This window comes from Coenobita brevimanus, chromosome 21 (assembly GCF_032717465.1).
Source record: "Coenobita brevimanus isolate Jiangsu-jjx chromosome 21, ASM3271746v2, whole genome shotgun sequence".
In the NCBI taxonomy this organism is placed as follows: Eukaryota; Metazoa; Arthropoda; class Malacostraca; order Decapoda; family Coenobitidae; genus Coenobita; species Coenobita brevimanus.
In genome coordinates this window covers 8052755-8196933 of record NC_136974.1, presented here as the reverse complement: position 1 = coordinate 8196933, position 144179 = coordinate 8052755, and positions in this window count along the sequence as shown.

The following is a 144179-nucleotide window of genomic DNA, read 5'->3' as shown; positions in this document are numbered from 1 at the left end:
ACTAACTAAAAAAACAAACAATAAGCCTCGGACAACGACTGACCAAACGATGACGACCCAGGACCGGACAAAGGACTTGGTAATGGCTACATGGAATGTAAGAGGAGCGAATGATGAGGTGAAAGAGAGAGAGATTGTCCAGGTGCTTGAGGATGCGAAAGTGGATGTATGTGGAATAACTGAAACAAAATGGAGAGGAGAAAGTGTGAGAGAATGGGAGTATGGATGGGGTATATGTGCAGGAGTAGGTGAGAATGAGAGGGCAAAGGAAGGAGTGTGTATAGTTGTGAGTAAAAGATGGAAGAGGAACATAAGACAGTATGGATCAGTTGGGTCAAGGATTGTGTGGGTAAAGTTGAAAGTTGGAATACAAATGTGGGCGATTGTGTGTGTATGCGCCAACGCAAGATCGTGCTAGAAGAGTGAGAGAAGAGTTCTGGACAAATGTAGAAGTCTGCATGGAAAAGTTTGGAAGGAATGAGAGAGTGTTCTTGATTGGTGATATGAATGGTAAAGTTGGGAATGTGAAGGTGGATGGAATAGTTGGTGAGTGGGGTGTGCCTGCTGAGATAGATGAGAATGAGAGTGCGTTAGTGGACATTTGTGCTGCGAGAAGGTTGGTGATAGCCAATACCCTCTTCAGGCCTAAAATGATCCACAGGTATACATGGTGAGTGATGAGAAGGGTGGGTGGTGAACTGAATGAAAGGAAGGCAATGATTGATTATGTGTGTGTGGATGAAAGGATGCGAAGATGTGTAATGGATGCAAGAGTTTATAGAGGTTGGGGGAGTGGACTTTCTGACCACTACTTGTTGGTGGCCAGAATTAAAGTTCAAGTAAGATGGAGGAATAGAAGAAGGGAAAGACGAGAGGAAGGAGTAGTTGCAAGGAGAGTGGAAAGGTTACAAGAGGATGAGAAAAAGGCAGAGTATAAGAGAGAAGTGGAGGAACGATTGGGCAAATATGAATTGGAGCAGATGGGAGACGTGGAAGGTGTGTGTAGAATATTTACAGAAGAAATATGTGCAGCATGTGATGTGGTATGTGGAAGGAAGAGAAGACGGAGGGGGGTGCAAGGAACACCGTGGTGGACTGAAGAGGTGTAACAGGCTATGGCACAAAAGAAGAAAGCATTCAATGAATGGATGAGAAATAGGGGCGTGGAAGAGGTTGAGAGGCGGAAGAGAGAGTTATATGTAGAAAGAAAGAGAGATTGAAAAGATTAGTAAGAGAGAATAAGAAGAGAGTGGATGAGGAATTTGGAAGGAATTTGAGTGTAAAGTGGAGGGACTGTAAGAAAATGTTCTGGAAAGAGGTGAAAAGAGTAAGACAGGGTGGAAGTGAAATTAGCAGGGGAGTGAAAGATAAAAATGGTAGATTACTAGTGGAGAAGGGAGAAAAAGTGAGCAGATGGAGAGAACACTTTAAGGAATTGTTGAATGTAGAGGATGGAAGTAATGCGAGTATAAGTGGCTGGGGAATGGCTGGGAGAAGGAGGGAGGTGAGAAGACAGGAAGAAATCAATAGGATAGAAGTTGTGGAAGCAATGAAGAAAGTTAAATCAGGGACAGCCCCAGGAATTGATGGAGTGTGTGGTGAAATGCTGAAGCATGGGGGAGAGATAGTAGTAGAATGGATGTGGAAGATGTACAGATTGGCCTGGGAGGAATGTAGAGTCCCGGAGGATTGGAAGTCAGGTATAATTATTCCCTTGTACAAAAGAAAAGGGGAAAAAGAAGTGTGTGGTAATCATAGGGGCATTTGTCTTCTTAGTATAATAGGAAAAGTGTATGGTAGGATACTTATTGACAGAGTTAGAGAAACCACAAAGAAATTAGTTGGAGAAGAACAGGGAGGCTTTAGGAAAGGAAGAGGTTGCGTAGATCAGATATTCATTCTCAGATCTTTAGTGGAAAAGTTTCTAGAGAAAAGAAAGAAGTTGTATGCGGCTTTCATTGATTTGGAGAAAGCATATGACACGGTGGATAGACAAGGATTGTGGAAAGTGTTAAGAATATATGGAGTAGATGGGAAGCTGTTGAATGCTGTGAAGAGTATGTACGATGGTGCGAAGGCTGCAGTGCGTGTGGATGGTGAACTAAGTGAATTTTTCTCTTTGAAAGTTGGGTTGAAACAGGGATGTGTCATGTCTCCATGGTTGTTTAATCTGTACATGGATGGGGTAATAAAAGAGGTACAAGATAGGGTAGTGGATGTTGGAGTGGCCCTGGTGAGAGAGGATAGTGTTTGGAAACTCCCTGTACTGTTGTTTGCAGATGATACTGTGTTGTTGAGTGAAGACGAAGGGGAGCTGCAAGGCTTGGTGGATGAGTTTGAGAGAGTGTGTAAGAAACGGAATCTAAAGGTGAATGTAGGGAAGAGTAAAGTGATGGTCTTTGAGAGAGGTGAGGTCAGTGAATGTACAGCGAGGTTGGATGGTGAGGAATTGGAAAATGTGAGTACGTTTAAGTACTTGGGTAGTGTGATGAGTAAGGATGGAGGTTTGGAGGGTGAAGTGCTTGAAAGGGTACAGCAGGGAAGAAAGGTTGCTGGTTCTTTGAAAGCAGTGATAAGAAACAGGGAAGTGAGCATGGAAGTGAAAAAGTTACTACATGACAGTATTGTGATACCAACTCTAACGAACGGAAGTGAAGCTTGGGCGTTGTTGGAAGGACACAAGTCAAGAGTGAGAGCAGTGGAAATGAGTTATTTAAGATGAGCCTGTGGAGTCACATGGAGAGACAGGCTGACGAATGAGGATATAAAGGAGCGTTGTGGTGTTGATGTGGACGTGATAGGAAGCGTTATGAGGAACACACTGAGGTGGTTTGGCCATGTGGAGAGGATGGAGGGTGAAAGACTGACGAAGAGAGTGTATGTGAGCGAGGTGGAGGGGGAAAGAGGGAGGGGAAGGCCGAGGATGAGATGGAGGGATGGGGTGGAAAGGTATATGAGAGAGGGGGGTGTGAGTTGGGAGCAGGGGAATGAAATGGTGGGGGACAGGGCAACTTGGAGCGATTTGTTTGTGGCCACCCCAAACGGGATTGAGCCGTCTGGCAATAGATAGATAGAATAAGTGTGGAATACAACATGAAGTAATTAAGATTTTGCACAAGAAAATGTGGTGCGAGGCACTGTGGAAAGAAGTAGATATGCGGTCGTAATCGGCGATCGTGAAAAAGAATAGAAAATAAAACAGATTACGATGAAAGAGGAGATGGAAAAAGTTAGACAAGTGTTAAGTGCCATTAATAATGAGAGCAGAGACTGGAAACATAATAATGAGGAAAAGAGAAGGTTAAGCCAGTACAAGAAGGGGGAGACCACAATATGTAATAATGAAAAAATGCTGTCACAAGTGTAATGATGAGAGTTTTAGTCACCAGTATAACGATCAGAATTTTAGAGATTAGGGGAAATGGGGTAGCGTGATCTTATTTTGAGTGCGTGAGCCGGTAGATATTAGTACCTTTTGCGGACCACTCAATCTCGTCTGTATTAGAGGATAGCAAAATTTAAACTCGAAATAACTTAATCTATGATTTACTAAGCATTAAGAACTGAAAGACAGATTACTCTTCGAACTGTGAATGAAACAAAACAAAAAAATTTAAAATCAGGATCTATATATCTAGAAGTATGAATCTTTACAAACTACATTAATATTCAAAGAATACTATTACACATGGGTATATTAATCCCGTGGTCTCTGACGGTCTCTTCGGGAAGACACCTAAAAATTACCACCAAAGATTATTCTCTTAAAACCAAATGTTCATATTAGCTCAAGAATTATATACAATGTAGGTACAGTAATCAAATGGACCAGGCGATATACACTTTGATTACACGAACTAAAGAAAGGGGGGGGGGTGATTTAGTGTGAGACATCGGTCAAGCTCGATCTGTGAACGATACGGAGAGGAACAACAATCTTATTATTCAGTACAAGTGTGATCAGGGGAAATATCACCAATTTAACTTACGGAGGTGTATGAGAACTTACATTGCACGAGGGAGAAAAGGAGGGGGGGGAGGAGAAGAGTTCGGCACTAACCTGTGAATGATAGGGAGAGGAACAGCAATGTGATGGTTCGGCTTTGTTGTTATAGATTGCCTCGCCTTTTGGGAGGCCCGGGCCATATGGTTCAGCGCGGCTCCCTGCTTTTTATACTTTGTCATCACAGTATCAGGAGTCAGCTAAAACTTTAACTGATTACTTTTTAATATTACTGTCTCTTCTAAGATCTCCAAAGAATACGAAAGATACGTTTGCACTCGACATACGTAGAAAAGTTACTTACTATGTTTAAAAATTTTTTAATATGCATACAGGAACTTTAATCGTAATGAAGCTAAAACAAATAGGAATCCAAACAATTTATTTCTATGCCGATCTATGTGCTTACGTGACTGACAACACGATGCCAATAATATAAATTTCACGCTTCACTAATGACTATCATCAACAATCATATCTCAGACAACTCTCACTCCATCACTACCTAGTTCAAAAGGGGAACACTATCAACATTAAGATGTAAATCTCTAGATCAGAGTATGAAAGAAGGCACTCGCGATTGTTAATCCCTACTAAAACTTCCGCGGTTATATGCCTTTGTTGAAAATGTCTGGTTCATATGTATAATGTTAATCATATTCGCACCAATACTCGACTTAGTATTATCAATTTCAGAATCATGCTCACATTATGGATATCAACTATGACTAAACTTAAATTTAGAACTTAACGGCAAAAACATGAACTGTACAAACTATATTTACAGCAATACCTAAGCTTAAGATTACACTTACAATAATAGCTTATACTAACTTATACTATACTTAACATTATGGCACTACACACACAATTAAGATTGAAACTGAAAACGGAAAGTTTTGCCGAGGAAACTTTAGATGTTTCACGAAACTTAGTAAAATAGAGGAGTGAAAATAAAAACCATAAGGAGGGATTTAAATGAGGATGAAAGTGTGAAGTTACAGTTACTGCAGGAAGAAGCTACAAAATGAATGATGAAAGACGAAGAAGCTATAAAATGAATGATGAGAGAAGGAGGAAGAACATTTTTTTTTTTTTTGATGGGGGAGAGGGAGATCGATATGATGGTCAAGAAGTAGTATATAAAAACAAGGAAGTATGATGAATAAAGGAAGCGACCAGGAAAGGAAAAGTAATAAAAGGAAATGACAGTAAATGAGGAGTGTAACTTTAAGTAATGAAGATGGCAAAAAACGTTGTCTCGAAGCTGGGTTACCGTTGCCAGTACACTGGGGCTGACGCTAGCTTATAATTTTCAACGAACGTTAAAATGCACAGGATTTTCTTTAGTTAGTGCAACGTTTAATGAACCGTTAACTACTAACCAGGACCGAAAGTGCGACAAACTCGGTTAAAAACTAAACTTGATGTGCTGAAAATGCCAGATCAAAACCCACTTCCGATAACAGGAGGCAGAGACGCTGCCCTTGGTAGCGTCTAAACAAAATAATAATTATGACCGAGTCGAGGACTCGAACTACTGGATGTACCCAACCCTGTTTCACAACTCAAACCCTGTACAAGTCACTCTACCAGATATGAATGGCATTACTGTGCATTTTTGTGGATTTTAATGAGACCAAAGTTGCATTATGAATTACTATCAAAACTAGAGGGGCGCACTGTGGAGCACATCTCTCTGACAAGGGCAACGTAATTTCCAAACCACTTTTCATGATGGGTTAGGTTTTCTCACCACTGATTAGGCTTTCGCAAAAATTGCATTCCGAACCCAGAATCTGTAATACGATCCGGATCGGTCCCAAAAGTTAACTGATTGTTCCCTGGGACATGGGCTATCTACCCACCTAATTTGGCCCAAAGCTCTCTATTAGTTCTTGAGTAATCCTTCTAACAGACAAGCAATCAACCAACCAACGAACCAAACAAGGATGAAACATACTTTCCTTGTCGGAGAGAATTGTGAGCCTTTGGTGCACATATGCAGTGCCAGCGACTACCGCACACCTAACGATGCATAGTGCTATCTATTTGTGCAGCAGAATTTCCAAAGGAAACAAGAAGCTGTGCCAAGGCACAGCAATCCCGTCCCCGGCAGTCATATTAGCGCTGACAAATAAACACAACAGGAAATCTGGTCAAAGATGTCACATATCAACTTTGGAATAAATCGGGTGAAAATTGACGATCTTGTGACCATTTGAAATTTTAGGCCCGACCTACCTGACATTAACCCCCCTTACCGCTAGCTGAGTGGGTGTTCCCCCCTGATGTAACATTCCATGTTATAGGCTGCAGATTTGAAAGATGCACCTTTAGGTTTTGGTTTCACGTCGATATGACGAATTTGAAAGAAGTTATGACGAAAAAACTTCTTCTTTTTTTTTTTTTTTTACTTCCTTTTACATTTTTAGGGGCCTACAGCCTGGGCCTTGGCCCAGTCTGACCCCAAATTTTATCAGGTGATCAGGTTGTAGCCCACCATCCCTGTTATTTTAGTCAAAATCGCACCAGCAGTTTTCGTGTAAAGTTTTTAACAGATAAACGGACAAACAGGCAGACAGACAAACAAAGAGACAAACCTAGTGAAAATAACACCCGTCCACGAGCCCCTCCTGAGCGGGGACGGGTAAATAACGCTATAGTTGCCGCGCGCGACTCTGAGGTTGTTATTATCGTGCCCTGGCAACCTACCACTCAAAAGTACGTCTGATTTCGTGTATAATATGGGACGCATGACTTCGTGTGTAATATGTTCGTGTATAATAATGTTCGTGTATAATATATTCGTGCATAATAATATGATACGCGTATAATGTAATACGAAGTCGGACACACTTTTGAGTGGTACGTTGCCAGGGTACGATAATGACAACCTCAGAGTCGTGCGCCGCGACTATAGTAACCTATCAGTAACAGTTTTTTGTGGGCAGCAAATTCCCGATTATTTCCTAGTTGTCAGTTATCAAATAATAATAATATTTGTTCAATGGCTAGAATTAGTTAAAAAAGTTAACTCTTTGCTCCTAAGGGTTGGCTGATTCTTAAAAAAATATATATATAATTTATGGTACAAAACATGCAGATATTTACTCGTATGTTATCTAAATTTGCAATAAAAGATATCTAAGTGTCTCCCTATTTTTTGCCCCTGCCCACAAACTCTGGTATAAAATTATTGTTTACAAATCGTCTGTACACTGTTAAATTTAACCAACCATAGGGTAATCACACTCTACCCATTAGGTTAAGGCATGCACTAAGTCCACAAGAACTCAAGTATAAACTCATGGTCTGAACACTATCTAACAGTTATCTTAATGTTTGCCCCAAGTACACAAAAGCTCCTAATATAAATTCATCGCTTATGTAACGTCTCACAACATTAAATCCATACCATCGGCTAACAAGCATCCAATCGTTAGTTTTATGTGTGTTGCTATGTTTGTGGGCATGAATATAAAGTTGAATGATTATATAAAATAGAAGGAACTGGAAATTATATATCCAATCGAAACCTAATTGAACAGTGGCACTGACATGAAAACACTAGGATGAAATGAATGCAATGTATAGAGGAAGGATAGGAAAAAAAAATGGTGGAGGTGTGTTCATTATGGCTTACAAAAATAAAAGCAAGAAGGATAGTACTTCATAGCAGAGGTGACAGGGGTGGAAATACAAGATCAAGGTAGAAAACTCCTCAAACAAGAACGTGGAGAAGAGAGAAATATGGACGGCTGATGAAAAAGTCCCTAGATGTATTAGGAAAAATGATTAGATGGAACAATATACAGGTGCTGACTGGAGATTTTAATTGCAAGAAGGTAAATTGGGAATGACTGCATGTATGGACAATTGAAGAATCTTGGAGATACAAAGTACTAGATCTGATGGTAGAAAATGTGCTAACCAAACATGTCACAGAAAATACAAGAATTAGAAGAGACGATGAACCATTCATGTTGAATTTGATATTTACAAAAGATTCCAGTGATGGGCTCGATATACCAGTGGTCCCTGGGGAAAAGTAGCCATTTGGTCACAGAAATGTAGGCATTGATGAAAGATAATGGGAGTGAGAGGAGAAATATATTAACAGGATAGTCCTAACTATGAAGAAGCAGGCTTTGACTCACTCGGACATTTTCTGGCAATAGTCCAGTCAATCTAGCCGATATTTTAGGTGAACCTCAAACAAACTGCAATAAAAGGTTTGTCAGCGGTATATTGTTTATTGATATGTCCTGTATCACATAAAAAAAAGTTTACCATGATTAACCTGGTGGAAAGTGGTTAACGGCAGCCATATTTTAAAATGGCCACCAAATTTGGTCCCCCTCACTGAACTCTGGTTTTGTGGCTTTAGCTTATACAATTCCAAAAAAATCATAATTATTTCACCTTTATTACTATTTTAGATCATATTTCTCAGTTTTAATGTATCATTTGTTATAGTTCTGGCCCTCTATGATATCTAGATATGCTATGATATCTGCCGTAAAGCTATTTTTATTCAATAATTAAGGGAAACTTTAATATTTTTAGTCAGTATATGTGTAATTTTGTCATCATTAGCTATCTTATATCTAGAGCAACATATAAGGCCTCTATGTAAGGCTTATTAAAGTCATGGATAGGAAAATAAAAAATATATATAATAAACATTAGTACTGACATGCGTCTGGCCAGTTCATTACCGAAAACCTTAAATTACCTATAACACAGGTATATGTTGTCCGATTTGGATAATTCCTGTGTCCATACCTATGTTTTTGGGGTCGACCTATTCAATGAACACATTTTAAAGCCTCTGTTTTGATTAAGAACGGAGTTGGTGCATTTGTATATACACTGAGTTGGTGCATTCATATATTCAACCATAAATTCCTTAAACGCAATGAAAGGCTTCTTATTACCGTACTGAATTGCATGTAAAATACAAAGAAAAGATGCTCATTCTTTTACAGCAGGATAATTGTTAGTTATCCAAAACACACTCCTACAGAACTAATCACTAAGAAGTTCACTTTCCTCAATATCAGGCTGTGTTGAATTGGTGCAATGGAGGCCTTTGCAGTCACCACATAAATATGAACAGTCGATGCCATGTTTCTTGCAGTTACATCTCACTGTATTGCACCCAGTTGTACAGTTACAGTTAATCATTGCTAATAAATTGGAAGGGCCTGCTGGCAGATCAGTCATAACAGGCTGCAGTTTGTCATCTTTTAGCTTCCAGGCCCACTCTTCAGCATATAGCTCATTTCTACCTCTCCATTCCTGAATTTGGTAAAAAACCCTAAGGCTGTGGAATTTGGCTGCGGCTTTTGTTGGTGGTAATGATTTGACTTCAACATATTTTGAGCTCTTGGCTACCTTCTCCCTACAGCGCTTAACACGAAGATTATTTATGCTTTCATTAGGTTTGCCTTTGTAGAGACACACTAAGGCTTTTTCTCCAGCCTCAGTTACTTCCTTCTTACTGTGCACACTTTCTTGACCAAACACCCGTGCCAGTTGACAGAATTCTTTATCTTTCATTAACTTTTTTAGGGCTGTAGCCTTACCCAATCCATAAACTCTGCTTGTCGAATCAGAACCTAAGATAGCATGGACGAAGAGAGTGTTTGCACAGACGACATCTCCTAAAGTTTCCTTTGTATCTAAAATATTCCTATCCCTCCTCTTCTGGGTATTTCCCTTTGGCTTTGGTCTGGAGAAGATGTTGTGGCTATCAGTATTAGCATGATGACAGAGGAGTACCAACAAATCAGTATCATCGCCTATCAGTACTGTTTCTTTTTTCATTGCAGAGTTCAGGGTGCTTTTAACAATTAAAACATCTGCATCTTCTCTTGCGTGAATAACATTACATTCTGCTTCCTCCAGGGCCTTTCCTAGCAAGTTTATGAACATTTGTTTGTTTTCTTTATTAGCCAGGAAAACATCTTTTTTCAATTTCACAACTGTTTTGGGGGTGAATGACACATTAACACCAACACAACCTCCTGCACGTCTGCGGTGAGTAGCATCTTTGATGGAGGCCCCATTTCCATATCCATCAAACACGATGCACGCTTTTCTGTATCTGGATGTGACATATCTACAATACTGGGCTGTGATCTCTTCAAATGTGGTACCTCTTTGCCATGATATACGCTGTAATAGTTCTCCTCCATCTAACACATACTGCACATCCTCAAATTTGGGATCGGCAGGCTGAACGTCACAAGTCAGCTCCCACATTGCATCAGCTAAGGCAGGTTTGTTTGCCTCTCGTGGTAGTCCTGAAGAATCAAATAATGCTGATGGATGGCCACAGAGTTCATATTCAAAGTATTTAGCCTGCTCATTAGCTGAACCTATCTTCTTGCCATCATACCTAACACCAGAACCACAGAAAATGCATTGTTCCTTGAATTGGAAAACACCAGAAGAGCGACGGGAGCAGGAAGGTGTTTCATCAGTGACGGATTGTTTTTTGCGGTCAAGTGCAATGTATTTAGGGTTGACCCAAAGTTGTCTACATTTCTTGTGAAGACTGACCAATCTCAGTGTTAATAGTTCGTCAGAAGCTCTGTTTATAGAATCAATCCCCTTTTGGCTTATGGTAAATATTTCTTCGCCTCCATCCAGTCTGTTGTCACACAAAGCACACTTCTCCATGTCCATGGTTACTTCATTTCAGACAGCCTGAAAATGAAAGAAAATATATCACTTGTATTTTAATTAAGCAAACCTTTTGATGGGAATAATTACAAAGCACAAATATAAAAGAATTCATACAAATAAAATAATACTAAATATGATATACATTAAAATTAAATATTAACTACAATTCGGTCTTAACAGAATGAAATAGGATAGAGCTACCCCTATCTAAAGACAAAATAATAATTATTAGAGACTAACAGATATGTTCATTGAATAGGTCGACCCCAAAAACATAGGTATGGACACAGGAATTATCCAGATCGGACAACATATACCTGTGTTATAAGTAATTTAAGGTTTTCGGTAATGTACTGGCCGAAGGCATGTCAGTACTAATGTTTATTATATATATTTTTTATTTTCCTATCCATGACTTTAATAAGCCTTATATAGAGGCCTTATATGTTGCTCTAGATATAAGATAGCTAATGATGACAAAATTACACATATACTGACTAAAAATATTAAAGTTTCCCTTAATTATTGAATAAAAATAGCTTTACGGCAGATATCATAGCATATCTAAATATCATAGAGGGCCAGAACTACAACAAATGATAGATTAAAACTGAGAAATATGATCTAAAATAGTAATAAAGATGAAATAATTATGATTTTTTTGGAATTGTATAAGCGGCCATTTTTAAATATGGCTGCCATTAACCACTTTCCACCAGGTTAATCATGGTAAACTTTTTCTTATGTTATAGAGGACATATCAATAGACAATACTCCACTGAGAAACCTTTTATTGCAATTTGTTTGAGGTTAGACACTATTTTTACGGACTACAATGCAGATTGGAGCAGAAAAACAATGACAGAAAGTATCCATAACAATTATGGAATTATGATGAACATACTGTATATGAAGAGCGTATCAGTAGACATGTCCAATAATTTGCCATGAATATGGAAAGGACGAAGGTATGATTGTCACGAGTCGGCTAGTGACACTGGCTTTTGTGGGAAACCGCGAACTCAAGTGGAATCCCAGTTTATCGTTCAGTTAACCGCTCATTCAGACGGAGGCCTTGTCAAATTAATTTTTCAGTGTCATAAGTGATCGTCCTTGTGTGAGACATTAGCGCTTCCGCTGAGCGATTTGTTTTGGGCGCGTTTCGCTCACTCGATCATTTAAAAAATGCGGCCTAGTGCTCCCCTTTTCTTTCCCACGACTTACTCAGTCTAGTGTTTGCTTTGACGGAGAGAGGTTCTGTGCTCCAGCAGTGTGAGAGGTCAACCCAAGCTCCATTAGACTACAGTTCTCCACGCTTCCACCCTTCTTTGGGTGATACACAGCATTCATTGACCAGTATTTCTTTTTGTTTTCCTAGTCTTAAGAGTTTAATTAAGGTGTTTTTCCTAGGCGTAAGAATTTAGCTTTTGAGTGAGTGAGTGAGTGCGATCTCATTAATTTGATTTGAAATGTAACGTTAAATTTATTTTGTAATCAATAAATTTAACAGTTCTTTTTCTTGAGCTTAATGTTATGTAAACTCTTGTTTCATTTCTCCACAGTTAAGCTTATTTCTCTTATAGCTCCTAGCTTGCATAAACGTTTTGCCATTCATAACTGGTACTTAGGCCAGTCTTGTGTATTAAGCTTAAAATCCGTTGTGCCTCCTAGGAGTTAAGCATCAGCAAGAACCTGATACTATTATTATTAGTATCAGTTATTTATTGTCAGGGGTGAAGTAACTTTCTCCAGAGGCTAACAGTACTAATAAACAGCAATTGAGTAATTAGTCTCTGCTGTGTACTGTTGAGAAAGTTTATAAATTCTCGTTCTTAGAGAATCGTGCGAAGCAAGTCAGCGTAAAGTAATCGTTGCTTGATTTAGTAAGACAATCATTGTCCCTGCTGTTCAATATTATTGAACATTATTATCAATTAAATAATATTTTCATTTATTTAAAAACCCCGTGACAATTGGCGACCTCATTCCAGGATATTAACTTCTAGTTCTAAAGCTATTCACGAGATAGTGCTCACTCGTTCATATTTAGGTATTTATCATTAAAGTTTATAGGCACAAGTTTACTGGTGGTTACCGTTAATTTAGTAAGTGAATTTTTGCTTTATTAATCAATAGAGTACTTAACTCTATTTCGTTCTTTATTCTCGGTAACGCCAGACGATTTTATTCGCTCCTGGGTACCCGCCGTACCCATTGTGTTAATTATTGAGTCTTCCCAGTCATTTGTAATTTTGCTTTAATCTTGGCCAGTTAACTAGATTAGACTGGTCACCAATAGCTTGTGTCTGTACTCTTTACTTGTGTTTATTAGTATTCGTTTGCGAAGCAGTCAGTACTCAGTTTCGGCTTGCTTAGTAAATTAGTGTCATGGCTACCACTGTATTTTTATAGGAAGCCAAAGAAATGGGTCTTACAGACCCAACTGAAATTAAAGAGTACATACTCTCACGGCATAATATGGACCAGCAGCGTGAGAATGATGCCCGTGAAGAGCGTAAGATTCAACGTGAACACGAGCGAGAACAGCGCGAATACGAGCGCGAACAACATGAACGTGAGTGAGAACAGCGAGAATACGAGCGAGAACAGCGCGAACACGAGCAGAAACAACGTGATCTCGAGTTAGAAAAAGAGTGACAACAGCGCGAACACGAGCTAGTACAAGAGCGAGAACAGTGCGAATACGAGCATGAACAACGCGAGAGAGAACGAGAGCACGAACGTGCCGAGCGAGAAGCACGCGAAAAACACGAATATGAAATGCTGAAGCTCAAGCGAGATTCCTTGGCTTCAGATACATCTGGTGCAGTTGGTCAAAGCTCCACGAGCGTTCTCCCTGCACATGTCCTGGCGACCCCACGCATCAAGCTTCCTTCAGACAAGGAAGGCGAGCGAATCGAGCCGTACATAGCTCGTTTTGAGGACATGGCAGACATGTATCAACTGGATGAGGCAGCTAAGCGGCTCCAATTTCTTAGTTTATATGAGGGCCCTGCCCTCGATATTCTCCACAGAATTCGTGGAGACAATCTCACATATGAGATGATGAAAGCTGCACTCATTAAGGCGTATGGTCTCACAGTAGACGACGCCAAAGTTCAGTTCATACGAGCTCGTCTCCAAGACAAGGAGACAGCTGTTCAGTTCCTCGACCGTCTCACTGCTTACTTAGGTGAGTGGATGGAGAAAGATGAAACTCCTTCCACGCATGAGGGGATAATTGACCTTATGCTGCGTACACAGCTAGAGAGGTCGTGGCCTGCTGAGCTCATTGCACAGCTTAAGATCTGCCAGGTGAAAGATGCCAGCCAAAGAAAAGGCTGACGCGTATTTTACTGCATACGGGTATCAAACTCGTAAGCAAAACACCTGGAACAGCAGAAAAGATACTGCCAAATCTGGGAAGCCGTCTCAGACTGAACCCCAGCAACAAGGCCATTCTCAGAATAATGGCCAAGGTCCAAAACCGCAGTGGAAGGACCAGGGGCAAAACACTCAGAAACCTGAGTGGAAGAGGTACAACAAGTACCCTAACCAGCAGCAGTATCAGCCACGCAACCGACCGTCGGGACAAATTTTTTCACCACCAGCTCAAAAGAGGCAGGAAGCGAACGCAGCCTTCATTCCTCAGCAGCAGCACGGTGGTCACGTCCCTACCAGTATGGGTACTTCCCCACAGTTCACTAGTCCCACAGTGACAGTGAACCCCCCTCCACAGATGGCCAATGTTCCATCTTCCCAATATAATTCTCAAGGCACAATGTTTGCCGCATCAATTCAGCAGCCTCATGAGTGGCTAGCTGCTTTCTCCACAGGCCCTCCCACAGGTGACAGTAACTTCCTTGTTCAGCCAGGGTTTGTGGGAGGCATTCCTGTGAAGGTCCTGAGAGATAATGGTTCCTCAGGTTGCTCTGTCAAGCAGAGTCTAGTTCGGCCTGAGCAGTACACAGGTTGGCAGATCCATGCAAACCTTATTGATGGATCAGTGAGATTGTTCCATGAGGCATGTATCCAGGTGGCATCTCCATTTTATACTGGTATGACACTTGCAGTTGTCATGCCAGAACCCTTATTTGACCTTATAATAGGCAACATTTATGGTGTCAAGGATAGTTACACCGAACATGATGCTACTCAGACTTCGGCTGCTGTGGTAACACGAGCCATGGATGAGGCTCCAGACTGTGTCACCCCAGTGATCAACTTGTTGTACAAGAACAACATTCTGACCCGACACTTGCTGCCGTGCGGAACAAACAAAAGGGTCGAGTGATTAAATATTCACGGGGAAGTCGAGCCAAGTTCCTTCGTAAACAAGGACGGCTCTACTGTGAGTCACGAACACCCGAGGGTGAGGTTCGACTGCAGTTTGTCGTTCCCGCCAAGTACCGCCTAGCAGTGTTACAATGGGGTCATTGTTCAGCCTCAGGAGGTCACCTGGGCAAAAGGAAGACCCAGGGCCGTATCCGAGCTGACTTTTTCTGGCCAGGGATAGGACGAGACATAGATAGTTTTGTCCGTTCCTGCAGTGTGTGTCAAAGTAACACCACTAATCAGGAACATGTCCTTCCTGTGCCGTTCATAACCACACCCGTAACCTCTGAGGCAGTTGAGAGACAGGGTAGTGGTGAAGTGGGTGCAGACCTGATGTCTCGCTCATTGGCCCCACAGTACACATCATGTTCAGGGCCTGTACATACATATTAAGTACTGTAGGTTAAGGGGGAAGTGAGAACTCCGCAGAGGCGACTCGAGGCTATGGAAGACCCAAGTTGCACAAGGATTCTCAGCTCCCCGATATTAATATAAGTACTGTAGGTTAAGGGGGATAATGGCAACCTCGAATGTACATCGTAGCACTGACTGCTAGGCAGAGAGAGTAATTGTAACGTAATAAAATTTTTGTCTCATTGACATTTTTGATGCTCCACCTCAATTGATTTTGCAGGTACAGCAATGGGCGTAGCAGTTTTGCTGTGTGGGCCAGCTGATCGTCTGCTGCACACTGCCGCCTCTTCTCCTCTGCCTTCGTCGTCGCCATATTATTTGTATTACTGTGTCATTTTACACGTAGGTACAGTTACACCACAACTGTTACACCTACACCATGTATTACCTACATCACGCTACACAACAATTAGTTGTTGTAGCGACTTTTCGCTCAGTTTGACCTGAGTACAGGATTTTCACCGTCGTCACGGAGTTTTTTCCCTCAAGCTTGCTTCTATTAACGTAAATGCGAGGTTTTTTCACTCACTGGCGACTGCGACTTTCTCCGGTAGGAGGATAGCACACACACCACAGTGTGAATCTTGTGTGACTGAGCTAGGATTTATATGTATGCATATTGAAGTCTTTTTTCTGAAGGAAAAAAGATTTGATTTTGATGGGGCATAATGTCACGAGTCGGCTAGTGACATTGGCTTTTGTGGGAAACCGCGAACTCAAGTGGAATCCCAGTTTATCGTTCAGTTAACCGCTCATTCAGACGGAGGCCTTGTCAAATTAATTTTTCAGTGTCATAAGTGATCGTCCTTGTGTGAGACATTAGCGCTTCCACTGAGTGATTTGTTTTGGGCGCGTTTCGCTCGCTTGACCGTTAAAAAAATGCAGCCTAGTGCTCCCCTTTTCTTTCCCACGACTTACTCAGTCCAGTGTTTGCTTTGACGGAGAGAGGTTCTGTGCTCCAGCAGTGTGAGAGGTCAACCCAAGCTCCACTAGACTACAGTTCTCCATGCTTCCACCCTTCTTTGGGTGATACACAGCATTCATCGACCAGTATTTCTTTTCGTTTTCCTAGTCTTAAGAGTTTAATTAAGGTGTTTTTCCTAGGCGTAAGAATTTAGCTTTTGAGTGAGTGAGTGAGTGCGATCTCATTAATTTGATTTGAAATGTAACGTTAAATTTATTTTGTAATCAATAAATTTAACAGTTCTTTTTCTTGAGCTTAATGTAAACTCTTGTTTCATTTCTCCGCAATTAAGCTTATTTCTCTTATAGCTCCTAGCTTGCATAAACGTTTGCCATTCATAACTGGTACTTAGGCAAGTCTTGTGTATTAAGCTTAAAATCCGTTGTGCCTCCTAGGAGTTAAGCATCAGCAAGAACCTGATACTATTATTGGTATTAGTTATTTATTGTCAGGGGTGAAGTAACTTTCTCCAGAGGTTAACAGTACTAATAAACAGCAATCGTGTAATTAGTCTCTGCTGTGTACTGTTGAGAAAAATTATAAATTCTCGTTCTTAGAGAATCGTGCGAAGCAAGTCAGCGTAAAGTAATTGTTGCTTGATTTAGTAAGACAATCATTGTCCCTGCTCTTCAATATTATTGAACATTATTATCAATTAAATTATATTTCCATTTTTTTTAAAAACCCCGTGACAATGATTTAATTGTAGATGTACAGTATAATGACACAGGAAGAACGGGATATAGCATGGAATTGGTTATGAAGTAGACAAAGTGAGAGCGCGTGAAATGAATACAAGGAGGCATGAAATGACTATTTAAAGGTACGAAGGGAAGACGAAATGGCACATGAGAAGGCTGTGTTAACTAAAATTAAGAAGGAATCAAAATTGTTCTACAACTCTAATGGCAAAATGAAAGTAAATGCTACCACACTGAGAGGTGGGGAAATGAGATAGGATAAGGATGAGGATATGAGTGAGATAATGAATAACAGGGTACAATAAGTATTTGTAAATGGAGGTGAATTTGTGGGATCAGGCGAAAATAGGAGGGCTCAGCCGTTATGCGAGAGGGTAGTTGATAGAAGCGAAATTTTACAATTGATGAGGGAAGTACATGTGAGACAGGCCAAGGGGCCAGAAGGCATTGCAAAATGGATATTGAAGGAATGTGCGGATCAATAATTAGTGCAGCCAATATGTGATACAATTAAATGTTCACTGAACATATGTGAGATACCAATTCACTAGAAAAGGGTAAATGAGGTACCTTTTTATAAAGGAGGTTATAGAGAAGACTCACTTAATCATAAACCGGTATCCCTTACCAGCGTTGTTTGCAAACTGTGAAAAAAAAAATTCAGAAATACGTGGATTAAGTTCCTAGATGAAAATAGAGTAATAACAGCAAAACACTTTAGATTCAGGGAAGGCTTATCATGTGTCACAAACCTGATGACATTTTTACAGCAGAGTGGTGGATGTCAAACGGGGAAGTGGAGGCTGGGTAGATGGTTTCCTTTATTTGAAGCAGGCGTTTGATAGGGTGCTGCACAAATGATTCCTGAGGAAATTATAAACTACTGGAGAAAAGAATGGGAAACTGCTAATAGACAAATAAGAAGTTATTAGCAATAAGTATTTTAAGATCATTGATGAGGCAGTTGACTAATGGGCAATAAGAGAGCTATTTGGAAGAAGAAATATTAAGAGAGATAACTGTGTCCATGAGAAGACCGAAATTAGAATATGCAGCAGTGATATGGTCACTGCATTCAAAGAAGCATGTAAGAAAACTGGGAAAGATGCATAGGATGGCGATTAGGATGCTACCAAGTTTGAGAGAATTGTCTTATGTAGAGAGACTGAAGAATCTGAAGTTACAAGCGTTCAGTGAGAGAGAGAGAGAGAGTGAGTTTGATTACGATGTTTGAAGGCATTAGAAAACTGGAAAAGGTGCACAGAGATCTGTTTGTGGATGATGATGGGAGGACAAGAGGATGTGAATGTAAACTGAAGAAGAGTAAATTCTTAAATGATGTGAAGAAAAAAAATCTTTCTCAAATAGAAGAACAGGCATGTGTAACAATCTGCAAGAGAATGTGGTGCAGTCAGGGAAGATCCTTAGACTGGATAGTTTGAGATATGGAGACAGGACAGCACAAGCTTAGTTCAAATCCTGTATACGCACTTAGGTAAATACAACTAGGTAAACACACACACACACACACACACACACACACACACACACACACACACACACACACACACACACACACACACACACACACACACACACACACACACACACACACACCAGTATCACGCCAAAACAGTTGCCTTATTACGAGAGGTCCCTCGCATACTGAATAAATCTGTTTGGTATGAATGAAATATAAAAAACCTCGCCCCTACTGGAGGTAAGAATTGCTTTGTCACTCGAATTCTACTTGTTATCTGTTAGTTTTTCATGTTATGCATACATTAATAATATCATTGCACTGCTGATGAGAATTATTTAATTTGACGTCTGTTCATAATTTAGAATCGAGGCAATTCAGAATCTCATCCGAGGCATACTCAGGCAGGTCATTGGTCTGCCAGAATCCACACTCCTCTTCTCTGTATGTGCCTCAATTTGCGAGATAATACACTTCCTTAAACTGATAATTATACCGGTACTCCTCCTCATCCCTTCTTCCCCGCCTATTCTGTCCGGTAGTCATTACAAGCAGAGAAGGAATGGTGAAGAACTAGCACCATGCCACAACATGGCTATATGGTGCTAAGGTAGAAAGGTGTGGGGTAAATTATTATATTTGATGTATGCGTTGTCAGAGTGTAGACGAGCAATCAAGAAAATGTGATGGGGAGTTACAGTGTGGCAGACGGGGTGAGGGTCATGGCTCATAATATGACCACGTGCTAGATGGGAATGGCCAAAGTGGAAACGAGCAAGGATAGTCTCCCATCAACGATTGGGTTAGGATGATGTGTGCCAAGGAAAAACAAAGGGTTTAACATTACAGTACGAAGTTTGTTGTGAACTTGTTGATTCCACGAGGATTGCCAACGATCACGGAGGAGACGGGTTATAGAAGAGGGAAACAAAGGCAAGAATGGGACGAAGGGAGGAGTTAGGAGAGAAAGTAGCAGAGCGTGCCAGTAAGTCAGGTGGTTCAATACCTGTCATCCCAATATGGCTAGGAACCCAGCAGAAGCGAATTGGCTTTTTTTGAACAGAAAGGCAGAACAGACACTCCTGAAACTGAGTGATTAGAGGATGAGAAGAAGGCGTGGTGTGCATGTAAGTGAGCGTACTGAGGGAATCAGAGAAGATAACAAGGGTGGAAGAAAAGAACCTAAGAAGATATTTCATAGCGAAAAGAATAGCATACAGTTTTGCAGTAAGGATATTAACAACAGAGGGAAGTGTACTTTACTTTGGAAGGAGGAGTCAGGGAACACAACAGCAAACCCGACACATGACAAAATTTACGCCAGTAGTCTTGAAACTGAGGGCAGGGATTACCCTTCCCACACCACGCTCGAATTGGAAGTTCACACCTTCAACGTCAGTGGTAATCTTGAAAGGGTGAGAGAGCACCCCTTCGTGAGGGTAGGCGCGGCAGACTGTTAGTAACACTGATTAGTTTTAAATTTAATTTATTGAGAAAAAAAAAAAAAACAGTTTCTAGGGTTCATATATAATATAATCGCTTAATGTTAGTGTCACGGTAGGATGTGAAATTTATGAATAAAACGCTGATATTACTCGAAAGTAAACACAACGAATTGACTTGTTCATCAAGTACTAAGTTTTACTTTATGATGGCTTACTTCGCCGATTCCCTAAGGAAGAGAATTTTATAAACTTTCTCAACAGTACACAGCAGATACTATCTATTCATGAATGCTGTATCATTAGTACTGTTAGCCTTTGAGAATGTGTGATCTTTACCCCATGACAATCAATAAATAATAATAGTGAACAAGTTCTTGCTGGTGCTTAAGTCCTGGCTGGCACAACGAATTTAAGTTTTGATACAAAAGAACTGGCCTAAATAGCAGTTGTGATTAATATAAGAAGTTTGTGCAAACTAGGAACGGCAAACTAAAGTAAGCTCAATGTGGAGAAATGAAACAACATTAATACATTACATTAAGCTCACAGAAAATAACTGTAAATTTATTAATTACAATGAAATAATTTTTCAGTATATGAATCTCAAAATTGAATTCAAAAGGGGAACTCACTGTCACAGGGGGATTAGTGAATTCAAATAACAAAGGAAATACAATTACACACTCATTCAAAAGCAAATCAGACTTAAGGCTAAGAAAACGAACGAAAATATTGGTCAGTGAAGGGAACGGAGCTGAAGCTACCAAAGACTGGGCATCTGGCTGTTGAACACCAGGCGCTGCTATTCGATGCTTGTCAGCTACGCCGATCAAAGTAGGTGGAGAGATCCGGAAATCGCTGTACAATGGAGACGCTGCTCTCTACACTGGGCACAAACAACCCTACTCTCGTGGCGATTTGAAGCTGACTGAGTGAAGTAAGCAAGCTGGGGCATAAAGCACGAGAGATGAGCATGGCTCAACTTAAGGGTCGAGAGGCAATGTGAAAACGACAACTACACAAAAATTTTTGCTCAGTGAAACGCACTGTCTATACAGTAGGACAGTCACTTATGAAACAATGACAAGGGTTATGAAACTCATGACGATCCGAGTACAAAAGCGAGGCGGTTAACGGTCTGAGCGAAAATTTATGCATTTCAATGAAAGTCAGACGTTCCCTTATATGATACTAATACAATGTCGCGAATTAATTCGTGACAGTTAGCAATTTTTACCTCTTTTGTTATAAAAGACTGGCATTTGTTCTTGAATACTCTGTTGAGTATGTATACCATACCTGCACCATGAGGAAAATTCGGTGATAGACATAGCTCTAAGGTGGTTCATGCGGTCAGTTATAACCCTAATAATAAACCTTGGCTGGGCTTACCGATTTGGATTATATTTCTGCCCCTAATGTTTGTTACAGTCATTTTTCCCACCCAGATCCCTGAAAGCCCACAAGTCCCCCAAGTCACTTGAGAAGGGGGGTTAATTTGAAAACCAATTGAGTACCGAAAATAAAAATCTAATTTGTTCAAATCACACCAAAATACACCAGAAAAATATATTGCCAAGACAAACAAAATAGTGCGGACTTGTAAAAGTTTACCAAACGCAAACATGAGGTTTCATAATTTAAACTAAATGGCTGTGCACGATTCGTCCGTTTAAACAGTACTCGACCATTCTTTACTTTAGGAATCATTTCATGAACTAATCAAACTATTTTTAAAAGTCTCATACACCATATCTGAAAACAGCATGACAGAAATAATGAAAAATATAATGGAAGTGGATACAGAATCTCATCTTTGTTTTCGTTTCATCGTAAACTAACCATCTCCGGAGAAGTGGTGAAGTCTTCTAAACGAAAAAAAATTAATAAATAAACGCTTATTTTTTTCTTTACACGATGTTTTTATCATTAAATTAAAATTCCCATCACACACACCGTAGGGTCCTTCAAATTCTACACACTTTTCCTTCCATACGGCTACTATAATACGACGAAGGGGCATGGGAAGGGGTGCTATGAGACTCCCCGCTGGGGTAATCCTCTCCCATTCACTGGGGAACGCTCTCCCTTTCGTGAGTTAAGTTTATCAAATGGTACAGGTAGGGCAAGGTAAACGCCTGCCCACAGTTTAAGACTACGGCCGCTAGAGCCGTTAGTAAAGATATACATGGCAGAAGAATGACAGGACATATATGTTCGAGAAAAAAAGAGCAAAATGCATCTGGGGGTAGAAGAAAATTAGAAGGAGAAAGGACAGACTACAACACGAGGCAGAAGCCAAGGTGGGAAGGAAACTGGATGTTGTGGAAAGAATAGGATGAATAGGATCAATAGACTGGAGAAGGGTGGGGACTCGAAAGGGGAATGGAAGAAGATGGGACACCGAGTGAAAAGAGCGTTGGAGAAGGCTGGGAGGACAGAATAACTTATCTGTTGGAAATTGAAGGAGACGTGTATAGGACCTAACAGCAAAAAGAGAACGACGATGAGAGAGGTGGGGAAATGCCCGATTCAGCACAAAGACTTGTAGCTGGAGTCGATCAAAATGCACCAATAGCTAAAAGAAGACCAGTATGATGAACAGAATCTAGCTTTGATAGAGTGCGATTGGAGGCAGAAGAATAGACATGGCAACCATAATCTAGTTTGAAAAGAATAAGGACAGAGTGAAGACGAAGTGCGACACGATCGGCATCCCATGAAAGGTGAGACAATGTTTGCAGCAAACGAAGACGATGAAGAGTAGAAGACTTGAGGGAAGAAATATGCACATTCCAGTTTAACGGAGAGTCAAATGTGAGCCCAAGAAATGTGGTAGAGGGTCGGTAGGGAAGAAGGATGTTATATAAGTACAGAGAAGGCTGTGATATAATTCATGAACAAGCAAACTTTCCTGCACGGGACTTGGAGGCAGAAAAACGTAAACCATGGGTAGTAGCCCTCGTGGAGCCAGCATCGATGGCGGACTGAAGGAGGGACTGGAGACGAGGTAGGTGTGAATCTGCAATGTACATAGCTAAATCATCAACATACAAAGAGGCCGAGACAGAAGAGTGGTAGAGAAGAGACAATGCCATTTATAGCTATAAGAAAAAAAGTAGTGCTAAAGATGCAACCTTGAGGGGACAGATTAATGTTGGGAAAAGGCACTGGAAAGGTGGTCTTTTAGACAGACATGAATGGTTCGGAGGGAAAGAAAATTTTGAAGAAAAACACCTATCATACCATGCAGACCAAGAGAACAAAGACAACGAAGAATATGATACCTCTACAGAGTATCGTAGGCCTTTTCCAAACAGAATTAAAAAAAAAAAAAAATGGCAACGACCGCCTCTCGGTGTTAAAAATCAGAGCGGATAAACTACTCGGGTTTAAGGAAAGGATCTAAGGCGCTGCATGCTTTGTGATATCCAAACTGTAAGGGAGAAAGAAGACTACGGGATTCATGGTTTCATATGAGTTACGTATTGACCATCCTTTCAAGCAGTTTACATAAACAGCTAGTCAGGGCTATGGGACGGTAATCTTGATGGTGTCCAGGTTTACCACGTTTAAGAAACGGGAGGATGATAGCTATAGGCCAATCAGAAGGCAAAAAATTTTCAGTCCAAATTTTATTGTAGACGACCATGAGAATGGATGTGGCTTGTGAGGAGAGATGTTATAACACATTGTTGTGAACACCATCAAGTCTTTCACTTGTATTTTTACAAGATTTGAGTGAAGACGACAGTTCACGAAGAGAGAAGTGATGGTTAAGAACTCCCTCAGCTGACAACGTAAAAGAATTTGGCACGGATTCAGAATCACATTTAAGGCGACGGACTTCTGGAGAGAGATGATGCCCACTACTAACAAGTGGTGCCAGGCACAACAAACTTCGCCTGACAACAGTTATTTTATTTTCAATCGTTTTCATGTTTTACCCATCCGATTATCCGTGATATTGCATTTGACCTTTGAAGGTCACTCAAGGTCAATGGTCATGCTGCCAAATGACAGCCCATATGAGACTCCCTACATGGTAATAGGAGTAAATATCTCTATCATCAGCCAGATTCGATTTATAGCTCTCTGAATATCAGTGACCTTGAGTTTGACCTTTCAAGGCCACTTAAGGTAAATGGTCATGGTACCGATTAAAAACCCATATGGAACTTCCTGTTATGTTGATAATAATAAATCTCTATCTTCAACCAATTTCGAGTTGTAGCCCCAGAATAAGCGTGACCTTGAATATGACCTTTCAAAGTCACATAAGGTAAAAGGTCATGTTACCAATCCAAAGCCCATATTGGACTTCCTATACTGTATGTTGATAATAGTAAATATGTATCTGTGACCAGTTTTGAGTTATAGCCTCTTGAATATCCGTGACCTCGAGTTTGACCTTTCAGGGTCACACAAGGTCAAAGATCTTTGTGCCAAACGAAAGCCCGTGTGGGAGTTCCTATATGTTGATAACAGTAAATATAGCTTCAACCAGTCTCAAAAAGTCCGTGGCCTTCATTTTGATCGCTCAGGGTCAATCAATTACCTCCAAAATTTAATAACTTTCTTTTGGGATCAGTGCCCATATAACCTAAAAAAGTTTCATGGAATTTCATTCGGCCGTTTTTCTGTAATGTTGCTAACAAACAGAGAAACAAAGAAACAACCAACCAAACAAACACTCTCAATCAATACAATATCTCGCCGGGTTCCGTCCGGGTGAGGTAATAAGACTAAGGGCCGTACTAAAAAAACTAAACAACAGTATTGCCGAATGCGAGCGTCTGACGTTTCCGTGTTTCGTACCATAAATAAATTTGCTGTTCACGCCAGACGTTCGTCTGCTGGTTATGGCGTAAAATAGTATTGGAATGTGACAGGAAAATAAACGCCACAAGAGACACCCCTTTCGTGTAAAGAACTTAAATACTCACAGATATGATAGCTGGTTTTTCCGTTTATAAATACTGAATAATTCGGGATAAAATTTTCCTTGGCATACTAAAATATAGGAGACTAAGCGTTTCTGTAGCGAATACAAGTAAACAAAATTTGCCCTGTGGTGGGGTGGCAACGTGATAGTTAAAACAATAAATTGTGCTCAAAAATTAATATCAGAGTACATGTGGAAATTCTCAATAGATATTTGAAACGGTAGCAATATCAGAGTGTGTGTTAGCCAGCACAGTGCTGTAGCTATCACATTTGAGGGGAAGCTTATAAGCTTCTTCCCAAGTATGGTTGAATGTGTGACATACTGGCACTGGAATGTGATGAAATAAATGATTGGTTTGGTATTTATGAAGATCTGCTGTCAACTAATGTTCGTTTTTTTTCTCAACACTTGCTGTTACAACACATTATTACAAGCAACTTTTACTCTATGCATTTTCCTCGCAAATGTATAATAAGGAAATTATGCGATTCGTTACAAAATACGACGGGACGGGAGGGTCCCGCCATTACCGGATAAAATTTCTGACTCTTGGAGGAAGGAGGAGGAGGAAACAAGGGGAGGAAAGGGAGGAGACGAGGGGAGTAAAGTATACACCACTTCCGCATGACGGCTAATCACAGAGTCGGATTTCAAAGAGAACCAATCATAGACCACCCACGCATCCTGGCGCGATGAATTTGAATAACTTCAGTCCGGCGATGGCTTCCCAGTGTTCAGACTGTGCGAACGTTCCTTTCGAAATTATTTCTACTTTTTTCAAGTATAACGATAGAGCATTTACTTTTTTTTAGAGCTCACTGTGTTCTACCGCTCTCTGTTACTTGCAGCAAGTGCAATACTCCCTGCAATTATCAACCTGAAGAGAATTTATGGAGGTGCCCATCATCTTCCGTGATCCCTAAAAAAAAGAAAAGAAAGTGGTGTGCCTTCGTGACGAGTGACTGTTCAGGGACTTTTCTGGAAAAGCCTAGACTAGAGCCTTGGAAAGTTCTTCTCTTCATTACTTTTTGGCTACAAAAAAGAGTTTAATCACAGATTTATTTGCCACAATATAGATATCTCTCTTCATACAAGTGTTGACTGGCGATCTTTTTGTAGCGAGGTCACTCAGTTCTGGACATGGTCCTATTGGTGGAGCTGGTGTAGTGGTGGAAATTGATGAAACATTGATAGTGAAGAGAAAACATGGTGTTGGTCCGTTATTAAAGCAAGTGTGGCTTTTTGGTGGAATAGAGAGGGAATCAAAGAAATTTTTTGTTGTTCCTCTGACTGGTCCGGTGGATGACAAGCGTGATCGGGATACTTTGGTGTCAGTAATTAAGCAGTACATTTTGCCGGGAACACAAATTATCAGTGATAAATGGGGAGCTTACAACAAGCTAGGAGATGAGGGTTTCCTACATGAAACTATCAACCATTCAGAGAACTTTTTAAGCCGGGACAATAGCTCCATTCACATAAAACATTGAAAGGCTCTGGCGGGATAATAAAGAAAGGGTTAAGAGGCCTGGAATTCGAGCAGAGTACTTAATGCAATATCTAGACAGATATGTATTCATCAAATTGTACTGCCCAGGCGATTTGGCGTTACACAAGTTCCTGGTGGAAGCTCCCAAACTGTACCAATCTCAGTCAGGCCGCCGACACACGCAGAGCGAGGCATCGGCTCCTACATCGCGAGAGTGTTCCTAAGTTAGGTTAGGTAAGGTATTGTTTGGTTTCGTTAGCTTCACTTTATCTTTCTTTCCGCTGTAGGCCTAGGCTAGTAGGGTAGCCTAGTTTAAGTTAGGTTAGTTATGGTTGGATTGGTTAGGTTAGAATGACTGAATTAACTACTTTTTTGTTGAACTTAGCTTTTTCCCATGGATTATGATGTGTTTGAAGCGATTTTGTTGTTCATTTATGTCGGAAAATCACTCGTTCTGCTTTCGCCTCGGGTGTTGAGGGGGGAGGGGATATATCGAAAACGAGTTATTTCCGACAAAAATGAATATCAAAATTGCATGTAACACATCAAAATCCATAAAGCTAACAAAGCTAAGTTCACCAAAAAATATGGGTTGACAACTGATCTTCATAATTACCATTTTTTTTTTTTTTATAATGAGGTGCTTCTTGAAGTACATCACATGCAATTCAAGTGTTGAGTCATGTGCTGTAGTGGTTGCTCAAATATTGAAAGTCACAGTACTTTCCTGGGTACAGTACAGCTTCCCCCCCCCCCATATTTGATGCTTAATAAATATATAACTTATAGGCAGACTATGTGTACAATATTATATTACATGGCAGAAATTACAGGTATCAGAGTTAGGCTAGTGTTAGTAAGTGGTTAGTTAGGGGTGTATTTTCCACCAACTTTAGTGGTCCTTTACACTTAAAGAATGGGTTTTAAAAATTCTTTTCTACTAACAAATAAATGCATTCATGTAAGTTCATTACTGAAACAGGTAATTCGTTTTTGCACCAAAATAATACGTTGATTTAGGTAAGATAAAGTTAGGTAAAGTTGCCAGATAAGAGTGAATTGCATGGGTAGGGTGATGACTGAAATATTTGCCTATTTCAGCCAAACACTGTTCTGAGCATAGGTTTTTTGGCATTAATATGAAATTTGTTAATAAAACAATGCAGATTTTTTCAAATCCCAAGGCATCTTTGTCCCAAGAGATTTTCTTACCTGCAAATAGCTGCAGGCCCCAGGAAATGGCCTGTACCATGCATATGTAGTACAAAAAATAATTTCCGATAAAAAATGACAGTTATTGTAATGGAGTAAATGGGTGTACGAAAGGCAGGGAATACTGATTTGGATGAAAGGGTTATATAAAAGCATGAAGGAGCAATTAAGCAGTGCCTGTGACAAAAAGGAAATAATGAGATAAATATTTAGTGAAGGAGAGCAACTTCAAGTGAATAGCTGAGGAGAAAGCTTGGAAAACAGAACTGTAAGCAGTCTGAAAATGTTTAAAACAGACCTGGATATATGGATGTGGAATAATTTCTGGGAAAAGAGGTCAGATTTATCTAGCAGACTGGGATATAAAAAGAAAACTGTACTGTATCAAGTAACTTAAATCACTGCACACTGTTTGAACGGAAAGGCAACAATTAAGAATGTGATTACAAGAGGAGTATATCTGTTGAGCTAGAACGAAAATTTACTTGTAATAACCAGGGCAGGGAAGGTGGCAATATAATGAGGAAGAAACTTTAACCAAATACATAGAAGCTGAATGTACAGCTGTGACAAAACACACAGCTGACAACCTATGTTTTCCAACATATTCTGTTGGTTATGGCTGAATGACAGGTGTGGAAAGAATTTGCTGGCAAAAAAATGAAGAAGTGTTTGTGCATCTTGTATGTGTTGGTGCTGAAATGAATGTTACTATTCAGCCAGCTTATACAGAAGCAAAGCAGCCTGCATGCTAAAAATAATTTTGTAATAACTATGTATTTACATCTTGCAATACAAATTTAGAAACATATGATGTACTGCTACATGAGAAGAGGTGCATATCTGGATGTACCGCAGTGTAGTACCTGACTGGATAGCTGGGAGTAAACATGAAAGTCTATGAAGTATGCAATAATACATTCACTTTGCTCGGATAAATTCCAGTCTAGATATCTTTAATAACCATTTCCTGCAAAGGAGGGTAAATTACAATACATGCTCAACCTATACAGTACCGTATACCGGTACTGTAACTTGCTCATAAATGCATCCTTTTTATGCATTCTACTGTAATTTTTTGCCAATTCTAGCGCATAAATACATATTTCCTACATAAAAACAAGAGCTTAGAATGGGTTTGCAAAGTGTCTGGTTTATGAAATAAAAGAAACATTTAAAATAAGCGCGCTGTTTGTGCTCATCCAGCGCATTTTCCCCCATTCTACTGACTGTCGCGGCATTCAAACTCCTGAACTGGGTTTCTCGAAGACTGGCTGTCCAGATTTTTTTTTAGTAAGGATGACTGACGCTCAGGAACGTCTGACGACTGAACGTCGCCGTTGGATCGCCTAAACTCTGGGTTTTTATAGTACGGCCCAATAATAACTACGCAAAGAAAGCCTCAGCCTCAGACCAGCCATCAGTATGAAAAACCTGACCTTGGGATGGGATATGTTTATCTAATATTCTACGAAGTTGGGACCAAACTGCTGCAACTTTTTTTTTTTTTTTCATGCAAGAAAGAAGGAACCAAGAACCAGGAGCCCACAAATTCTTCCCTCCAAGAAAAAAAAAAAAAAAAAGATAACAGAGATCCAAATTCAAGATCCGTTCATTTCAAGATGCCCGGACACACTGCATTTGAAAGACTGGAGATCATAGGCAGTGGGAAATGCAATCAGTGGGAGACAGCTCCAGAGTTGACCGACCTATTGCATGCATGAAAGACTGGAAGTGACGGTTAATTCTTGCGGTAGAGAGTTGGACAGAAAAGAAATGAGAGTTTGTGGCTAGACAGGCGCTACGTGTCCGCTGTAGCGGTGGAGAGATCCGGGCAAACAGTTCAGAGGAGCAGTGACCACTAAAGTACTGATAGAAAAACGATAAAAATGCAACCGTGCAGTGGAGAGACAGTGGTTGAAGGAAGCCAGTAAGAGGAGGAGAGTTAATGAGACGAAAAGCCTTTGATTCCACCTTGGCTACAAAGGGGCGAATAAAACCCGTGTATGAAGTCAACAGCTATGCAGGGGTAAAGAAAGCACTGAGTCGGCTCAGCACACCTAATCTCTTGAAAGCAGATTTTACAACAGACCTAATATGATCCTTGCAAGATAAATTGCGAGAGAATGAAGCCCCAAGTATGTTTAAAGATGATGCAGGATTGAGCTGGATATTGTTAAAAATTAGAGAGTATTCCTACGTCAGATTTTGTCAGGTTGATAGATGTGAGAACTGAGTTTTTGATGCAGTCAGAGATATGAGACAAGGCAGACATTAGCCTCATCCCTTGTTACCTCCGCCAACGAAGTTTGAAAGTTATGTATTCACCTATATTTGTCTGCCTGTCTGTCTGTTTGTCCAGACGATATCTCCAAAAGTCCTCAACGAATATCAATGATATTTTGTGAAAGGGTGGGCCATGGACCAAGAAAGAAGTGATTAAATTTGGGGGCTGATCCGGATCCGCATCCGGATCCTTTTTAATGGCATTGGCGGAGGTATGTGTTCTCTGTGTGCTTTCTAGCTTGTTGAAGTAACTACTGAGATGAACACAGCAGGAAGCAAATGGAAAGGTGAAGGGTGGAGTCATCAGCGTAAGAGTGGATAGGGTTAGATGTACAGCTTGGAAGGTCATTGATGAATATAAGGAAGACAGATGGTGATAGGACAGAGCCCTGAGGAACACCACTATTGATAGCCATAGGAAAAGAACGATGGCCGTCTACAACAGCAGCTATAGAACAACCAGAAAGGAAGCTAGGGATGAAGGCACAGATGGGATACAAACCATAAGAGGGCAGTTTGGAAATTAAAAATATATGCCAGACTCAATCGAAAGCCTTTGAGATGCCAAGTGCAATGGAAAAGCTTTCGCCAGAGTCCCGAAAGGAGGATGACCAGGAGTCAAAAGGTAGGTGAGAATATCGCCAGTGAAGCATCCCTGGAGGAACCCATACTGACGATCAGGAAGAAGGTTGTGATAGGTAAGATACTTCTATCTATCCATCTATTGCCAGACTCCTACGGGGTAGCCACAAACAAATCGCCTCCACGTCGCCCTGTCCCCCTCCATTTCACTGCCCTGTTCCCAGCTCACACACCCCATCTCTCACATACCTCTCCACTCCATCCCTTCATCACATCCTCGGCCTCCCCCTACCTCTTCCACCCTCCACCTCACTCACATACACTCTCCTCGTCAGTCTTTCACCCTCCATGCTCTCCACATGGCCAAACCACCTCTGTATATTCCTCCTAACTCTTCCTATCACATCCACATCCACACCACAACGCCCCTTTATATCCTCATTTGTCAGCCTGTCTCTCCATGTGACCCCACAGGCTCCTCTTAAATAACTCATTTCCACTGCTCTCACTCTTGACTTATGTCCTTCCAACAACGTCCAAGCTTCACTTCCATTCGTTAGAGTTGGTTTCACAATACTGTCATGTAGCAACTTTTTCATTTCCATGCTCACATCCCTGTTTCTTATCATTGTTTTCAAGGAACCAGCAACCTTTCTTCCTTGTTGTACCCTTTCAAGACTTCACCCTCCAAACTCCCACCCTTACTCATCACACTTTCCAAGTACTTAAACATACTCACATTTTTAATTTCCTTACCATCCAACCTCACTGTACATTTACTGACTTCACCTCTCTCAAAGACCATCACTTTACTATTCCCAATGTTAACCTTTAGATTACGTTTCTTACACACTCGCCCAAACTCGTCCACCAAGCCTTGCAGCTCCCCTTCTTCTTCACTTAACAACACAGTATCATCTGCAAACAACAGTACATGGAATTTCCAAACACTCCTCTCACTCACTAGGGCCACTCGAACATCCATTGCCCTACCTTGTATCTCTTTTATTACCCCACCCATGTACAGATTAAACAACCATGGAGACACGACACATCCCTGTTTCAACCCAACCTTCAAAGAGAAAAATTCACTCAGTTCACCATCCACACGCACTGCAGCCTTATCACCATCATACATACTCTCACAGCATCCACAACTTCCCATCTACTCCATATATTCTTAATACTTTCCACAATCCTTGTCTATCCACCCTGTCATATGCTTTCTCCATATCCATGAAGGCCGAATACATCTTCTTTCCTTTCTCTAGAAACTTTTCCGCTAAAGATCTTAGAATGAATATCTCATCTACACAACCACTTCCCTTCCTAAAGCCTCCCTGTTCTTCTCTATCTAATTCATCTGTTATTTCCCTAACTCTGTCAGTAAGTATCCTACCAAAACATTTTTCCTATTACACTAAGAAGATAAATGTCCCTATGATTACCACACACTTCTTTTTACCCTCTTCCTTTGTACAAGGAAATAATTATGCCTTACTTCCAATCCTCCGGGACTCCTCCCAAGCCAATCAGCACATCTTCCACATCTACTCTACTACTATCTCTCCCCCATGCTTCAGCATTTCACTACACACTCCATGAATTCCTGGGGCTTTCCCCAATTTTACTTTCTTCATTGCTTCCACAACTTCTATCCTACCGAATTCTTCCTCTCTTCTCACCTCCCTCCTTTTCCCAGCCATTCCCCAGCCACTTATACTCGCATTATTTCCGTCCTCTATGTTCAACAATTCCTTAAAGTGTTCTCTCCATCTGCTCACTTTTTCTCCCTTCTCCACTAGTAATCTACCATTTTTATCTTTCACTGTCATACTAACTTCACTTCCACCCTGCCTTACTCTCTTGACCTCTTTCCAGAACATTTTCTTACAGTCCTTCCACTTTACACTCAAATTCCTTCCAAATTCCTCATCCTTTCTCTTCTTACTCTCTCTTACTAATCTTTTCACCTTTCTCTTCCTTTCTACATATAACTCACTCTTTTGCCTCTCAACTTCTTCCACGTCCCTATTTCTCATCCATTTCTTGTATGCTTTTTTCTTTTGTGCCACAGCCTGTCTCACCTCTTCATTCCACAATGCTGTTCCTTGCACCCCCTTTCGTCTTCTCTTCACCCCACACACCACATCACATGCTGCACATAGTTCTTCTGTGAATATCTTGCACACACCTTCTACGTCCCCCATCTGCTCCAATTCATGTCTACCCAATCGTTCCTCCACTTCTCTCTTATATTCTGCCTTTTACTCATCCTCATATAACCTTTCCACTCTCCTTGCAACTACCCCTTCCTCCCATCCTTCCCTTCTTCTGTTTCTCCATCTTACTTGAATCTTGATTCTGGCCACCACCAAGTAGTGGTCAGAAAGTCCACTCCTTCAGCCTCTATAAGCTCTTGCATCCATTACACATCTTCGTATCCTTTCATCCACACACATAATCAATCATTGCCTTCCTTTTATTCAGTTCACCACCCACCCTTCTCATAACTCACCATGCATACCTGGGATCATTTTGTGCCTGAAGAGGGTATTGGCTATCACCAACCCCCTCCCGGCACAAGTGTCCACTAACGCACTGCCATTCTCATCTGTCTCAGAAGGCAAACCCCACTCACCAACTATTCCATCCACCTTCACATTCCCTACTTTAACATTCATGTCACCAATCAAAAACACTCTCTCATTCCTTCCACACTTTCCATGCACACTTCCACATTTGTCCAGAACTCTTCTTTCACTCTGTTTGCACGATCTTGCATTGGGGTATACACGCACACAATCGCCCACATTTGTATTCCAACTTCCAATCTTACCCACAGAATCCTTGAGCCAACTGATCCATACTCTCTTATATTTTCCTTCCATCTGTTACAACAATACACACTCCTTCTTTTGCCCTCTCATTCTCACCTACTTCTGCACATATACCCTATCCATACTCTCATTCTCTTACACTCTCTCCTCTCCAATTAGTTTCAGTTACTCCACATACATCCATATTCGCAACCTCAAGCATCTGGACAATCTCTCCCTCTTTCACCTCATCATTTGCACCCCTTACATTCCATGTCGTGATCCGTACCATGGCCTTTGTCCTGTCCTTGGTCGTCATCTTTTGGTCAGTCCTGTCTGAGGCTTGTTGTTCGTCTTTTTAGTTAGCTGTTTTCCGGGGAGGGACACTAACCCTCCGCCAACCCTTTTAGTCGCTTCATACGACAAGCAGGTATACTGGGGGAGTATTCTTGAAATACTCCCCTACCCCAAGGAGGTAATATACTTAATATTTTCTTTTTTTTAAGAATAGACTCAAAAACTTTTGGAACACTGAATGTTAAAACAGTTGGGCGATAGTTAGAGGGCTGGGAATGATCATCCTTCTTTGGGACAGGCTGAATGAGAGCGGACTTCCAGCAAGAAGGAAAGGTACAAGTTGAAGTCAAAGACAAAAATTTTTACCTAAGCATGGTGTAACCACAGAAGCACACTTCTTGATGACAACAGGAGGGACCCCATCAGGCCCATATGGCCGAGGCCAGTGATGGCAGAAAACACATCAATTGAAGACATTTTAATGTCAGCCATGAGGAAGTCAGAGAGGGGAAGTGATGGAGGAACAGCACCGGAATCGTTTAATGTGTGCTTGGAGGAGAAAGTCTGAGTGAAAAGTTCTGCTTTATCAGGAGAAGAAATAGCCAGAGAGCCATCAGAGTGGAAAAGAGGGAAGGATGATAAGGAAAGTTGTTAGACAGGTTTTTGGCAACGTACACCAACTTGGAGAGTTGGTGTATTTAAAGAAATAGAAGAAACATAGTCTCTCCAACTAGAACATTTAGCCTGACGCAAGGTAAGATAGAAGGCATCGGAAGCTGGGCGAAATATAAGAATGCAACGAATCCGATCAGAGGTGGACTGTTTACGATGAAAACTTTTCCAGGCGGCACATTTCACATGGATGGATCACGTACAAGTAGGAGTCTACCAAAGAACACGTTTGGTAGTAGACGGTCGTGTATCAAGGAGAATGGTGGTAAGAGCAGCACTTAAAACCAGGACAAGGAAGAAAGACAATATACTGTATATTATGGAGACAAAAAAGAGGAAGGAGGAAGACGGGGCATTGAAAGGAAAGAAAATAACTCCCAGTCAGCTGCATGGAGCTGCCAACACGAGGAACGAGAGAGAGGACAATAAGAGGTTAGAGAGAGATTGACGGAGAAATAATAACTAATAAGATTGTCTTCTAATTCCTGTCAATGAAAACTATAAGAAACTGAGGGTGAGCAAAGGGACACATCCAAACAAGAGAGGGAATGAGTACAGAGATCAAAGTGAGTAGGGGTTCCAGCCTTAAGGATAAAAAGATCCATACAAGAAAGAAACTGTTCTAATCAGCTTCCTCTAGTAGTGATCACAGAGTCACCCCACAGGGAATGCTGGCAACTGAACTCATCAAGAAAAAAATCAGAGGAGGAAGGGAATGAAGGAATGACGCCAAATTAGGAAAATCTAGAGGGACAGAAGGAAACGTACACAGAGAGTTAACAGTGATCCACTGATAGAGAAAGACACGAACAGAAGTATGAGGGGTAGAAGAAATAAAAAGAGGTTCAAAGGGGAAAGGAGGGTAGTATTATATGAAGGAGGGGATCCAAGAATAGTATAGACAGGAATAGGAATCAGGGAAGTATGGAAAAAGGTTTCTTGAGGAGCGATAAGATGAGGATTATGGGAAGAAATAAGAAAACGAAGGTTCATACGATGGGTACGGAAACCTCTAATATTGCATTGAATTAGTGCCATGACTTCGGAGAATCAAGTGTGAGTGAAGCACAGAGATTGTTTACGGCATTGTGGGAGGCAGTATGCAGGAGTCATAGATAAATCAAGAACTGAAGAGATCGGGGACGATAGAGTGGACGTAGTGTTCACAGGGGAGGCAGGTGGCTGGATAAAGGAAGAGTGGGAAACAGAAGAGAAGGGAAGAAAAGACGCAGGAGAGGTAGAAGGAATGGGAGGGGAATGTTCAGGAGAAGTAGGGGGAATGGGAGTAGAAGAGAGTAGGGATGGGGGAGATGTATTTCTGCAGTGACAAAGGTAGACAGGGAAAAGGGACATTGAAGATAACTAACGATACTTTGCAGGGATTCTGTTTCCATAGGAGAAGACAAGGTTGAGTGAGAGCTGGTGACGTAACATTATGGCGTTGTTTGGAGGAGGGGGAACATTGGATAGACTGGGCAGTAGAAGGGGGTGAGAGACAAATAATATGAGATGGAGAAGAAAGAGCGGCGTGTTTACGTTTATTAGCTCGCGGAGAAGAACAGGAATATACTGTATGGGAAGGAGATAGAGTACAGGGAGCAGAACTAACAGGAGGGAAGAGAGGAAGAGGAATCAGGAAGAGAGGCAAGAGCAGAAAAAGAATTTGCAAGAGGAACAGGAGTAGAGACACTGGATAAGCTTGAAACCTGTGACATAGGAGTGGGTCGGGCCACGCGTGCATATGAGACGCCAGGGGAATGCCCAACGTAACGTGCCTGTCAACGGGCTTCTTAGAGGATAAGCCTGTTTTCCCCTGGATATGGGATACGTCGACCTCAATAATATAAGTACATGTAAGGCATATTCTGTCGGAGGCTATGTGATGCCCTCAACAATTCGGACAGGACAGGAAGGTTGATGTGTATGTGGATGCAGTGTCCAGCTTGTAAACAGTTAGGGCAGACAGCCTGTGCTTGGCAGCATTATTATGGGTGACCAAAACACCAGCAGGCAGTGCACTGACGAAAGAGAAGAACATATTCTTTAACTGAGAGGACTGTTTCTCATGATAATGGAGGAGGGAAGATCTCGAGATTTTAATATTATCTTGGCATTGTTGGCTAGTTTTTGGTGGTGTCCTGGGGGGGGGGAGATTGTGTAACAATGAACTGAAAAAAATTGATGGTTTTGTTCAGAGAGAATGAGTCTGATGAATTCAGGCCAGTCAGTAAAGTTTCTATTGCCAAAAGACAAGAAAGAGAGAAGACGGATGGTGCCTGTGGATGAATTTAATTGCACCTCTGGAGAGACTGAGATCGGATTTCCTGAAGGGTGAACTAAATATGTAACTTTTTCTGCTTGGGCTACATTTTGTACATACTGTAGAGGAGACAAAAGCCATTGAGTCATACAGTGAATGTAATGTTCGAGCCTACCTGTTGTAACAGTGAGAGGTGAAGCAAGACGTTATCTGTTTGAGAATTGATAGTAAAATACTGAGACCAGGCTCAGGGTTCAAAAAGAGAAGTGGTCAAGACAGTAACAGTGATTCGGGAAGCACGATTGCATTGTGCAGCTACACACGGATTTTTTTTTTTTTAATTGAAATCGACAGTTTTGGAGAAATAATTGTCAGAAATTGCATTTCTGGCATGAACATGAAAACTATGTCTTGACAGAGAGAGAGAGAGAGTAGTTTGTGATGGGGCAGGCGAGATGGGCTGTAAACAGGCTTTCATGAGTCTCCCCGCCCGACAGGTGGGTTGCCAGCTCGCTCTGCATTCTACAATACTAGCTTAGGGTGTTACTTTTACACCCATTATTTACTACCTTACTTCAGCTCCATTGCCTCCTATTTACCTTACATTTGATTTTATGTTATTCTAAACAATATTGACTGCCTTTCCTGGGGTGATAATATTGCAGAAAATGCATTACGAAGTATGTACTTTTGGGTCATTGTTGCTGATGCAACTTAGCAACTGGGTTCAAAATAGGATGTGGGAATTAGAGCTACCAGTTACCCTAATACCCTATGAATTTTTGTGTCACGTTGATCCTTCTCAAACCTCTCTGGTGCATTTTTGAAAATCTCGCTCATAAGAGATATGTCACAGCTTTACAAAACGCCCCAAATGAGGTATGTCACAGTCCATGGGTTAATTACCTATATTTAATGGTGTGTGTGTGTGTGTGTGTGTGTGTGTGTGTGTGTGTGTGTGTGTGTGTGAACCTTGTTCTTTTGTAGTATTTGATACGTTACACATTGGTAACTGAACTGTCCTCCAGAACTAATTACAATATACAACGTACAGTACATTGATAATGAAAAAGTCAAACATCATTTACTTAAGTGCAGATAATTAAACACTATACATATTTCATGTAACCCAAGAGATGAAATGTTCAGTCATGTGCTCATAGTATGGGCATCACCGTGTCCTTAAATTTGAAAAAAAAAAATAATAATAATAATAATAATAGCTAGAAGGGGCACTCAGTGTTGTGCATCTCTCCAACAAGAGTAACATAATTTCCAAAGCACGCTTCATAATAGGTTAGTTTTTCTAATCACTGATAGGGTTTTGCAGAAAGTCTTTTCCAGATCAAGAAATTGTAATACAATCCAGAATGGTCCCAAAAGTTAACCGATTATTCCCTGGAACATGGGCTATTTGCCCACCAAATTTGGTCGAAAAATCTCTTTTAGTTTTTGAATAATCCTGCTAACAGACAAACAAACTAACAAACATCGGTCCCAAAAGTTAAACGGTTGTTCCTTGGGACACGGGCTAATTACCCACCAAATTAGGTCCAAATTTCTTCTGTTACTTTTTGAGTAATCCTACAAACAAAACAAACAGAGGTGAAAACATACTCTCCTTCTCAGAGAGAATAATGACAATGGTAACAAGAAAGTACTCAGAGAGCGTACACCTCTGCCAATGCTACTGCCATCAAAAAGGATCTGGATCCGGAATCGGATCCTCCCCCAAATTTAATTAATTCTTTCTTGTTCCATGGTCCACTTTTCCACTTTTACTGAAATTCATTGAGAACTTTTGGAGATATTGTGGGGGATACTCTGGATCCAGATCTGGATCCGCCCTAAAATTTAATCATGTCTTTCTTGGTCCATGGCACACCCTTCTGCAAAATTTCATCAAAATCCTTTCTTAACTTTTTGAATAATCCCGCTAACAAATAAACAGACAGACAAACACCAGCAAAAACATAGCTTCCTTGGTGGAGGCAAAAATAATGACCATGCAATCCTCAGTTTTTAAAGATATTTACTACGCCCGGACGGAGTCCGGAGAGGTATTGTTTTTGGTCGAATTTGTTTGTTTGTTAGCAGCATTACGGAAAAACGGCTGAATGAAATTCCATGAAAATTTCAGGGTTTGTGGGCACTGGTCCCGAAAGAAAGTTGTTTAATTTTGGAGGTAATCGAGTGATCCTGAAAGGTCATAATCAAAGTCACGGATTTTCAGTGGGCTATAACTTAGAACTGGTTGAAGATAGAGTTGCACGAACTCGTAATATGAACTTTCATTTGGCACCAAGACCTATGACCTTGAGTGACTTTGAAAGGTCAAACTCAAGGTCACGGATATTCAGGGGGTTACACTCGAAACTGGTTGAAGATATAGATATATGTATTATCAATATATAGGAAGCCCCATAAAGGTTTGTAATTGGTACTATGACTTTTGTAAGTGACCTTGAAAGGTCAAACTCTAGGTCACAGATATTCAGGGGGCTATAACTGGAAACTCACTGAAGATAGATATTTACTATTAACAAGTTATAGGAAGGGCATTTATTTGGCTCGATGACCTTTGACCTTGAGTGACCTTGAAATATCGAATGCAAGATCATGGATTTTCAGAGGGAGTAACTTGAAAACATTTGTGCCATTAACTTGGACTTTAATTGTTTACCGTACTGACACAAAATTGCAGTATCGATGCAGTAATTAACAGAATAAAACAACTGCTGTCGGGTGAGGTTTGTTGTGCCTGGCACCAGTTGTTAATGAGCTGAATGTTTTATGTTTAAATTGAGATATTTAATCGTTAACATTTGTTTTTGCTTACGCAGCCCTTACATTAGTGAAGGATTTGCAGACTGAAATTCAGATTTTAAATGCACTTGACCTACAAACTACTGTAATGTTTGGTCGTTAAGCGGAAGAGACTAGCCCATGTTTCTTATGGATGGTATTTGTACAACGAAAAAAAAAAAATTATAATAACTCTACACATCTGCCTTTAAGCAATGGAACTGATACACAGCACATGAGTCTTCCCATAACGAGCATCTTCGATCACCACGCCGCCAGGAGACATAAAAGGGTGGTAAATCCCAGTAGGAAAGATAAAACAATAATATATAAAGAATACTGAACATTGCCGGCACTAATGTGAGGAGCAAGAATGACAGAGGACGTGCTAATGACCACACTCTTTTGCTTGCCTTAATTCCCTGCCTCTGAGGGAGCGGTAGTATAGTAAGCGGGATTATATAAAAAAATAAGAGAGAAATTATGGGGTCACATATAATATAGTGCATATATAATTAAACAAGGGCGTAGAAAAAGCTGAGAGACGGAAGAGAGTTATATGTAGGGAGGAAGAGGTTAAAAGATTATTAAGAGAAAGTAAGAAGAGAATGGATGAGGAATTTGGAAGAAATTTGAGTGTAAAGCGGAGGGAATGTAAGAAACTGTTCTGGAAACAGGTAAAGAGAGTTAGACACGATGTCAAAGAATTTAGTCGGGGAGTGAAAGATAAAAATGGTAGATTATTAGTGGAGAAGAGAGAAAAAGTGAGCAGATGAAGAGAATACTTTAAAGAATTGTTGAACATAGAGAATGAAAGTAATGCGAGTATAAGTGGCTGGGGAATCGATGGGAGATGGAGGGGTGTGAAAAGAGAGGAAGAAATCAGTAGAATGGAAGTTCTGGAAGAAATGAAAGTCAAAATGGGAAAAGCCTCAGGAACTGATGAAGTGTGCAGTGAAATGCTGAGTATAAGTGGCTAGGGAATGGATGTGAAAAGAGAGGAAGAAATCAGCAGACTGGAAGTTTTAGAAGAAATGAAGAAAGTCAAAATGGGAAAAGCCCCAGGAATTGATGGAGTGTGCAGTGATATGCTGAAGTATGGGGGAGAGTTAGTATTGGAATGGATATGGAAGATGTGCAGCTTGGTCTGGGAGGAAGGTAGAGTTCCGGAGGATTGTACAAAGGAAAAGGGGAAAAAGAAGTGTGTGGTAATCATAGGGGCATTTGTCTTCTTAGTGTAACAGGAAAAGTATATGGTAGGGTAGTTATTGGAAGAGTTGAGGAATTAACAGAGGAATTAGTTGGAGAAGAACAGGGAGGATTTAGGAAGGAAAGAGGTTGAGTAGATCAGATATTCATTCTTAGGTATTTAGTGGAGAAGCTTCTATAGAAGGGAAAGAAGTTGTATGCAGCCTTCATGGATTTGGAAAAAAACATATGACAGGGTGGATAGACAAGGTCTGTGGAAAGTATTAAGAATATATGGAGTAGATGTGTAAGTTGTTGAATGCCGTGAAGAGTATGTATAAGGGCGCTAAGGCTGGAGTGTGTGTGGATAGTGAACTGAGTGAATTTTTCTTTTTGAATGTTGGATTGAAAGAAGGATGTGTCATGGCTCCTTGGTTGTTCAGTCTGTATATTGATGGGTTATAAAAGAGCTACATGGTACGGCAGTGGATGCTGGAGCGCCTCTAATGAGAGAAAACAGTGTTTGGAGACTCCCTGTACTGTTGTTTGCAAATGATACTATGTTGTTAAGTGAAAATGAAGGGGAGCTGCAAGGCTTGTTGGATGAGTTTGAGAGGGTGTGTAAGAAACGGAATCTAAAGGTGAATGTAGGGAAGAGTAAACTTATGGCCTTCGAGAGAAGTGAAGTCACTGAATGTACAGGGAGGTTGGATGAGTGCGTTTGAGTACTTTGGTAGTGAGATGATTAAGGATGGATGTCAAGAGGGTGCAGTGCTTGAAAGGGTACAACAAGGAAGAAAGGTTGATCGTTCCTTGAAAGCCGTGATAAGAAACAGGGAAGTGAGCATGGAAGTGAAAAAATTACGAACTCTAACGTGTGCAAGTGAAACTTGGACCTTTTGGAGGGACAGAAGTCAAGAGTGAGAGCAGAGGAAATGAGTTATTTGAGAGAACCATATGGAGTCACATGGAAAGACAGACTGACAAATCAGGAATTGAAGGAGCGTTGTGGTGTGGATCTGGATATGAGGATGTGATAAGAAGCGTTAGGAAAAACACACTGAGGTGGTTTGGCCATGTGGAGAGGATGGAGAGAGGGAGACTGACGAAGAGAACGTATGTGAGTGAGGTGGAAGGGGGGAGAGGGAGAGGGAGGCCAAGGATGAGATGTAAGGATGGAGTGGAGAGGTATATGAGAAAGAGGAGTGTTAGCTGGGAGCAGGGCAGTGAATTGGCAGAGGACAGTGTGACATGGAGGCGATTTGTCTGTGGCCTCCCCTTGCTGGATTGGGGGGTCTCTCAATAGATAGATAGATAGATACAGTAATTGAACTAATATACATGTATCCATTTTATATAACAATATTAAATAAATCTCATATATATGTATATTAATAGATAGACATAAAATGATGAGGTGAAAGATTGTCCAGGTGTTTGAGGGTGCGAAAGTGGATGTATGTGGATTAACTGAAACTAAATGATGAGAGAGTGTGAGAGATTGGGAATATGGATAGGATATATGCACAGGAGCAGGTGAGAATAAGAGGGCAAAGGAAGGAGTGTGCATTGTTGTGAGTAACAGACGGAAGGAGAGTATAAGAGAGTATGAATCAGTTGGCTCAAGGATTGTGTGGGTAAGATTCAAAGTTGGACTACAAATGTGGGCGATTGTGTGCGTATATGTGCCTGTGAAAGATTGTACAAGCAGAATAAGAGAAGAGTTCTGGGCAAATGTGAAAGCGTGCATAGAAAAGTTTTAAAAGAATGAGAGTGTTTTTGATAGGAGATGTGAATCGAAAAGTAGGGAATGCTAAGGTGCATGGAGTAGTTGGTGAGTGCTGTGTGCCTGCAGAGATGGATGAGAATGGCAGTGCTTTAGTCGACATTTGTGCTGGAGGGAGTTGGTGATAGAAAATACCCTCTTCAGGCACAAAATGATCCATAGGTATACGTGGCGAGTGATGAGAAAGGTGGGTGGTGAACTGGATGAACGGAAGGCAATTATTGATTATATTGTGCGGATGAAAGAATGAGAAGGTGTGTAATGGATGCAAGATTATATAGATGCTGGGGGAGTGGACTTTCTTACCACCACCAAGTGGTGGTCAGAATCAAAGTCCAAATGAAATGGAGAAATAGAAGAGGGAAAGGACAGGAAGCAGTATATGCAAGGAGGGTGGAAAGGTTACAAGAGGATGGAAAAAAGGCAGAATATATGAGGGAAGTGGAGGAGCAATTGGGTAAATGTGGATTGGAGCAGAAGGGGGACATGGAAGGTGTGTGCAAGATATTCACAGAAGAAATCTGTACAGGATGTAAGGTGGCGTGCAGGGTGAAGAGAAGACGAAAAGGGGTGCAGGGAACAGCATGGTGGACTGAAGAGGAGAGACAGGATATGGCATAAAAGAAGAAAGCATATAATGAGTGGATGAGAAACAGGGACGTGGAAGAAGTTGAGAGATGGAAGAGAGTGATATAGAGAGAGGAAGAGGTGAAAAGATTAGTAACAGAGATTAAGAAGAGAGTGGATGAGGAATGGGGAAGGAATTTGAGTGTAAAGTGGAGGGAATGTAAGAAAACGTTCTGGAAAGAGGTGAAGAGAGTTAGACAGGGTGCCAACGAGGTTAGTCGGGGAGTGAAAGATAAAAATTGTAGATTATTAGTGGAGCAGGGAGAAAAAGTGAGCAGGAGAGAACACTTTAAGGAATTGTAGAACATAAGGAATGAAAGTAATGCGAGTATAAGTGGCTGGAGAATGGCTAGGAGAAGGAGAGACGTGAGAAGAGAGGAAGAAATCAGTATGATGAAAGTTGTGGAAGTAATGAAGAAAGTTAAAATGGAGGAAGCCCCAGGACTGACGGAGTGTGTGGTGAAATGCTGAAGCACTGGGGAGAGATAGCAGTTGAATGGATGTGGAAGATGTGCAGATTAGCCTAGGAGGAATGTAGAGTCCCCTTTGGGGCTAAGATGGGGATGAATGTTTGAATGGATGAGTAAATGGGGAGTGTGTCGTCCTGTCTCGGCTACCTCCCTTTCCTTGGGGGAAGCAACCTAGGTATATAGATAGATAGATTCCCTTGTGCAAATGAAAAGGGGAAAAAGAGGAGTGTGGTAATGATAGGGGCATTTGCCTTCTTAGTGTAATAGGAAAAGTATATTGCAGGATACTTATGGACAGGGTTAGGGAAATTAGTGAGGAATTAGTTGGAGAAGAACAGGTAGGTTTTAGGAAGGGAAGAGGTTGAGCAGATCAGATATCCATTCTTAGATCTTTGCTGGAAAATTTCCTAGAGAAGGGAAAGAAGATGTATGCGACCTTCAAGGATTTGGAGAAAGCATATGACAGGGTGGATAGACAAGGGTTGTGGAAAGTACTAAGAATATACGGAGTAGATGGGAAGTTGTTGAATGCTGTGAAGAGTATGTACTTTTGTTTTTTATGCAAGGAAGAAGGAACGAAAGGCTGAGCCCGCATGAACGTTCCTTCCAAGAAAAAAACAAAAAACAATACAAAAGAGAGCCAATATCAAGATACATTCATTTCGAGATGCCTGGACACAGTGCGTTTGAAAGACTGGAGATCATAGGAAGCAGGAAATACAGAGGGAGGGAGATAGTTCCAGAGTTTACCTGTTGCATACATGAAGGACTGGGAGTAACTCGTAACTGTTGCATTAAAAAGTTGGACAGCAAAGGGATGAGAGTTTGCTGCTAAAAGGGTGCTATGCACCCGTCTTAGAGGTGGTAGGATACAGGCAGACAAATAAGAGGAGTAGTGACCATTGAAGTAGCGATAGAAAAGACATAAAGAGGCAACAGTGTGGCGAAGAGACAAAAGTTGAAGGGAGCCAGTAGGAGGAGGAGAGTTGATGAGATGAATGGCCTTCGACTCCACCCTATTGAGACAAGCTGTATGTGGGGAGCCTCCCCACATATAAGAGTTGTACTGTAAATGGGGGCGAATAAAACCTGTGTATAAAGTCAACAACTGTGCAGGAGTAAAGAAGGCACGGAGTCGCCTTACCACCCCAAATCTCTTGGAAGCAGATTTTATGAGAGATCCAATATGATCTTTCCAAGATAAGTCCCGCGTGAATGAAACCCTAAACCACAAGATCATTGATGAATAAAAGGAAGACAGTTGGTGATAGGACAGAGCCCTGAGGAACACCACTATTGATAGATCTAGGAGAAAAACGAAGGCCGTCTACAACACCAGGTATAGAACGACCAGAAAGGAAACTATAGATGAAGGCACAGATAAAAGGATAGAAACCGTAAGAAGACAGTTTGGAAATTAAAGATTTATGCCAAACTCAATCGAAAGCCTTTGAGATGTCAAGTGCAATGAAAAGGCTTCCTCCAAAGTCCCGAAAGGAGAATGACCAGGAGTCTGGAAAGTACGTGAGAAGATCACCAGTAGAGCATCCCTGACGGAACCCATACTGATGATCAGAAAGAAGGTTGTAATAGGAAAGATGCTTTAAAAATTTTTCTGTTTAGAATAGAATCGACAACTTTTGAGACACAGGATGTTAAAGCAATTGGACGATAGTTAGAGGGTTGGGAATGGTCACCCTTCTTTGGGACTGGCTGAATGAGGGCAAACTTCCAGCAAAGGAAAGGTACAAGTTGAAAGACAAAGGCGAAAGAGTTTACCTAGGCAGCGTGTTGCACAGAAGCACAGTTCTTGAGAACAACAGGAGGGGCTCCATCAGGCCCATATGCCTTGTTAGTATTGAGGCCAGTGATGGCAGAAAATACATCAGCCAAAGAAATTTTAATGTCAGCCATGAGGAAGTCAGAGGGAGGAAGTGATGGAGGAACAGCACCGGAATCGTCTAAGGTGGAATTGGAGGAGAAAGGCTGAGCAAACAGATCTGCTTTATCAGCAGAAGAAATAGCTACAGAGCCATCAGAGTAGCAAAGAGGAGGGAAGGATGATGAGGTAAAGTTGTTAGAAAGGTTTTTGGCAAGGTGACAGAAGGAGCGGGAAGAATTCGAGTTGGAGAGTTGACAGCATTTAGTACGGATGAAATTATTATATGCAGAGCAAAGAACAGACTTAGCACGATTCCGAGCAGAAACATAGAAGATGTGATTGGGGGGGGGAGTGGCTCCAGTATCTTCTATAGGCCCTCTCCTTGTTGCGGACAGCATTAGAACAAGCGTGATTAAACCAAGGTTTTCTTGCATTAGTCAAAGGATATGAAAAAGGAATGTATGCTTCCATGCTCGCGAGAATAACCCCCGTATGGGGATGCTAAGGCTACAGTGCGTGTGGATAGTGAACAGAGTGAATTTTTCTATTTGAACGTTGCATTGAAGCAAGGATGTCATATCTTAGTGGTTGTTCAATCTGTATATGGATGAGGTTATAAAAGAGATACAAGGTAGGGCTGTGGATGTTGGAGCGGCTTAGTGAGAGAGGGCAGTGTTTGGAAGCTCCCTGTACTGTTGTTTGCAGATGATACTGTGTCGTTAAGTGAAGACGAAAGGGAGCTGCAAAGCTTGGTGGATGAGTTTGGGAGAGTGTGTAGGAAACGGAATCTAAATAAGAAAGAGTAAAGCTAGGGTCTTCGAGAGAAGTGAAGTCAGTGAATGTACAGTGAGGCTGGATAAGGAAGAAATGAAAAATATGAGTGCGTTTAAGTACTTGAGTTGTGTGATGAGTTAAGATGGTAGTTTAGAGGGTGAAGTGCTACAAAGGGTACAACAGAGAAGAACGGTTGCTGGTTCCTTGAATGCAGTGATAAGAAACAGGGGAGTGAGCACAGAAGTGAAAAAGTTATTACATGATAGTATTGCGATACCAACTCCAACGTTTGGGAGTGAAGCTTGTACCTTGTTAGAGGAACAGAAGTCAAGAGTGAGAGATGTGGAAATGAGTTGAGAGGAGCATGTGGAGTCACATGAAGAGACAGACTGACAAATGAGGAAGTGAAGGAGCGTTGTTGTGTGGATGTGGATGTGATAAGAAGCGTTAGGAGAAACACACTGAGGTGGTTTGGCCCTTTGGAGAGGATGGAGAGTGAGAGACTGACGAAGAGAGTGTATGTGAGTGAGGTGGGGGTGGGGGGAAGAGGGAGGGGGAAGCCAAGGATGAAATAGAGGGATGGAGTGGAGAGATATATGAGGGAGGTGTGAGCTGGGAGCAGGGCAATGAAATGGCGGGGGACAGGGCGACATGGAGGCGATTTGTTTGTGGCCACCCCTTACGGGATTAAGGTGTCTGGCAATAGATAGATAGATTGGCATTACATATAGCTGATTCTTGAACCAATTGACTACTGTAGACTTGCTTTTGTATAGCTATCATAATGCCACTGCACAAATATATGTATATGTCTGTTATACATTCACGGTTATGCTACTGCTATAGCCTACGTTGTTTCTACAGGGTTATTATGTCACAATAATATTATGAAGAATACCATGTATTTACTCAAATGTTTGTTCATTATACCCATATCAGTGTACCATGTTACTATATGCATTGTAGAACTGTAATTTGACATACATCGCAGGTACGACAATTTGGCGTGACCAAGCATTAAAGAGACATTAAAATAGTTATAGGTCAAAAGTATGTAGCAGTTGTTAAAATATAACAATATGTAATAGACAGATAGTAATGTCTGAGTTCTCCAGGAAAAGGTTAGATACACTTCCCTGTAGCCAGACACTCAAGTATCCCAAACACAGGATGAGGTCTCTGATCAGGTGACGAGAATGTGTCCAACACACCCGTCACCAAGCCAGAAGCACACACACACACACACACACACACACACACACACACACACACACACACACACACACACACACACACACACACACACACACACACACACATACACACACACACATACACACACACACACACACACACACACACACACACACACACACACACACACACACACACACACACACACACACACACACACACACACACACATACACACACACACACACACACACACACACACACACACACACACACACACACACACACACACACACACACACACACACACACACACACACACACACACACACACACACACGTCACCAAGCCGGAAGCCTCGTGAGTAGATTAATACCCTGAAATCTCATGTAAGACCTCAGAGAACCAGAGAGAGCCCGGCAAGAAGGAAGGAGAAAGGAGAGTAGTATGAGCTACAAAGAGAGCGGAAAGGCGGCAGCTAGCACAAACTGCCCCTGAAAATACAACGGGTCTCATCAAGCTCTTTAACTTTTTCAGTCAAGCAACTGTTTCACAGTAAAACTCTGTCGACCCCAATCTGCCTATTCATCAACTGACCTCACATACAATACGAAGAGGATAACGGGATAGAGACGGCCTACCCGGACATTCCCCTACAAAGCCAACGTTATTCTCTCTCTCCTCGAGGGTCTCTCCGATAGACCAGACAAGATAATAAACCTTCTCTTAATATAATAAAAAGATCAAGGCTACACAGTCCTCTGGTGGCCTCTGACAATTAGAGTGCCAGAAAATAATGACTAGAAAATTAAAGGTTATATACAACTATGCCCATTTAAAGTAATGTAAAAGGTAAAATAACAGATACAACTATGACAGCTGATAACAATAGTGAAAGTGATAGAAATATTTATTTTCATAGAATGAAAATTAATTAAGATATGCATCATCCATTCCATTATTCCCCATGAAGAATATAAAGAACCTGGAAAAGCTATTAACTCCAAATATTTAAGCAGAACGTGACCAGTTGTTCATCACTGGACAGCAGTACGTGAACAAAATATCAGTCACCTCGTGGGTTTAAACTATTATGAGGCACATTCGGTTGGAATGACGTGGCCAACTTACCAGACCATACTGAGTCCATTTCATGATTTTATGTTTACCACCCAACATAGTAAACTGTTTCTTGGGTTTCAGAAAATCATTTACTTTGTCACCCAATGAAAATTCACCTGATGCTGTGACTGCAATGAAAAAGTGGATGGTGGGCGCTCCCACTCGGAAAACGACGAGAGAAATATAATGTACAATGATGATAACTAGTACGAGTATAAAAAATGAAAGATTCTGTTAAACTGCAGTTATAAGTCTTCCTAACAACATATGGTAGACAAGCATTATGTGGAAGGATGACAACTGATGATAGCATGAACATGAATAAAACAGAAACTTGGAATGTTATTTGCAAATCAGTCAATCAAATAATCAATATATATATATATATATATATATATATATATATATATATATATATATATATATATATATATATATATATATATATATATCCTATTGGAGCCCAGTGTCCAGAGTATTCGACAGAACTGGGAATTTTCAAATCTTTATAAAGTAGGGAACCCCCAGGTAGGGACCTAAAAGCATCACGACTATGAGCCGATAGGCGGAGGGCGGTACACTTAGTACACTCCCAGTGCAATGCCTCGCCCAGCAACTCTGGGATCCAATGGGATATATATATATATATATATATATATATATATATATATATATATATATATATATATATATATATATATATATATATATATATATATATACAGAAACTTTGGAAGTGTTCACACGGCCACGTACTACATTGGGGGACACAAGGGGTGCTGTGGTTGAACCATTGTCGCTTACTATAAAGTATGCCTGCACCCACTCGGCTTGCGCGGGCCGATTACATTTGGTTCACAGACTACACACACATCCAAAGCCACTCCAACACTACAATTACACTTACAAGCACTTCTAACCCTACATACAATCTCTACCAGACACCCTAAGCCAATTGGTAGAGATACATTGGCTGTATCGTCCCGACTTCGATAGGGATAGGCCGGTCCTGCAGTGGATGCTCAAACAGCTGATGATAATGATGATGATGATATACAGTATATCTATCTATCTATCTATCTATCTACTCTCTCTCTCCCTCTCAAATATATATATATATATATATATATATATATATATATATATATATATATATATATATATATATATATATATATATATATTTTTATTTTTATTTTTTTTTTTCAGGAAGAAGAAACCAAAGGCAACGAGCCCGCAAAACTGTTCCTTCCAAGAGAAAAACAAAATACAAGAGAGAGCCAAATTCAAGATCCGATCTTTTCGAGATGCCTGGACACACTGCGTTTGAAAGACTGGAGATCATAGGAAGCAGGAAATACAGACAGAGGGAGATAGTTCCAGAGTTGACCTGTTGCATAAACGAAGGTCTGGGAGTAAAGGTTAACTCTTGCATTAGAGAGTTGGAGAGAAAAGGGATGAGAGTTTGCTGCTAAACGGGTGCTACGCACCCGTCGCAGAGAGGGAGAAATGCATGAAGACAGTTCAGAGGAGCAGTGACCATTGAAGTAGCGATAGAAAAGAGATAAATATACAACAGTGCAGCGAAGAGACAGAGGTTGAAGGGAGTCAGTAAGAGGAGGAGAGTTAATGAGACGAAAAGCCTTTGACTCCACCCTATTGAGAAGAGCTGTATGTGGGGAGCCTCCCCACACATAACCTTTGACTCCACCCTATTGAGAAGAGCTGTATGTGGGGAGCCTCCCCACACATAACCTTTGACTCCACCCTATTGAGAAGAGCTGTATGTGGGGAGCCTCCCCACACATAACCTTTGACTCCACCCTATTGAGTAGAGCTGCATGTGGGGAGCCTCCCCACACATAACCTTTGACTCCACCCTATTGAGAAGAGCTGTATGTGGGGAGCCTCCCCACACATAACCTTTGACTCCACCCTATTGAGTAGAGCTGTATGTGGGGAGCCTCCCCACACATGAGAGTTGTACTCCACGCAGAGGCAAATGAAACCTCTATACAGAGTCAACAATTGTGCAGGGGAAAATTAGGAACGAAGTCGGCTTAGCACACTCAATCTCTTGGAAGCAGATTTTACAAGAGATGTAATATGATCTTTTCAAGATAAGTCCCGAGTAAATGAAATCACAAGCATGTTCAAGGATGATGCTGGATTAAGCTGAATATTATTAAACATTAGTGGGTATACCTGTGGAAGATTTTGTCGGGTTGATAGGTGCTAATGCTGAGTCTTTGATGCATTAAAAACAACTAGATTTTTTTTACCCTAGTCAGAGATACGAGCCAAATCAGACAATAAGTGTGCCATAGCCTCATCCCTTGTTTGTTGAAGTAACTGCTGAGATGGACGTTGTGGCAATAGAATGGAAACATGAAGGGTGGAGTCATCAGTGTATGAGTGGATAGGGTTCGATGAACAATTTAGAAGGTCGTTGATGAAAAAAAAGAAGGGGAGTTGGTGATAGGACCGAGCCCTGAGGAACACCACTGTTAATAGATCTAGGAGAAGAACGATGGCCGCCTGCAACAGTGGCTATGGAACGTCCAGAAAGGAAGCTAGAGATGAAGGCACAGATAGAAGGATAGAAACCGTAAGAGGGCAGTTTGGAGATTAAAGATTTATGCCAGACCCGATCGAAAGCCTTTGAGATGTCAAGTGCAATGGCAAAGCTTTAGCCAAAGTCCCGAAAGGAGGATGACCAGGAGTCTGAAAGGTAGGTGAGAAGATCGCCAGTGGAGCGTCCCTGACGGAACCCATACTGATGATCAGAAAGAAGGTTGTGATAGGATAGATGCTTTAAAATGTTTCTATTAAGAATAGACTCGAAAACTTTTGAGATACAGGATGTTAAAGTAATTGAGCGATAGTAAGAGGGTTGGGAATGGTCACCCTTCTTTGGGACTGGCTGAATAAGAGCAAACTTCCAGCAAGAAGGAAAGGTACAAGTTGATAGACAATGGCTAAAGAGTTTGCCTAGGCAGGATGTAAGCACAGAAACACAGTTCTTGAGAACAACAGGAGGAACTCCATCAGGCCCATATGCCTTATTAGTATTGAGGCCAGCAATGGCAGAAAATACATCAGCTGAAGAAATTTTAATGTCAGCTATGAGGAAGTCAGAGGGGGGAAGTGATGATGGAACAGCACCAGAATTGTCTAAGGTGGAATTGGAGGAGAAAGTCTGAGCGAAGAGATCTGTTTTATCAGTAGAAGAAATAGCTACAGAGCCAACAGAGTAGAAAAGAGGAGGGAAGGATGATGAGGTAAAGTTGTTAGAAAGGTTTTTGGCAAGGTGCCAGAAGGAGCGAGAAGAATTCGAGTAAGAGAGTTGAGAGCATTTAGCATGGTTGAAATTATTTTTAGCAGAGCGAAGAACAAACTTAGCACGATTCCGGGCAGAAAAGTATAAAAGATGTGATTCAGGGGTGGGTTGGCTCCGGTACCTTTTATAGGCCCTCTCCTTGTTGTGGACAGCATTAGAACAAGGATGATTAAACCAAGGCTTTCGTGCATTAGTCAAAGGATATGAGAAAGGAACGTATGCTTCCATGCCCGAGAGAATAACCTCCGTAACATGCAAGGCACACCCAGATGGCTCCCGGCCATGGAAGCAATGATCATTCCAGGGAAAATCAAAGAAGTACTGCCTGAGGGCCTCCCAATCTGCAGCTCCAAAGTGCCACAGATGATGTTTCTCTGAAGGGTCTGCAGGCCGTACCCGGGTGATAGGACGGGTTAAGGTGATAAAGTTGTGATCAGAGGAGCCCAATGGAGAGAACAGATTAACAGTGTAAGCAGAAGGATTAGTTGTAAGGAAGAGGTCAAGTGTGTTGGAACTCTCTCCAAGGCAGTCAGGGATACGGGTAGGGTGCTGTGCAAGCTGCTCTAGGTCATTAAGGATAGAAAAGGTGTAGGCTTCTTCACCAGGTGGATCAGTGAAAGGAGAGGAGAGCCAAAGGTGGTGGTGAACATTGAAATCTCCTAGAATGGAGATTTCAGAGAAAGGAGAAATGGATAGGATGTGTTCCATCGTAGAAGTAAGATAGTCAAATATTTTTTTATAGTCAGTAGAATTAGGAGATAAGTAAACAGCACAGATATATTTAGTCAGAGAATAACAGGAAAGCCAAAGCCAGAGTGTAGATAATTCAGAAGAATCGAGTTCAGGAAAACGAGAACAAGATAAGTTTTTGCGTATACTATATATACACAACAGCCACCTTTGGCTTTGAAATGAATATAGAGAAAGTAGGAGGATACAGAAAAGGGTCTGCTGGATATATATATATATATATATATATATATATATATATATATATATATATATATATATATATATATATATATATATATAATTATACTCCCAAGGTGGATGGAAAGCTGATGACAGGGAGAGCTGGAGCTCCCGTTTCATTAGCCATCGGGACTAGGCCCCAACGATCACCCTTTGCTGAAATATTTCAGTGTCTCAGTAACACAGAGAATAGGCCAGCATGCTCTCCATTACAAGTTTCTCTACCAATTGACACCAAACCACATGCACAGTACACACTACACTTCCTTTTCCAAAATTAAAAAAAAAATCATTGCAGCGCAACACGTGGCCTCAGAGTCCCCAGGGGGGGGGGGGACTTCCATCCCTCTCCCTGTGACGACTCAAGCTGCCTGGAACCACTCTCTGACTTTCTTCTTCATTTTTGCAACATTCGCGGCCTTTCCTCTAACTTTCGCTCTGTTGAGCACCACCTCTTCTTCTCTAAACCTCACCTTTTTCTAACTGAGACTCAGCTGTCTGAGGCAACTGACAGCAATCCCTTTTCTGTATCCTCCTACTTTCTCTATACTCATTTCAAAGCCAAAGGTGGCTGTTGTGTATATATACACAACGACATATCTTGTTCTCTTGTTCCTGAAATCGATTCTTCTGAATTCTCTACACTCTGTCTTCGGCTTATCTGTCATTCTCTGACTAAACATATATGCGCTGTGTACTTCTCCTAATGCTACTGACTATCAAAAATTCTTTGACTATCTTACTTCTACAATGGAACACATTCTATCCATTTCTCCTTTCTCTGAAATCTCCATTCTAGGAGATTTCAATGTTCACCAGCACCTTTGGCTCTCCCCTCCTTTCACTGATCCACCTGGTGAACGAGCCTACACCTTTTGTATCTTTAATGACCTAGAGCAGCTTGTAGAGCACCCTACCCGTATCCCTGACTGCCTTGGAGAGAGCTCCAACATACTTGACCTCTTCCTTACCACTAATCCTTCTGCTTCCACTGTTATCTTTTCTCTCTGTTGGGCTTCTCCAATCACAAACTTATCACCTTAACCTGTCCTATCGCTCTGGTACTGCCTGTGGACCCTCTAAAGAAACGTCGTCAGTGGCACTTCGAAGTTGCGGATTGGGAGACCCTCAGTCAGTACTTCTTTGATATTCCCAGGAATGATTATTGCTTCCATGGCCGGGAGCCATCTGAGTGTGCCTTGCGCATTATGGAGGTTATTCTCTCAGGCATGGAACAATACATTCCTTTCTCATTTCCTTTCACTAATGCCTGATAGCCTTGGTTTAATCACGCTTGTTCTAATGTTGTCCGCAACAAGGAGAGGGCCTATAAAAGGTACCGGAGCCAACCCACTCCTGAATCACATCTTTTATACATTTTTACCCGGAATCTTGCTAAGTCTGTTCTCCGTTGTGCTAAAAAATAATTTCATCCGTAGTAAATGCTCTCAACTCTCCAACTTAAATTCTTCCCACTCCTTATGGCACCTTGCCAAAAACCTTTCTAATAACTTTACCTCATCGTCCTTCCCTCCTCTTTACTACTCGGATGGCTCTATAGCTATTTCTTCTACTGATAAAGCAGATCTGATTTCTCAGACTTTCTCCTCGAATTCCACCTAAGACGATTCTGGTGCTATTCCTCCATCACTTCCCCCCTCTGACTTCCTCATGGCTGACATTAAAATTTCTTTGGCTGATGTATTTTCTGCCATCACAGGCCTGATACTAACAAGGGATAGGGGACTGAAAGAGTCCCTCCTGTTGTTCTCAAGAACTGCGCTACTGTGCTCACACCCTGCTTAGGCAAACTCTTCCACCTTTATCTATCAACTTGTACCTTTCCTTCTTGACGGAAGTTTGCTCTCATTCAGTCAGTTCCTAAGAAGGGTGACCATTCCCAACCCTCTAACTATCGTCCAATTGTTTTAATATTCTATATCTCAAAAGTTTTCGAGTCAATTCTTAATAGAATAATGTTAAAGCATCTTTCCCATCGCAACCTTCTTTCTGATCGTCAGTATGGGTTCCATCAGAGACGCTCCACTGGCGATCTTCTCATCTACCTTTCAGACTCCTGGTCATCCTCCTTTCAGGACTTCAGCGAAAGCTTTGCCAATGCACTTGACATCTCAAAGGCTTTCGATCGACTCTGGCATAAATCTTTAATTTCCAAACTGCCTTCTTACGGTTTCTATCCTTCTATCTGTGTCTTCATCTCTACCTTCCTTTCTTGTCGTTCTATAGCCGCTGTTGTTGACGGCCATCGTTCTTCTCCTACATCTTTCAACGCTGGTGTTCCTCAGGGCTCTGTCCTATCACCAACTCTCTTCCTTTTATTCATCATTGACCTTGTAAGCTGTACATCTAACCCTATACACTCATACACTGATGACTCCACTCTTCACCTTTCCATTTGGTTCCCACAGCGTCCATCTCAGCAGTTACTTCAACAAACAAGGGATGAGGCTATGGCTCAAATAATGTCTGACTTGGCTCGTATCTCTCACTGGGGTAAAAATAATCTTGTTGTTTTTAATGCATCAAAGACCCACTTTTTACACCTATCGACCCGACAAAATCTTCCACAGGTATACCCACTAATGTTTAATGATATTCATTTTAATCCTGCATCATCCTTGAACCTGCCTGGGGTTTCATTTACTCAGGATTTATCTTGGAAAGATCGTATTACATCTCTTGTAAAATCTGCTTCCATGAGTTTAGGTGTGCTAAGCCGACTCCATTCCTTCTTTACCCCTGCACAATTATTGTTGACTCTATACAGTGGTTTTATCCGCCCCTGTGTGGAGTACAACTCTCATGTGTGGGGAGGCTCCCCACATACAGCTCATCTCAATAGGGTGGAGTCAAAGGTTTTTCGTCTCATTAACTCTCCTTCTCTTACTGACTCCCTTCAACCTCAGTCTCTTCGCTGCACTGTTGCATCTTTGTCTCTTTTCTATTGCTGCTTCAATGGTCACTGCTCCTCTGAACTGTCTGCAAGCATTCCTTCACCTCTACGACAGGCACGTATCACCTGTCTAGCAGCAAACTCTCATCCTTTTTCTGTCCAACTCTCTAGTGTAAGAGTTAACCGTTACTCCCAGACCTTCATTTATGCAACAGGTCAACTCTTGAACTGTCTCCCTATGTATTTCCCGCTTTCTTTGATCTCCAGTCTTTCAAATACAGTTTGTTCAGGCATCTCGAAATGATTGGATCTTGAATTTGTCTCTCTCTTGTATTTTGTTTTTCTCTTGGAAGTAACAATAATTGTGGGCCCGTGGCCTGTGGTTCCTTCTTCCTCGCATGAAAATATCTGTCTATCTATCTAGCTATCGTCCATATATATTTATATATATATATATATATATATATATATATATATATATATATATATATATATATATATATATATATATATATATGGAGCCTCTGTGGTACAGTGGTAAAGTGTGCATTTTTTGTACACTGAAGAACGAGGGTTCGCACCCCGCCAGGAAAATAAAGTTTGGCAGCATTCTTTTGGCCACGTACTGCATTGGCGGACACAGAGGGTGCTGTGGTTGAACCGGTGTCGCATACTATAAAGTATGCTTACACCCAGTCGGTTTGCGCGGGCCGATTACACTTGGTTCACAGACTACACACGCATCAAAAGCCACTCCAACACTACAATTACACTTACAAGCACTTCTCACCCAACATACAATCTCTACCAGACAGCCTAAGCCACCTGGTGGATATACATTGGTAGTATCGTCCCGACTTCGGTGGGGATAGGCCGGTCCTGCAGTGGACACTCAAACGACTGATGAGATAAGATTATATATATATATATATATATATATATATATATATATATATATATATATATATATATATATATATATATATATATATATATATATATATTGTTACGGAACTGAGAGATAATGAACATTTCAAGTGAGAATACTAAAATCACTACTGTCCCGCAATGTTCCAGGTTCAAAACAAAAGACTTTAGGTAAAATTACAAGTTAAAGTTTAATGCTCAAACTAACAACTAAACATTCAGGACTCATAAGGATAATGTAATGGCCAAACAGGTTACATATATGATTAAATGCAATTGCCTCTATTAACATGAATTTAGCAAGAGCAAATTTATCTACGTCAGCCCTGATAAATGAGAAAACCGGATAATGCTCAGTTAAAGCAAGATATAATATTATTACTGATACAAAATATTACAAATACTGGCTGACAGCACGGAACCAATACAAATCACAAAAACTTCACCAGGCCCATGAACTAACGCCTTAGGCTATACAGTACAAGAAAAATGGTAATAACACTTATACTCAAATTATGCAGCAGATAGATGGCTGGAGACTTCCTGAGCACTCACAAAAATAATAATATACTGTACAGGGGAGGACAGAGATGTGAACAGAAAGAGGAGTAGATCTAAGTGGCAACTAATGCAGAGACTGAGCTCATTACATAGGGGCCGGCAGAGCTTGATTCAACTTGTAAGAAGGACGTGGAAACGAAGGGATGGGGGAGGAAGAGTTGACAGTCCTGCTCTGAACAACAGAAAGAACGACTTACTCTACTATAAGGGGGAGAAGGGAGGAGTGAGGTAGAACACGCAAGCCTGGTCACTATGGAAACCACGTCGCGAATCGTGATCAAACATGCAGCATACTGTACATTAGAATTATACAAAGGATGATGAAATCATAGGCTATGTAACACTTCCCCACAAAGAAAAAGGAATTTCCGAAGGAAATTTCTTATTACTCTAAAACAATCTGTCTAAAGTCTAGATAAGCAATCTGCAATAACATTTTCTTTCCCCTTGACACGTTGTATGTCTAATGAATACTCCTGAAGAAGTTGACCCCATCTTGTCAATCTCTGATTTTTATCTTTAAACTTACTAAGGAATTTCAGTGGGTTATGATCGCAATAAATGACTATGGGGTCAAAACCAGAACACAAATAAAATGAAAAATGCTGTAAACCCAAAATCAAGGCCAAAAGCTCTTTTCTCAATAGTTGAGTAGTTCTTTGGAGGTGGACTGAACTTCTTACTGTAATAAGATACAGGGTGTTCAATACCCTGATCATCCTCTTGCAGCAAAACAGCCCCAGCTCCTGTATCACTTGCGTCAACAGCCATCTTAAAAGGCTTAGCAAAATTTGGAGTAGCGAGCATGGCTGACTTAATAGGATAGCTTTAAGTTTACTGAAAGAGGATTCACAGTTATCGGTCCAGACAAATTTAACTCCCTTTTACAGAAAGTCTGTAAGTGGTGATACAAGAACTGAAAAGTTAAGAACAAATCTCCTGTAATAACCTACCATTCCCAAAAATCTTTGTAGCTCTTTCCTACTTTTAGGTCTGGGAAGATCACTTATAACCTGAACCTTAGCTCCTGGTAGTGCAACGTGTCCATCACCAATTACGTACCCAAGGTACTGAACTTTAGCTTGACCAAACTCATACTTTGATAAATTAGCTACAAGATAAGCCTAAACCAAACGCACTAGAAATTTACTGACATGGCATAGGTGATCTTTCCAGTTGTCACTGAAGATTAATACGTCATCAATATAAACAACACACCCTGCCAAACCCTCTGTTACAACATTCATGAGCTACTGAAAAGTGGCTGGTGAATTCTTCATACGATATGGCATTACAGAACATGCAAAAGTCTTTCCTAGTGTTACAAAACATGAGATCTCCCTAGCACATTCAGTCATAGGTACTTGCCAGTATCCCTTTAACAAATCAAACTTACTTATGTACCTAGCCTTTCTGATCTTGTCTATGCAATCTTCCACGCGAGGGAGAGGGTAGGTGTCTGTTTTGGTTATCTGATTAACATGTCTGTAGTCGATGCAATGCCGCTGTGACCCACCTGGCTTAGGGACTAGAGTGACAGGAGAACTTCACTCGCTCTGACAGAGCTCAATCATCTTGTGGTCCAACAGGTAGCCAAGCTCCTTCTGGATGAGAGGAACTTTCACTGAGTTCACACGGTAAGGAGACAGTTTAATTGGCTTTGTGTCTCCAACATCGACATCATGCATCAACACAGTGGTTCTTCCTGGAGTGTCACGGAACACTTCCGGGTACTCCTGCAGTAATGCCGAAAACTCCTGCCTTTCCTCGGGAGCTAGATGAGACAGCTTAGTCTGGAGATCATTCATGATATCAGGATTCTTCCCCAAACTATCACTTACGCTCATACTGCATGGGAGAGCTTCACTTGCAGACTCGGGTGGAACAGCTAAAGTGCAGACTGGGTTATTTTCGTCCAGCCTGTGATATAACTTTAGCGTGTTGATGTGACAAAGTTGCTTGTTCTTTCTACGATCTGGTGTGGCGATGACATAGTTGACATCACTGAGTTTCTTCTCCACGAAATAAGGACCACTAAACTTGGCTTGAAGAGTTGCCGATGCACCGGTAGCAGAATCAAAACCTGATCTCCTGGCTGAAAGTGGTGTAACCTGGACTTCTTATCATACCAAGTCTTCATCTTCTCCTGAGCAGCTCCTAAATTCTCTCTCACAAGCTGTAAAGCAGTGGACAGCCGTTCTTTGAGCTTCATCACATACTCCAGCAGGTTGACGTCATCTTCCTCCGACGGCCAGCATTCCTTGAATAGCTTAAGGGGTCCTCTTACTTCATGGCCAAACGGTAGTTCAAAGGGTGAGAAGCCCAGTGATTCATTTGGAGATTCTCTTGCAGCAAATACGACGAATGGAAGACCTTTATCCCAATCTTTCTGATGTTCCAAACAGTATTTCCTGAGCATCGATTTGAGTGTTTGATGATATCTCTCCAACGCTCCTTGGGTCTGGGGATGGTAAGCTGAAGACGTGATCTGGGTGATGCCCAACTCTTTCAGAGACTGTTTGAAAGCATTTGACATGAAATTACTTCCCCGGTCTGACTGTATCTCCTTGGGCAGACCAAACTTGGTGAAGAACCCTAGCATTTCCTTAACCACGTTCCTTGCTGAGATATTTCTAAGTGGAATGGCTTCAGGATAACGAGTAGCCATATCAATCAGGGTCAACACATAAGAAAATCCTGAAGAAGTCTTAGGAAGAGGGCCCACAATATCCACCAACACACGGGTGAATGGCACCTCAAAAGGAGGAATGGGAACTAGAGGTGGAACCTTTTCGGTCTGATTACACTTCCCCAGAACTTGACAGGTGTGACAAGATTTGCAATACCAGGAAACATCTCTGAAGATACCTGGCCAGTAGAAGTGTTTCAAAATGCTTGCCACAGTCTTCTTCACTCCAAGGTGTCCTGCCAAACTGGAATCATGAGCCACTCTAATGATATCCTGCCTACAAACACGAGGGATGACAACTTGATGTACAACCTCCTATTCACAGTCGGCTGATGCTGTTGGGGGTCTCCACTTCCTCATAAGCACTCCTGACTTTATATAATAACAAGTAGAAGCACCAGCTGACTCTTCCTCACTGCAAGCAGAGTTAGCTAGACCTTTCAACTCAGGGTCAGCAACCTGCAACTCAACCAACTCTTGACGAGACAAATTATCAACACTACGGGGTACTGCCTCATCTGGTGAGTAGTCCAAATTAGCAAGAAAAGTGTCAGCTAGGATAACATCATCATCATTATCCTCTAAGTCACCAGTAACTTTAGACTTAGCACTAGTGATAGCACATGCAGAGAACACATCAGGGATATGTCAATCCTGGGTCGCAGTCACTGGTTCACTAGACAACTGAGGAGCTGGACACACTTGACTTCCACCAATATCATTTCCAAGTAAAAAAGTTACACCTGACATTGGGAGTGTCTCAACCAACCCAACAATAACGGAACCAGTAACAAAACCAGACTCTAAATTCACTCTGCACAGAGGGACAGAGAAGTAATTATTCCCTACACCTTGTAAGATTACAGTTTCATCAGAGGAATTAACATTAGAGCCTGGAACATAGGTCAGCATAAGGGATTGGCAAGCACCTGTATTACATTATATTTTAACTGATTTCCTGTCATTATTGTCCAGAGGACTGACAAAACCATCAGACAGGAAATTAGCACATGAACTCTTGAGAGTGTCACCCACGTTACTGCTCAAAAGAGGAGCTTCATCATGAGAATTTAATTTACCCCTCAAAGCGGGTTCAGTTAACACGGTTAAAGAATTATGGGAACTCTCAAGGGTGGACACTAGACCAATTGACTGAATATTTAAAGACTCCTTTTTGTTCACATCATGCTGTCTGCTGAAACATTTCTCCGTAGTATGACCAAGCTTACTACAATAAGTACATTTACTTTTCTGAAATCTAGAGGTGGAGCTGGTATATACTTCCTGAGAAACATCGTCTTTATTCTCTTTCCTGTTACCTGTACTTTGAGTAGAGGCAACGTACTTACTCTCAGCTTTCCTTTTTTCTTTAGAATGTCTCTTGTGAGTGAGAACATATTCATCAGCTAAAACTGCAGCATCACACAAATTATCTTTTTTTTTCTCATCAAGATATAGGGTTACATCTTTATTATCACACATTTTGAAGTCCTCCAGCAAAATAATCTGCTTAAATTTATCAAAATCAGAATTTACATTCTTAGAATTTAACCACTGATCTAACAGATCTTCTTTGATGTTTGCATACTCAACATAGGATTGCTTATATTGCTTATAAGTTGTCCTAAATTTTACTCTATAGGCTTCAGGAACAAGCTCATAGGCCTTAAGAATCAAGCTCTTAACTACATCATAATTATCAGATTGATCCTGAGGCAAAGATGCATAAGTTACTTGAGCTTTACCGGTGAGAACACTCTGAAGGAGTACTGGCTAATACTTTTTGGGCCAATTAAAACTTGTAGCTACCCTCTCAAACAACTGAAAATACTTTGTTAAATCAGATTCATTAAAAGGAGGGACAAGTTTAACATTTTTAGCCACATCAAAATCATCAGAGCTAGATGATCCAGTTCCACCTTGTTTCATGCGATACTCATGGTCTGCCTGAATCCTAGCAAGTTCAATTTGTGCCTGAGCCTGTGCCTGTGCCTGTGCCTCATGAATACGAGGCTGAGACTCAGCCTCCTTAGCACGTGCCTGAAACTCAGCCTTCTTAGCACGAGCCTGAAACTCAGCCTCCTTAGCACGAGCCTGAAACCCAGCCTCCTTAGCACGAGCCTCCTGCAGGGCTAGCTAAAACTTAGCTATTTCAATCTGCGTTTGTTCATCTGGAGGAGTTACATTAAACAAGCTTTTATTAATCATGCCAACAATTTGATATTTAGAATGATGAGAGTGAACAGCAATTCCCAATTGTTGAGCATCAAGCTTAAGTTCATTCTTTGTTCTGTTTTCTACATCACACACTGTTTGCACATTTGACAAAAAATCTTTGGCTTCATCAAGAGTAGTAATAGTAGACATCATGAATAAATCACAGTCACAAAATATCAAGCAATATCCTTATAATAATATCCTGAATATCCTGATAAAAGGTCGCCAAATTAATGTTAAGGAACAGAGAGATAATGAACACTTCAAGTGAGAATACTAAAATCACTACTGTCCCGCAAAGTTCCAGGTTCAAAACAAAAGACTTAGGTAAAATTACAAGTTAAAATTTAATGCTCAAACTAACAACTAAACATTCAGGACTCATAGGGATAATGTAATGGCAAAAAGGTTACATATATGGTTAACTGCAATAGCCTCTATTAACATGAATTTAGCAAGAGCAAATTTATCTAAGTCAGCCCTGATAAATGAGAAAACCGGATAATACTTAGGTATAGCAAGATATAATATTATTACTGATACAAAATATTACAATTACTGGCTGACAGCACGGAACCAATACAAATCACAAACACTTCACCAGGCCCACGAACTAACGCCTTAGGCTATACAGTACAAGAAAAATGGTAATAACACTTATACTCAAATTATACAGCAGCTAGATGGCTGGAGACTTCCTGAGCACTCACAAAAATAATAATATACTGTACAGGGGAGGACAGAGATGTGAACGGAAGAAGGAGTAGATCTAAGTGGCAACTAATGCAGAGACTGAGCTCATTATATAGGGGCCGGCAGAGCTTGATTCAACTTGTAAGAAGGACGCGGAAATGAAGGCATAGGGGAGGAGGAGTTGACAGTCCTGCTCTGAACAACAGAAAGAATGACTTACTCTACTATAAGGGGGAGAAGGGAGGAGTGAGGTAGAACACGCAAGCCTGGTCACTATGGAAGCCACGTGGCGAATCGTGATCAAACATGCAGCATACTGTACATTAGAATTATACAAAGGATGATGAAATCATAGGCTATGTAACAATATATATATATATATATATATATATATATATATATATATATATATATATATATATATATATATATATGTATATATATATATATATATATATATATATATATATATATATATATATATATATATATATATATATATATATATATATGTAGCAGCCGTGGCTCAGTGGGTTAGAGAGCTCCGCTCTGACAGAAGGGTCGGTGGATCAAATCAACCCAAGGGTCATTGGTAGACATCAGGAAGGGCATCCAGTCATAAAATGCTACACACTTCAGTCCAAAAGTCTTCTACCGAGGGGCAATGCCTTAGCCCTTCAGGGATACCAGGCGTAAAACTAAATTATTAAATATATATATATATATATATATATTTATATATACACAGGGTGACCAAGAAAAACCTGCAACCTTTTGAAAGGCTGTAGGACTGGCAGTAGTGAGGTGGGAGGGGCCGGGCTAGGGTCTTTTGGTAGCCTAACCCCAACTGTCCTCAGTCGCCCAATGGCTTGGTTAGGAGCACACCGTGTATTCGGTGTTGATGCATTCTTCACACACAACCGTTCCGTGATAGCCGTGCAAAGGGCCTTTCGAAGACGTTCCAGTATTCCACGGAATCAATATATTCCAGATCGGAAAACCATCCTGCATTGGTTTGAGAATTTCAGGGCAACAGGCTCAGCTGTAAAAAGAAAATCACCTGGTCGACCTAGGAGCGCTTGTACGCCTGAGAATATTGAAGCATTAAGGCGATCTGTTGTGCAGTCTCTGAGACGTTCTGCGTGGAAGCATGCTTTAGCTGTAGGGATATCCTGGGAAACTGAAAGGAGAATCTTACATAAAGACCTTCATTTCCATCCATACAAAATGATGGTCGTGCAAGAACTCAATGCGAGTGACTGGATAAGCCGCAGGGAGTTATGCGAGAACATTCTGCAACGTTTTCAGGAAGATGTTGTTCTCTTGTGCAGTGACGAAGCTCATTTTCATTTGAGTGGCTCTGGAAACTCATCGACCCCAAACTCTTGAAGCCCTTAAGGTTGCTATTCAGCAGGAGATAGCAGCTGTTCCACCCGACATGGCCTGTTCAGCCATGGCAGCCTTTAGAAATCGCTTCCAAGCGTGTATAGACAATGACGGCCACCATTTGGAGGATGTCATCTTTAAAACATGATGAATAAAAACTGTATTGAATGAAGTTTCATGTGTGCAAGTAATATTTTGATTATCTTTAACCATTTTCTTTTAAACCAGGGTGAGTTAATTAAGTTTAGGTTAATTTAGGCCACGGTTAGGTTAGCCTGGGATAATCTAGATTAAGTTTAGATTGTTAGGCTAGGTTAGTTTGGTTAAGTTAGGTCAGATTATTATATATGAATGCTTAACATACTTTGGGCTTCACATAGATTACTGTAACCTAACCTAGCCGAACTAACCAAGCCTAAACTTAACCTAGATTATCGCAGGCTAACCTAACTGCAGCCTAAATTAACCTAACCTTAATTAACCCACCCGATTTTAAACTCGTTTCATGAATTCCCTAGGATTTTCGTGAAATCACTGGTTACACAGATTCCCTGTAACATATACATCTGAATCAAGGAGGTTTTAGCAGCAAACTTCTACAATCGATTCAGTGAATGGTCATAGCAGGGAAACGAGAAGCAGAATTCTTGTTATTCATGCTTAATAAAAGGACTATTTCCAGTGGTTTCTCTGCGGAGGTGAGTTATGTATACAGTATTTACATGTTTGGAAAAAAACACATCCTTTTTAGGTGCTATCTTAACATATACCCAGTTTAGGTATTACATAAAATGAAAAGGTTAGATTTTTACAAATGTCATATTTAGCTGTTGTTTGTAATGCATCCTTGATAGTAATGGACATAAGGATGATTTTTTTTTTAAATGCACGTTTTATGGTAATCAATAACATGAAGGCCTTTACTGAATTAGTTGTGTAACTATGGTATCAGGCCCAGTTCATTATTTTTGCCAGGAACCTAACAAAGTAAATTATTTATTCAAACTTTGGATTTTTTATTTTCCGTCTCCTTCTTCTTGGCTAGTAATCACCATCACAATGTTGATGTACGTTTAAGACCAACATACTGAGAAAACCTATAGTTCATTGCAAACGCCTTGCCCTCTGAGAATCTAAGTCTGTTGATGATAAGGTGACCAACTTTAGGAATGAGTATAACCAATAATACAATGCATGTTTCAGAGCAGGAAAGTAATGGAAAAATGGCTTCAAATGTCCATTATGTTGGAAGTTTTCTTATGCAAAAGTCGAAGGTAGTAAATGTTCAAGGAAAGATGTAAACAGATTTCTAGCTACTTTTAAAACCTACATTGACCATAAATGCCCACAGGATTCACTGGACTAAAAAATAAATAAATGAATAAATTTAAAAATTCAACAAAGCATGCTGGTTCAGCCTAAAATATGATGCAGACTCATGGGTAAAGTATAAAATCCTTGAGTACCAACCTCACTTAAGGTGATATCTATCTATCTACCTATCTATAGCCTGATGTCCAGTGGCGTACCTGAGGGGGGGGGGATGGGGGGCTGTTTGAAACTGCCCCCCCGGGCCCCCAATTGAAGGGGGGGCCCGAAAAGCCTTAAAAACTTATAAGCTTTTTAATTAATATTTAAAAATATATATATTTATCATCCCGACAATCCCGGCTGAGATATTAGATAAGTTTTTAGAATTATGGGGGCAAGGTTCTTTGCGGGGCCCCCCTCCAGGAGTGGGGCCCCGCAAAGAACCTAGCCCCCCGGGCCCCCAAATCTCTAGGTAAGCCCCTGCTGATGTCTCATTCCCCAAAAGGTGGGACCATAAACAAATCACCTCCATGTCACTCTGTCACCTGCCATCTGGCTGGCCTCAATCCAACCCCCTCTCATATACCTCCCCATCATTCCACCTCATTCCTGGTCTCCCTTTCTCTCTTGCCCCCTCTACCTCTCTCACGTAAACCCTCCTAGACAGTCTTTCATTCATCATTCTCTCCACATGACCAAACCACCTCAGCATTGTTCTCTGAACTTTCTTAATCACATCCACGTGAATACCGCAGTGTTCCTTCCTCATTTGTCAGTCTGTCTCTCCACGAAACCCTGTAAGCTTAAGGTAATATGACAGTAAAATTCTGTTTCTTTCAGTCTTTGAACATAATATAATAGTTACTTGATTTTCACATTATATCTTTAGACCCGGCATTACTCAAATGGATAATAGCCATGCATGACTTAACCCATCCTCAAAGACATGTAACACATACATGGAATCTAATAATTACACCATATGCATGAAGTTTATTGTCATACTTATCACAATAATTTTCAAGTTTTCATAATGATTTTACATTAACAAATACTGACGCATGATAGGCAAGGAAATACAATTACATATGAACATGTGTGTGTGAGAGTTACATAGATATACAAACATAAACACAGCGTAGATATATAGGGGTGGTGTGGCAGCCTCGCCTGGCGCAATTCAGGAAGGTAGCAGACAATCAGGCTCCGGCTCCATTCACTCCATTGACAATGTACTTTTCCTTATGAGAAACCGTACAATACTTACCTGCTGCAGCAGTGATCCCTGGTACATTAAAAAAAAATCCCAAGGGTGGTCACTTAACTAAAAGAGCCCTCCGTGATCCACAGCTAGTAACAGGTCGAAACTAAAAGTTGTGACCTTTAACTAGGGGCTGTCTGTGCAAAAGATCATAGACTGCAATCCTTAAATCACTACTGTACTACATTTGAAGCATTGCATTTCGTAGGCTATGAACAACCATGTGCAGAAGCTCTTCACTTTGCTGCCAGCTGTATGAACTGTAGATATCATAGGTTTATGATTGTTATGTGACACTAATATGAAACAACAATAGTAAGAGATGGAACGATACTCTGTTTTGGGGAGCAATACCAAATCCTGGCAGTGGGTTTTTGAAGTATCTTTGCTTTTGGTTGTGCTTTACAACATAATAGTTAACCGAAACTTTATTTGTTTTTTACAAACAGTAACACTGAAATAAAAGCATATTTGTTACCCACATTAAAGGAGCATGTATGCATCATCAGGTTAATTCCACTATTATTAACTATCAAAACAAACATTTAATTCAGCCACACACCTACTGGGAACTGCTTTCCCATCTATAAAAGCTCTTCACTTTGCAGCCAGCTGTATGAATTGCTGATATTGTAGGTTTATGTTGTTTTGTGACACTAATATGAAACAACAGTAAGAGAGGGAATGATGCTCTGTAGAGCAATACCAAATCCTGGCATATCCTGGCAGTGGGTTATTGAAGAACCTTTGCTTCTGGCTGTACCTTACAACATAATATTTAACTGAATCGATTTGTTTTTTATAAACAGTAACACTGAAATAAAAGCAGATTTGTTACCCACATTAAAGGATCATGTATGCATCTTAAGGTTCATTCCACTATTATTATCAAAAATATTTAATTCAGCCACACACTTTCTGGGCAACTGGTGTCCCATATAAAAAAAAGTAACGTCATACTCCATGCTTTAACATGCCCAGATATACCAGACTTGGCTGTCACATAACTCAGTCCATATCTAGATTTCTAATATGCCTCTCAACCTGCATCCTTCTCGGAACATATCAAATGTCTCAAACATTTACAAGGTCTACCCCAAATACTATGTATAACAAACTAAGAACAATCACACAGAAATTTTAAACGTTCGGCACACAAAAAGTATATAGTTCTTATGCACAGTTTCATATCATCATGAAAGAGATTACACACAGAACCATCTCGCTATGGGCTACCTTTGGTAGTCTGCAGTGACAGTGAATACTTAATATGAAAGACTGATTTCTATGTGGTTCCGAAATGACAGGGAGTGTTGTTACAGGAAATGGCTTCCAGACACCATCCCTAAATCAGTGAAGTGGATGATTCTTTATACTTTCCTGCACATAATCTTGGGTTTCAGGAGGGATTCCATAACAAAGACTCGTCCATATCCTCATTTGTCAGCCTGTCTCTCCATGTGACTCCACAGGCTCCTCTTAACTAACTCATTTCCACTGCTCTCACTCTTGACTTGTATAGCTCCAAACAACGTCCAAGCCTCACTTCCATACTGTCACGTAGTTACTTTTTCACTTCCATGCTCACTTCCCTGTTTCTTATCACTGCCTTCAAGGAACCAGCAACCTTTCTCCTTGTTGTACTCTTTCAAGCACTTCACCCTCCAAACTTCCATCTTTACTCATCACACTACCCAAGTACTTAAACGTACTCACATTTTCCATTTCCTCACCATTCAACCTCACTGTACATTCACTAACTTCACCTCTCTTAAAGACCATCACTTTACTCTTCTCTGCATTCACCTTTAAATTCCGTTTCTTACACGCTCTCCCAAACTCATCCACCAAGCCTCGCAGCTTTCCTTCGTCTTCACTTAACACGGTATCATCTGCAAACAAACGTACAGGGAGTTTCCAAACACTACCTTCTCTCACCAGGACCACTTCAACATCCACTGCCCTACCTTGTACCTCTTTTATTACCCCATCCATGTACAGATTGAACAACCATGGAGATATGACACATCCCTGTTTCAACCCAACCTTCAAAGAGAAAAATTCAGTTCACCATCCACATGCACTGCAGCCTTAGCACCATCATACATACACTTCACAGCATTCAACAACTTCCCATCTACTCCATATATTCTTAATACATTCCAAAATCCTTGTGTATCCACCCTGTCATATGCTTTCTCCAAATCCATGAAAGCCACATACAACTTCTTTCCCTTCTCTAGAAACTTTTCCACTAAAGATCTAAGAATGAATATCTGATCTACACAACCTCTTCCCTTCCTAAAGCTTCCCTGTTCTTCTCCAACTAATTCCTCTGTTTTTCCCTTACTCTGTCAATAAGTACCTACCATACACTTTTCCTATTACACTAAGAAGACAAATGCCCCTATGATTACCACACGCTTATTTTTCCCCTTTTCCTTTGTACAAGGGAATAATTATAGCTGACGTCCAATCCACCAGGACTCTACCCTCCTCTCAGGTCAATCTGCACATCTTCCACATCCATTCTACTACTATCTCTCCCCCATGCTTCAGCATTTCACCACACACTCCATCAATTCCTGGGGCTTTCCCCAATTTGACTTTCTTCTTTTCCACTTGTATATATAATTAGTGAAGAATAAATGCTACCTTTACGAATTTGGTAATGAAAATTGAGGAGTTTGGTAATGTGGCCGTTGCGATCTGGTAACTCTGTTTCCCCGTCACCAACACTCCTACAGTTACTGCCTAACTTCGATGGCGAGTAGATGCCTATCGCAATGGAAGCCACACGTGCTCATTTTTTGTGAACAAACAGTGAATAAGCTGCAATACCTCGCCACTAGACCACACGGGAATTTACCAACACGTACACACACACACACACACACACACACACACACACACACACACACACACACACACACACACACACATACACACACACACACACACACATACACACACACACAGAGTATTGGACAGAACTGGGAATTTTCATATCATAAAAAAGCAGGGAACCCCCGGGTAGGGACCTATGAGCTTCGCGACTATGAGCCGGTAGGCGGAGGGCGGTACGCTTAGTACCCTCCCAGTGCAATGCCTCGCCCAGCCACTCTGGGATCCAATGGGATATATATATATATATATATATATATATATATATATATATATATATATATATATATATATATATATATACAGAAACTTTGGGAGTGTTCACACGGCCACGTACTACATTGGCGGACACAAGGGGTGCTGTGGTTGAACCATTGTCGCTTACTATAAAGTATGCCTGCACCCACTCGGCTTGCGCGGGCCGATTACATTTGGTTCACAGACTACACACACATCCAAAGCCACTCCAACACTACAATTACACTTACAAGCACTTCTAACACTACATACAATCTCTACCAGACACCCTAAGCTAATTGGTAGAGATACATTGGCTGTATCGTCCCGACTTCGGTAGGGATAGGCCGGTCCTGCAGTGGATGCTCAAACAGCTGATGATAATGATGATGATATACAGTATATCTATCTATCTATCTATCTACTCTCTCTCTCCCTCTCAAATATATATATATATATATATATATATATATATATATATATATATATATATATATATATATATATATATATATATATATATACTGTATATATATATATATATATATATATATATATATATATATATATATATATATATATATATATATATATATATATTTATTTATTTATTTTTTTTTTTTTTCAGGAAGAAGAAACCAAAGGCAACGAGCCTGCAAAACTGTTCCTTCCAAGAGAAAAACAAAACACAAGAGAGAGCCAAATTCAAGATCCGATCTTTTCGAGATGCCTGGACACACTGCATTTGAAAGACTGGAGATCATAGGAAGCAGGAAATACAGACAGAGGGAGATAGTTCCAGAGTTGACCTGTTGCATAAATGAAGGTCTGGGAGTAAAGGTTAACTCTTGCATTAGAGAGTTGGAGAGAAAAGGGATGAGAGTTTGCTGCTAAACGGGTGCTACGCACCCGTCGCAGAGAGGGAGAAATGCATGAAGACAGTTCAGAGGAGCAGTGACCATTGAAGTAGCGATAGAAAAGAGATAAATATACAACAGTGCAGCGAAGAGACAGAGGTTGAAGGGAGTCAGTAAGAGGAGGCGAGTTAAGGAGACGAAAAGCCTTTGACTCCACCCTATTGAGAAGAGCTGTATGTGGGGAGCCTCCCCACACATAACCTTTGACTCCACCCTATTGAGAAGAGCTGTATGTGGGGAGCCTCCCCACACATAACCTTTGACTCCACCCTATTGAGTAGAGCTGTATGTGGGGAGCCTCCCCACACATGAGAGTTGTACTCCACGCAGAGGCAAATGAAACCTCTATACAGAGTCAACAATTGTGCAGGGGAAAATTAGGAACGAAGTCGGCTTAGCACACCCAATCTCTTGGAAGCAGATTTTACAAGAGATGTAATATGATCTTTTCAAAATAAGTCCCGAGTAAATGAAATCACAAGCATGTTCAAGGATGATGCAGGATTAAGCTGAATATTATTAAACATTAGTTGGTATACCTGTGGAAGATTTTGTCGGGTTGATAGGTGCAAATGCTGAGTCTTTGATGCATTAAAAACAACTAGATTTTTTTTACCCTAGTCAGAGATACGAGCCAAATCAGACAATAAGTGTGCCATAGCCTCATCCCTTGTTTGTTGAAGTAACTGCTGAGATGGACGTTGTGGCAATAGAATGGAAACATGAAGGGTGGAGTCATCAGTGTATGAGTGGATAGGGTACGATGAACAATTTAGAAGGTCGTTGATGAAAAAAAAGAAGGGGAGTTGGTGATAGGACCGAGCCCTGAGGAACACCACTGTTAATAGATCTAGGAGAAGAACGATGGCCGCCTGCAACAGTGGCTATGGAACGTCCAGAAAGGAAGCTAGAGATGAAGGCACAGATAGAAGGATAGAAACCGTAAGAGGGCAGTTTGGAAATTAAAGATTTATGCCAGACCCGATCGAAAGCCTTTGAGATGTCAAGTGCAATGGCAAAGCTTTAGCCAAAGTCCCGAAAGGAGGATGACCAGGAGTCTGAAAGGTAGGTGAGAAGATCGCCAGTGGAGCGTCCCTGACGGAACCCATACTGATGATCAGAAAGAAGGTTGTGATAGGATAGATGCTTTAAAATTTTTCTATTAAGAATAGACTCGAAAACTTTTGAGATACAGGATGTTAAAGTAATTGAGCGATAGTAAGAGGGTTGGGAATGGTCACCCTTCTTTGGGACTGGCTGAATAAGAGCAAACTTCCAGCAAGAAGGAAAGGTACAAGTTGATAGACAATGGCTAAAGAGTTTGCCTAGGCAGGATGTAAGCACAGAAACACAGTTCTTGAGAACAACAGGAGGAACTCCATCAGGCCCATATGCCTTATTAGTATTGAGGCCAACAATGGCAGAAAATACATCAGCTGAAGAAATTTTAATGTCAGCTATGAGGAAGTCAGAGGGGGGAAGTGATGATGGAACAGCACCAGAATTGTCTAAGGTGGAATTGGAGGAGAAAGTCTGAGCGAAGAGATCTGTTTTATCAGTAGAAGAAATAGCTACAGAGCCAACAGAGTAGAAAAGAGGAGGGAAGGATGATGAGGTAAAGTTGTTAGAAAGGTTTTTGGCAAGGTGCCAGAAGGAGCGAGAAGAATTCGAGGAAGAGAGTTGAGAGCATTTAGTATGGTTGAAATTATTTTTAGCAGAGCGAAGAACAAACTTAGCACAATTCCGGGCAGAAAAGTATAAAAGATGTGATTCAAGGGTGGGTTGGCTCCGGTACCTTTTATAGGCCCTCTTCTTGTTGTGGACAGCATTAGAACAAGGATGATTAAACCAAGGCTTTCGTGCATTAGTCAAAGGATATGAGAAAGGAACGTATGCTTCCATGCCCGAGAGAATAACCTCCGTAACATGCAAGGCACACCCAGATGGCTCCCGGCCATAGAAGCAATAACCATTCCAGGGAAAATCAAAGAAGTACTGCCTGAGGGCCTCCCAATCTGCAGCTCCAAAGTGCCACAGATGATGTTTCTCTGGAGAGTCTGCAGGCCGTACCTGGGTGATAGGACGGGTTAAGGTGATAAAGTTGTGATCAGAGGAGCCCAATGGAGAGAACAGATTAACAGTGCAAGCAGAAGGATTAGTTGTAAGGAAGAGGTCAAGTGTGTTGGAACTCTCTCCAAGGCAGTCAGGGATACGGGTAGGGTGCTGTGCAAGCTGCTCTAGGTCATTAAGGATAGAAAAGGTGTAGGCTTCTTCACCAGGTGATCAGTGAAAGGAGAGGAGAGCCAAAGGTGGTGGTGAACATTGAAATCTCCTAGAATGGAGATTTCAGAGAAAGGAGAAATGGATAGGATGTGTTCCATCGTAGAAGTAAGATAGTCAAATATTTTTTTATAGTCAGTAGAATTAGGAGATAAGTAAACAGCACAGATATATTTAGTCAGAGAATAACAGGAAAGCCAAAGCCAAAGTGTAGATAATTCAGAAGAATCGAGTTCAGGAACACGAGAACAAGATAAGTTTTTGCGTATACTTTATATACACAACAGCCACCTTTGGCTTTGAAATGAATATAGAGAAAGTAGGAGGATACAGAAAAGGGTCTGCTGGATATATATATATATATATATATATATATATATATATAATTATACTCCCAAGGTGGATGGAAAGCTGATGACAGGGAGAGCTGGAGCTCCCGTTTCATTAGCCATCGGGACTAGGTCCCAACGATCACCCTTTGCTGAAATATTTCAGTGTCTCAGTAACACAGAGAATAGGCCAGCATGCTCTCCATTACAAGTTTCTCTACCAATTGACACCAAACCACATGCACAGTACACACTACACTTCCTTTTCCAAAATTTAAAAAAAAAATCATTGCAGCGCAACACGTGGCCTCAGAGTCCCCAGGGGGGGGGGGACTTCCATCCCTCTCCCTGTGACGACTCAAGCTGCCTGGAACCACTCTCTGACTCTCTTCTTCATTTTTGCAACATTCGCGGCCTTTCCTCTAACTTTCGCTCTGTTGAGCACCACCTCTTCTTCTCTAAACCTCACCTTTTTCTAACTGAGACTCAGCTGTCTGAGGCAACTGACAGCAATCCCTTTTCTGTATCCTCCTACTTTCTCTATACTCATTTCAAAGCCAAAGGTGGCTGTTGTGTATATATACACAACGACATATCTTGTTCTCTTGTTCCTGAAATCGATTCTTCTGAATTCTCTACACTCTGTCTTCGGCTTATCTGTCATTCTCTGACTAAACATATATGCGCTGTGTACTTCTCCTAATGCTACTGACTATCAAAAATTCTTTGACTATCTTACTTCTACAATGGAACACATTCTATCCATTTCTCCTTTCTCTGAAATCTCCATTCTAGGAGATTTCAATGTTCACCAGCACCTTTGGCTCTCCCCTCCTTTCACTGATCCACCTGGTGAACGAGCCTACACCTTTTGTATCTTTAATGACCTAGAGCAGCTTGTAGAGCACCCTACCCGTATCCCTGACTGCCTTGGAGAGAGCTCCAACATACTTGACCTCTTCCTTACCACTAATCCTTCTGCTTCCACTGTTATCTTTTCTCTCTGTTGGGCTTCTCCAATCACAAACTTATCACCTTAACCTGTCCTATCGCTCTGGTACTGCCTGTGGACCCTCTAAAGAAACGTCTTCTGTGGCACTTCGAAGTTGCAGATTGGGAGACCCTCAGTCAGTACTTCTTTGATATTCCCAGGAATGATTATTGCTTCCATGGCCGGGAGCCATCTGAGTGTGCCTTGCGCATTATGGAGGTTATTCTCTCAGGCATGGAAACATACATTCCTTTCTCATTTCCTTTCACTAATGCCAGATAGCCTTGGTTTAATCACGCTTGTTCTAATGTTGTCCGCAACAAGGAGAGGGCCTATAAAAGGTACCGGAGCCAACCCACTCCTGAATCACATCTTTTATACATTTTTGCCCGGAATCTTGCTAAGTCTGTTCTCCGTTCTGCTAAAAATAATTTCATCCGTAGTAAATGCTCTCAACTCTCCAACTTAAATTCTTCCCACTCCTTATGGCACCTTGCCAAAAACCTTTCTAATAACTTTACCTCATCGTCCTTCCCTCCTCTTTACTACTCGGATGGCTCTATAGCTATTTCTTCTACTGATAAAGCAGATCTGATTTCTCAGACTTTCACCTCGAATTCCACCTAAAACGATTCTGGTGCTATTCCTCCATCACTTCCCCCCTCTGACTTCCTCATGGCTGACATTAAAATTTCTTTGGCTGATGTATTTTCTGCCATCACAGGCCTGATACTAACAAGGGATAGGGGACTGAAAGAGTCCCTCCTGTTGTTCTCAAGAACTGGGCTACTGTGCTCACACCCTGCTTAGGCAAACTCTTCCACCTTTATCTATCAACTTGTACCTTTATTTCTTGACGGAAGTTTGCTCTCATTCAGTCAGTTCCTAAGAAGGGTGACCGTTCCCAACCCTCTAACTATCGTCCAATTGTTTTAATATTCTATATCTCAAAAGTTTTCGAGTCAATTCTTAATAGAATAATGTTAAAGCATCTTTCCTATCGCAACCTTCTTTCTGATCGTCAGTATGGGTTCCATCAGAGACGCTCCACTGGCGATCTTCTCACCTACCTTTCAGACTCCTGGTCATCCTCCTTTCAGGACTTCAGCGAAAGCTTTGCCAATGCACTTGACATCTCAAAGGCTTTCGATCGACTCTGGCATAAATCTTTAATTTCCAAACTGCCTTCTTACGGTTTCTATCCTTCTATCTGTGTCTTCATCTCTACCTTCCTTTCTTGTCGTTCTATAGCCGCTGTTGTTGACGGCCATCGTACTTCTCCTACATCTTTCAACGCTGGTGTTCCTCAGGGCTCTGTCCTATCACCAACTCTCTTCCTTTTATTCATCATTGACCTCGTAAGCTGTACATCTAACCCTATACACTCATACACTGATGACTCCACTCTTCACCTTTCCATTTGGTTCCCACAGCGTCCATCTCAGCAGTTACTTCAACAAACAAGGGATGAGGTTATGGCTCACCTAATGTCTGACTTGGCTCGTATCTCTCACTGGGGTAAAAATAATCTTGTTGTTTTTAATGCATCAAAGACCCACTTATTACACCTATCGACCCGACAAAATCTTCCACAGGTATACCCACTAATGTTTAATGATATTCATTTTAATCCTGCATCATCCTTGAACCTGCCTGGGGTTTCATTTACTCAGGATTTATCTTGGAAAGATCGTATTACATCTCTTGTAAAATCTGCTTCCATGAGTTTAGGTGTGCTAAGCCGACTCCATTCCTTCTTTACCTCTGTACAATTATTGTTGACTCTATACAGTGGTTTTATCCGCCCCTGTGTGGAGTACAACTTTCATGTGTGGGGAGGCTCCCCACATACAGCTCATCTCAATAGGGTGGAGTCAAAGGTTTTTCGTCTCATTAACTCTCCTTCTCTTACTGACTCCCTTCAACCTCAGTTTCTTCGCTGCACTGTTGCATCTTTGTCTCTTTTCTATTGCTGCTTCAATGGTCACTGCTCCTCTGAACTGTCTGCATGCATTCCTTCACCTCTATGACAGGCACGTATCACCTGTCTAGCAGCAAACTCTCATCCTTTTTCTGTCCAACTCTCTACTGTAAGAGTTAACCGTTACTCCCAAACCTTCATTTATGCAACAGGTCAACTCTTGAACTGTCTCCCTATGTATTTCCCGCTTTCTTTGATCTCCAGTCTTTCAAATACAGTGTGTTCAGGCATCTCGAAATGATTGGATCTTGAATTTGTCTCTCTCTTGTATTTTGTTTTTCTCTTTGGAAGTAACAATAATTGTGGGCCCGTGGCCTGTGGTTCCTTCTTCCTCGCATGAAAATATCTGTCTATCTATCTAGCTATCGTCTATATATATATATATATATATATATATATATATATATATATATATATATATATATATATATATATATATATGTATATGGAGCCTGTGGTACAGTGGTAAAGTGTGCATTTTTTGTACACTGAAGAACGAGGGTTCGCACCCCGCCAGGAAAATAAAGTTTGGCAGCATTCTTTTGGCCACGTACTGCATTGGCGGACACAGAGGGTGCTGTGGTTGAACCGGTGTCGCATACTATAAAGTATTCTTACACCCAGTCGGTTTGCGCGGGCCGATTACACTTGGTTCACAGACTACACACGCATCCAAAGCCACTCCAACACTACAATTACACTTACAAGCACTTCTCACCCAACATACAATCTCTACCAGACAGCCTAAGCCACCTGGTGGATATACATTGGTAGTATCGTCCCGACTTCGGTGGGGATAGGCCGGTCCTGCAGTGGACACTCAAACGACTGCTGAGATAAGATTATAGATATATATATATATATATATATATATATATATATATATATATATATATATATATATATATATATATATATATATATATATATATTGTTACGGAACAGAGAGATAATGAACACTTTAAGTGAGAATACTAAAATCACTACTGTCCCGCAATGTTCCAGGTTCAAAACAAAAGACTTTAGGTAAAATTACAAGTTAAAGTTTAATGCTCAAACTAACAACTAAACATTCAGGACTCATAAGGATAATGTAATGGCCAAACAGGTTACATATATGATTAAATGCAATAGCCTCTATTAACATGAATTTAGCAAGAGCAAATTTATCTACGTCAGCCCTGATAAATGAGAAAACCGGATAATGCTCAGTTAAAGCAAGATATAATATTATTACTGATACACAATATTACAAATACTGGCTGACAGCACGGAACCAATACAAATCATAAAAACTTCACCAGGCCCATGAACTAACGCCTTAGGCTATACAGTACAAGAAAAATGATAATAACACTTATACTCAAATTATGCAGCAGCTAGATGGCTGGAGACTTCCTGATCACTCACAAAAATAATAATATACTGTACAGGGGAGGACAGAGATGTGAACTGAAAGAGGAGTAGATCTAAGTGGCAACTAATGCAGAGACTGAGCTCATTGATTCAACTTGTAAGAAGGACGTGGAAATGAAGGGATAGGGGAGGAAGAGTTGACAGTCCTGCTCTGAACAACAGAAAGAACGACTTACTCTACTATAAGGGGGAGAAGGGAGGAGTGAGGTAGAACACGCAAGCCTGGTCACTATGGAAGCCACGTGGCGAATCGTGATCAAACATGCAGCATACTGTACATTAGAATTATACAAAGGATGATGAAATCATAGGCTATGTAACACTTCCCCACAAAGAAAAAGAAATTTACGAAGGAAATTTCTTATTACTCTAAAACAATCTGTCTAAAGTCTAGATAAGCAATCTGCAATAACATTTTCTTTCCCCTTGACACGTTGTATGTCTAATGAATACTCCTGAAGAAGTAGACCCTATCTTGTCAATCTCTGATTATTATCTTTAAACTTACTAAGGAATTTCAGTGGGTTATGATCGCAATAAATGACTATGGGGTCAAAACCAGAACACAAATAAAATGAAAAATGCTGTAAACCCAAAATCAAGGCCAAAGGTCTTTTCTCAATAGTTGAGTAGTTCTTTGGAGGTGGACTGAACTTCTTACTGTAATAAGATACAGGGTGTTCAATACCCTGATCATCCTCTTGCAGCAAAACAGCCCCAGCTCCTGTATCACTTGCGTCAACAGCCATCTTAAAAGGCTTAGCAAAATTGGAGTAGCGAGCACTGGCTGACTTAATAGGATAGCTTTAAGTTTACTGAAAGAGGATTCACAGTTATCGGTCCAGACAAATTTAACTCCCTTTTACAGAAAGTCTGTAAGTGGTGATACAAGAACTGAAAAGTTAAGAACAAATCTCCTGTAATAACCTACCATTCCCAAAAATCTTTGTAGCTCTTTCCTACTTTTAGGTCTGGGAAGATCACTTATAACCTGAACCTTAGCTCCTGGTAGTGCAACGTGTCCATCACCAATTACGTACCCAAGGTACTGAACCTTAGCTTGACCAAACTCATACTTTGATAAATTAGCTACAAGATAAGCCTAAACCAAACACACTAGAAATGTACTGACATGGCATAGGTGATCTTTCCAGTTGTCACTGAAGATTAATACATCATCAATATAAACAACACACCCTGCCAAACCCTCTGTTACAACATTCATGAGCTTCTGAAAAGTGGCTGGTGAATTCTTCATACCATATGGCATTACAGAACATGCAAAAGTCTTTCCTAGTGTTACAAAAAATGAGATCTCCCTAGCACATTCAGTCATAGGTACTTGCCAGTATCTCTTTAACAAATCAAACTTACTTATGTACCTAGCCTTTCTGATCTTGTCAATGCAATATTCCACGCGAGGGAGAGGGTAGGTGTCTGTTTTGGTTATCTGATTAACATGTCTGTAGTCGATGCAAAGCCGCTGTGACCCACCTGGCTTAGGGACTAGAGTGACAGGAGAACTTCACTCGCTCTGACAGAGCTCAATCATCTTGTGGTCCAACAGGTAGCCAAGCTCCTTCTGGATGAGAGGAACTTTCACTGAGTTCACACGGTAAGGAGACAGTTTAATTGGCTTTGTGTCTCCAACATCGACATCATGCATCAACACAGTGGTTCTTCCTGGAGTGTCACGGAACACTTCCGGGTACTCCTGCAGTAATGCCGAAAACTCCTGCCTTTCCTCGGGAGCTAGATGAGACAGCTTAGTCTGGAGATCATTCATGATATCAGGATTCTTCCCCAAACTATCACTTACGCTCATACTGCATGGGAGAGCTTCACTTGTAGACTCGGGTGGAACAGCTACAGTGCAGACTGGGTTATTTTCGTCCAGCCTGTGATATAACTTTAGCGTGTTGATGTGACAAAGTTGCTTGTTCTTTCTACTATCTGGTGTGGCGATGACATAGTTGACATCACTGAGTTTCTTCTCCACGAAATAAGGACCACTAAACTTGGCTTGAAGAGTTGCCGATGCACCGGTAGCAGAATCAAAACCTGATCTCCTGGCTGAAAGTGGTGTAACCTGGACTTCTTATCATACCAAGTCTTCATCTTCTCCTGAGCAGCTCCTAAATTCTCTCTCACAAGCTGTAAAGCAGTGGACAGCCGTTCTTTGAGTTTCATCACATACTCCAGCAGGTTGACGTCGTCTTCGTCCGACGGCCAGCATTCCTTGAATAGCTTAAGGGGTCCTCTTACTTCATGGCCAAACGGTAGTTCAAAGGGTGAGAAGCCCAGTGATTCATTTGGAGATTCTCTTGCAGCAAATACGACGAATGGAAGACCTTTATCCTAATCTTTCTGATGTTCCAAACAGTATTTCCTGAGCATCGATTTGAGTGTTTGATGATATCTCTCCAACGCTCCTTGGGTCTGGGGATGGTAAGCTGAAGACGTGATCTGGGTGATGCCCAACTCTTTCAGAGACTGCTTGAAAGCATTTGACATGAAATTACTTCCCCGGTCTGACTGTATCTCTTTGGGCAGACCAAACTTGGTGAAGAACCCTAGCATTTTCTTAACCACGTTCCTTGCTGAGATATTTCTAAGTGGAATGGCTTCAGGATAACGAGTAGCCATATCAATCAGGGTCAACACATAAGAAAATCCTGAAGAAGTCTTAGGAAGAGGGCCCACAATATCCACCAACACACGGGTGAATGGCACCTCAAAAGGAGGAATGAGAACTAGAGGTGGAACCTTTTCGGTCTGATTACACTTCCCCAGAACTTGACAGGTGTGACAAGACTTACAATACCAGGAAACATCTCTGAAGATACCTGGCCAGTAGAACTGTTTCAAAATGCGTGCCACAGTCTTCTTCACTCCAAGGTGTCCTGTCAAACTGGAATCATGAGCCACTCTAATGATATCCTGCCTACAAACACGAGGGATGACAACTTGATGTACAACCTCCTATTCACAGTCGGCTGATGCTGTTGGGGGTCTCCACTTCCTCATAAGCACTCCTGACTTTATATAATAACAAGTAGAAGCACCAGCTGACTCTTCCTCACTGCAAGCAGAGTTAGCTAGACCTTTCAACTCAGGGTCAGCAACCTGCAACTCAACCAACTCTTGACGAGACAAATTATCAACACTACGGGGTACTGCCTCATCTGGTGAGTAGTCCAAATTAGCAAGAAAAGTGTCAGCTAGGATAACATCATCATCATTATCCTCTGTCACCAGTACCTTTAGACTTAGCACTAGTGACAGCACATGCAGAGAACACATCAGGGATATGACAATCCTGGGTCGCAGTCACTGGTTCACTAGACAACTGAGGAGCTGGACACACTTGACTTCCACCAATATCATTTCCAAGTAAAAAAGTTACACCTGACATTGGGAGTGTCTCAACCAACCCAACAATAACGGAACCAGTAACAAAACCAGACTCTAAATTCACTCTGCACAGAGGGACAGAGAAGTAATTATTCCCTACACCTTGTAAGATTACAGTTTCATCAGAGGAATTAACATTAGAGCCTAGAACACAGGTCAGCATAAGGGATTGGCAAGCACCTGTATCACAATATATTTTAACTGATTTCCTGTCATTATTGTCCAGAGGACTGACAAAACCATCAGACAGGAAATTAGCACATGAACTCTTGAGAGTGTCACCCACGTTACTGCTCAAAAGAGGAGCTTCGTCATGAGAATTTAATTTACCCCTCAAAGCGGGTTCAGTTAACACGGTTAACCCCTTAACCGCGGGGCGTCACTTTCGTGACGCTTGGGAGCAAGGGATCATACCGCGGGGCGTCGCTTTTGTGATTCTGTGTTATTTTGAATTCACCCGGGCTTTCCAGTGAGGGCTTGTATCATCTATCAGTACTGACAATGTCCAACACTAGTCAGCACTCCTAATCTCATCTGTACTCCCATCCATTGTTGACAATTTAGCCATTTCTCCCCGTTCTTGACTCCCCTCCCTACCCCCCCTCCATTACCCTATGCTCTCGCCTGCCCGGCCATGCTACGCTAAGTAAATCTTCCCTGGAATTTTTCACTGATTTCATCCATTGAAATAAGCCCTATGTCGTATTCTTATACCAAATAATATATACAAGTAAGAAATCAGGTAAGTGAGAGTGCCATACACCTGGAATTGGCTAATTATCACCTGACAACACCTCACGTGCACTCGTTCGCTAATTTTCGCTGTTTTTTTCCCCTTGAAATATGCCGTATAATCTATTTTCGTAATAAATATACATGTAAGGAGAGAAGGGAGAAGCCTAAATGATATTTACATTCACCTGGAACTACCTAATTTATAATGTATTGTCTAGATTTCCTGCCAATCATATCAGTGCTACACAAAGCTGTTTCAAGATTTAACATTGGTAGCTCTGATTATATATCTCCTAAGTAGGCCTCTAATCTATTTTCGTAATAAATATACATGTAAGGAGGGAAGGGAGAATATTTACATTCACCTGGAACTACCAGATTTATAATGTATTGTCTAGATTTCCTGCCAATCATATCAGTGCTAGACTTAGCTGTTTCAAGAAGTAATATTGGTAACTCTGAATAACCCCTAAAGCAGGCCTCTAGGCTGCCCCTGCGTTATCAGTGTACTCTCATCTTCCGAAGTGAGGGGATGTACGTTTCATCTTGCTGACTTCAAGGCCTTTTTTTCACCCCCATGCAAATGGCTCTGTGACCTTTACCCCCTACTAAACCTCGTGTGGAAAGAGGTAAAGGGCTGACAATTGATAAAAGAGTGACTATGATCTTTCTATTGAGTAAAACAGTGCAAGTGGAATTGTAAATAATGTGTAAACAGCAAGTGAAAGTAATGAATGTAAATATACGTGAACAATGGAAAATAGTTTTATAAGTTATTTCAAGTGACAGTGCACAACACAGTGTAAATAAAATAGAAATGTAAATAACGTAAATAAAATAGAGAACGTAAATAGAAATGTAAATGAGTAGTATTATAAGATTACGAGTATATACCCTAGGAGTAATGAAAGTGAAAGTTTCACTCTAGCATGTCTGAATGCTATGAGTTATGAGAGTGAAGATGAAAGTGACATTCAGTCTCAATGCCAGTATACAGGACGAGAAAGTGAATGCTACGTATTTTACTGAAAGAAATTGAATCCCTACAGTGACAATAAACTAATACTACTGAAGGAAACTTATGGATAAAGACTGTAGATATATATAAGTGTTATATAGTAATAGAAATATAAAGTGTGAGGGGTTTTATGAATAATAAATGACAGGCTACCATGAGCGAACTAGTGCCAGTGCGACGATCAGACGCGCTCGTAATTTCCATTGCTTTCACAGTGTTTTTTTTTTAGTATGGATCCCAAACTACTTGAAAATTGTAGAATAGTGTTTATAGTGTTTGTATCTGGCTGTGGTAATCATATTACGGGTTGTCAGGAAGTGTAAAGTGGAGACTTCGTTACCCTACTTCAGAGGTCTCCACAAGTCCTACGGTAACCGACGAAGGCTCAACAATCATTCCAGGAGAAAGCTGAAGGTATGTGCCATAAGCATATGTAATTTTATTATTCTAGGACTAATAACTGATTTTTGGCAAATATTTTTTGAGAGTCTGTCGGAGCCCAAATAACCCCGCGGCACACGCAAGTTATTGGTAAACAAGCCCGCGGTGTAGGGGTTAAAGAATTCTGGGAACTCTCAAGGGTGGACACTAGACCAATTGACTGAATATTTAAAGACTCCTTTTTGTTCACATCATGCTGTCTGCTGAAACATTTCTCTGTAGTATGACCAAGCTTACTACAATAAGAACATTTACTTTTCTGAAATCTAGAGGTGGAGCTGGTATATACTTTCTGAGAAACATCGTCTTTATTCTCTTTCCTGTTACCTGTACTTTGAGTAGAGGCAACGTACTTACTCTCAGCTTTCCTTTTTTCTTTAGAATATCTCTTGTGAGTGAGAACATATTCATCAGCTAGAACTGCAGCATCACACAAATTATCTTTTTTTTTCTTATCAAGATATAGGGTTACATCTTTATTAACACACATTTTGAAGTCCTCCAGCAAAATAATCTGCTTAAATTTATCAAAATCAGAATTTACATTCTTAGAATTTAACCACTGATCTAACAGATCTTCTTTGATGTTTGCATACTCAACATAGGATTGCTTATATTGCTTATAAGTTGTCCTAAATTTTACTCTATAGGCTTCAGGAACAAGCTCATAGGCCTTAAGAATCAAGCTCTTAACTACATCATAATTATCAGATTGATCCTGAGGCAAAGATGCATAAGTTACTTGAGCTTTACCGGTGAGAACACTCTGAAGGAGTACTGGCTAATACTTTTTGGGCCAATTAAAACTTGTAGCTACCCTCTCAAACAACTGAAAATACTTTGTTAAATCAGATTCATTAAAAGGAGGGACAAGTTTAACATTTTTAGCCACATCAAAATCATCAGAGCTAGATGATCCAGTTCCACCTTGTTTCATGCGATACTCATGGTCTGCCTGAATCCTAGCAAGTTCAATTTGTGCCTGAGCCTGTGCCTGTGCCTGTGCCTCATGAATACGAGGCTGAGACTCAGCCTCCTTAGCACGTGCCTGAAACTCAGCCTTCTTAGCACGAGCCTGAAACTCAGCCTCCTTAGCACGAGCCTGAAACCCAGCCTCCTTAGCACGAGCCTCCTGCAGGGCTAGCTAAAACTTAGCTATTTCAATCTGCGTTTGTTCATCTGGAGGAGTTACATTAAACAAGCTTTTATTAATCATGCCAACAATTTGATATTTAGAATGATGAGAGTGAACAGCAATTCCCAGTTGTTGAGCATCAAGCTTAAGTTCATTCTTTGTTCTGTTTTCTACATCACACACTGTTTGCACATTTGACAAAAAATTTTTGGCTTCATCAAGAGTAGTAACAGTAGACATCATGAATAAATCACAGTCACAAAATATCAAGCAATATCCTTATAAAAATATCCTGAATATCCTGATAAAAGGTCGCCAAATTAATGTTAAGGAACAGAGAGATAATGAACACTCCAAGTGAGAATACTAAAATCACTACTGTCCCGCAAAGTTCCAGGTTCAAAAGAAAAGACTTAGGTAAAATTACAAGTTAAAATTTAATGCTCAAACTAACAACTAAACATTCAGGACTCATAGGGATAATGTAGTGGCAAAACAGGTTACATATATGGTTAACTGCAATAGCCTCTATTAACATGAATTTAGCAAGAGCAAATTTACCTAAGTCAGCCCTGATAAATGAGAAAACTGGATAATGCTTAGGTAAAGCAAGATATAATATTATTACTGATACAAAATATTACAATTACTGGCTGACAGCACGGAACCAATACAAATCACAAACACTTCACCAGGCCCACGAACTAACGCCTTAGGCTATACAGTACAAGAAAAATGGTAATAACACTTATACTCAAATTATACAGCGGCTAGATGGCTGGAGACTTCCTGAGCACTCACAAAAATAATAATATACTGTACAGGGGAGGACAGAGATGTGAACGGAAGAAGGAGTAGATCTAAGTGGCAACTAATGCAGAGACTGAGCTCATTATATAGGGGCCGGCAGAGCTTGATTCAACTTGTAAGAAGGACGCGGAAATGAAGGCATAGGGGAGGAGGAGTTGACAGTCCTGCTCTGAACAACAGAAAGAATGACTTACTCTACTATAAGGGGGAGAAGGGAGTAGTGAGGTAGAACACGCAAGCCTGGTCACTATGGAAGCCACGTGGCGAATCGTGATCAAACATGCAGCATACTGTACATTGGAATTATACAAAGGATGATGATATCATAGGCTATGTAACAATATATATATATATATATATATATATATATGTAGCAGCCGTGGCTCAGTGGGTTAGAGAGCTCCGCTCTGACAGAAGGGTCGGTGGATCAAATCCACCCAAGGGTCATTGGTAGACATCAGGAAGGGCATCCGGTCATAAAATGCTACATGCTTCAGTCCAAAAGTCTTCTACCGAGGGGCAATGCCTTAGCCCTTCCGGGATACCAGGCGTAAAACTAAATTATTAAAAAAATATATATATATATATATATACAGGGTGACCAAGAAAAACCTGCAACCTTTTGAAAGGCTGTAGGACTGACAGTAGTGAGGTGGGAGGGGCCGGGCTAGGGTCTTTTGGTAGCCTAACCCCAACTGTCCTCAGTCGCCCAATGGCTTGGTTAGGAGCACACCGTGTATTCGGTGTTGATGCATTCTTCACACACAACCGTTCCGTGATAGCCGTGCAAAGGGCCTTTCGAAGACGTTCCAGTATTCCACGGAATCAATATATTCCAGATCGGAAAACCATCCTGCATTGGTTTGAGAATTTCAGGGCAACAGACTTAGCTGTAAAAAGAAAATCACCTGGTCGACCTAGGAGCGCTTGTACGCCTGAGAATATTGAAGCATTAAGGCGATCTGTTGTGCAGTCTCTGAGACGTTCTGCGTGGAAGCATGCTTTAGCTGTAGGGATATCCTGGGAAACTGAAAGGAGAATCTTACATAAAGACCTTCATTTCCATCCATACAAAATGATGGTCGTGCAAGAACTCAATGCGAGTGACTGGATAAGCCGCAGGGAGTTATGCGAGAACATTCTGCAACGTGTTCCGTAAGATGTTGTTCTCTTGTGCAGTGACGAAGCTCATTTTTCATTTGAGTGGCTCTGGAAACTCATCGACCCCAAACTCTTGAAGCCCTTAAGGTTGCTATTCAGCAGGAGATAGCAGCTGTTCCACCCGACATGGCCTGTTCAGCCATGGCAGCCTTTAGAAATCGCTTCCAAGCGTGTATAGACAATGACGGCCACCATTTGGAGGATGTCATCTTTAAAACATGATGAATAAAAACTGTATTGAATGAAGTTTCATGTGTGCAAGTAATATTTTGATTATCTTTAACCATTTTCTTTTAAACCAGGGTGAGTTAATTAAGTTTAGGTTAATTTAGGCCACGGTTAGGTTAGCCTGGGATAATCTAGGTTAAGTTTAGATTGTTAGGCTAGGTTAGTTTGGTTAGGTTAGGTCAGATTATTATATATGAATGCTTAACATACTTTGGGCTTCACATAGATTACTGTAACCTAACCTAACCGAACTAACCAAGCCTAAACTTAACCTAGATTATCGCAGGCTAACCTAACTGCAGCCTAAATTAACCTAACCTTAATTAACCCACCCGATTTTAAACTCGTTTCATGAATTCCCTAGGATTTTCGTGAAATCACTGGTTACACAGATTCCCTGTAACATATACATCTGAATCAAGGAGGTTTTAGCAGCAAACTTCTACAATCGATTCAGTGAATGGTCATAGCAGGGAAACGAGAAGCAGAATTCTTGTTATTCATGCTTAATAAAAGGACTATTTCCAGTGGTTTCTCTGCGGAGGTGAGTTATGTATACAGTATTTACATGTTTGGAAAAAAACACATCCTTTTTAGGTGCTATCTTAACATATACCCAGTTTAGGTATTACATAAAATGAAAAGGTTAGATTTTTACAAATGTCATATTTAGCTGTTGTTTGTAATGCATCCTTGATAGTAATGGACATAAGGATGATTTTTTTTTTAAATGCACGTTTTATGGTAATCAATAACATGAAGGCCTTTACTGAATTAGTTGTGTAACTATGGTATCAGGCCCAGTTCATTATTTTTGCCAGGAACCTAACAAAGTAAATTATTTATTCAAACTTTGGATTTTTTATTTTCCGTCTCCTTCTTCTTGGCTAGTAATCACCATCACAATGTTGATGTACGTTTAAGACCAACATACTGAGAAAACCTATAGTTCATTGCAAACGCCTTGCCCTCTGAGAATCTAAGTCTGTTGATGATAAGGTGACCAACTTTAGGAATGAGTATAACCAATAATACAATGCATGTTTCAGAGCAGGAAAGTAATGGAAAAATGGCTTCAAATGTCCATTATGTTGGAAGTTTTCTTATGCAAAAGTCGAAGGTAGTAAATGTTCAAGGAAAGATGTAAACAGATTTCTAGCTACTTTTAAAACCTACATTGACCATAAATGCCCACAAGATTCACTGGACTAAAAAATAAATAAATGAATAAATTTAAAAATTCAACAAAGCATGCTGGTTCAGCCTAAAATATGATGCAGACTCATGGGTAAAGTATAATATCCTTGAGTAACAACCTCACTTAAGGTGATATCTATCTATCTACCTATCTATAGCCTGATGTCCAGTGGCGTACCTGAGGGGGGGGGATGGGGGGCTGTTTGAAACTGCCCCCCCGGGCCCCCAATTGAAGGGGGGGCCCGAAAAGCCTTAAAAACTTATAAGCTTTTTAATTAATATTTAAAAATATATATATTTATCATCCCGACAATCCCGGCTGAGATATTAGATAAGTTTTTAGAATTATGGGGGCAAGGTTCTTTGCGGGGCCCCCCTCCAGGAGTGGGGCCCCGCAAAGAACCTAGCCCCCCGGGCCCCCAAATCTCTAGGTAAGCCCCTGCTGATGTCTCATTCCCCAAAAGGTGGGACCATAAACAAATCACCTCCATGTCACTCTGTCACCTGCCATCTGGCTGGCCTCAATCCAACCCCCTCTCATATACCTCCCCATCATTCCACCTCATTCCTGGTCTCCCTTTCTCTCTTGCCCCCTCTACCTCTCTCACGTAAACCCTCCTAGACAGTCTTTCATTCATCATTCTCTCCACATGACCAAACCACCTCAGCATAGTTCTCTGAACTTTCTTAATCACATCCACGTCAATACCGCAGTGTTCCTTCCTCATTTGTCAGTCTGTCTCTCCACGAAACCCTGTAAGCTTAAGGTAATATGACAGTAAAATTCTGTTTCTTTCAGTCTTTGAACATAATATAATAGTTACTTGATTTTCACATTATATCTTTAGACCCGGCATTACTCAAATGGATAATAGCCATGCATGACTTAACCCATCCTCAACGACATGTAACACATACATGGAATCTAATAATTACACCATATGCATGAAGTTTATTGTCATACTTATCACAATAATTTTCAAGTTTTCATAATGATTTTACATTAACAAATACTGACTCATGATTGGCAAGGAAATACAATTACATATGAACATGTGTGTGTGAGAGTTACATGGGTATACAAACATAAACACAGCGTAGATATATAGGGGTGGTGTGGCAGCCTCGCCTGGCGCAATTCAGGAAGGTAGCAGACAATCAGGCCCCGGCTCCATTCACTCCACTGACAATGTACCTTTCCTTATGAGAAACCGTACAATACTTACCTCCTGCAGCAGTGATCCCTGGTACATTAAAAAAAAATCCCAAGGGTGGTCACTTAACTAAAAGAGCCCTCCGTGATCCACAGCTAGTAACAGGTCGAAACTAAAAGTTGTGACCTTTAACTAGGGGCTGTCTTTGCAAAAGATCATAGACTGCAATCCTTAAATCACTACTGTACTACATTTGAAGCATTGCATTTCGTAGGCTATGAACAACCATGTGCAGAAGCTCTTCACTTTGCTGCCAGCTGTATGAACTGTAGATATCATAGGTTTATGTTGTTTTGTGACACTAATATGAAACAACAGTAAGAGAGGGAATGATGCTCTGTAGAGCAATACCAAATCCTGGCAGATCCTGGCAGTGGGTTATTGAAGAACCTTTGCTTCTGGCTGTACCTTACAACATAATATTTAACTGAATCGATTTGTTTTTTATAAACAGTAACACTGAAATAAAAGCAGATTTGTTACCCACATTAAAGGATCATGTATGCATCTTAAGGTTCATTCCACTATTATTATCAAAAATATTTAATTCAGCCACACACTTTCTGGGCAACTGGTGTCCCATATAAAAAAAAGTAACGTCATACTCCATGCTTTAACATGCCCAGATATACCAGACTTGGCTGTCACATAACTCAGTCCATATCTAGATTTCTAATATGCCTCTCAACCTGCACCCTTCTCGGAACATATCAAATGTCTCAAACATTTACAAGGTCTACCCCAAATACTATGTATAACAAACTAAGAACAATCACACAGAAAATTTAAGCGTTCGGCACACAAAAAGTATATAGTTCTTCTGCACAGTTTCACATCATCATGAAAGAGATTACACACAGAACCATCTCTCTATGGGCTACCTTTGGTAGTCTGCAGTGACAATGAATACTTAATATGAAGGACTGATTTCTATGTGGTTCCGAAATGACAGGGAGTGTTGTTACAGGAAATGGCTTCCAGACACCATCCCTAAATCAGTGAAGTGGATGATTCTTTATACTTTCCTGCACATAATCTTGGGTTTCAGGAGGGATTTCATAACAAAGACTCGTCCATATCCTCATTTGTCAGCCTGTCTCTCCATGTGACTCCACAGGCTCCTCTTAACTAACTCATTTCCACTGCTCTCACTCTTGACTTGTGTAGCTCCAACAACGTCCAAGCCTCACTTCCATACTGTCACGTAGTTACTTTTTCACTTCCATGCTCACTTCCCTGTTTCTAATCACTCCCTTCAAGGAACCAGCAACCTTTCTTCCTTGTTGTACCCTTTCAAGCACTTCACCCTCCAAATTTCCATCTTTACTCATCACACTACCCAAGTATTTAAACGTACTCACATTTTCCATTTCCTCACCATTCAACCTCACTGTACATTCACTAACTTCACCTCTCTTAAAGACCATCACTTTACTCTTCCCTACATTCACCTTTAAATTCCGTTTCTTACACGCTCTCCCAAACTCATCCACTAAGCCTTGCAGCTCTCCTTCGTATTTACTTAACACAGTGTCATCTGCAAACAAACGTACAGGGAGTTTCCAAACACTACCTTCTCTCACCAGGGCCACTTCAACATCCACTGCCCTACCTTGTACCTCTTTTATTACCCCATCCATGTACAAACTGAACAACCATGGAGATATGACACATCCCTGTTTCAACCCAACCTTCAAAGAGAAAAATTCACTCAGTTCACCATCCACATGCACTGCAGCCTTAGCACCATCATACATACACTTCACAGCATTCAACAACTTCCCATCTACTCCATATATTCTTAATACTTTCCAAAATCCTTGTGTATCCACCCTTTCATATGTTTTCTCCAAATCCATGAAAGCCACATACAACTTCTTTCCCTTCTCTAGAAACTTTTCCACTAAAGATCTAAGAATGAATATCTGATCTACACAACCTCTTCCCTTCCTAAAGCTTCCCTGTTCTTCTCCAACTAATTCCTCTGTTTTTCCCTTACTCTGTCAATAAGTATCCTACCATACACTTTTCCTATTACACTAAGAAGACAAATGCCCCTATGATTACCACACGCTTCTTTTTCCCCTTTTCCTTTGTACAAGGGAATAATTATAGCTGACGTCCAATCCACCAGGACTCTACCCTCCTCTCAGGTCAATCTGCACATCTTCCACATCCATTCTACTACTATCTCTCCCCCATGCTTCAGCATTTCACCACACACTCCATCAATTCCTGGGGCTTTCCCCAATTTGACTTTCTTCTTTTCCACTTGTATATATAATTAGTGAAGAATAAATGCTACCTTTACGAATTTGGTAATGAAAATTGAGGAGTTTGGTAATGTGGCCGTTGCGATCTGGTAACTCTGTTTCTCTGTCACCAATACTCCTACAGTTACTGCCTAACTTCGATGGCGAGTAGATGCCTATCGCAATGGAAGCCACACGTGCTCATTTTTTGTGAACAAACAGTGAATAAGCTGCAATACCTCGCCACTAGACCACACGGGAATTTACAGTGTTGTGCAGTGTTAAGAAATTAGAATTTAGTGTGCAAAGGATTAACTGTGGAATGCAAATTGGTGGTTGAAACTGGAGGTTGAAACTGGTGTGGTGCAGTTAAGAACAATGTGTTGTGTTAAACAATTATAACTCACAGTGCAAAGAACTAAGTGCAGCACAACACTGGATTACTGTACATGCTTCAGAAGCATTTTCACCACTGCCAAAACCTTAGAAAAGCCGGCCACACACGTGCTGTAAGTACAGTGAGTCCTTGATATATGAAAGGGATAGGGACCAAAAATAACTTTCGTAATTCGAAATTTCGTATATCGGAACGATTTTCCCCATTGAAATACACATATAAATGGGGGGATACTTCCCAGGACCCCCTCGGACCCCACCTAAACTTCACCCCCCCTATTAAGAAGTAAGCAATACCTGTATATAATTGACTCCCTCGGACCCCACCTAAACTTCCCCCCCTATTAAGAAGTAAGCAATACCTGTATACAATTGTAGAGAAGGTTACCATATCCTTGTACATCTCCTTTTTCTTCATCACAGTTCCAATGGTGGAAACAGCAAGGCCTACAACACGCCCAATCTCCGAGACTCCCTGCACCTCCTCATGGGCTCTTATAATTTCTAATTTCCTTTCCAGAATTAGAGTACGGTGCTGCTGCTTCTTTGCAGCATGCTCCCCCAATGCTGGAGATGATGCAGGGTGTTTTGGGAGGCATGGCGAAACAATACGAAAAGGTGAAGGGCTGCAAAAATATCCTCACGTACAGAGAGGCTGCGGGGAGAGGAGGGACGTGGTCTCAACTGAGAAGCAAGCGAAAATTTGTTTACCAGAGAGGGGTTAGTTCATTTTCTCTCGGCAAGCGAGTGAGGCACTATGCACGGCTCCCATTTTGAATTTTTCATACAGTATTCCATTAACCCCTTCGTAGTTGCTGGCCTTGAACAACACTTCACTGTTTCTGTGTGAATGACGTTGAGTTAGGGCATTATAAAAAAACTGCGAACAATTACGGGAAGGGAACGGTCACTGGTGTGTGTGTACATGACCCTACTCTACCATCCCATCAGTCAGGCGTTCTCTTCACTCCACGCCGATGTTTACATGCTTATGTTACATGCGCACTAATTTTGAGTAAGTTTCTATCAGCAAGAGAACATAATTTACCACCCTCAAAATAGTCAGAAAAATATAGAAGACAGACTAGAGGAATATGAACTGAATTGGTAAGGTCTTTAGGCTGTATGCTTAAACGAAAGATTATGAGTTTTACAATTTTAAGAGACAATATGGGACAAAAGTATTTGCTCATCAGAAAAAAAATTACTCTTTCATCCCACATGTTCTCCTAGGTTTGGCTTTCGGTTCCACATTCTTCGTTCGGTATCACCCTTCCCAATATATTTCAGACCGACTGAGCACAGTTATTTCTGCTCCTTAGAGTTAGTGTACATTTACTGCTCATTTTTTTGTTTGTTCCTATGTGTATGAGTGAAAGAGAGAGGACTGATACAAACTATAATGTATTCCATTATCGGTTTCATAGCTGCTGGACCTGAACAACGCCTTACTGTACTGGTGTCAGTGACATTGAGTTAGGGTGAGCTAAAAAAAACTGCGAGCAATTATGGGAAAGGAATGAGGGTCACTGGTGTGTTTACACGACCCTACTCTACCACCTCAAGCAGTCTGGCATTCACAGTTCACTTCGTCCCATATGTTTTCGGCCGATGTATACATGCTGATGTAACACGCATCCTAATTTTATTAATTCTTACACGAACCATAGCAAATCACAGGATGGGTTTAGGGGAAAAAATAGTTTAAAAAAACGCCAGGTGTGCCAGACGAGTCTTTTCACATATGTAAGAAAAAGAAATTGATTTTAGAACTTTGAAAAAATGGTCCCAAGGCCGACCACTGAAGCACGCAAATATCTGAACCAACAGCCACTGAGGAGGCTAAACATACATTTTACTTTAAGCAGTGAAAGCATCTTACCAACTCAGTTCTTCCTGATAGTCTGTGTAATACAGCGGAGTGTCCCTGGGAATGCCCAATCACCTCCACCAGGGATTCAGCATAGTGCCCCCGGAAACTCCCCGACACCCCCACAAGGACCCCATGGAGGAGCAGCAGCAGCACACTGAGACTCGGCACGACAACAGCACAAGCCAGCCCGGGCTGTACGCCCCTATGACTTGGAGCCAACCTGCCGTCGCCATAGCAGGAATCCTGCATTACATTCCGGGCGAGGTTCCACCAAACGATCTCACGGTGGAGCTGTCTGTCCAGCTCCGATCAGTGTCCTTCAGGAGTTGGCCTGTAGCCACTCCCACCTTCTACAGGAGTGTGCCAGTAGCCTCTCTGAAGGTGTCTTCCCTCTTGGGACGGCCAGTAGCTGCCCGCTCCTCGTAAAGGAATCGGCCCAACGCCGACCTGAGGGTAATCAGGAGATGGCCGGTAGCCACTCCTGCCTTCATCAGAAGGTGTCCTTCCAGAGATGGCCAGTAGCTGCTCCACATCCCCTCCTGAAGGAGTCGGCCTGTAGCTGCTCCACACCCCTCCTACAGGAGTTGGCCTGTAGACGCTCCCACTTTCGTCAGACGGCCGCTAGCCACTCTGAAGGAATTGCCCCTGAGTTGGCCAGTAGCCGCTCCACACCCCTCCTGCAGGAGTCGGCCTGTAGCTGCTCCCACCTTCGTCAGACAGCCGGTAGCGCTCCGAAGGCATTGCCCCCAAGTCTGCCTGTAGTCGCTCCTCATACCAGAAGAAGGAGATGGCCTGTAGTCGCTCCCGCCTTTGTCAGACGGCCGGTAGCCACTCTGAAGGTGTTCCCCTCGAGTTGACCTGTAGCCAATCCCCACCCTTCCTGCAGGAGTTGGCCTGTAGCCACTCCCCACCCTTCCTGCAGGAGTCGGCCTGTAGCCGCTCCCCACCCTTCCTGCAGGAGTCGGCCTGTAGCCACTCCCGCCTTCGTCAGATGGCCAGTAGCCGTTCCGAAGGTGTCCTAAGGTGTGCTGGTTCATATTCCCCCTCTCAGACCACGGCCAGTAGCCGGGCCTCGGCACCTTATGGTCGCACCCCTGGGAAGCCAAGTCAGTAGCCGGGCCCCACAGCTGGAAGCAGTCGAGAGCAGCCCTGCCGCCCCAGTGTGAGACGAGTATCCTAAACCCCAATGCAGTAGACGTAGGAGAGTACTGGAGAGGCCCTATCGCCTCCCCCGCCCTCTGCTCCCTACACGTGGCCCTCGAGAAAACCCACCTGACTGACCCTGACGCAGACCGGTGCCGCAGCCCCTCCCTGATGGCGCCACCTGGTTCTGGGGGCCGCAGGCCTCGGGAACTCCAGGCTCTCCCCAGAACACCCGGGCGGGACCTCACTACGCCCCGACGGCAGAAGGCCTCCACCTCCGGCCGAGACCTGACCACAAGGTTCAGGGAATTGTTCGGCCCCAGTCCTGAGGGCCACACTCCTGTTCCTAGCCCGAAGAAATCGGGCCCTTTCTACCTGCAGCCCCGGACGAGAAAAGATGCCCTTGCGTGCCATCCTGTGCCCTCTCGGCACGACCTCCTCTGGCGGTGCCCCTGCCCTGGCAAAACTGTCGCTAGCGAGTCTCCCCGCTGCCAGTGACTTGTGGGACAGTGATTGTGCCCTAAGAAGTGTAACAGTGACAAAGTGATAGTGTACTTTCCTAGCACCAGGCCAAGTGTTTACGTGACGGGGAAATAATGGCCTAATGTACGACAGGGCGGAATAGTGAATAACTCATGTAAAATTCAAGTGATAGTGCATAAGACTCATGGATGACTCCCTTCACGTTATAATCAGTGTAATGACCAAGCCGCGGAACTCATATTAGTAATTTATCCTAATGTCCCTTGCTCTTAGAAAATAATAAATCGTACATGCTATCACTACCCTCCCCTTCATATTACTATAAATATAATTAGACCCCAGTGCCTTATACCCTCCCCTAGTGAGCCCTATTGCTCACTCCTCCACGTGCACCGAGACCCTGGACTATACTAATTCTGTACACTACGCCCTGAGTGTTATTCCACGTACATACTCCTGTAGTATCCTGTGAGATACTGAGAATCTAGTTATAAGAGTTTGTAATTAACCAAATATTGTGCTGTTTCATCTGTTGTTGTCCCTTGTCTAAGTAATACACATGTAGAGCCTGAAGTTTTTGTGTCCTGCCTCTCTCTTATTTGTCCTAAGCCCCGGTCTCGAAAGTGGACCCCGCTACACGTTAGGTGTTCTAGGAGCGAGAAGTTGAGCCTTAAACACCTAGCATTACACTGGTGGACAACGGTGGTTCTTGACTCAGGCATACGAGAGAGGTAGTAAGGAAAAATCGGCAAAATGACAACAAAACCGCACGTGCAATTGCCTAAGTTTGACCCCGACCAGTATGATGTACACACATATCTGGTGATTATCAAACCTTTACTAGATATTGGTTTTGATAATGATCAACAACAAATCGCAGTCATGCTCCCACTACTGGGCAAAGCGGCGGGGTACATAGCACTGAAAGTTGTTCCGGAGCTCACCTGGCAGAATTTCACAAAATTTGTGATACAAGCTATCACCCGATCACTAGGAAAATTGGTGGCACTGCCCCAACTGGATTGTCTTACGTTTGACGGGAATCTAGACAATACCCTAATTCAGGCAAGACACCTGGTCACTGCAGCCTACCCAGAGGTAGACTGTAGCACCAGTCAAGCAAGGCAGTACTCCCAAGGTGGATGGAAAGCTGATGACACGGAGAGCTGGAGCTCCCGTTTCATCAGCCCTCGGGACTAGGTCCCGACCATCTCCCTTTGCTGAACTTTTTCAGTGTCTCAGTAACACAGAGAGTAGATCAGCATGCTCTCCAATACAAGTTTCTCCAACTATTAACACCAAACTACATGCACAGTACACACCACACTTCCTTTTCAAAATTTTCAAAAAATGGCATCGAATAACATAGCCTCGGAGTTCCCAGGGGGGGGGGACCATAAATGACCCCACCTTCAGCCCCTCTCCCGGTGACTACTCAAGGTGCCTGGAACCACTGTCTGACTCTCTTCTTCATTTCTGCAACATCCGTGGCCTTTCCTCTAGCTTTCGCTCTGTTGAGCACCACCTCTCCTTCTCTAAACCTCACCTTCTTTTCCAGACTGAGACTCAGCTGTCTGAGGCAACTGACAGCAAACCCTTTTCTATATCCTCCTACTTTCTCTATACTCATTTCAAAGCCAAAGGTGGCTGTTGTGTATATATACACAACAACTTATCTTGCTCTCGTGTTCCTGAACTCGATTCTTCTGAATTCTCTACACTCTGGCTTCGGCTTTCCTGTCATTCTCTGACTAAATATAACTGTGTTGTTTACTTATCTCCTAATTCTACTATCAAAAATTCTTTGACTATCTTACTTCTACGATAGAACACATTCTATCCATTTCTCCTTTCTCTGAAATCTCCATTCAGGAGATTTCAATGTTCACTACCACCTGTGGCTCTCCTCTCCTTTCACTGATCCACCTGGTGAACATGCCTACATCTTTTCTATCCTTAATGACCTAGAGCAGCTTGTAGAGCACCCTACCCGTATCCCTGACTGCCTTGGAGAGAGCTCCAACATACTTGATCTCTTCCTTACAACTAATCCTTCTGCTTACACTGTTACTCTTTTCTTTCCGTTGGGCTCCTCCGGTCACAACCTTATCACCTTAACCTGTCCTACCGCTCTGTTACAGCCTGCGGACCCTCCAAAAAAACGTCATCTCTGGCATGTTGGAGCTGCGGATTGGGAGCCCCTCAGGCAGTACTTCTTTGATTTTCCCTGGAATGATTATTGCTTCCATGGCCGGGAGCCATCTGGATGTGCTTTGCGCATTACGGAGGTTATTCTCTCGGGCATGGAAGCATACATTCCTTTCTCATATCCTTTGACTAATGCACGAAAGCCTTGGTTTAACCCGTCACGTCCCGAGGTATTCCGCACCTCCGACATCCCCCAGTCCCGAGGTATTTTCGATTTTTTTTTTTTTTTGGCTAAAACCTTCGCTTTTGGTGAGAAACATCGAAAATTCATAGAGAAATCGCTCACCTGAGGTTTAAAGTGCCCAATCCAGGTAGGAGTTCCTCCTTACCTGAGTGGGTTTTCTAACATGCTGGCACCAAAGAAAACGAGTTCTATGGGAGGGTAACTATTTTATCCACTCATAAACGGTATTTATTTATTTACTTGGTACGAATGTATATGTAGTATGACAGTATATTGGTTTTCAAGCAGTAATAAAGGCATTATAAGCATTGTTTCACTCACTAACTAATCACCATACCTGACCTATTTTTGCCACACTACCTGATCATTATTTCTGGCTGTTTCTTCTTCTAATGCTATGTAAACATTGTCCTCCACATTGTCATCGATTGGGGAATCACTCTGGCCCTGAATAACTTTACTAGCCAGGTCACTGGTAACAGGTCCTTTGCCAAGACAATGGCGTGAGGGGGGGAGGGGGGAGGTTATGCAGTGTAAGGCATTGTCCCTGCTTGGTATCTTGTACAGGAATAGAGGAAGGTGTCCCGTGTATACATACGAAAAATCACGTGCGAAAATTGAAAATTGTGCAAATTAGGTACCTTGCAATTGCACGACGTACTGGTACGTCGCCGGGACTGGCAAATGCAAATCGTGGTGACGTACCCATACGTCGTCGGGACGGGGCGGGTTAATCACGCTTGTTCTAATGCTGTCCGCAACAAGGAGAGGGCCAACCCACCCCTGAATCACATCTTTTATACATTTCTGCTCGGAATCGTGCTAAGTCTATTCTTTGCTCTGCTAAAAATAATTTCATCCATACAAAATGCTCTCAACTCTCTAACTCGAACTCTTCCCGCTCCTTCTGGCACGTTGCCAAAAACCTTTCTAACAACTTTACCTCATCATCCTTCCCTCCTCTTTTCTACTCTGATGGCTCTGTAGCTATTTCTTCTAATGATAAAGCAGATCTCTTCATTCAGACTTTCTCCTCCAATTCCACCTTAGACGATTCCTGTTCTGTTCCTCCATCACTTCCTCCCTCTGACTTCCTCATGGCTAACATTAAAATTTCTTCAGCTAATGTATTTTCTGCCATTACTGGCCTCAGTACTAATAAGGCATATGGGCCTGATGGAGTCCCTCCTTTTGTTCTCAAGAACTGTGCTTCTGTGCTTACACCCTGCCTAGGCAAACTCTTTCGCTATTGTCTCTCAACTTGTACCTTTCCTTCTTGCTGGAAGTTTGCTCTCATTCAGCCAGTCCCAAAGAAGGGTGACCATTCCCAGCCCTCTAACTATCGTCCAATTGCTTTAACATCCTGCATCTCAAAAGTTTTTGAGTCTATTCTTAATAGAAAAATTTTAATGCATCTTTCCTGTCACAACCTTCTTTCTGATCGTCAGTATGGGTTCTGTCAGGGACGCTCCACAGGCGATCTTCTCACCTACCTTTCAGACTCCTGGTCATCCTCCTTTCGGGACTTTGGCGAAAGCTTTGCCATTGCACTTGACATCTCAAAGGCTTTCCATCGAGTCTGGCATAAATCTTTAATTTCCAAACTGCCGTCTTACGATTTCTATCCTTCTGTCTTTGCATTCATCTCTAACTTCCTTTCTGGTCATTCTATAGCCGCTGTTTTAGACGGCTATCATTCTTCTCCTAGATCTATTAACAGTGGTGTTCCTCAGGGCTCTGTCCTATCACCAACTCTCTTCCTTTTATTCATCAATGACCTTGTAAGCTGTACATCTAACCCTATCCACTCATACGCTGATGACTCCATCCTTCACCTTTCCATTCGATTCCCACAATGTCCATCTCAGCAGTTACATCAACAGGCAAGGGATGAGGCTATGGCACACCTAATGTCTGAATTGGCTCGTATCTCTGACTGGGGTAAAAATAATCTGGTTGTTTTTAATGCATCAAAGACTCAGTTTTTGCACCTATCAACCCGACAAAATCTTCCACAGGTGTACCCACTTATGTTTAATATTATTCAACTTAATCCTGCATCATCGTTGAACATGCTTGGGGTTTCATTTGCTCGGGACTTGTCTTGGAAAGATCATATTACATCTCTTGTAAAATCTACTTCCAAGCGATTGGGTGTGCTAGGCCGACTCCGTTCCTTCTTTACCCCTGCACAATTGTTGACTCTCTACAGAGGTTTTATCCGCCCCTGTGTGGAGTAAAACTCTCATGTGTGGGGAGGCTCCCCTCATACTGCTCGTCTCAATAGGGTGGAGTCAAAGGCTTTTCGTCTCATTAACTCCCCCCCTCTTACTGACTCCCTTCAACCTCTGTGTCTTCGCCGCAGTGTTGCATCTTTATCTCTTTTCTATCGCTACTTCAATGGTCACTGTTCCTCTGAACTGTTTGCATGCATTCCTCCACTTCTACGACAGGCGCGTAGCACCCGTCTAGCAGGAAACTCTCACCCCTTTTCTGTCAAACTCTCTAATGCAAGAGATAGCCGTTACTCCTAGCCCTTCATTTATGCAACAGGTGAACTCTGGAACTGTCTCCCTCTGTCTGTATTTCCTGTTTCCTATGATCTCCAGTCTTTCAAACGCAGTGTGTCCAGGCATCTTGAAATAAATAGATCTTGAATTTGGCTCTCTCTTGTATTTTGTTTTTCTCTTGGAAGGAACAGTTTTGCAGGCCCATTGCCTTTGGTTCCTTCTTCCTCACATAAAAAAAAAAAAAAAGATGAAGAAACCCGGGAACAACTCATGTTTCACACACTCCTCACGATTCTCCCCAGTTTCATTAAAGAACATTTCATAATACATGAACCGATGGGAGACCTGGATAAAGAAATCAATTTAATGAGGCACCTTCTAGTCATCCACGCCAACCCTCAACACATCGGCACAATCGATCACCTTCCCATGGGCATCATTGCAATTGACCCGTGGGAATTTTCTGTGTGCAGCCACGGGTGCCCCATTCATGACATCCGCAAGCAGCTCAAAGTTGCCTGGTGCAGCAGAACCACCAGAGGGCGCCTACAAGCTGCCCCACCACACGCCGATTGCCCCAAGCTTAGAAGAAACAGGAAGAAAAGGAGTAAAAAGCACAGAAGGTGCCCCTCACTGCCCTTGCACCCCCCTATCCTAGCGGGGGCCACTTCACATCCCCCCCCCCGTCTACGACAGGGGGAAACAACACATTTCCTTTTATTCTCCTCCCTCAATCTCTTCTCTTTTACCCTCCTCTTTCTCTGATCCACCCTCACCCACCCCATCTTTTTCGTTCACCCTCCCTACCCTACTCTTAACCTCACCACCCCCACGGACCCCCAGCTCGTCCCCAATAACCTCACCAGGTGCCTCGCTGCCCACCACACCCCGCACCTCACCACCCACCACTCTATCACAAGCTCAGCCCCCTGATACCACCTGCACCGCCCCACCATTGAACATCTGGACAACACCGCGAGGCTGCACCTCCCCACCACCACCGGCTGCTTCCCTCACACCCACCTTTCCTCGTCTCCGATGACACACACCACCTGCCACACCCCACTCCTCAGGCCCTGCCACCCCACCACCGCTGACCATCTCCAACCAAGCCACCACGGTTCCAGCACCGCACACCACCCGCCTCCACTGCCACACCCACACCATCCCCTGGCTTCACATCCACTGCCCACCTCACATCACGAGTACAGAACCCTGCTACCACCCAAACCACCCCACCACCAAACATTGGGATGGTGCCACAAGACCACACTCCCTCCTCACCACTGACACCTCAAGCCACCTCACCTGTCACCTCATCACTGCTACTGACCTCCAGTGCCAGATCACCCTCACACCCCCACACACCACCCACCTCAAGCCCCACCGCCTCGCCCACCACTGGAGCGCCACTCGAACCTACCCCGCCCTGGCGCACCACTTCCACCGCCACGCCACACACAGCCACAGCACCAAAGGGCCGTGGCCTAACCTCACCACTCACTCCCACCCTAGAATCTGCCCTCACCCACTCTGGCCCCCTTCCCCCCCCCCTGCCCGTAAGACACACCACCTCCCCTGCCATCTATGCCTCCCTGGTCGTCACGCCGCCTTGCACCTCACCTGACAACACACATGCAGCACCAGCACCCCACCGCTCCCCCACCCCATCTCTTCCCACCACCCCATCCCCCATGCCCAGCGCCACATGTCCTGCCAACGCCCTTACCCACCGCCACCTCCTCCAACCCACTGCATCCCCATGCCCCCACTCTTAACTCCCCGCACCCCGCCTCCACCATCCCTCACCCAGCCACACGCGCATCGCGCCCACACCCGCCCTGCACACCCACGTCGCTGCCTGCGCAGACACTTAAAACAAGCACCACCCGCTCTGGCCACCTCTCACGCCCACGCGCCTGATACACCCACTCCCCCAACCCACCCGCTTCCCCACAGCTTCACACTCTCATGCTGCATCGGGCCCAAGTCCCAGCCACCTATTCTCCCCAGAGGCACTGCTGGTGCAACGCGGCCCCCGGCACGGGACCTGACTCCTACCCTTGGTGTCCAGCATTCAGTACCACACCACATCTCCAACAACAACCATGACATTGAGAATATGTCGGGCTGTATGGGCACCTACCCTCGGTAGAAACCACAGGCTCAGAGGACCGCACCACCTACTCCACCTCCTCTGCTCCTCTCCCGCCGCCTCCACTCTCTTCCTCACCTGTGATGCAGAGCAGGATGAGAACCTCGCCACCACTACCTGGGAAGCCCTCCTCAAGAATCTCAAACCCGGCTATGCCACCCATGACACTCACATCTATCTCCTCCAGTCACGGGGACATGACATTTTCCAGGGGGACGGTGGTGAAATACAGCATGGTGTCCCGGGAATGCCCAATCACCTTCACCAGGGATTCAGCACAGTGCCCCCGGAAACTCCCCAACACCCCCACAAGGACCCCACGGAGGAGCAGCAGCAGCACACCGAGACTCAGAGTGACAACGGCACAAGCCAGCCTGGGCCGTACGCCCCCATGACTCAGAGCCACCCAGCCGTCGCCATAGCAGGAACCCTACAATACCTTCAGGGTGAGGTTCCAGCACACCATCTCGGGGTGGAGCTGTCTGTCCAGCTCCGATCAGCACCCCTCAGGAGTTGGCCTGATGGACTCCTGCCTTCTACAGGAGTGTGCTAGTAGCCTCTCTGAAGGTGTCTTCCCTCTTGGGAGGGCCAGTAGCCGCCCATCCCTCATAAAGGAATCGGCCCAACGCCGACCTGAGGGTAATCAAGAGATGGCTGGTAGCTGCTCCCGCCTTCGTCAAAAGGTGTCCTTCTGGAGATGGCCAGTAGCCGCTCCACATCCCCTCCTGAAGGAGTTGGCCTGTAGCTGCTCCCACCTTTGTCAGACGACAGGTAGCTGCTCCAAAGGCATTGCCCCTGAGTCGGCCTGTAGCCGCTCCACACCCCTCCTACAGGAGTCGTCCTGTAGCTGCTCCCGCTTTCGTCAGACGGCCAGTAGCCGCTCTGAAGGCGTTGCCCTTGAGTTGGCCAGTAGCCGCTCCTTACCCCTCCTGCAGGAGTCGGCCTGTAGCTGCTTCCACCTTAGTCAGACGGCCTGTAGCCGCTCTGAAGGCATTGCCCCCGAGTCAGCCTGTAGCCGCTCCTCATACCAGCAGAAGGAGATGGCCTGTAGTCACTCTCGCCTTCGTCAAATGGCCGGTAGCCACTCCGAAGGTGTTGCCCTCGAGTCGGCCTGTAGCCTCTCTCCACCCTTCCTGCAGGAGTCGGCCTGTAGCCACTCCCGCCTTTGTCAGATGGCCGGTAGCCGCTCCAAAGGTGTCCCGAGGTGTGCTGCTTCATATTTCCCCTCTCCGGCCATGGCCAGTAGCCGAGCCTTGGCGCCTTATGGTCGTGCCCCTGGGAAGCCACGGCCAGTAGCCAGGCCCCACGGCCGGAAGCAGTCGAGAGCAGCCCTGCCGCCCCAGCATGAGACGAGTATCCTGACCCCCGACGCAGTAGACGTAGGAGAGTACTGGAGAGGCCCTGTCACCTCCCCCAGCCTCTACTCCCTATGCTTGGCCCTCGAGAAAACCCACCTGACAGACCCTGACGCGGACCGGTGTTGCAGCCCCTCCCTGATGGCGCTGCCTGGCTCTGGGGGCCCTCAGCCCTCGGGACCTCCAGCCCCTCCCCAGAACACCCGGGTGGGACCTCACTACGCCCCAATGGCAGAAGGCCTCCACCTCCGGCCGAGACCTGACCACAAGGTTCAGGGAATCGTTCAGCCCCAGTCCTGAGGGCCATACTCCTGTTCCTTGCCCGGAGAAATCGGGCCCTTACGCCACCTGCAGCCCCGGACGAGAGAAGACGCCCCTGCATGCCATCCTGTGCCCTCTCGGCACGACCTCCCCTGGCGGTGCCCCTGACCCGGCAAAACTGTCACCGCATGTCTCCCCGCTGCACCTGTTGCCAGTTATTTGTGGGACAGTGATTGTGCCCTAAATACAGTGTAACAGTACAAGGTGATAGTGTACTTTCCTAGCACCAGGCCAAGTGTTTACATGACGGGGAAATAATGGTCTAATGTACGACAGGGCGGAATAGTGAATAACTCACGTAAAATCCAAGTGATAGGCATAAGACTCATGTATGACTCCCTTCACGTTATAATCAGTGTAACGACCAAGCTGTGGAACTCATACATGTATTAGTAATTTATCCTAATGTCCCTTGCTCTTAGAAAATAATAAATCGAACACGCTATCACTACCCTCCACTTCATATTACTGTAAATATAATTAGACCCCAGTGCCTTATACCCTCCCCTAGTGAGCTTATTCTGAAACTCCTTCACACGTTCAACAGCCTTGAACCGTATTGTGATAATTAACTAATAACCCTTTGCTCCTTGAAAATATAAGTTGAACGTGCTATCAATAACCTCCGCCTCATACTACCATAAATACAATTACACCCCAGTGCCTTACACCCTCCCTTAGTGAGCCCTATTGCTCACTCTTCCACGTGCACTGAGACCCTGGACTATACTAATTCTGTAAGCTATGCCCTGAGTGTTATTCCACGTACATACTCCTGTAATATCCTGCGAGATACTGAGAATCTAGTTATAAGAGTTTGTAATTGACCAAATATTGTGCTGTATCATCTGCTGTTGTCCCTTGTCTAAGTAATACACGTGTAGAGGTTATTGCCTGAAGTTTTTGTGTCCTGCCTCTCTCTTATTTGTCCTAAGCCCCGGTCTCGAAAGAGGACCCCGCTACACGTTAGGTGTTCTAGGAGCGAGAAGTCGAGCCTTAAACACCTAGCATTACAGTCTGTTATATTTTTCAGATTATTTCTGGGTTGGTAAATACAGTAAACATTTCTTATTAAATCTATGTCCCGGTCATTTTTAGCTGTTCTGGTGTGACAACTCTTCTTTGTTTGGTTAACATAATGGCAGAAATGACTGTTCTTTCCGAAGTGTTTAACTAAACCTGGCCTAACCGAGCTTATCTGTACTTAATAAGTTTAACCTAACCTAACTTACAGTTGGGAAATTGGGAATCGATATCCACCTTTGAGCATGCTGAGTTTCTTCCAGTGCGCTGTAAACGATTGTAGGGGAAAGTGACGATAATAACAGGGAGGAAATTTTTCAGCAAGAAAAAGTAATTTGCTAAACTGAAAGTTGTCAGAAAATTACAGAAACAAGCTGGAGGATTATGCATTGAATTGATAAGGTCTTTCTGCTGCTTCAAGAGTACAATGAAAGACACACGTATCTTCCCAAAGTCTGACGAATATAGCGTGGAAAATTCGAACCATTTGAAATACGCACTAGTAGAAACAGGTTTTCATTGTATTTCGCCTGGGGTAAATTTTCTTCAGACTGAACTGGGAAGATAGTTGTGTCTTTCATTGTACATTTACCGGTAAGTAAATCAATCTAACTACTGTATTTCCAATTTCCTCTCAAGAGTGACAGTACGATGCTGTTTCTTCTTTGCACCTGGTTCCCCGGATGCTGGAGATGATGCAGGGCACTGGGGAGGCATGGTGAAAATACGAAAAGGTGAAGAACAGTGGAAAACAGCGTAACTTACAGCGAAGCGGAGAGGAGAGGACGGACGTGACTCAACTGGGAAGCGCGCAAAAATGTGTTTACCAGACAGGGGTTAGTTCGTTTCTCGCCGCAAGCGAGCGCGGCACTGTGCAGCACGCCCATTTTGAATTTTTTGTATTTCCTCTCGTATCGTTTTTCGTACCATTGAGACAGATACTTTCGTATTGTGGAATTTGTCCTACATTTATCGCTTTCGTACCATCGGAAATTCGTACTTCGAGTTTTCATATTTCAAGGACTCACTGTACCCTGGCTGAGGTACAGTCACTTCTAATTCCTCATTCTTTGGTTCCTTTTCATTTATTTCATGCTTTATGTCCATTATTGGTGTGAATAGGGTCTTAAATAGGTTTAAATAGTGCTATGCATGTCCGGTAGGGAGTTATTTAGGTGGCTTTCAAAGTTAGGCTGGGTTAGGGTCCTTAAGTACCAGTCCAGGAGCTAGGGGCCCACTTTCCGGACATGCCTTTGTCTCTATTACATCGAATAGTAGATGGATTACTGTATTTATATAAATCTTCATATTTCCTGTATTCTTTATATATTATCTTAACCCACCCCGTGCCAGTGCTATTTTAAAACAGCATTACGCAGTTGTGCTCTCAGTGCCAGTGCCATTCTAAAATGTCACTTTTTTCAAAAGATCATGGAGGGCACAATTTTCAAACAAGGCACATAAAAATTGGTGAATTTGTACGTCTACTCTTCCACCACCTTGCCTCAGGAGCTCAGGCCTATACACCCATGCGCTGAGTCATCACCCTCGCTCTGCCTCACTCTGCTTGTACCACTCATACAGTACAATCATGTCTCGCCACGGTCTCTCTGATAAGATTCAGGAGCTCCTGAAGGTGCCCTACACTGGCGAAAGTGACGTTGATGACGATGTGCAAGATAAAGATTATGTGCAACCGGAAGATGAAAGTACTAGTGAGGAGGAAATAACCACACCAAGAAAATCCAGGTATGTCGGGTATGCTAGTACCCAAGGGATGAGGCCACCAGCACGTCATTGCCTAGCCCCATGTGATGAGGAGGAGGATTCTGAGGAGGAAGGTGAGGCTTCTAGTATTCCTGAGTGGCTGAGGAAGCCGAGGATTTCCTCACATGAGGTTGGAAGTGTTAGGACGAAGAGAGGGAGATTTGGGAATATTCCACTGGCTGGGGATGCGGGTAAGTCATCTCGCCCGCGCTATCCCTCGCACCCACGTGACCCAGCCCGCCCTAGCACCATAGGACAAAGTGTTCCCCCATTCCCTGCACCCAGCACATCCACAGAGTGTTCCCCAATTCCCGACACCCAGCACATCTCGTGAAAGTGTTCCTCCTTTTGCTACATTTCCCAGCCCATCGAGGGAAAGTGTTCCCTTATCCCCCACACTTCCCAGCACCTCCAATGAGACTTTTCCCTCCTTCCCCACACTTTCCCACGGCCCAGGGATGAGGGAGGTGATGATGGTGATGAGGAGGAACTGATGTGGGAGTGGGAGGACGGGAGTGACTTTGTACCAGAAATACACCCTTTCACATACGAGCATGTTGCTGGGTGTACTGGACCTGAACTAACCCCCACTTCAAGTAGGCTGGATTTCTTCTGAAATTTCTTTACTCTGGACTTTGTAATGAGAATAGTTGCCCTAACTAACGCCTTTGCTGCCTTTGAGCATGAAGGGCAAAACAGACACCACATAGGCAGTTTGAGGTGGACGTGAGCCTAAAAGAGATGTATGTGTTCCTAGGCCTGGTACTTTTGATGGGAATTTTGAAAAACACCCAGCTTCCCTCCTACTGGACCGTAGATCCACTAATGAAAACAACTATCTTTGGGAAAATAATGGGGAGGAATCGGTTCCAATACATCCTGAACCGACTGCATTTCTTTGACCAACTTGACCCTGCAAATGCAAACAACACGGACAGGATGAGGAAGATACGTGTGGTTTTTGATCACCTAAGTGTGAAATTTCGTACCTCCTTTTCTCCATACAGAGACCTCGTCATAGACGAGACTCTTGTGCTATGGAGAGGTAATATTGCCTTCAGGCTCAGGCAATATATCCCCAGCAAAAGGCACAGGATTAGTTTCAAAATCTTCGTGATGTGCGACTATAAGACTGGGTATGTGCAGGACACTGTCCTGTATGCAGGTGTGCAGATGGACATCGTCGAAGATCGAACCTTGGGACTGTCTGGGGCTGTGGTGAAGACGATGATTGATGAGTACCTTCATCGTGGTCATGTCCTGTGCCAGGGCAACTGGTACAGAAGCCCCCTTCTGGCCAGGTACCTTCACCTTCAGGAGACAGGTCTGTTTGGCACTGTGAAAAGGAGTCGCAAGCACATGGTGAAGGTGGGGAGGAAGCTGCAAAAGAACAAAGTTGTATTGTACAAGGCCAATAACATCCTTGCAACAGCCTGGCATCACAACAGAGAAGTCTTCCTCCTCTCGTCTGTACACAAGCCACTCGTACACCGCACCGACAGCATTGACTACAGGACAGAAGGGTGGCGCCACGTCTGGAAACCAGAACCCATCCTGGCCTACAATGTGAATATGTGACAGGTGGATCAGTCAGACACAAGGATTTCCAGCGTGGATTGTGTCAGGCCTACGATGAAGTGGAAAAAGAAACTATTTTTCCACCTCCTAGACATCACAGTCCTAAATGCTCACCTGCTCCACGCTCTGGTAACCGGCGTTAAGGAGACCTTTGAGGGCCGTATTCGTGAGCTGGTATGGGAAATACTGGGAGAATACTCAGAGGAAAGGACTGCAGCTCGCCACCACCACACCGCTGCAACACCTATCGGCCTCACTGGTCACCACTTTCCCACGATCATCCCTCCCACTGAGACTCGTCAGAATCCACAGCAAAGGTGTTGTGTGCACAAATATCACTGCAAGGTCATGTACTCAGCGGAAGGACTCTAGGTATATGTGTGTGCAATGCAGCCTTGGTCTGTGCATCTATCCTTGCTTTGAGGAGTACCACACTTTCAAAACTATTGAGTAAGATACTGAAAGACTCTTGTAAATATTTTCTCATAAGTATAAGGACTGTATGTAGTGAAGTAATGTTTTTGTCGTAAGTGTAAGACGATGTATTCACAGAGACACTCATAAATACTCTTAGTGACTATGTATACTGAAGACATGTTGTAAATAATTTACCGTAAGTGTAAGTGCAGTACATAGTGAAGTAAAGTAGTACATAAGTTTCCGTAAATGTAAGACGAAGGATGCACAGTGAGAGATACGTGACAGATGACAGGTGTTGCCATACTAAGTGATTTATACAGTAGGGGAAAAAAAGATGTTCTCTGTATGAAATCCAGAGAAAAAAAAAAATTACATATGAACGGAAAAGTGTAAAAAAAAACATTCCTAGACTTTCCCTAAGTAACGTTGGCCAGAATACCTGAGTTCACCTTCATAGAAAACAAGGTTTTATCTCACCTTCGATGCAGTTCTTCTGGGAAACCACACCTGAGGGTCGGACCAGGGACTTCCAGAAAACGCACTTCTAACCTCCGGTGAGTCTTTTAATGGTCATATTCGTTTTTTTTTTTTTTTTCACATCAAAATCTATCATTTTAGCCTTAAAAAAAAAAAAAAAATGAAAATTGGCCTGCACTGGCGTGTCATTTTACGTCTGGGGTGTCCAACACGCGGCGGGTTAATACCAGAGTCATCCTTATACTTCACAATGCTTTGCACTTGTCCTATATGGTTATTAACCATTACTCCTCTATTATATTTGTTTTAATATAAAACCCTTCTAAAAGGATTTCTTTAAACTGTTGGTTTGAGCCTTCCTTAACTATAGGTCCCTGACAATGTTGTTGCTTCAGTACTGGCTCTTGAATTATTTTAGATACTAATCTAGACTAATTTGTTTGTTCATACATTCTGTTGATCAGTTGACTTAAGGCGCAGTTTGCCTTCCTTAACATTTTTTTCATCATGCCCAAAGGATTCTCAAAAGGAAATGCAGACCCATACCTTAGAACATCATCTGGAAGATGAATCATTTTATGAATATTATAAACAAGATATCTTGGGCCATACATATCTGAACATTGATTTACAAAGGCAAACAATAACCTTTTTGCTTTTTCAACATTTTCAAGAGCATTTAACTTTGACAATAGTGACAACAATACTAAGCAAGAGAAAATTTTTGTATAGACTAGAATTAATGTTGTTTGCTAAACAGACTAGGCCAGTGTATAAGAGGAAACTACGAAACTCAGTAGCTTTTAATCTTTCTAAATTATCAAGTAACCGTGGCTTTCTGCAAAATTCATCAGGCATGCACTGAGACATTTCTTCAAGAGATTTTGAAATCAGATTTTTGTTAGTTGAACCAGTGCGTATGTCATAAAGACTTTGTAGTTACTTGTAGAGAAGTATATTTTAGACTTGTGGTCGAGCGGCTTTTATATCTTGTAGTAGTTTCCCCACCAGATGTCATGTAGTGACGGGAGAGGTAAAGAATAGTATGGGACTATTTTTATTTGTCTTGGAAATATTAAACAGGTATAAGAGTATAAGTCCCGGGTAGCTACCTCCCTGTCTCGCTATCTCTCTCTCTTTCTCTGTTCTAAGGCTAATCTCCGTCTCGACCTCTCTAGGGTCGCTTGTCTCCTTCTAAACTCTCTTTCCTAAAATCTGGTGTAGCAGGGGTGTGTCACGTATGTTCCTCATGGTTACCAGATCTTTCTCACGAGAGGACTGCTGACAGCTAACTGCATCATCTCCTTACTGGCCGCTGTCGTCAGCTTTCCTCCGTGTAAGCATGTTTAGCGCTGCTCGATTCTCGCAGACACAACACCTTCTCATCATTTGACTTCCTGCTTCTATCTGTCTCTCTATCTATCTATTTATCTATCTATCTATAATGTAGTCCTATATTTGCTCGGCCGCGCGAAAATGGCGTACCATCGACATTTAATAGTTATAATATATTAATACATACTACATACACATTATAATGAACTTATAAGCTAACTAAGTGAAATACATAATATTGTAAAGTAACATAATTGTATGAATATTGTATACATATATTATTCATAGTAAATAGTGATTATTCAGTAATATTACATTTTAAATAAGTTGTATACATATTTGAATAAATGCATTAAAGTAAATTATTTAACTGTAATACAGTATGTACTTGGGTTATTATAGTGAAATGCATACGTGCAAGAATAAAAATAGTTTAAAATTAAGATTATTGTAAGAGTTATTAATATTTCATTCAAAGATAATGGTACTGGTCTGTCATATATGGGTCATTCTTCTTTGTATTATTATTATTATTATTTATTTATTTATTTATTTTTTTTATATATATATAATTAATACTATATACAAAATATTTACACTTCATTCAGGGTGGTTAACTGTGATGTCAACTCTCCCCCCACTAAACAATGACTCCAAAATAGCAATTCTTGCATGCATTCTGTGCATTGCCAACAGCAATACTGCAACTACAATGCAGATGATTATAAAGACAGAAGGTGCTTGGCTATACACATAATATGGGTTGAACATACTCAAACTCAAATCTTCCCAGGGCTTCATTGTTTCATTGATCAGCTGCATAGTTTCAAACTTAGGTGAAGTCAGCTTAATACTTGTGCTCATGTTTAAGTTCATATCAGGCAGTGGGTGGAAATGTTTGTGTGTGTGGTTGATAATGGCGTAGTGATTGAAGGTGGAAAAAGTAGACATGGATGGTGTAAATACCGCACAGTAGTCTGGTGCTATGTATAATCCTGAGGCTGATGTATGAGATGGTGGTATATCTGGACAGACTATGTAAACTGATGTGTTATGAGGGAAATAAAAAAAACTGCGAGTGTCCAATGCGTTGATGGTGTACAAGTTTATCTGGAGCAAAAGTGAAGTTGCAATGATGATGAATATTGTTATTGCTGATGATAGCCATTTCACAAGGGACCGTATCAGTAGGCTGAAACGTGAAAATGTACGCAGGACAAAGATGAAGAGCATGTAAGGATGTGCGGCACTTTCGCTCAATCGTTGACTCACTTGCGAAAGTGACAGTGTCTCGTCTCTTGGAGACCATGATGAGTTCGGTGTCTGTGTTGATGTTGATGATGACCAAAGTGTTGTTGTTTCTATAGGGGAAGGGGTGTATTTGGTATACTGTGAACAGGTCTTCCGTGATGAATGGTACATGAACTATCACTGATGTTGGTGTTAGTGTTGCTTCTAAGTACGGGTAATATTGCATAAATTCCCTACTGCGGAACAATGGCTTCAATTTATGTTTATGTATGCCTTGACTAACTATCTGACGTAGCTCATGAACTGGGAGTAAGTCATTTGTGATCTTGCCATCACCAGCATTCGAAATTCCTTGCATAAGTGCCCTGAAATGATCTCTAGTGTTCTCTAATTGTAGTAGAATCGTGTCAATATGTTCTGTGATGATGGAGAAGTGCTGGAAAAGAGTAACGTTGCCCTCTAAGTCATTTATTTTATCTATACTCTCGAGAGCTACGTTTTCTGCTTGTTTCAGATTTTTCACAATTGTCTTCATTGCCGAGTTCTGTCCTGTGATGAATTTATCCTGGTATGTTAGTACCTGAGCTATCTTATTAAATTTGTTGTTTATTTCTTTAAGGTCATCCTCTGTAGCCAATCCAAAGATGTTCCCAAGAATTGCGCCGCCCAGATCGAACAAACCGCGCTTTTGGCGAGTACGTGTGATATTGTTCCCGTCGCCCAGTACCTCCGTTCCATAAGATGGGAGATCTTGGATCATGACGAGCATAGTTGACTTCGCCTGTTCTAGTTTCCATTTCGCTAACTTCACCATTTCATCCACTTCCTTGGTGTTATGTGCTTGTGAAACATAATTCCCTATCTTGAAGTCCAGAGTTCGCATTGGCGTCGCAAGTCTTTCTACATAAGTAGGTAAGTCATACAAGTAATCTAGACTTATTTCAGTACTCATGACGTCCTTGACGATTGTAGTCGTGGCCGTTGGAGCTATGAGGCATCCTTGTCGTACTATATGCTTGGGGTCTAGGTGCGCATATACTCTTACTATGTATAGGAGAATCCATAGCATAAGTCCCTTCATCGTAACCTACCGAAAAAAAAAATCTATTAATTTCCTATAAAGATGTGGTTGATGATAGTGATGATGGGCGTTACGGTTGGCTGTTATTTCATTTATAGAAGGAGTTTAAATCGATATTTAATTCTCGTAAATGATGTACTGTAGATTTCATTGGAATAGTTGCACCTATGTTCGATTGTTTGGTATATGACCTTAATTTCTTTTTGTAATCATTGTTGTGTTCTTGCTTGGTTTCTTGAGGTACGTTCACCTGTTCGGTTGTATCCGAGGCTGAATAATTATGTGATAATTCCCTTGAAACTCGTTTTAAATGGTCAATATGAACTTGTTTTTCCTCGCCACTTGAAAGTGACTTAATTAAAACTTTGTTTGCTTTTATGTTAATTACTCTGTATGGGCCCTCAAATTTAGGGGATAATTTATTGTCTCTCGTATGAATGACTCCGTAAACAATGTCTCCTAAGCTGATAGGTGAATCTTTTGTCTTCTTGTTAAATGCCTCCGTCATTTCTTCCTTGGACATCGTTAATTGTTTTTTCACTCTTTTGTGAATGTCCTGGAATTCACGTAAACGGAGTTTTGAGTAATCATCGTAATTGTATATAGGCATGCTGTCACCTTCTAGGAGCTCATATGGTAATTTTTTATCTGTGCCATATATAATGAAATGTGGTGTGTCACCAATGGATTTATTTATAGACCCATTAATGGAGGCCTCTACTCTGGGAATCCAATCATCCCAGCTTGCATAATTTTCACTGAGAATGTGTCGTAGCACATCTAATACCTTTTATTTTGTCTCTCTACCAACCCATTCGATGCTGGGTGATAGGCCAAAACGTTAACCTTTTTGATGTTGTATTGTTTACATATTTCTTGTAAGATCTCAGAATTAAATTCTCCTCCATTATCACTTATTAATACCTTTGGGGTAGTAAAGCGACATATTACATTATCTGTTATTGCCTTTGCTACTGTCTCTGCTGTCTTATCTTTAATTGGAGCTAAAATGACATAACGGGAAAAATGATCCGTTGCTACGAATAAGTATAGGTTATTATTGTATGATAATGGCATCTTGAGTAAATCAACAGCGACAACGTCCCATGGTTGATGTGGTACTGGGTAATTACCCATCGGTGCAGGTGTGATTGGGTATCCTTTGTGTTCTGCACATGATTCGCATCTGTCTATATGATTGTTTATATCTCTTCGTAATGAAGGCCAGTAATATAATAGCTGGGCTTGGTTGAATGTCTTATCCTTTCCAGGGTGTCCTGCATGTGGGCTGTCGTGTATCATTCGTAATACTTGGGGTATCATGTCATTAGGTACTACCAACTGGTTAGTATTTCTTTGGCGTTTTGGTTGTTTAGAGTTAATTTTGTATAATGTATTATTGACCATTGTGAATTGTTCAAGTGGGACATGAAGTTTGGGTAATTGTATGTCATCTCCACTTTCTAACTTGTATATTACTTTTGACCATACTGGGTCAAGTCTTTGTGCCTTTGCGATATCCTCGTGGTTTGGGATATTTCCTTTGAGATCTAACGCCGCAACCTGAATTGTGTTCGGGTTCCTAGATAATGAGTCAGCTACTATATTCATTTTACCTTGTATATAATGTATTTGTACATTGTAGTTTTCAACTGTACATTTCCATCTTGCTCTCCTCCCAGAAAGGAGTTTTTCTTTCAACATACCCACCAGTGGTTTATGGTCGGTGAATAAGTGGATTTCGTAACCATATACCAAATCTCGAAACTTTTGTAATGCAAAAATCACTGCAAGTGCCTCTAAGTCTGTAGTGCTATAATTTTTCTCCGCACCTCTTGTTTGTCTGCTGGCAAATGCAATTGGTTGATTCTTTCCTCTTTTATCTTCCTGCATCAGTACAGCCCCTAATCCTTTAACTGATGCGTCTGTACAAATAAGAAATGATTTCGTGTAATCTGGATATGCTAAACAAGGTGCATTCGTTAGTTTAATTTTTAGATTGTTAAATGCCCTTTTTTGTTCTTCTTCCCATTGGAATACAGCATCTTTTTTGAGTAGTTGGAATAGAGGGAAGGCTATATGAGAGAACTGTGGTACGAAGGACCTATAGTACCCAGCCAGACCTAAAAATTGTCTAACTTCGTCAGTCGTAGTGGGTTCAGGAAAATCTCTCACTGCCTGTATTTTGTCATCAGTGGTGTGAATACCATCAGAGCTTAATTTGTGGCCTAAGAAATTTATTTCCTTAAAGCAAAATTTGCATTTAGAAAGTTTAATTTTTAATCCAGCATCACTAAGCTTTTGTAAGAGTAAGTCTAATTTCCTGAGATGATCCTTAATATTCTTCGTTGCGATAATAATATCGTCAAGATAAACAAATATTCCTTGTCCTAAAATTCCGGACAATACGTAATTCATAAGACGCTGGAACGTACCGGGGGCTGTCCTCAGTCCCATTGGCATTCTTGTATATTGATAATGGCCTCTGTTTGTTGAAAAGGCAGTGTATTTACGTGACTCCTGAGATACCGGAATCTGATAGTATCCGTTTAGGAGATCGATGGTCGAGAATATATTATTCTCAGGACCAATATTCTGTAGAACATCACTTAGCAATGGCATGGGAAATCTGTCTGGGATTGTGTGATTATTTAGTTTACGGTAATCTACTACCGCACGCATTTCTCCATTTCTCTTGGGCACAAAGAAAAGGGGAGCGTTCCACGGAGAAACTGAAGGCTCAAAAATTCCAAGCTTTAACATTTCATCGACATGCTGATTTGCAAGTGTACGTTGGGAGTGTGGTATGCGATAAGCTGGTACGAAAATTGGTGGTGTTTCTGGGTGCACATTAATCATGTGATTAATCAAGTTAGTACACCCTAATTGTTCTCCGGGCAATGCTACGGTGTCCCTGTGTGTTTCCAGCAGGGTTAACAAATCATTTTCTTCGTCAAATTCACCTGAGTGAATTAAATTCTCTTTTATTCTTTCTCTATCCGTAGATTTTATCTCACTTGTTACTCCGCCAATATTTATTTCCTTCACAGGGGCGAAACATTTTTCAATATTAACTATGCAAGTTCCCTTCTTCAACTGAACTTCCCCATTCATGTGATTAATAATGAATATCTGAGTTAGCCCTTCGTCGTTCGTATGACATAATGCGTTTTCTACTGACAATCCCTTTACTTTACATAATTCTTCTAAGACAAGAACAGTACTATTCCGTAATTTGCTCTTTATGGTAACCTTCATGTATGAATTAGGTGGTATAACCAAATCATTAGTGAGATGGGCTGGAAAAATTGATAAATCAGTACTGTTATCTGGGTCACTAATTCTGGAGGATGGGGTTGCTGGTGTAAGTGGATCTATACACTCATCTGTTTGTGTATGTTTGTTTAAGCCTTTAATATTACCAATTCTTTTTGGCTCTCTTCTACCAATCGGTGAGGGCTCTGAAAGTATTTCCTCTATGAATTCATTATCAAAGTCTATTCCATTCATTTGTGGGAGTATAGCTATGTTCTCAGTTCTCATGGATCTTAAGCCCAGTAACATATGAGCTTTAATTGCTAAGTTTTCAACGATATAGAACAATGCAGAGAATGGTCTTGTAGTTTCTGTGAAACTGAGATTTAATCTTATCATACCTTTTACTGTAATCTCTTGACCATCTACTGTGTATAATTCTAAATCAGCTTCATCCAGAAAAGTTACTTTCTTTTTATTTTTAAGAATTCTATTTAGTTCTTCATGTGTTATTAAGTTCACTGGAGAGCCTGTATCTAAAAATAAGGAAACGTTTTGATCCTCACATACAGCTGGTATCAAGATACACTCATTTCCCAACATGCCTCCTATGTGAAGTTTAACCTTGTTCTTCCTTACGTTTGTTCGTTTTTTGTCATGACTTGGTCTTCCCCCGATTTGACACAATTTTTTCTACTGTTTTGCAATCACTAGTCCAGTGCCCTTGGTATCTATGATGCCTACAGTAAGGACCAAATCCTTGTGTCTTTTGATTATCCTCTTTTGCCTTGATAAAGCATTCATACCTTGTGTGTCCTGGTTTTGCACAGTAATGACACAGAATGGACCTATCCCTTGACTGTGACCTACGAGGTGATTTCCCATAAGAAGTGTTGTTTATGGCGCGAGACCTGCTCGGGCTGCGCGAAAACTTATGAAACTGCCTGTAGGAAGGCGTGTGGGAACGAGGTCTAGGCGTCTTTGTTTGTTTGGGCTGCCTCATTTCTGGTCGCGATCGATTTTGTTCTCTGTTTGGGGTCGGTGTTGATGTTTTCACAGCTGATACTGTCTCAGGTACCCTGATTCTACCAGAATGTGCAAGTGTGTCGACCACACCTGCTTTACTGCACTGCATCTCTACCTCGTTCATTAAGTCTAGTAAGCACATCCCAGGGGTGTACGCGATTGTTTTGGCGATCTTAAGGGTTCTATCAGGTAATTTACACAAGGCAGCTACATAACCAATGATGTCCACGACGAGGTCTGGGGACATCTTTCCATCATCTGTTATCCACTTAGAATTCTCCAGAGTAGCTAATAGGGTTCTCTTGATTGTGGAGACATCAGCAGTTATTTCACTGAGCACATGGTTTGTAGTGTGCTCCCTTACAAGATCTACAATTTTATGTAATTCTGGAATTATACCTGGCAAGAAGTTCATACCTCCAGAAAATTTCTTCAGAAATTCAGTTTTAAATTCATCATATGTCCTAGCACGATGTAGCTTATCGGAGCGCAATAAATTGCTTGCTGGACATCTTTCCTGGCTTATGCAAGATGAAAAAATAGCAATTTTCTCTTGTTCATCTAGTATGTGGCGCTTGATGAACATTTGTTCGCACTGACTGATTAATGAAATGACATCAATGCGATCCTTGTCTGTGCCAGAGAATTTTGGGGCAGTCTTATCCTCGTGATACACAAAAACGTGAGGTGTGGTTTTTAGATCAGCAGTATTTGGTTCTTGATTCATATTTAATGATTGCCCTGTTAATTCAACTTGTACGAGTTTATCGTCATGTGAGGGAATGGTGGAATATGTATGACCGGACCGGTGAACCCTGTTAAGTATATTGGCATACGTATGCAAGGCAGCTGCAAAGTCGACACTCTCTATGCCTGAAGGGGTTTCCCACTCATCATCCGAAACTCCCGTATTTGTTTCTTTATCTATAACGTGTGGTGTGGGTTGTACAATGGGTGGGCTGTCTCTTAATTGTGAGTCTGATGTTGTGGCAATTTGTGTGTCATCTGGTATTAACGTGGGTGGTGGCGAAAACATTCCTGTCATTAAGATATGATGTTATGAAATACGCCTCTTGTTTATTTATGTCCTAGCAAAATAGATGAGTAAATAAGTTGAATATAGCTAATTTTAGCACTGAGAAGAAATGAGCAAGTATAATTTTACCCACTTGATACAGATCGTAGAGGCGTGTCGATACAAAAGTCAATCTCGGAAGAAAATACAGGTTTGATTGAAGATCTCTTGATAATTCTAGTGGTGTGTTGATGGACGATATTACTCAGGAAACTCCATGGCCTGGTATTTGTAGTGGTTAACGGCTGTCCCAGGCAAACCTCAGCATAGAACGTCGAATTTCCAACTTAACTGTGAAAATAAGTGAATATGAGTAGGAGCTATGTGAATAATGAGTAATGAGTAGTGGGTGAGAAGAGCCTGGTGTCAGTCACACGTTGCTTGGCATAGCAGACTCGCGTTGTGATGTCATCTCAGCACATGGTGACGTCGGCTTCCCACACTGGTAGCTGTGGTGAGTGAATGAGTAGCGATGAGTAACTTGAGTGAAGACGAGTGAGTAAGATGAGTTGTGAGTCGTGTCTCACTCTTCGTTTGTTTGTTCCGTTTTTCTATGTGGAAGTTTTCTCGGTCCTTTTCTCTAGTGATTTACTCGTTGTGGGATGAAGACTGCCGCTACTTGTAGGTGCGTGTAGAAGATTATACAGACGACGTAGAGTTGTTAATTGTAGTTGATTGTAGATGGCTGTAGTTGATTGTAAATGGCTGTAGACTTTGTAGACTATTTGCACTGTAGACTGTATTTTGTAGGATTCAATGTAGAACTGAAGCTAATCTTGTAGTCTCGGTTGCTTTTGTAGAAATTTGCTTTTAATTCGGAGACGATGTCCGCAGATTTGCTGGTTTGTCGTTAAGCTACTTGCAAGGCGTCGAGTGATCTCTTGACCTCTGCATCAGCGTAATGATCTGGGAGACGGAGGGGGATGGAGAGAATACTGTCAGGAGCTGATGTTGTTGGTTGTTTTCAATCTTGATATTTTGTAGGAATTTAATGTTGATTCGTAGACGAGGTTCGTATACGTTCGCTGCTACCAAATGTCATAAAGACTTTGTAGTTACTTGTAGAGAAGTATATTTTAGACTTGTGGTCGAGCGGCTTTTATATCTTGTAGTAGTTTCCCCACCAGATGTCATGTAGTGACGGGAGAGGTAAAGAATAGTATGGGACTATTTTTATTTGTCTTGGAAATATTAAACAGGTATAAGAGTATAAGTCCCGGGTAGCTACCTCCCTGTCTCGCTATCTCTCTCTCTTTCTCTGTTCTAAGGCTAATCTCCATCTCGACCTCTCTCTAGGGTCGCTTGTCTCCTTCTAAACTCTCTTTCCTAAAATCTGGTGTAGCAGGGGTGTGTCACGTATGTTCCTCATGGTTACCAGATCTTTCTCAAGAGAGGACTGCTGACAGCGAACTGCATCATCTCCTTACTGGCCGCTGTCGTCAGCTTTCCTCCGTGTAAGCATGTTTAGCGCTGCTCGATTCTCGCAGACACAACACCTTCTCATCATTTGACTTCCTGCTTCTATCTGTCTCTCTATCTATCTATTTATCTATCTATCTATTATGTAGTCCTATACGTACAGGTAATGGGCATTTTAGCCACAAATAGAGTAGTTTCCTCACCACACCTAAATACAAAAGATGCATTGGCTCAGACACAAATTGTGTCATCATACCAATATTAGGAGCTGTTAGAAGGGATATAGCTTTTTGATGATCAGTGTCAGTTGCACTTACAAAATCATCCTCAGTTCTCAGTGGAGCATTGAAGTCTGGAAATGTCACAGCTCGTAAATGTATACCTTGCTGAGTACAGCGTTCATTAGGACATACAATACATTTAAGAAACTGACGTGCAGGTGTAATGCCACAAGAGCCAAAACATGAGAGAGTCATGTAAGTTAAGGCTTTAGTACGTAAGCTATACATTTGTAAGTGTTTACCCTAATCCGTTCTAGGCTTAAGGTATAGAAACATGCTTGTAACTAATAGTTAATACATGTTCTTTTTATTATTATTTCTGTAACTGTAAGATCATAAATCTCATTTATGCTGTGCTAGTCCTTAAGAATATTTGTACATGTTGTAGGTGAAGCTTTGCTGGAGGCGTACGTGGGGTATTTGAGTGGCGTATCGTCTGTACTCATTTTCTATTAAGTCAGATCTGATGCAATCATAGTAAAGTCATAATGCTTATAAAAGACATAATATCGTGTAGAGGGGGAAAGCCGTTAAAAATTTTAGTTAGCTAGTACCCGAGGACATGACGTAATAGTTGGGTAATGTATTCCTCCGCCGAGAGGATGCTAGCGACCGCTGTTGATTCAACTTACGACGAATAGCAGAGGGGGTGTTAGCCAGTTCCTGGCTCACTCTGTTTTGTCTCTGTGTCACGTACAGGTGAGTTTCATAACTCTGTTTTCTTCCCTTCCCCCTTGTTCATACTGGCGTTGTGAAAGTTCAGTGATATTATGTGTGCCGTTGTGACCTAAGTTGTAGTGAGACTCGCTCTCAGTTTTGTCTTTGTGCCATGTACAGATGCTGTGAAAACGCCACCTCAAAAACTCCCTCTAACCGCCATATTGTAACTGCCCTAGCAAAGTTCATTAGGATTTACATTGTGCACTCACCATTTACACAAAACACAGTGATTATGTAATTGTTTAGTGAATTTATCTTGTGAAAGGAGAATAGTCGTGATTTTTCTTTTGGTATATAGTGTATCGATGGAGTCGGGTGTAACGTTTCTTCTGGGCATGGCCTAGAGCTCTCCCGCGCCAGGTGAGCTCGGAGAGCACCCTAAGTCCCCAAGGCAAACTCCCTCGCCTGATGTGCTCGGAGAAAGCCCTATGTGCCCACGAGTGTACTGAATGTAGCGAACTGTTTAAGTTTCACTGATGTTGGGGAGGAATGAGATCTAAAGAGTAATAACATTTGTTGGCTAACTGAGGTATATGTGCCTGTAAAAATTCGTTGGGGAGAAAATTCTGTGTACTGTGAATAAATAAAATGTTAAATGATTGAAAAATCTAGAGTTCTATCAAAAAGTAAAGTTTCATTTCTTAGAGAAAAATCAATTTAAGTTGTCATTTATTAGTAAATTCAATAGTAAAATGTAATGTGATTTAAAGAAAGGAGAGATATGAGTAAATTCAGCATTTTGAAAAGTTTGTTGGGTTTCACTGTCATTCCTCTCTTATATCTCTCAAATCCTGTAAAACTCTTCTCATAACCCTTGTGCCTTGGTGGGAATTGTTTTCGACCCCTGTGCTGAATCGGTTTGGGGAGTATAAAGTTCTGTTATTGCATTGTCACGCTACCTAAAGTTGTTATTGTTACGCTACCTAAAAAATTCTCTTATTGTTACGCTACTCACGATCAAGCTACCAAATTTCTTTCCTATTAGGAATTATTCAGAACGGCCAATTTTCCTTGTGTGTGATATTTGATAGAGAGAATTAATTTAATTTTGAATAATCTCGGATCCCAACCGATTCCACAGTTAGTCCAACAATATCAGGATAAGGGTCGAACGAATCCTAGGGATACGATTGTGGTGCTCGTTGTAAGTCAGCCTCAAACAACAACATCCAATAAAAGGGATCGGGCATCACATAATGGTGGCAGCATAGTGGGATAAATTCCCAGTCATTACCCCAAGGTTACAGACTTGTGAGGAGAAGCCGAGAGAAAGAGACAAAATGTTAAAAGTTGCTTTGGTGGGACACAGCCAGATCCCGAGACGGTTGGAGGTGAGGGATGTTGAGCTGCGGATTTTCAGAGGGCCAGGGGCCAGAGCTAGGAATTTTTTTCATGATCGTGGCTGAATGCTGTCTTAGAGTGGGATAACGACCTAGTCCTGTTATGGCTAGGGAGCAATGACATTGACAGGGAATGCACCCCTGCGAAAGTCTTTTCGGATATCAGAGAGGTAGTGGAAGAGTTGGAAAGGAAGTGTAAGGCAGCTATGAGGAAACAGCTCCCACAACATCAGCCAGATATAAGAGCATTCAAGTAGCAGTTAATAGAAGGATTAAACAGTTTCTGAGGAAACATAAAATTCTCCAATTCAACACTAAATTCTTTGAGCAAAATCTGGTGGACGGGGTCCATTGGAACGATGAAGCTAGGGAGTGGGTGGACGCGAAACTCATGAGGGTAATTGAAGAGTATCAGTAGAAGAACGAGTAGAGGTGTGAAAGAGTAATGGTATTGAATGTTAAAAATGTATAGACCAGGACAGTTACTTTTATCCAGACTGAAGCAGAGCAATCAGTAGTTGAAACCATGGAAAGGCTTGCCAGAGAAATTCGTGATACTGAAGCCCAGACGCAAGATAGTAACAACATGAATGACTTGGTCCCCCCTCCAATTCTTTTTAATAGCCCCAGTACTAACCCAGGTCCAATCCACTCAACCCCTAACTCATGGACAATGGTCCCTAGGAAATCTCTTACCAAGTCGCGAGACATACCTAAATTGGAGTTAACCATGATACAAGGATTAGAGGCTACCGCACGATTGGACATGTTTTTCGAGTTAGTAGAGCAGGTAGATGGGAGCGACGAGATCCGAATACAGGTATCTAAGGGATGAATGGGACAGGAACTGGCCGTGTTCATACATAATTATCAGAAGGGACATCATGTACTCACCTGGCCAGAACTCAAACAGTACCTTAGAGATGAGTTTGCCGTTGAAGTGACGATAGACCGAGCCTGGCAAGAGCTGGATGGTATGACATACAGTTGGGAAGAGCCCTCACAATCGTTCATACACCGTTACATTTGTCAACATGCGGTGGTGGAATCGAGATTCCCTCACGAGAAATTCCCATGTCGAGATCGAAGGTTGAACTGTAAGCTATGGTATGGGTTGCCAACAGAGTCCCATGAGAAGCTGGAGGGCTTCCTAGACGACTCATACCCTCTGAGGAAATTCATAGACAGACTAGAGCATGAGAGACAATTGTTAGAAGAGAGATATGCTGGGAGAGTTAATACATCAGCTAATGGTTTGCAAGGGGTCTCTCAATGTTTCTCAGTCTGTTTCCCAACCCCCTGTGACGGTAAAGACAGATAACGCTGCAGTAGCCACGAATGACATGATGAAAGAGTTAGGAGACCAAATAAGAGAATTGAAGGCTGATCTAACTAAAGTAAATGAAACAGCAGTTCAAACTAAACCAGTAACCAGACGGAAGTACTGTCCTCATTGCTTAGCTTCCTCACATGATTTGAGAGAGTGCTGGCGAAAACCACCTCTGGGTCATTGTTTCGACTGCAGGCGACCCGGGTGTAGACGTGGAAATAAAGGTTGTCCCAGACGAGCGGGGGGGGCTCAGTCGGCTGTGAACGTGCAGGCTACCCCAACTCTGACTGCTGGACAGAACAAGCCAGTCACAAATGCATAACGAACCCAGAATACGAATACACAGATATGACTAACCGGAGGCTTAACCTCGTCTACCATAAGTGTGAACGTCAATGGTAGAATCTTACTGGGAGTGGTCATACGCTGATCACGGAAAAGGCCTCTCGCAGACTTGGCGGGGAAATAAATACACGGCGAAACCCTCCTAATTTGCAAGGTGTCACGGGTGCCCTGTTGAGAATCCTGGGCATGATCAAGGTCAACATCGGCATAGGTGATGATAAAATATATAGTCCATGGTGCCCAGTGGTACCAAATTCATATCTTGGGACTGAAATGCTTTTGGGGTGCGACGTAATTGGACAGGCACCACTAATCTGGAATGGAGCACAAAGGGCATTGATGTGGGGTGGAGCCCCCTAAACAGTCAATCACATCCCGAGACAATGCAACAAAGTTCAGAGAGTCAGGACTGATCCGATTGCATCGATAACTACGCAGAGTGACTTGACACAGATAAATCTATTGCAAGCAGAAAAATTTAGTCCTTATCAGACCAAATTCGTAGCCGTACCTGTCGCCAAAGTACCTGAAACAACGCTAATCATACACCCACAAACTAGGTTCAGCCAAAACAGTCATCCATACTTAGTGAAAGTGAACTCAGAGGGACAAATACATCTGCCCCTTAATAATGTATCTAAGGTAGATAAGACATTCAAGAGAGGTACAATATTGGGTTCATACGAAAGAATGCCGGACCAGTCACCAGGTACAATCCAAAGTGTAACTCAGATCCATAATGATTTGCTACCCAATAATGACGAAGTAGATGAGAGTGGTACGCACGTACAAAGGCTGAACAAGCTGATCAATGAGCAATCGTGGAGCCTTCTCACGCAGAAACAAAGGGACGAGTTAGCCAAGGTAATCCTCCAGCATGATCCTTTATTCATTCTAGATAAGAGAGAGTTGGGTACTATTGCTGGTCCTCCCGCACACATTAAGGTAGGCGATCCTCAACCGAGTCGCTGGCCGACCTATCGTTATCCAGAACAGGCGATGCAAATCATTGCCAATAAGTTACAGGACATGGAAGATAGGGAGATCCTTGAGAGGTCGACCGTGGCCTGGCTCTCTCCCATAGTACTTGTTAACAAACCTGATGAAAGTAGGCGTATGTGTCTGGACTATCGGCACGTAAACACTCATCTTCCCACGGACATATACCCACTACCCAGACTCGAAGAATTAGTCGAACAAGCTGTGGGATATAAGTACTATGTAACTCTTGACATGCGGGAGGCATATTTCCAAATCATGCTTGATGAAGAAAGTAGAGACCTCACGACCTTCAGCGATAGAGTAACTTTGTACAGATTCAGAAGGCTCCCGTTTGGGCTAAATTGCTCGCCAGCTATTTTTTCACATCGTAGGCAGGCCGTCTTAGCACCATTATTGCGACAAGGGTGGATCAAAAACTATCTAGATGACATCATTTTGTGGGCCCATTATTTTCCGACCCTACTCAACCGGCTGAGTCAGTTGTTTGCATTGCTAACTCGTAACGGTGCGAAGTTGAATTTGAGTAAATGCAAATTCGGGATGAAAGAAGTCACTTTCCTTGGATGTAAGATCTCCGCCGAGGGTAGTAAACCAGATCCTAAAAGTATTGATGCAGTCTCCAAAATGAAGCGGCCGACCAATGTAAAAGAAGTTCACCGATTTTTGGGTATGTGTGGTTTCTACAGGAAACACGTTCCATCATTTGCTAAAGTTGCCACACCCCTAACCAATCTAACCAAATCAACAGTGAATTTTGAATGGACAGATCAGTGCCAGGAGGCATTCGAACATCTGAAATCATGCCTTATTAATGCACCTATCCTAGTCAGAGCGAGTGTAGAACCACCGTTTATCGTCACCACTGATGCTAGTAACACACATGTTGGAGGCGTTCTGAGTCAGATCCAACCAGATGGGACAGATAGACCGATCGGGTACTTTTCAAAGAAATTGGGACCGTGTGAGACCCGGTACTCAGTGACAGACAAAGAAGCTCTTGCGGTAGTGTTAACGTGTCGCTATTTTTCACATTATTTGTGGGGAACATTTTTACGATTGTTACAGACCACCAACCGCTAACCAGTGTATGTAAGAGAAAAACTAAATCACCCCGTATGAATAGATGGATACTTGAAATGCGAGAGTTTAATTACAACATTCAATATGTCAAAGGCAAGTATAATCATGCAGCAGATCAGTTATCTAGACCCGTTCGAGTCATAGTACATTCACCAGAGTCTGATTGGTTGGGAATGACGAGGGAACAGATGCGAGATAAGCAGAAAGAAGATCTAATGTGGGAAGAACTTATCCAATATTTGCAAGGTGAAAGGTTTCCAGCCAGAAGACTACCTAAAGCCGCTTTAAGTCAATTTGCGCTTCAGAATGAATTGTTATATTACACCAGGGTTAAGTCAGATGGCACAATCCAATATTGTTTAGTAGTCCTACAGACCATGATTGGTCAAGCAATGATGTTAGCTCATGAGACATCTGGACATTTGGGCCAGAAGAAGACAATCCAAAAGACAGAGGAACTCTTCTACTGGCCTAATTTGAAAGTAGATATTTGTCAGTATGTAAAAGAGTGTGTAACATGTCAGCGATTCAAAGGCGAAGCTGGACTACAACAGCAGTATAAAGAGTTTCCACCTGTGAATAAACCAATTGAAAGAATCAGTATAGATTTGACAGATATGACTGCTGGAGTACAGGGCTATCGCTACGTGATGACACTGATTGCTCACTACTCTAGGTATGTTAAATTCTATCCTCTTAAAACAAAACATACACACACGATAGTACACAACCTAGGGCAGTTTATGGCAGACTGTGGCACTCCAAGAGGGGTTATGGTGGACAACGGGGGAGAGTTCTGCAGTCGGGAGTTCCAGGAGTTCTGCAGGAGGCGGAATGTTACGATCTGGTATATCACGCCATATCATCCTCAGAGTAATGGGATGGTTGAAAGGATGCACCACACCTTCAAGAGTGTGCTGGCCTGTTTGAGTAATGGGCATCCTCTCCGCTGGCCTGAACTCCTGCAACCAACCCAGGTCGTGATGAATCAAGCCTGGCACTCCTCTACGGGACACCAACCCTATTTCGCATTTTTCTCTTGCTACCCGCCTAGAATTGTTAGTGCTTCCTTGCCCTGTGTTGATGGTGAAGAGGACGAGTTGGCTGTTGCTCACGAGCTAATTAAACAGACCCATGAGAAAATGACCAGAAAGTATAGAAGTGTGGCGAACCACCGGCGTAAGAATCAGTCGGTAGGAGTTCGCAGTCTGGTGTGGATAAAACGGGAGACCCCTATCTCAGGGACATGTCGAAAGTTGAACGTTAAGTGGGATGGGCCTTACCGAGTAGTGCAAGTATTATTGGATGGGGAAGGATATGTGTTAGAAAATGTGTTCACTGGAAACAAAGTACAAAGGGCAGTGGACAAAGTGAAGCCGTACAGTGGTAGTGAGGAGTGGTTATTGGGTCGTCTTGAGGAGGAGTTTACCCCGTGTCCCGAGGATGAGTACCTACCTCTTCGAACTAGGAGGCCTCCCCGGAGGTTGATTGAAGAATGTTAGTGATGAATTGTGGTGGAATGTTGTGTTCCGAGACAGCAAATATTGGTGTGTGAAACCAGACCATGTGAAAGTCAACCGCCAGTGGTGTTATATGAAAGAAAAAATATTAAACTCAGAGTTAGGTCAAAGAAAAAGTAGACCTAGTGCTGAAGTGGGGACAAGTGCTTTAATTCGAAGGGAAAAGCTAGCTCATCCCTCAACTTACAGTCAGCACAGTTCGTGGTGAAGGGGGGTCAATTCAGGACATAGCAAGTGCTAGTCAGTATGCCGGGTGGAGGGCTGGAAACACATGGTTGAATGAATGTGTGGAATAAACGAAGGTGTGTTTGAGAGAGTAATGTGGAAGCGCCCCCGGGACTATCTTGCTATCGAGAGTGCCAGTCATAACCCAGGTGGGTGGATAACCTTGACCCGAACAGGAGGCTGGCTGGGGCGCTGACATCTTCACCAATAAGAAAAATGGGGAAAGAGAGAGAGATGTGACAAATGAAACAACCCCCAGGGGTATGTGGTTGGTGTTACGTGCGGGCCAAAAGAGCGCCACTTATGAGGGGATGAAAGAGTTGTCATGCTGAGAGTGTTATGAAGAAATTAAAGTCCATTCAGAGTAAAAGGTGATGGCACTTGACAAGTAATATCTAACTCTTTGGCACACCTCCATTGGTTAGTAATCTGCTGTGTGTTATGGAGTGGACAGGGGAAAATTTAGCTTCTGGAGGGGGAGAGCCGTGTAATGCCACAAGAGCCAAAACATGAGAGAGTCATGTAAGTTAAGGCTTTAGTACGTAAGCTATACATTTGTAAGTGTTTACCCTAATCCGTTCTAGGCTTAAGGTATAGAAACATGCTTGTACCTAGTAGTTAATACATGTTCTTTTTATTATTATTTCTGTAACTGTAAGATCATAAATCTCATTTATGCTGTGCTAGTCCTTAAGAATATTTGTACATGTTGTAGGTGAAGCTTTGCTGGAGGCATACGTGGGGTATTTCAGTGGCGTATCGTCTGTACTCATTTTTTATTAAATAAGATCTGATGCAATCATGGTAAAGTCATAATGTTGTCGATTAACATGCTTATAGAAGAAATAATATCGTATAGAGGGGGAAAGCCGTTAAAAATTTTAGTTAGCTAGTACCCGAGGACATGACGTAATAGTCGGGTAATGTATTCCTCCGCCGAGAGGATACTAGCAACCGCTGTTGATTCAACTTACGACTCTTTGTGTGGGATAATTAGAATAACTAAATTTTCCCTGTCAGATTGAGAGTAAAGAAAATTAATATCTACATCCGTTCAGAATCAGAAGTTTAGAATTGTGACCCTCATATGGGGTAAAGCAAAAGTACCCTACACGTCATCCATGTCGCTTAGTTTCCCGCGTAGAATAGCAGAGGGGGTGTTAGCCAGTTCCTGGCTCACTCTCAGTTTTGTCTCTGTTCCACGTACAGGTGAGTTTCATAACTCTGTTTTCTTCCCTTCCCCCTTGTTCATACTGGCGTTGTGAAAGTTCAGTGATATTATGTGTGCCGTTGTGACCTAAGTTGTTGTGAGACTTACTCTCAGTTTTGTCTTTGTGTCATGTACAGATGCTGTGAAAACGCCACCTCAAAAACTCCCTCTAACCGCCATATTGTAACTGCCCTAGCAAAGTTCGTTAGGATTTACATTGTGCACTCACCATTTACACAAAACACAGTGATTATGTAATTGTTTAGTGAATTTACCTTGTGAAAGGAGAATAGTCATGATTTTTCTTTTGGTATATAGTGTATTGATGGAGTCGGGTGTAACGTTTCTTCTGGGCATGGCTAGAGCTCTCCCGCGCCAGGTGAGCTCAGAGAGCACCCTAAGTCCCCAAGGCAAACTCCCTCGCCTGATGTGCTCGGAGAAAGCCCTATGTGCCCACGAGTGTACTGAATGTAGCGAACTGTTTAAGTTTCACTAATGTTGGGGAGGAATGAGATCTAAAGAGTAATAACATTTGTTGGCTAACTGAGGTATATGTGCCTGTAAAAATTCGTTGGGGAGAAAATTCTGTGTACTGTGAATAAATAAAATGTTAAATGATTGAAAAATCTAGAGTTCTATCAAAAAGTAAAGTTTATTTCTTAGAGAAAAATCAATTTAAGGGGTCATTTATTAGTAAATTCAATAGTATAATGGAATGTGATTTAAAGAATGGAGAGATATGAGTAAATTCAGCATTTTGAAAAGTTTATTGGGTTTCACTGTCATTCCTCTCTTATATCTCTCAAATCCTGTATAACTCTTCTCATAACCCTTGTGCCTTGGTGGGAATTGTTTTCGACCCCTGTGCTGAATCGGTTTGGGGAGTATAAAGTTCTGTTATTGCATTGTCACGCTACCTAAAGTTGTTATTGTTACGCTACCTAAAAATTCTCTTATTGTTACGCTGCTCACGATCAAGCTACCAAATTTCTTTCCTATTAGTAATTATTCAGAACAGCCAATTTTCCTTGTGTGTGATATTTGATAGAGAGAATTAAATTATTTTTGAATAATCTCAGATCCCAACCGATTCCACAGTTAGTCCAACAATATCAGGATAAGGGTCGAACGAACCCTAGGGATACGATTGTGGTGCTCGTTGTAAGTCAGCCTCAAACAACAACATCCAATAAAAGGGATCGGGCATCACACAGGTGCATCAGAAATAAAACAATGAACTTTTACGATATATGATCTGTCAAAGGCCTTATGAGGAGGAACTGATGTGGGAGTGGGAGGACGGGAGTGACTTTGTACCAGAAATACACCCTTTCACATACGAGCATGTTGCTGGGTGTACTGGACCTGAACTAACCCCCACTTCAAGTAGGCTGGATTTCTTCTGAAATTTCTTTACTGTGGACTTTGTAATGAGAATAGTTGCCCTAACTAACGCCTTTGCTGCCTTTGAGCATGAAGGGCAAAACAGACACCACATAGGCAGTTTGAGGTGGACGTGAGCCTAAAAGAGATGTATGTGTTCCTAGGCCTGGTACTTTTGATGGGAATTTTGAAAAATACCCAGCTTCCCTCCTACTGGACCGTAGATCCACTAATGAAAACAACTATCTTTGGGAAAATAATGGGGAGGAATCGGTTCCAATACATCCTGAACCGACTGCATTTCTTTGACCAACTTGACCCTGCAAATGCAAACAACACGGACAGGATGAGGAAGATACGTGTGGTTTTTGATCACCTAAGTGTGAAATTTCGTACCTCCTTTTCTCCATACAGAGACCTCGTCATAGACGAGACTCTTGTGCTATGGAGAGGTAATATTGCCTTCAGGCTCAGGCAATATATCCCCAGCAAAAGGCACAGGATTAGTTTCAAAATCTTCGTGATGTGCGACTATAAGACTGGGTATGTGCAGGACACTGTCCTGTATGCAGGTGTGCAGATGGACATCGTCGAAGATCGAACCTTGGGACTGTCTGGGGCTGTGGTGAAGACGATGATTGAGGAGTACCTTCATCGTGGTCATGTCCTGTGCCAGGGCAACTGGTACAGAAGCCCCATTCTGGCCAGGTACCTTCACCTTCAGGAGACAGGTCTGTTTGGCACTGTGAAAAGGAGTCGCAAGCACATGGTGAAGGTGGGGAGGAAGCTGCAAAAGAACAAAGTTGTATTGTACAAGGCCAATAACATCCTTGCAACAGCCTGGCATCACAACAGAGAAGTCTTCCTCCTCTCGTCTGTACACAAGCCACTCGTACACCGCACCGACAGCATTGACTACAGGACAGAAGGGTGGCGCCACGTCTGGAAACCAGAACCCATCCTGGCCTACAATGTGAATATGTGACAGGTGGATCAGTCAGACACAAGGATTTCCAGCGTGGATTGTGTCAGGCCTACGATGAAGTGGAAAAAGAAACTATTTTTCCACCTCCTAGATATCACAGTCCTAAATGCTCACCTGCTCCACGCTCTGGTAACCGGCGTTAAGGAGACCTTTGAGGGCCGTATTCGTGAGTTGGTATGGGAAATACTGGGAGAATACTCAGAGGAAAGGACTGCAGCTCGCCACCACCACACCGCTGCAACACCTATCGGCCTCACTGGTCACCACTTTCCCACGATCATCCCTCCCACTGAGACTCGTCAGAATCCACAGCAAAGGTGTTGTGTGCACAAATATCACTGCAAGGTCATGTACTCAGCGGAAGGACTCTAGGTATATGTGTGTGCAATGCAGCCTTGGTCTGTGCATCTATCCTTGCTTTGAGGAGTACCACACTTTCAAAACTATTGAGTAAGATACTGAAAGACTCTTGTAAATATTTTCTCATAAGTATAAGGACTGTATGTAGTGAAGTAATGTTTTTGTCGTAAGTGTAAGACGATGTATTCACAGAGACACTCATAAATACTCTTAGTGACTATGTATACTGAAGACATGTTGTAAATAATTTACCGTAAGTGTAAGTGCAGTACATAGTGAAGTAAAGTAGTACATAAGTTTCCGTAAATGTAAGACGAAGGATGCACAGTGAGAGATACGTGACAGATGACAGGTGTTGCCATACTAAGTGATTTATACAGTAGGGGAAAAAAAAGATGTTCTCTGTATGAAATCCAGAGAAAAAAAAAATTGCATATGAACGGAAAAGTGTAAAAAAAAAACATTCCTAGACCTTCCCTAAGTAACGTTGGCCAGAATACCTGAGTTCACCTTCATAGAAAACAAGGTTTTATCTCACCTTCGATGCAGTTCTTCTGGGAAACCACACCTGAGGGTCGGACCAGGGACTTCCAGAAAACGCACTTCTAACCTCCGGTGAGTCTTTTAATGGTCATTTTCGTTTTTTTTTTTTTTTTTTTCACATCAAAATCTATCATATTAGCCTTAAAAAAAAAAAAAAAATGAAAATTGGCCTGCACTGGCGTGTCATTTTACGTCTGGGGTGTCCAACACGCGGCGGGTTAATACCAGAGTCATCCTTATACTTCACAATGCTTTGCACTTGTCCTATATGGTTATTAACCATTACTCCTCTATTATATTTGTTTTAATATAAAACCCTTCTAAAAGGATTTCTTTAAACAGTTGGTTTGAGCCTTCCTTAACTATAGGTCCCTGACAATGTTGTTGCTTCAGTACTGGCTCTTGAATTATTTTAGATACTAATCTAGACTAATTTGTTTGTTCATACATTCTGTTGATCAGTTGACTTAAGGCGCAGTTTGCCTTCCTTAACATTTTTTTCATCATGCCCAAAGGATTCTCAAAAGGAAATGCAGACGCATACCTTAGAACATCATCTGGAAGATGAATCATTTTATGAATATTATAAACAAGATATCTTGGGCCATACATATCTGAACATTGATTTACAAAGGCAAACAATAACCTTTTTGCTTTTTCAACATTTTCAAGAGCATTTAACTTTGACAATAGTGACAACAATACTAAGCAAGAGAAAATTTTTGTATAGACTAGAATTAATGTTGTTTGCTAAACAGACTAAGCCAGTGTATAAGAGGAAACTACGAAACTCAGTAGCTTTTAATCTTTCTAAATTATCAAGTAATCGTGGCTTTCTGCAAAATTCATCAGGCATGCACTGAGACATTTCTTCAAGAGATTTTGAAATCAGATTTTTGTTAGTTGAACCAGTGCGTACAGGTAATGGGCATTTTAGCCACAAATAGAGTAGTTTCCTCACCACACCTAAATACAAAAGATGCATTGGCTCAGACACAAATTGTGTCATCATACCAATATTAGGAGCTGTTAGAAGGGATATAGCTTTTTGATGATCAGTGTCAGTTGCACTTACAAAATCATCCTCAGTTCTCAGTGGAGCATTGAAGTCTGGAAATGTCACAGCTCGTAAATGTATACCTTGCTGAGTACAGCGTTCATTAGGACATACAATACATTTAAGAAACTGACGTGCAGGTGTAATGCCACAAGAGCCAAAACATGAGAGAGTCATGTAAGTTAAGGCTTTAGTACGTAAGCTATACATTTGTAAGTGTTTACCCTAATCCGTTCTAGGCTTAAGGTATAGAAACATGCTTGTACCTAGTAGTTAATACATGTTCTTTTTATTATTATTTCTGTAACTGTAAGATCATAAATCTCATTTATGCTGTGCTAGTCCTTAAGAATATTTGTACATGTTGTAGGTGAAGCTTTGCTGGAGGCATACGTGGGGTATTTGAGTGGCGTATCGTCTGTACTCATTTTCTATTGAGTCAGATCTGATGCAATCATAGTAAAGTCATAATGCTTATAAAAGACATAATATCGTGTAGAGGGGGAAAGCCGTTAAAAATTTTAGTTAGCTAGTACCCGAGGACATGACGTAATAGTTGGGTAATGTATTCCTCCGCCGAGAGGATGCTAGCGACCGCTGTTGATTCAACTTACGACGAATAGCAGAGGGGGTGTTAGCCAGTTCCTGGCTCACTCTCAGTTTTGTCTCTGTGTCACGTACAGGTGAGTTTCATAACTCTGTTTTCTTCCCTTCCCCCTTGTTCATACTGGCGTTGTGAAAGTTCAGTGATATTATGTGTGCCGTTGTGATCTAAGTTGTAGTGAGACTCGCTCTCAGTTTTGTCTTTGTGCCATGTACAGATGCTGTGAAAACGCCACCTCAAAAACTCCCTCTAACTGCCATATTGTAACTGCCCTAGCAAAGTTCATTAGGATTTACATTGTGCACTCACCATTTACACAAAACACAGTGATTATGTAATTGTTTAGTGAATTTATCTTGTGAAAGGAGAATAGTCGTGATTTTTCTTTTGGTATATAGTGTATCGATGGAGTCGGGTGTAACGTTTCTTCTGGGCATGGCCTAGAGCTCTCCCGCGCCAGGTGAGCTCGGAGAGCACCCTAAGTCCCCAAGGCAAACTCCCTCACCTGATGTGCTCGGAGAAAGCCCTATGTGCCCACGAGTGTACTGAATGTAGCGAACTGTTTAAGTTTCACTGATGTTGGGGAGGAATGAGATCTAAAGAGTAATAACATTTGTTGGCTAACTGAGGTATATGTGCCTGTAAAAATTCGTTTGGGAGAAAATTCTGTGTACTGTGAATAAATAAAATGTTAAATGATTGAAAAATCTAGAGTTCTATCAAAAAGTAAAGTTTCATTTCTTAGAGAAAAATCAATTTAAGTTGTCATTTATTAGTAAATTCAATAGTAAAATGTAATGTGATTTAAAGAAAGGAGAGATATGAGTAAATTCAGCATTTTGAAAAGTTTATTGGGCTTCACTGTCATTCCCCTCTTATATCTCTCAAATCCTGTAAAACTCTTCTCATAACCCTTGTGCCTTGGTGGGAATTGTTTTCGACCCCTGTGCTGAATCGGTTTGGGGAGTATAAAGTTCTGTTATTGCATTGTCACGCTACCCAAAGTTGTTATTGTTACGCTACCTAAAAAATTCTCTTATTGTTACGCTACTCACGATCAAGCTACCAAATTTCTTTCCTATTAGGAATTATTCAGAACGGCCAATTTTCCTTGTGTGTGATATTTGATAGAGAGAATTAATTTAATTTTGAATAATCTCGGATCCCAACCGATTCCACAGTTAGTCCAACAATATCAGGATAAGGGTCGAACGAATCCTAGGGATACGATTGTGGTGCTCGTTGTAAGTCAGCCTCAAACAACAACATCCAATAAAAGGGATCGGGCATCACATAATGGTGGCAGCATAGTGGGATAAATTCCCAGTCATTACCCCAAGGTTACAGACTTGTGAGGAGAAGCCGAGAGAAAGAGACAGAATGTTAAAAGTTGCTTTGGTGGGACACAGCCAGATCCCGAGACGGTTGGAGGTGAGGGATGTTGAGCTGCGGATTTTCAGAGGGCCAGGGGCCAGAGCTAGGAATTTTTTTCATGATCGTGGCTGAATGCTGTCTTAGAGTGGGATAACGACCTAGTCCTGTTATGGCTAGGGAGCAATGACATTGACAGGGAATGCACCCCTGCGAAAGTGTTTTCGGATATCAGAGAGGTAGTGGAAGAGTTGGAAAGGAAGTGTAAGGCAGCTATGAGGAAACAGCTCCCACAACATCAGCCAGATATAAGAGCATTCAAGTAGCAGTTAATAGAAGGATTAAACAGTTTCTGAGGAAACATAAAATTCTCCAATTCAACACTAAATTCTTTGAGCAAAATCTGGTGGACGGGGTCCATTGGAACGATGAAGCTAGGGAGTGGGTGGACGCGAAACTCATGAGGGTAATTGAAGAGTATCAGTAGAAGAACGAGTAGAGGTGTGAAAGAGTAATGGTATTGAATGTTAAAAATGTATAGACCAGGACAGTTACTTTTATCCAGACCTGAAGCAGAGCAATCAGTAGTTGAAACCATGGAAAGGTTTGCCAGAGAAATTCGTGATACTGAAGCCCAGACGCAAGATAGTAACACCATGAATGACTTGGTCCCCCCTCCAATTCTTTTTAATAGCCCCAGTACTAACCCAGGTCCAATCCACTCAACCCCTAACTCATGGACAATGGTCCCTAGGAAATCTCTTACCAAGTCGCGAGACATACCTAAATTGGAGTTAACCATGATACAAGGATTAGAGGCTACCGCACGATTGGACATGTTTTTCGAGTTAGTAGAGCAGGTGGATGGGAGCGATGAGATCCGAATACAGGTATCTAAGGGATGAATGGGACAGGAACTGGCCGTGTTCATACATAATTATCAGAAGGGACATCATGTACTCACCTGGCCAGAACTCAAACAGTACCTTAGAGATGAGTTTGCCGTTGAAGTGACGATAGACCGAGCCTGGCAAGAGCTGGATGGTATGACATACAGTTGGGAAGAGCCCTCACAATCGTTCATACACCGTTACATTTGTCAACATGCGGTGGTGGAATCGAGATTCCCTCACGAGAAATTCCCATGTCGAGATCGAAGGTTGAACTGTAAGCTATGGTATGGGTTGCCAACAGAGTCCCATGAGAAGCTGGAGGGCTTCCTAGACGACTCATACCCTCTGAGGAAATTCATAGACAGACTAGAGCATGAGAGACAATTGTTAGAAGAGAGGTATGCTGGGAGAGTTAATACATCAGCTAATGGTTTGCAAGGGGTCTCTCAATATTTCTCAGTCTGTTTCCCAACCCCCTGTGACGGTAAAGACAGATAACGCTGCAGTAGCCACGAATGACATGATGAAAGAGTTAGGAGACCAAATAAGAGAATTGAAGGCTGATCTAACTAAAGTAAATAAAACAGCAGTTCAAACTAAACCAGTAACCAGACGGAAGTACTGTCCTCATTGCTTAGCTTCCTCACATGATTTGAGAGAGTGCTGGCGAAAACCACCTCTGGGTCATTGTTTCGACTGCAGGCGACCCGGGTGTAGACGTGGAAATAAAGGTTGTCCCAGACGAGCGGGGCGGGCTCAGTCGGCTGTGAACGTGCAGGCTACCCCAACTCTGACTGCTGGACAGAACAAGCCAGTCACAAATGCATAACGAACCCAGAATACGAATACACAGATATGACTAACCGGAGGCTTAACCTCGTCTACCATAAGTGTGAACGTCAATGGTAGAATCTTACTGGGAGTGGTCATACGCTGATCACGGAAAAGGACTCTCGCAGACTTGGCGGGGAAATAAATACACGGCGAAACCCTCCTAATTTGCAAGGTGTCACGGGTGCCCTGTTGAGAATCCTGGGCATGATCAAGGTCAACATCGGCATAGGTGATGATAAAGTATATAGTCCATGGTGCCCAGTGGTACCAAATTCATATCTTGGGACTGAAATGCTTTTGGGGTGCGACGTAATTGGACAGGCACCACTAATCTGGAATGGAGCACAAAGGGCATTGATGTGGGGTGGAGCCCCCTACACAGTCAATCACATCCCGAGACAATGCAACAAAGTTCAGAGAGTCAGGACTGATCCGATTGCATCGATAACTACGCAGAGTGACTTGACACAGATAAATCTATTGCAAGCAGAAAAATTTAGTCCTTATCAGACCAAATTCGTAGCCTAAAAGAGATGTATGTGTTCCTAGGCCTGGTACTTTTGATGGGAATTTTGAAAAATACCCAGCTTCCCTCCTACTGGACCGTAGATCCACTAATGAAAACAACTATCTTTGGGAAAATAATGGGGAGGAATCGGTTCCAATACATCCTGAACCGACTGCATTTCTTTGACCAACTTGACCCTGCAAATGCAAACAACACGGACAGGATGAGGAAGATACGTGTGGTTTTTGATCACCTAAGTGTGAAATTTCGTACCTCCTTTTCTCCATACAGAGACCTCGTCATAGACGAGACTCTTGTGCTATGGAGAGGTAATATTGCCTTCAGGCTCAGGCAATATATCCCCAGCAAAAGGCACAGGATTAGTTTCAAAATCTTCGTGATGTGCGACTATAAGACTGGGTATGTGCAGGACACTGTCCTGTATGCAGGTGTGCAGATGGACATCGTCGAAGATCGAACCTTGGGACTGTCTGGGGCTGTGGTGAAGACGATGATTGAGGAGTACCTTCATCGTGGTCATGTCCTGTGCCAGGGCAACTGGTACAGAAGCCCCCTTCTGGCCAGGTACCTTCACCTTCAGGAGACAGGTCTGTTTGGCACTGTGAAAAGGAGTCGCAAGCACATGGTGAAGGTGGGGAGGAAGCTGCAAAAGAACAAAGTTGTATTGTACAAGGCCAATAACATCCTTGCAACAGCCTGGCATCACAACAGAGAAGTCTTCCTCCTCTCGTCTGTACACAAGCCACTCGTACACCGCACCGACAGCATTGACTACAGGACAGAAGGGTGGCGCCACGTCTGGAAACCAGAACCCATCCTGGCCTACAATGTGAATATGTGACAGGTGGATCAGTCAGACACAAGGATTTCCAGCGTGGATTGTGTCAGGCCTACGATGAAGTGGAAAAAGAAACTATTTTTCCACCTCCTAGACATCACAGATCCTAAATGCTCACCTGCTCCACGCTCTGGTAACCGGCGTTAAGGAGACCTTTGAGGGCCGTATTCGTGAGCTGGTATGGGAAATACTGGGAGAATACTCAAGAGGAAAGGACTGCAGCTCGCCACCACCACACCGCTGCAACACCTATCGACCTCACTGGTCACCACTTTCCCACGATCATCCCTCCCACTGAGACTCGTCAGAATCCACAGCAAAGGTGTTGTGTGCACAAATATCACTGCAAGGTCATGTACTCAGCGGAAGGACTCTAGGTATATGTGTGTGCAATGCAGCCTTGGTCTGTGCATCTATCCTTGCTTTGAGGAGTACCACACTTTCAAAACTATTGAGTAAGATACTGAAAGACTCTTGTAAATATTTTCTCATAAGTATAAGGACTGTATGTAGTGAAGTAATGTTTTTGTCGTAAGTGTAAGACGATGTATTCACAGAGACACTCATAAATACTCTTAGTGACTATGTATACTGAAGACATGTTGTAAATAATTTACCGTAAGTGTAAGTGCAGTACATAGTGAAGTAAAGTAGTACATAAGTTTCCGTAAATGTAAGACGAAGGATGCACAGTGAGAGATACGTGACAGATGACAGGTGTTGCCATACTAAGTGATTTATATAGTAGGGGAAAAAAGATGTTCTCTGTATGAAATCCAGAGAAAAAAAAATTGCATATGAACGGAAAAGTGTAAAAAAAACATTCCTAGACCTTCCCTAAGTAACGTTGGCCAGAATACCTGAGTTCACCTTCATAGAAAACAAGGTTTTATCTCACCTTCGATGCAGTTCTTCTGGGAAACCACACCTGAGGGTCGGACCAGGGACTTCCAGAAAACGCACTTCTAACCTCCGGTGAGTCTTTTAATGGTCATTTTCGTTTTTTTTTTTTTTACATCAAAATCTATCATTTTAGCCTTAAAAAAAAAAAAAAAAATGAAAATTGGCCTGCACTGGCGTGTCATTTTACGTCTGGGGTGTCCAACACGCGGCGGGTTAATACCAGAGTCATCCTTATACTTCACAATGCTTTGCACTTGTCCTATATGGTTATTAACCATTACTCCTCTATTATATTTGTTTTAATATAAAACCCTTCTAAAAGGATTTCTTTAAACAGTTGGTTTGAGCCTTCCTTAACTATAGGTCCCTGACAATGTTGTTGCTTCAGTACTGGCTCTTGAATTATTTTAGATACTAATCTAGACTAATTTGTTTGTTCATACATTCTGTTGATCAGTTGACTTAAGGCGCAGTTTGCCTTCCTTAACATTTTTTTCATCATGCCCAAAGGATTCTCAAAAGGAAATGCAGACGCATACCTTAGAACATCATCTGGAAGATGAATCATTTTATGAATATTATAAACAAGATATCTTGGGCCATACATATCTGAACATTGATTTACAAAGGCAAACAATAACCTTTTTGCTTTTTCAACATTTTCAAGAGCATTTAACTTTGACAATAGTGACAACAATACTAAGCAAGAGAAAATTTTTGTATAGACTAGAATTAATGTTGTTTGCTAAACAGACTAAGCCAGTGTATAAGAGGAAACTACGAAACTCAGTAGCTTTTAATCTTTCTAAATTATCAAGTAACCGTGGCTTTCTGCAAAATTCATCAGGCATGCACTGAGACATTTCTTCAAGAGATTTTGAAATCAGATTTTTGTTAGTTGAACCAGTGCGTACAGGTAATGGGCATTTTAGCCACAAATAGAGTAGTTTCCTCACCACACCTAAATACAAAAGATGCATTGGCTCAGACACAAATTGTGTCATCATACCAATATTAGGAGCTGTTAGAAGGGATATAGCTTTTTGATGATCAGTGTCAGTTGCACTTACAAAATCATCCTCAGTTCTCAGTGGAGCATTGAAGTCTGGAAATGTCACAGCTCGTAAATGTATACCTTGCTGAGTACAGCGTTCATTAGGACATACAATACATTTAAGAAACTGACGTGCAGGTGTAATGCCACAAGAGCCAAAACATGAGAGAGTCATGTAAGTTAAGGCTTTAGTACGTAAGCTATACATTTGTAAGTGTTTACCCTAATCCGTTCTAGGCTTAAGGTATAGAAACATGCTTGTAACTAATAGTTAATACATGTTCTTTTTATTATTATTTCTGTAACTGTAAGATCATAAATCTCATTTATGCTGTGCTAGTCCTTAAGAATATTTGTACATGTTGTAGGTGAAGCTTTGCTGGAGGCATACGTGGGGTATTTGAGTGGCGTATCGTCTGTACTCATTTTCTATTAAGTCAGATCTGATGCAATCATAGTAAAGTCATAATGCTTATAAAAGACATAATATCGTGTAGAGGGGGAAAGCCGTTAAAAATTTTAGTTAGCTAGTACCCGAGGACATGACGTAATAGTTGGGTAATGTATTCCTCCGCCGAGAGGATGCTAGCGACCGCTGTTGATTCAACTTACGACGAATAGCAGAGGGGGTGTTAGCCAGTTCCTGGCTCACTCTCAGTTTTGTCTCTGTGTCACGTACAGGTGAGTTTCATAACTCTGTTTTCTTCCCTTCCCCCTTGTTCATACTGGCATTGTGAAAGTTCAGTGATATTATGTGTGCCGTTGTGATCTAAGTTGTAGTGAGACTCGCTCTCAGTTTTGTCTTTGTGCCATGTACAGATGCTGTGAAAACGCCACCTCAAAAACTCCCTCTAACCGCCATATTGTAACTGCCCTAGCAAAGTTCATTAGGATTTACATTGTGCACTCACCATTTACACAAAACACAGTGATTATGTAATTGTTTAGTGAATTTATCTTGTGAAAGGAGAATAGTCGTGATTTTTCTTTTGGTATATAGTGTATCGATGGAGTCGGGTGTAACGTTTCTTCTGGGCATGGCCTAGAGCTCTCCCGCGCCAGGTGAGCTCGGAGAGCACCCTAAGTCCCCAAGGCAAACTCCCTCGCCTGATGTGCTCGGAGAAAGCCCTATGTGCCCACGAGTGTACTGAATGTAGCGAACTGTTTAAGTTTCACTGATGTTGGGGAGGAATGAGATCTAAAGAGTAATAACATTAGTTGGCTGACTGAGGTATATGTGCCTGTAAAAATTCGTTGGGGAGAAAATTCTGTGTACTGTGAATAAATAAAATGTTAAATGATTGAAAAATCTAGAGTTCTATCAAAAAGTAAAGTTTCATTTCTTAGAGAAAAATCAATTTAAGTTGTCATTTATTAGTAAATTCAATAGTAAAATGTAATGTGATTTAAAGAAAGGAGAGATATGAGTAAATTCAGCATTTTGAAAAGTTTATTGGGTTTCACTGTCATTCCCCTCTTATATCTCTCAAATCCTGTAAAACTCTTCTCATAACCCTTGTGCCTTGGTGGGAATTGTTTTCGACCCCTGTGCTGAATCGGTTTGGGGAGTATAAAGTTCTGTTATTGCATTGTCACGCTACCCAAAGTTGTTATTGTTACGCTACCTAAAAAAATTCTCTTATTGTTACGCTACTCACGATCAAGCTACCAAATTTCTTTCCTATTAGGAATTATTCAGAACGGCCAATTTTCCTTGTGTGTGATATTTGATAGAGAGAATTAATTTAATTTTGAATAATCTCGGATCCCAACCGATTCCACAGTTAGTCCAACAATATCAGGATAAGGGTCGAACGAATCCTAGGGATACGATTGTGGTGCTCGTTGTAAGTCAGCCTCAAACAACAACATCCAATAAAAGGGATCGGGCATCACATAATGGTGGCAGCATAGTGGGATAAATTCCCAGTCATTACCCCAAGGTTACAGACTTGTGAGGAGAAGCCGAGAGAAAGAGACAGAATGTTAAAAGTTGCTTTGGTGGGACACAGCCAGATCCCGAGACGGTTGGAGGTGAGGGATGTTGAGCTGCGGATTTTCAGAGGGCCAGGGGCCAGAGCTAGGAATTTTTTTCATGATCGTGGCTGAATGCTGTCTTAGAGTGGGATAACGACCTAGTCCTGTTATGGCTAGGGAGCAATGACATTGACAGGGAATGCACCCCTGCGAAAGTGTTTTCGGATATCAGAGAGGTAGTGGAAGAGTTGGAAAGGAAGTGTAAGGCAGCTATGAGGAAACAGCTCCCACAACATCAGCCAGATATAAGAGCATTCAAGTAGCAGTTAATAGAAGGATTAAACAGTTTCTGAGGAAACATAAAATTCTCCAATTCAACACTAAATTCTTTGAGCAAAATCTGGTGGACGGGGTCCATTGGAACGATGAAGCTAGGGAGTGGGTGGACGCGAAACTCATGAGGGTAATTGAAGAGTATCAGTAGAAGAACGAGTAGAGGTGTGAAAGAGTAATGGTATTGAATGTTAAAAATGTATAGACCAGGACAGTTACTTTTATCCAGACCTGAAGCAGAGCAATCAGTAGTTGAAACCATGGAAAGGTTTGCCAGAGAAATTCGTGATACTGAAGCCCAGACGCAAGATAGTAACACCATGAATGACTTGGTCCCCCTCCAATTCTTTTTAATAGCCCCAGTACTAACCCAGGTCCAATCCACTCAACCCCTAACTCATGGACAATGGTCCCTAGGAAATCTCTTACCAAGTCGCGAGACATACCTAAATTGGAGTTAACCATGATACAAGGATTAGAGGCTACCGCACGATTGGACATGTTTTTCGAGTTAGTAGAGCAGGTGGATGGGAGCGATGAGATCCGAATACAGGTATCTAAGGGATGAATGGGACAGGAACTGGCCGTGTTCATACATAATTATCAGAAGGGACATCATGTACTCACCTGGCCAGAACTCAAACAGTACCTTAGAGATGAGTTTGCCGTTGAAGTGACGATAGACCGAGCCTGGCAAGAGCTGGATGGTATGACATACAGTTGGGAAGAGCCCTCACAATCGTTCATACACCGTTACATTTGTCAACATGCGGTGGTGGAATCGAGATTCCCTCACGAGAAATTCCCATGTCGAGATCGAAGGTTGAACTGTAAGCTATGGTATGGGTTGCCAACAGAGTCCCATGAGAAGCTGGAGGGCTTCCTAGACGACTCATACCCTCTGAGGAAATTCATAGACAGACTAGAGCATGAGAGACAATTGTTAGAAGAGAGGTATGCTGGGAGAGTTAATACATCAGCTAATGGTTTGCAAGGGGTCTCTCAATATTTCTCAGTCTGTTTCCCAACCCCCTGTGACGGTAAAGACAGATAACGCTGCAGTAGCCACGAATGACATGATGAAAGAGTTAGGAGACCAAATAAGAGAATTGAAGGCTGATCTAACTAAAGTAAATAAAACAGCAGTTCAAACTAAACCAGTAACCAGACGGAAGTACTGTCCTCATTGCTTAGCTTCCTCACATGATTTGAGAGAGTGCTGGCGAAAACCACCTCTGGGTCATTGTTTCGAGCTGCAGGCGACCCGGGTGTAGACGTGGAAATAAAGGTTGTCCCAGACGAGCGGGGCGGGCTCAGTCGGCTGTGAACGTGCAGGCTACCCCAACTCTGACTGCTGGACAGAACAAGCCAGTCACAAATGCATAACGAACCCAGAATACGAATACACAGATATGACTAACCGGAGGCTTAACCTCGTCTACCATAAGTGTGAACGTCAATGGTAGAATCTTACTGGGAGTGGTCATACGCTGATCACGGAAAAGGACTCTCGCAGACTTGGCGGGGAAATAAATACACGGCGAAACCCTCCTAATTTGCAAGGTGTCACGGGTGCCCTGTTGAGAATCCTGGGCATGATCAAGGTCAACATCGGCATAGGTGATGATAAAGTATATAGTCCATGGTGCCCAGTGGTACCAAATTCATATCTTGGGACTGAAATGCTTTTGGGGTGCGACGTAATTGGACAGGCACCACTAATCTGGAATGGAGCACAAAGGGCA